Source organism: Epinephelus fuscoguttatus, linkage group LG10, assembly GCF_011397635.1.
Source record: "Epinephelus fuscoguttatus linkage group LG10, E.fuscoguttatus.final_Chr_v1".
Taxonomy (NCBI): domain Eukaryota; kingdom Metazoa; phylum Chordata; class Actinopteri; order Perciformes; family Serranidae; genus Epinephelus; species Epinephelus fuscoguttatus.
Window position 1 is genome coordinate 19297537 of NC_064761.1, and position 121896 is coordinate 19419432.

Here is a 121896-nt window from a genome sequence, read left to right on the forward strand (position 1 = left end):
AGAATAAATATTCGAATTCAAATTTTATGCTTGAGCAATTTTAGATTTATGTTTAGAAAAGAAATGTTTTTTACTTTAAGATAAATAGTTTTTTTGCAGGCCAATTACATTACCTATGTTTCAAGGATATAAAAGTTGAACACAGTTAGACAGTTAGAAATACGTTCAAATGGAGCAACACTTAATAACTGCTGGGACAAGAAGCATTCAAGACGATTTTCAGACACTTTATAGTAACCAAGAACAATTAAATTGTATGTTCCTCATAATCACACTGACGTATTGACTTCTTACGCTGCAGCTGAGCTAGGTCTGCTTCATGGTTTTAACAACTTTAATCTACATTTCTGCAGGTTCAGAGCTAGCACTTATGTACAACGATGCCTCGGTGCTGGAGAATCACCACCTCGCTGTGGGCTTCAAACTGCTGCAAGAAGACAACTGTGACATCTTCCAAAACCTCAGCAAGAAACAAAGAGACTCCCTCCGCAAGATGGTGATCGACATGGTGAGTCTGATGCACTTTTCACACGACATATTGAAAGAATTTTCAGCCGTGTTGTACATGAACTCCTGAACTGTTGCTTTACAGTGTGGTTTTTCTTTTGTTCTCAGTTCTATAAAGTTTGTGTACAGTAAAACCCTGCTGATGCAGTATATATAAAGGTTTATCACATTATGAGTCGGCCAGAACATGCAGAACAATCTGAATCATGAGAAAAAGATTTTGTTTTGTTGTTGACCCACCCTAGGTATAACTTGAAGCTGAGAGGCAAGAAAAACAGTGTCTTGGTTTTCTTTTCTTTTCTTTTTTTGTGTGTTTTTGTTTCCTGAATCAGATTTCGTAACTCTTTGCAATGGTGGAAAATTTTAAAGAAGTGCAAGGACAAATATGTGCAAAACTGTACCTCACCTCAATTTAAAAAAGAGTCGTTGCAAGACTAAAAGTATCATCAGAATCATTTCACATACACACTTCCTGCATCATTCACAACACTCCAATCACTGTTAAACCCAGCACAACCTGGTGTCTTTGGAAATGTAAGAAACAAGAACACCACATAATACAGCCTACAGGTCACACAGGAAGCATGAACATGCGTCATTTAATTAAAACAGAGTGACTGATGATGTGTTGAATGTCTTCTTTAGGTGCTTGCCACAGATATGTCCAAACACATGAACTTCTTGGCGGACATGAAAACAATGGTGGAGACCAAGAAGGTGACTAGTTTGGGAGTCCTGCTGCTAGACAACTACTCTGACCGCATCCAGGTGAGAACACACCCTGCTGACACTGAACATCAGAATATATGTACTGAATAAAGTGTAGTATTCGTCAGTCCTACACTGGAGGATTGGCTAAAAAAACAAACAAACAAAAAACTAATATATGAAATAATTAAATGCATGTTAAATATATTTAATACACTTCAAAATACATTTAAAATAAAAATAAAATAAAAATGTATATGTATATATATATATGTATATATAAATGAACAAAGAAACAAATAAATAAGGGGGGAATTATATTGGGAAGTAAATAAATAGGGAAATTAATACAAAGGTAAATAAATAAAGAAGCAAATTTAAACAAAAATATCCTTTCATGTTCACATTTTTTCAATTTATTACTGCTTACATTTCTTTTTAATATTTTTGGTTACATTTATTGACATATCTAGTTATTACTAAGTCATTTATTCATTAATTTTTAATTTGCCAGCTTCTGTCATCTGTAAATTACATGATGCTGTAGACATACCATACAGACAATGGAATATATAGCTATTTATACTGTACAGTAATTATACAGTGTATGACCTGCTTACTAGTATACAACCATAATACAAGTAACTGATCATCAGCATTATGACTCTACATATTACACATATAATCCAGTATAAACAGTATGATCAGCAGCACAGACTTTGTGGTTTCATGTTGCAGTCTCAGTGAATTGTGTCAGATTTTAGAAATGGATCAATAATCTGTCGCCATAATGATAGTGAGCAGTAAACACTGAGCAGTAGAGTCTCAGACTCTGGCAGCAGCATGTTTCCACTCAAACCTTCAGTCGCAGCAAACTGAACAGTTCCTATGTTCGCTGGGGAGTTGGTGTGAAACTGCTGCCACCTGCTGGACTAACAGTGGTTATTGCATCTGTATCTGTGTATCGTTGTAGAGTTAAAATATATCTACATATTAAATGTAAGGAAAGCTAGTTACCTTTCTTAAGTTATGACAGCTGCTTTTTCTGAGTAATTGTCGGTGAGGTTTTGAAAACATGACACACCAGCAGGGTCTGACTCAGCGTGTCTCCTCCAGGTTCTGCAGAACATGGTCCACTGTGCCGACCTAAGCAACCCAACCAAACCACTGGAGCTTTACCGCCAGTGGACGGACCGCATCATGGTGGAGTTCTTCACCCAGGGAGACCGAGAACGGGACAAGGGCATGGAGATCAGTCCCATGTGTGACAAACACAACGCCTCCATAGAGAAGACCCAGGTAACACCCACTGACACACATGGATGTTGAGAATAAAATAGAAAGTTCAAGGAGTTTAAAGTTAGTTTCAGCCTTCAGGTTAACATCAGAGGCAAAACTTTAAGTAATCTAATGATTACAGGTAAACATTACTGTGTCCATCATATTTGTCATGAATTACATAATCATTATCCTGTGATTATTCAATTAAAGTAATTGTTTTAAAATGTGCCCAAATTCTGTGTTTTCTGGCCAGCATGCTGTTTGCCATCTTGCTGCTGCAGACTATCAGTATTGGTTGCTTGTTTATCAAACATTACATCAGCATTTTATTACACACACAGTGCATATTTTTTGTTTTTGGCAGATTATTATTTTGTAATAGATACAGTAAAAAATATTCCATACATTTAAATTAAATTACTTTTATCAAGTCCAGACTGCGGACACACATTAATGTCCTTCAAAATCTGACTCTAAACACAGATGTGTCTCCAAAAATTCAGCATCATTTTAAAATGATCCTTTGCAGCGCTCTCACTAGACATGTAGCACCGAAGTCAAGTCAAGTCAATTTTATTTATATAGCACATTTCATACAACAAGCGTAAACTCAGTGTGCTTAAGATTCATCATACACGACAAACATAAAATATCAGAACAAGCACGACATGACAAAAAAAAACAAAATAAGAAGGTATTATTATTATTATTATTATTATTATTAACCCCATTATTCTTAAAAAAAAGGTGATGTAATAACAATTCTAATTCCTAAATCAAATCAAAATACACTTAAAAACCTAACTAAAAACTTCTGTACTATAGTTCATGTGGAGGAGAATTCCAGAGAGTAGGACCATAATGACTGAAAGCACCATGAGCTGATTGAGAGGTCATTCTAGGTACAGTGACTCGACCTTTATTTGATGATCTAAGGGATCTCTCTGGTGTGTAATCTGTGAGCATGTCCACAACATAGGATGGAGCTAAACCATTAAGAATTAAAAACAATAAGAAGTATTTTAAAATCATTTTTTTGTTTTTACTGGGAGCCAGTGTAGAGAAGATAAAATAGGAGTTATGTGGTCAGACCTTTTAGTTGCGTTTCTGGAAGTTAAGATCAGCATCTAATATCACCCACACCACAGTCATGCTCACTTTGACATGCTCAGAAGACAGAGTAGTTGTACGCACATCCAATCCTGCTTTAGGTCAGGTGCTGGATAATAGGGGTCCATGCAGAAAGAAGAACAAAATCTGCATACTGAATTAGAGCTCCCAGTAAGTTTGTAATGACTAAAAAACCAACGTTTCGACCCAAATGGTCTTCCTCAGGCAACTTCAAAGGAATGAATGAAAAGGCAGGTGGCAGGTATTCATATAGGCTAAGAGCCAGGTGTCATCCCACCCATGTCATCTGTCAATCAAACAATCAGACAGTCATTCAAGTGAGCCATATATAGGCATATGATGGCTACTTAGTATGCACAAAGGATTTGCATATCAATAAGTGCAGAGAATACAGACATGCAAAATAAACAAATTGTTATTGGGGAAACACATAATACAAAAGAGACAACTTTACTATTAGACAAGAAGCTTTTTAGAATATGTGCCAGTGTTTTTCTTCTTCCAACCTGCCTCCAACCTAGAAAAAAGGCGCACCCCTTATAACTCTGCTTTGTGCTGTGTCAGATACTCCCCCCTTGGTGCTAAGTTTAGGGAGACAATCCAAAAACACTGGCACATTGTAAACTCAGACCCTAAACTCAAGCATGTGTTCACTGAACCACCCAAACTAGTGTTTAAACGTCCAAACAACCTCAGGGACAGCCTGGTTAGATCTGACATCAGCCCCCAAAACACACCAAAACCTCTCAGTCTACCAGATGGTAACTACAAATGTGGGGGCTGCTCCCAATGCGTCTACACGCAGAGGTGCAAGACTTTTACCCATCCACACACAGGTCGCAACATTTCTATTCGTGGGACCATCACATGCAGTACCACACATGTGATTTACATGATCCGTTGCCCATGCAGCCTTACGTATATTGGGAAAACATCCAGGGAATTACGTACCAGAATCAGTGAACACAGGAGCAAGATCAGATTAGGCGACGAGCACAGCCCTGTTGCGGCCCATTTTAAAAAAGCAGGCCACAGTGTCAGTGCTCTGCGCTATCTAGGAGTGGAGAGGGTTAAAAAACAACGTAGGGGTGGTGATATTGAAAGAAGACTCCTTCAAAGGGAGACCTACTGGATCTTCTTTCTCAATACCATGTCACCCAATGGTCTTAATGAGGATTTTGACATTAGGCCCTTTTTGTGAACTGGTATTTGGTGTTGTTATTCTCCGTGCAGTGTTCCTGTTTAAAACTGTACTCCTTTTTTTTAAAAAAAAACTATAATCCCATGTTTGTTTGTTTTGTTTCTTTCTACAAAATTATAAAAAATCTTAAAATATTTACTAAAATATTCTAAAAAGTTTCTTGTCTAATAGTAAAGTTGTCTCTTTTGTATTATGTGTTTCCCCAATAACAATTTGTTTATTTTGCATATCTGTATTCTCTGGGAAGAAAGACCCAGGAAGACCATTTGGGTCGAAATGTTGGTTTTTTAGTCATTACAAACTTACTGGGAGCTCTAATTCAGTGTGCGGATTTTCTTCTTCTTTCCGCTTTGACATGCTCACGTGGTTTTACAGACAGGGGAGTTAACAAAGATTGAATTTCATTCCTCAGCCTTTGGTCCTACTAACAGAATCTCTGTTTTGTTGTGATTAAGCTGAAAAAATTCTTCACCATCGTAAGTCTGATATCTGCGATGCATTGGAAAAGGTCACTGAAATCACATCCTGGGTGTTAAAAAGAGCAACATGTTCATTTTTCCTCTTTGTAACCTGAAGCCTATTGTTTTAGTTTCATGGAAGTGTACATATGCATGCCTGTGTCATCAGCGACCTCAGATAATTTAACACACAAATCTGAGCAACTATATTACCTGTGTTATAGAGACCACACACTTAAGGTCACCAGTTTATTTGATTTGCATGTTAGGGTCGTCCATGGACACTTAAAAGCAGTTAAAACTGAATTTAAAAAAACAAATTTGATATGTCTACAGTCTAAACACCATCTCTGTCACACTGACATGTTTCAGTCCCAACACACACAGTGCTGGTATTCATCCAAAATGTCCCTAAACAGCATCTTAGCAACCTTCGTCTTCACTAAACAAGCTTTACTGTATGCACTAATTTGTCTTTTTGTTTTGTTTGACATATTTTATCCCTGTCTTATTTGTGTGTTATTAAAATTATTTCTGTGACTAGGTGGGCTTTATCGACTACGTAGTCCACCCTCTGTGGGAGACATGGGCCGACTTGGTGCACCCGGACGCCCAGGACATCCTGGACACGCTGGAGGACAACAGGGAGTGGTACCAGAGCATGATCCCCCGCAGCCCGTCGCCCTCCAGCCCCGAGGAGCACCATGCGGAGGTGATGCCAGGAGGAGCAGCTGTGGGAGCAGGAGGGGCCGTCCCTTCAGGAGGAGGAGGAGGAGGAGGAGGAGGAGGAGGAGGAGGAGGGGACAAGTTCCAGTTTGAACTCACTCTGGAGGAAGAGGAGGAGGATGAGGAGGAGTTGGATTCTGACCTGGAGAGTCCCCTTGAGGAGGATTCCCACTCAGGTGGGGAGCGGCAGCGGGACTCCTCCTCCCCCTCTTTGTCCCCAGACCCCCGCAGCAGCAGCAGCAGGTACCGTCCCCCCTCGCCTCACCCGTCTCGGACCCTGAATCTGGCTGCCATGTCGGTGCGGAGCCCCCACAGGACGCTGGCCTCCCCGGGACGGGAGGGCGCCAACAGGGACAGAGAACTGAGCCAGGAGGGCGACGGGGTGGCGTGTCTGCGTATGGGCACGTAACAACCAGCACAACCTGCCCCGCCTGAGAGACATGAGCGCTGGATGTGGAGAGACGGAGGCAGGGCAGGCCTTTACCAATAAAGTCTGTAAAATCACTACAGTCCCTTTACACTGGAGACACCCGCTCTGGAGAACAGAGGGACGTTTGCCTCTGTTTTATTTTCTATTTTAAAGAGAAGAATCATTTCAGCCACCTTTGGGTGCCTGATCGGCCTTTATGTCCCGTCCTGCTTTGTTGTAGCTTCAGTTCGGAGTGTCCCAGACAAAGACCGCTGCATTTTAACTGGGAAGAAAAGTGATACTCTAACAAGAACAAAAGGTAAAGGAAATGTCTTCCTCCAAACAAAAACTTTTTGTGACATTCAGACATGAGAATGAAGATCATGGTGGTCCGACAGGGTTTTGGAAATTATTTTGCACCATAGTTTTAATTTTAGGATATGAAATTACTGAGTCCGGTGGGAATAAGTGAGTATGATTTCTTTTTTTGAGAATGATGTGAGAGATGAATCATTTTACCAAATACAAGATGTAGATGAGAGAGAAGCGATGGACCTAAACCTCAGGGTATGAAGAGAAACATAAATCTAATGTAGCACAGATGTAGTGGGTACCCCTGACCTGACCCTCCACCCCAAACTGTCTTTCCTGTTTGATTTACCTCCAAACCAGAGACAACTGAGACTTTGTTCGACCTGCGTGTCTCTACATTTGATTAAAACCCTTTAATAGAAAATTTGGCAACTGAAGCAATCAAATAATATATATTTAAACCAGCTTGTAGCACCACAGAGATTGAACACTGAAGAAGACTGCGCCACAGTCTCACCTGTTGAAAGTGAAAAAAGACACCACCTGTATAATTAGTCTGGGCTTTATTTTTTTACCTGAGATGATTTTAAATGGTGTCATTGTTTTAGGGTTTTGAACAGTTGTTTGTTGTACAGTTGCTGGTCTTGTCTGTGTTTATGTGCTTGAAAAGCATTTTTTATCAGGGTGCCTCCGGTCCGCAGTAGCACTTTACCGTCTCTGCCCTTCAGCTCTTCTATTCAGTCACACAAAGGGCTTCATCCACTGTAGGCCTACTGATCACACAGACACAGCACAGGACGTCTGACTCCAGGTACCAGTAGGCGGGGCAGGAACACGCACTGGTTGGTTGATTCAGAATTTCACGAACTAATTTAGCCAACAACAACTTTGACAACCTTCTGGTGGTCTGATAATTTTGGAATTGTAAGACTCCTTCTGTTTTATGAGAAGCTTTATTTGAGTTGAGCTGCAGCGATTAGTTGTTTATCAGTTAGTTGATTAACAGAAAATTAATTGGCAACTATTCTGACATTCAAATAATCATTTTGGCCAAGCATTTGCTGGTTTTATGCTTCATAAATGTGAGAATTTGATGCTTTTCTTTGTCATAGATGACAATACACCAAATAGCTTTGGATTTATGGGCTAATGGTCGGATAAAACAAACCAACTGAAGACATCACCTTTGGCTCTTGGACATTAGCCAATGGCAGGCAGTGATTTTGCCAGTCAGGACATGCTCCTGGATCAGCATCCCTCATGACATTTCTAGACCAACATTGCGATCAACCAATCACAGCCCTCTGACATCATCAGTGTGCTGCTCCTGTGCTTCTTTCAAAATTCCTTTGTGCTTCTTCAGAGCAAACCTTGTTTTCCAAATCGAAGTTAGTACAATTGAACAAAATCCTCAGTAACATTGAAGAAAAACCTTGTAAGCTACTGCAGGGTTAGCGAGTTAGCTTGTTAATTAGGTAGGCTATGCTAATGAGTAAACTTGACAACAGGCTAAAATATTGTTCATTGACATTAAAAGGAAAGATAAAAGCATTTTGCAGTTGCAAAGACCTGTAAAGGACACATTTTCCCTCCTTTTAAAAAGCCTATTCAAAACTTTTTGCAAGATTGCCATTATGATGATGACGATGGTCCTGGATAAACTTAACCAAATCTATCCAGGATCAACATGGAAAAAAGGAGGGAAAATATGTGAACCACAAAATACCATTATCGTTATTCTTTGTTAGTCAACAGCTTACTTGGTAGCATAGCCTACCTACTGAGCAAGCTAACTCACTAACATTCAAGCCTATTGGCAAGCTTACTTGTTAGTTTAGCCTACCTAGTTAGCAAGCTAACTCACTAGCCCTAGAATAGCTTAAGGTTTTTGTTCAGTGTTGCTGAGGATTTTATTTAATTGTATTAACTTCACTTTGGGAAACTAGCTTAGCTCTGAAAAAGCATAAAGGGATAATCTTGGCCCTGGAGTTCTATGAGGGAAGTTGATCTAGGAGCGTGTCCTCCTTGGCAAAATCATGGTGTGCTTTAAAGGTAGGTGTTTAGTTACTTTCTGACATTTTATTTACAAGATGATAAATCAACAAAATAACGGGCAGATTAATTGATAATGAAACAAAGCATTAGTTACAGCCTTAGAAAAGAGCTCTGTGCAAACTGACTGCCCCTTTATTACCAAATACAGGTGCAACCAACAAATTCACCTGGACTGCATCTCTCTCTTTAAGGCAAACTTAAAACTGCATTGTTCTCTGAAAACATCTGAAGCTCGATACTGGGAATCTTCCTGACAAAAAACAGCAGCCTTTCTGAATCTGAAAAGTCTTTTTCGGAGTCTTGATGCCTCTGCTTTTGTATCCACTACTCAGTGTTTTGGAACTTGAATTGATAAGTGGTCCCAGTTATGCTCATACATAGCCTCACCTACAAATTGATAAAAGCCTGCTCTTCTTCCTAAAAGCTTTAAGGATATTGCAGGTGTACTTATATATTTTTCCTGTTGTCAACAGATCCCATGAAAAGACCAAAACCGTCTCTCAATATATTTACGACTTCTCATTTCCATCTGTGGTCTCAACCCAAATATTATTGTTCCTCCAGGGATGTAAATCATTTAAAATGGGTCACAAATATATTTATTTTCATTTTTTTAAAAGGGAATTTTACTTTTTAGCAAACATGACCCAATCAGCAGTAATTCACACATTAACACACCTTAGTTGTATGTTGGGTAAATCCAAACCAGACTACAGTGCACGCGTTCATAATGAAGGAGTCTCTTAGTGCAATATTGTGGCTCACTGGTGTGTTTTTTTGCACAACAGTGGAGTTCTATGGCACAGATAAGCTGCTACACAGTCAGTATTTAGTAGTTTGATCAGTTCATCGTGGGTTTTTGTCTTTTCATGGGCTCAATAAGGAAAATATGTAATGGCACCACATTTATCCTTTAATCGGGACCTGTCATTATTTCCTCACCTACAAGTTAAAATTATGTGAGCTAGAAAAGCACTTCAGTACTCAAACCTCAAGTGAATGATTGTTCCTTTTCTTGAACATTTCACACAGAAGTTAAACATTAGCCCGAGTTAAAGGCCTGTCTGCTATTTTAAATGTTTTCTGTAGGGATCTTATAATTCCAATCAGTCACCGTGGTGTTACTGTCCCGCCCTGCCGACAGGATCTGATGTAGAGATCGGAAGGTGCTGACAGGAATGAATCGGATCAAACAAACTAGATTGTGTTCCATCAGGTTATCAGTCTTATTTGATAGATCGACTGGGATAACTGTGTGCCATAAGTGTTTAAAACACACCAACACCTGCCAGCCTACGATGCTGTACATTTTTACACTAGAGATTTTAACCTGATGATTGTATCAAAGTCATTGACTTTATAGTGTTAGTTTTTACGAATGATACATGTTAACAGTATTTAAAGCAGACCGTTTATTAGATTTTTGTGCAGCTCACGATCAGTTCGTTCAGCCCTTTCCTTAATCAGATAGCTGAGACTCGAGAATGTGTGTGTAGTTTTCAGGAGTCCATGTTCAGTCTAGAGCAGTGTTTGTCGCCATCACTGAGGTAGAGAGACCAGGAAGCAAACGAGCACTACACGAAGAGATGATGCACTTCCTGGTCCGGCAGTCGTAGAAAACACTAGTCTAACAGTATTTCATTAACTCAGCTAGTAAGCTTTATCGATCAGCCTTACATGTGATGGGAGCGGCTGGAGCCTAGTGTTAAAGGACCATTGTGCTGTTTTTAACATGCCGAGCCTCAACGTGGTGTTTCAGCTACATTTCTGGAAAACTAGAAGAAGCAAGGAGACTGCTCTCAAAGAATCAGAGTACATATGAATCTTAAATTTCTTATTACAGCAGCAATATTCTGCTTCTGTCCTTACACATATTCTAAAAGAAAATATCAAAAGAGAAATCAAGCTACACATAAAAAGAATAATGTCGTTTTCATGTTTTGCTGGTTACACACTTTACTTAGCTTCCAGTGTCAAAACCCCTTAAAACTCCATGATGAAAATGCCAGAGCGTTTGGATGTTCTGATTACTCACGGACCTCGCCTCATCGACAGGCCAAAGTTTACACTTGCACACAAGAAATGAAAGAAAAGGCTTTTTGTTTTCTGATCCTTGTGGCTTTTTATTTAATAAATCTTTTTTTGTTTGTTTGTTTTTATACATGAAAGACTTGCGCAGTAATGAAGGTTGCATCCTTTCTGAAAAGTTGCTCTGCAATCATCCACGTAGCTTCCTCTTCCTTTCCTAGTTTTGGGTCTTGGTACCAAATGTATCTAATATTTAATAGTGTGCTCAGTATAAACCTCAAGTCTGAGGTATGCAGGTACAGTACCTGTTAAACGCTGGTTAAAAAGCACATTTACTTTAACTGCAGTAGATAAAGGAAACAGTTAGAAGTCAGCACTTTGTATAATATTTTGAAATATGAAGCTGCTGTTATTCAAAAATGATGAAGGACAAAGAAAACTATTCTTCCTCTTTTAAAACCTCTGATTCTGAAGATTTATGTGAAACTTCTGTCTTTAGGAAGTATGTTCTTAATACAGTTTATATCATGGAAGTCATCTAAATTACATTACATGCCTCCCTCTGTGTGATGGCTTTAACACAGCAGCTGTATGTTAGCTCTCCTGCAACACAGGAACTGATGAGTTTTAATTTTTCCTGTTAGTATTGAACACACTGAAGCAGTGACAGTCACCATGGCTGAACAGGAAAACAATGCACAACATAAAGTCAAGTACAAATCAATCATTTGAAGTCCTCATTATAAAAATTCCTTCATGTTGAATGAAGAAAACATGTCACATTCATGTGAAAAAAATGCTTAACATACAAATCAGCACTGCATTTTCATCATGTGGGATTACTGTGGATTTGAAACATGTAATGACACCTGATTTCAGTTTCCAGTCAGCTGAATGTAGCTCAGTTTGGAGGCATTCACATCGGCATGTTAAAACACAGCAGCATGGCCCCTTACAAGAAGACATCGGTGCCATACAGTGTTAAATGTGTTGATGAGCAGGAGAGTTGCTGCTCCTTCTCCGTTATTGTGTCGCGCTGATACTGCCACCATTAATGTTCATGCCGTTTCCTCAGCCTCTGTGTCGTGCAAACTTCTATAAGATATTTATTCTCCAAACATGTCTGTCCGGACAAAGTACTGTAACACAGGACTTTTGAGTTTATGTTCTGGAGCCTAAAAATCAAGTATGCTTTACAAGTGTACGCCTGCCACTCCAATGTTTTTGTCAAAGAAAATAAAAACTATATTTTTGTTTCTCATTCTAAGCCAAAAGACTCTCGGGAGTTCAGGGTGTTTCAAGTGGAAAATGCCAATAAATAATATGGAAATTTAACAGACTGGTTGTTTTGTTTCTTAATTGATGACATTGACACAGAATCTTCACAGAAATAATTAATTAAGCACTACAATAGGTATAAGACAGATTTATTACAATTTACAATCAAATCCCAAGAGGCCCCTTTAAAAAAAAAAAAAAAAATAATAATAATAATATTCCACATCCACACTGTTGTTATAAACTACAAACTAAATATATGTTAACATGTTTTTTATGCTGTTATTTGGTACATTATGTAGGTTATGATTTACTGTTTTCACACATGTTGAAGTTGGTTTTGTCGAGTTCAGCAGAAGCCTCTGTTCAGTCTGACCGGAGCTCCTGTGCAGGCTGGAGGCTTCACACCCTGAAGACACCACACAGTTACACACACATTTCACACATCTGACACTCCTAGATTATAACTGTCAAATATAGTAACAAACACTATCTGTATGTTAATACTGGGACATACTGTCAGGGTGAACAGTAATGGTCAAATATATAGAATAAATGTTTAATATTTTTAAAGTACTCATTTTCCCTCCTTCACTCTGGCTTCTTTTTTTCACCCACAGTTTTGTTTGACATTTTCAGGGCCGACATGAATCAGAGTCTATGTTTCAATGCCAATTTACAGACAGGTAAATATACAAAAAGTAAGGCATGGCAATTTTATTAATATAGCACCATTCATACACAAGGCAATTCAATGTGCTTTACAAGAGAAATACATTAAAAACAATAGCTAAAAGCAAGAAAATAAATAGTTAAACACAGTGCAGAAAAAAAGTACCACTATAGATTTAGACATAATAATAATAATAATAATAATAATAATAATAATAATAATAAAAATAAACTGATAATACAGATAAAAAAAATAAAATAAAATGGAAAGACGTAGTAGCAAGAAAAAGAAAAAAATCTGAAAAAAATTGAATAAATAAAATGAAAATATCTTTGGCTTCTTTTTCATTTTCACTCTGTGAGAAGATTCCCCAATCTTCTTTACATGTATTTCTAAACATGTATTTTACTTAAATATCCCATGTGTAGAGTCACAGTAGCTGGAAACAAAACTAAAACCAAACAAGTCCTCACCTTGTAGAGTTGGCAAACAGAACTGAAAAGGGACGACATCGCCTTGTCCTCATTCTCCTCTGTGTATTCCTGAAACACACATACAGCTGATGATCTTTAATTCGGTTACAACTTTTCGTCCTCATTACACATCAATTTTTAAGAGCATCAGCAGCAGCTCTCCAACTACAGGCAAAAATCCAGAGGTGGTGCACAGTATTATCCCAAACTACATCCATCCATCATGAATCTTAGACTTCCATTAGATAATTATTTGACCTCATAATATCATGAAGGACATTTAGTATTTTATGATTTGAGTTCCTTATTAATTATTCAACTTTACACATTTTAACTCATCAACAGCTCAATAAATGACATAACTGGGTCCAGAGGAATATTTTTAGAATTAAAACTGTGCATAGTGTTTTACCCCATTGAAGGTGACCCAGGGGACATGTGTGTGGGGGGGGTTCAGCGCTCTGGTCATGACAGCGTTGGCGTGCATCAGCTGGTGACCCAGACTTCCCCTCACACAGGAGTCGACACTCAACCAGGTGACGGAGGGCGCGTACAGCTGGAGACACTGAGACAACAGCATCAGCAACACATTAGATTAAGCAAAAGTCTTTAGGGATTTTACATGTTTTAAAATCCCTTCCCGTCACTCCCTACTGCGTTTTGTGCAAAGCCTCAGTTTATTTTGTGGATACTCACAGGCTGGGCTGCGTTGAGAACATCTACAGCCGACTCCATGCAGTAGATGATCTGAAATGCTGTATGTCCAGTTAAATGGATGATACAGGCCTAAGGAGCAGATCAATCTAAAGTCATTGTGTTGTATTGAATGAAATGTGGCAGAGCAGCAATGCACGTTAGGATACATTCAAACCTCGATCATGTTTCCTCTGCATTCAGGCTCTCCATGCTGACAGGTGAAGGGAGAGTTGGCTGAAGGAAGCTCCTACAAGAGGAGAGTCAACTTTCAGAGGCATGTGATGATAGTTAGTTAATATATTAACAGAGGATAAGGATCAGTGTACCTTAGCGTTCCCGTAGGGGACCAGAGTGACGGTCATAATGTCCTGCAGCATCATCCAGGTGGGGAAGAGCTGCTGGGTGATGAAGACTCTGCAGGCCGGACACAGACTCTCATAGTACAGAGTGACAGATACTGGAGGAACAGCTTGGTAGGATCTGGTAGCATTCACTTCCATACATTGCTTCTGAACCTGCAGGATGAATATATGACACAGCAACTTTGGTTTCTGGAAAGTGTCACATTATGTTTATGTATAAGTTTATAAAAGAGGTGGTAGTGAGCTAAGCAAAAGGCATCATCTTGAGCATTTGAATCTCTTTTCCAGTTTGGTGACAATAACATGCAGCACATTCTGCCAGGTCAATAAAAATATTCCTGAAAGCAAACGGTATGCAGAAGAAGAAACAGCGGATAAGGTGGTGAGAGCAGACAAGATCCTGTTTTAAAACCAGAGGGGAGAATTAATTCAACTGTTTAGTTAAAAACAAAAAGATGATTTCATAACTAAAATATTTAAAGACTAATACAGCACCTGCTTGCTTTTCTTCTTCTCATTTCATTGTTTACTGTGCATAGAGGCATCAAATGTCACTGTTGCCTCTGATGTCTTGCCAATGGGCATTTTATTAATGGTATTTATATTTTTATTAGTATAAACAGACAACAAAGTCTGTATGTCAAGAATCAAAGAAAACCAAATTCCTGTTTTTTCTTTTTTTCTTCTGCTCAACTTTAAACTGATTAAGTGTTTGTGTGCTTTGACCCAGTCGGTCACATGAAGAACCACTGGTGTTCAATTTCTGAAGCATGACTCTCATTTAAACACAGACTCTGACTTTTTTTTTTCTCATGTTTGGGACAACAATACTCACTGATAACACTAAAATTAAAGTTATTAAAATATAATAACAATCAGCATTTTTAGAGAATTTACTCTTTCCTCATACAAACGGGAAAAAAACTGCTTGGTATTTCAGCTGTTAACATGTAAGCACATGAGAGGACTGTCATAAATTTTCTAAAAGCCTGTAATTCCATCAGTAAAATCAATAAAAAGAATAAAATATAATTAACAAATAATAAAATTAAACAAAAATATCTTTCAGTATTTGGGTGATTTTTTCCCCTCTTTTGTGAGAGAATTTCATAGATTATTTATTCATATAGCCTCTTAACCACTGAGAGAAAAACGTTTGTAGCTATTGTTGCATTTCTTATGCGTCCACATTATTATCTAATAATAATAATAATAATATTAATAATGATTACTGTTTGTGAATATTGGAGCATTTTCTGCTGTGACCCCATATTGGCAAACAATAAAAACAGACCTCTGTAAACAGACTCCACTCACATTGCATGCTATCGCTATCTCCAGGGACCGACACCACTGAGACGGCGGGTACCGGCAGGACGGTTTGGGGTGGGACTGGATCCCGGAGCTGCTCCGGTCGGCCCACAGGAGGAGAAACACAGGCAGCAGTCCTGACAGCTTCATGTTTGGTATGAGGAGTTCACCACACACTGCAGTCACCGAGGAGGGAGGACTGAAGCTGCTCCTCCTTAGAGCCGCCCAATCATCAGCTGATTAACGCCAGGTGTGATTGACTGCTGCTGCCTTCAGGGATCCTCGGAAAACTCTTACTTCCGGCTCCGTGAAGAGGAAAACTGGGATTTATTGCAGCAGTTTAATGGTTCAAACTTTTGTCTTGATATCAGTGACAAATATACAAGAAAAAAAGATTTAGTGATGTGACAACCTCCACTTGAAATACTTGGCTTTTACTGTGGTGGTTTGCCTCCCCCTAGTGGTGACACATGCGTATAACACGGTTTACACACCTAGACTTATTTCTAATTAAACTGAAAAGTGACGGTCATGGAGGAGCCACGTGTTTTCCTGGTGTGCTTATTTTGCTGTAATACATATTTTGTACACTGGGCGGCAGTCACCTGTAATGAGTGTGCATTTCACACACAGGAAAGTAATTCAGCCAGGTGTGTTGGATGCCCGTGAAGCATACAGTGCTCCTACAGGTAGCATGGCTACAACTGATATGTGGTTGGACACTCTACAGCTGAGAGTTGATGATGTTTAAGCTGGATGCAGGAGACGTTTTAAATATTTGTAAGCAAGAAATGAAGTCAGAAGAGCAAAGGTAAACGTTTGTAAACATTTGCTTTGTGAAACAGGTGATGACTGCTGCACCCGTCAGTTCATTTCACAGACACTGCAGCACCAGTGACTTCATGGACAGCCACTATAGTTTGGAAAAAATTGCTTTCATTAAGGTTTAAACCTATCCTCGCACATTGCCTGATAGGTGAGGGGTGCTCCTGTACAGGGAGGGAGGACATGAAGGACGCTGACTATGGCTTATCCAGTGTGAAGACAACGACCCATGGACAAGGACCACACCTTGGCCAGCAGCACCGCCACGGGCTTTGGATTCAGCAGGACGCCGATCAACATTGATTCCTCCTGGAGGTATGATTAGCACAACTAAACAATATCCATTAGACTTTGTGCAACTTACACACAGTTTGGGGGCGTAAATCCATGCTTGGTGGTGGCTGAAAAGGAAATAAAACTTTGAGTTTTAGTGCACGTAATGTGTAAAAATTATGCTTACTTTTTCATAAAACCATGAAGCTTGTACAGTTTAGGGCCCTGAACATTTATAGAAATGGAGCCATCACAAAAATGCCTCATGGTGGCCATGGCGGCCAATTTAGTTTAACCAAATCATGTATTGTTCATCATATTCATCATATCTCCTGAACCAAACATGTTAACACAGAATAGGTGATGTCTGCCCCCAAGTTTTAATGGTCAGTGACTACAGTGATGCTATTTACAACATCATAAACCTTTCAGCAGAATAGTTAATGGTGAATTCAGTGACATGAGAAGGAAATCAGTGTCTGAGAAACAAGGCTAGACTGTATAATATCATGTCTATAGCATACATGTTGTGTAGAGTCTAAATAGCTTAATTCTTTTGTTTATTAACCCTGACAAGATTATGACTGTAAAGGACAAGATTCAGTATGACCTCAACAACCTAGAGCTGTGCACTTTGAGGATCCTTTTTTGCATTAACAGTGCTCCAGCAGCCTTTCTTGCAGCTACAGCTTAAGGGTTCAGGATGGACTGGCTTAGCTGTGGAAGAGTTAGCCACAATGGTCTCCATTCACTTGGGTCCATCCAACCTCAGTCTACTGAAGATTTGGTCCGACCTCAAGTGTTTGTCCCCAACAGTATTCTTCTTGGTAGACTGCGGCACCAGTGCGGTGCCAGTGTGGTTGGGAGGATTTGCTCTATTCCTCTTCCCTTCTTTGAGAACAACTCAAGATGAGCTTGACTGATGTCGAGTTTGCCTCTGGTGAGATCATATAGGAGGATTTTGATGTGCTCCACACTGGAAATGACCTCCATTGGAATGCTGTGTGCCTTTGACAGTCAGGAAGGTCTCTGTTTAAGTATCATCAGCATTCCAGATATACCATGCTGTCTACTCTCTCCTGGCTGCAAATGCAGACACTGTACCACTGCCGGTGATGGCATGAAACACAGAAAGAGCCTTGGATTGGCAGAGACTTTGCAGTCTCATGGGCAGGTATGTATCTGAAGTTCTCATCAGTCCCTTATTCCACTAACGGCTCCCCAGTGTCCAGGTCTGACACACGTGCTGTGGCTAGGACTACAACATCTGTGTCCAGAGTGTGTAGGGTTAGCTTTTGTGGCATCATCCGCCACGTGGAGTATTAATGCCTCTTCATGCATATGAGGTGTAACCTGATCTGTTTCTTGTGCACCACTGGGTGCGCAAGTGGAAATGACCTACACAAGTGGTGGCATATAGGACTGGCAAGAACTTCAGACACATACCTGCCCATGAGACTGCCAATCCAAGGTCCTTCCTATGTTCCAAGCCTTCACTGGCTGTGATACAGTATCTTTATTTACAGCCAGGGGAATAAAAGCAGCATGGGATACCTTGAAAGCTGATACATGGTTACAGAGTCCTTTATGACTTTGTCAAAGGCTCCAAACTGCATTCCAAAGGAGGTCATTTCCATAGTGGAGCGCTTCACATTCCTCCTCCATGATCTTAAGTGCTATATTGTAGACAGCTGGACTTGCTTGAGTTTCTTGAATACATTTCACCTCTCATCCAAGAACCTTCTAAAGTTTTAATTGTTGGGTGAGGCTTCTGAATTCCTGTACCAGTCAAAGGGCATTCTTCCTAAATTGTTTAGTAATATGTTGGTGAAGATTGCTGGAGGATGAGAGGTGAAACGTCTTCAAGAAACTCAAGCGAGTCCAGCTGCCTATGATATAGCACTTACGATTACCATGACCTTGATGACTGAGAATCTTCACCAACATCTTCTCTGCGATCTCACCAGAAGCTCATCTTGAGTTGTTCACAAAGAATGGAAGAGGAATGGGGCAAATCCCCCTAACTAAGAATGCACTGGTGCCGCAGTGTACCAAGGAGGACACTGTTAGAGACAAGCACTTGAGCTGGCACCTAATATGCCATGTCCAACAGATGGGTGTTGGATGGACCTAAGTGAATAGAGACCATGGTGGTTAGCACTTCTAAAGGCAACCCAGTCCATCCTAGCTATGTTTTCAATTTAATGCTTCTGTAAAAGGTTTCATTGGTCCCCATGGTAATTAGAGACGCCCTTACTGGCATCTGGTTCAAGAGATATGATGAAAAATGCATTATTCGGTTATGATGGACAGTAAAATGGCCGCCATGGCCACAATGAGGCATTTTTGTGACGGCTTCATTTTTTAAAATGTTCAGGGCCCAAAGCTGTACAAATGTACCAAGTTTCATGCTTTTGTGAAAAGGTGAGCATATCACCTCAAATTTGACACATTTTGTATAGTTCCCTTCTTGGTTGCAGTAGCAAAAATGAACAAGGGTGATGATTTGTTGGACTTGTCTGCTGAGGCTCCAGAGGCTACCACAAATTACTTGGAACGACAGCCAACTGTCTGATGACTCTGATGATGATGGAAAAACCAAACCAGATAGGCCAAAGCTGGTAACTAAGAAGCAAGGCAATTCATGAAAAATTGAAAAAGCTACAAATCTCAAAAAGGCTCAGTTAAACAGAGCAAGCAATCTAAGGGAATTACTGAAAGAGTTAATGCCAGAAAAAGATTGTGAATCTGAGGTAAAATGCACTTCTTCCAAGTTTGTTGCTTTGTGTGAAAAAGATAGACCATTGCATAGTTCATAAATGGGTTTGAACTTGAAAGGCATGAAACATGGTTTAAAGCAAAATATTTTCATTATGTTAATGGTGTGCAAAAGTGATGTAAAGGTAGGTTGTTTCAGAAATGAAATTGAGGTCACTGATGATGTTCTCTCTGAGGACTGTATTAAATCTTGCCATAAAGCATTGATGACGTAGGTAGGGGTGCTTTGGTCGTCTCGGTCAGCTTTGCTAAATTTGTGCTAAATTTAGGCTGTCGTGTTGGTGGTGTTGGTGGTGCTTATTGTGGTTGGCTTTGTATGGTGGTGGCACCAGCTGAACTAGTGTCCTGTTAGCCATTTTACGGGCATTGAAAAATAAACTGGATGACCTCTGTGCTGCATCAGGAAATGTAATATCTTTTGATTTACGAAAACATGGCTAAATTTTGGACAGCGCCATTCAACCAGGTGACTCTTTTTTTATATCTGATCTGACCTGACAGAGTAATTGCTGTTTGACTTTGGTTAGAGATTGTAAGATGTTGTGCGTGTAGCGGCAGCTGTTCAAGATGCTGAAGTAGATATTTCAAACCATTACTATGAACAGTAAATGTCTAATTCTAGGGTGTAAACTATGTTGTTTGATACTGCATTGCATTATACGTAGGGCTGACAAGAATGCTTTGAATCCGCAACTATTGCCATGTGAATTTACATCCAAATCAGTATTCAAAATGCTCCGTTGCACCCCATTTTTGCATCACCTCAAAAATCCCAAATAGCCCATTAATTAAGAAACAGTAATCCAACAGTTTGTCATTATGCATCAACAATAATTATTAGTTATTTTCAGACAAGGACATTAAAACTTAGTGAGTTTTGAGACTCTGACACCAGCAGTCCAGCACTACTGAAACTGCTACAGTTTGACTAAAGGTGACAGGTTTACAGATATGCTACCAAAATGTCAAAAAAATCAAGTGTCTGGAATAGTTCTGAAATTTGGCCACCAAAAATTCGAGGGCCAGAGGAAACTGGCATATCTCAAATCTACAGTGAGCTTGGAAAATGCCTTAATTATTTTCTTTAACGAGTTAAGTCCTAATGAGGTTGGTTGCTTCTTTTGTCAGAATTTCAACTACATGTAGTTAATTTATTTTATTTTACCTTTATTTAACTAGGAAGTCCCACTGAGATTAGAAATCTCTTTTACAAGACAGACCTGACCAAGGTAGTAGTAAAGGTAGCAAATCTATGTGTAGTGAATATGCGAGATACTTGTGAAGCCAAAGTTGTGGTACCATAGTACAGTCTTCCATATTTGCAGTGTTTTTTTCTAGGCTTATTATCTAAATGGTATTTGTGCTATATAGTGGTTTATACTTTGTTAATCCAGGCCTGAGTTTTTTGATCAGACCACCTCAAACCAAAAGTGTTGAAGTCCTCAGGTTATCAAATAATACTCACAACAATGAATTAAACCACCATCTCAAATTTATTTGGGGATCTAAAAGTGTATACATGAACAATGATGTTCTGAAGTGGGTAAAGTCAGGTTTTACATCAACAAAAAAATGTTTGAAACCATCAATTTTCCTCAGATATGACTTCTAAATGAAACACAAGCTATTAAAAAATGGATGTTATTGCATAATCAATACAGTAAAATTTAAGCATTTATAATAACAGTATTTTCTCACAGCAATAGGCTATCAACAAAGGGCAGCTAAATGCTTTAGATCAAAGCAGAAAGACGAGTCCATACAGCCACAACGGAAAAAATAAGAGTTACAGAAACATCAAGTACTACGTTGACTGTGATGCAGAGACAAGTAGAGGTATTTGATCATATGCACAGCTCAAAGTGAAACAAAACCTGTCTAAATATGTCAAGTCCCTGGATTTTAAATATCTTAAAAAGGTGATAAAGATCCTCCCATTTAACTCAGGCTGAGATGGAAAACGAACCTAAAATGTTGTGGTTAGTGTTTGACTAATCTTACTGCTACACCCCACCATGTTTATGGCATGGAAGACAGTTGGTGGAGCCGAGCACTTTGTGAACGCAAATATCCCTAACTAACCAACCTCCTCCCTCTGAACCCTTCCTATAACCACTCCAAACCCTTAATACACATAACCATTCCTACACTTTATGAACTCAATCTGTCTCCAACATAACGCCTAACACATACCAAACCCACCTGTATCTCTTACACTGTACCTACATATCCACTACCTTCAGTCAACTCTATACCTTAAACCTAAACACAACCTGTTCACCACACAGACCATTGATCTCCATTAATTCTGCAAAAGACTCAAAGTTTCATTCACTGCAGACATTTCTGAACATTTAGTGCAAGCTGTTTTTGATTAAACATTTTCACAATATCCAGGCCAAGCCATACATTATAATTAAAGTTAGTCAAATAAAACTAATTTATAAAGGTTGGAGGAGAGATTGTCTCAGTTAAATGTACAAAAAAAATCAAATACCAACTAAACTATGAACTCAATTCTCAACTCTAGTATTAAAACCAACATGTGACATGCCCATCCACTCTCCTAGCTTTAAAACCCACACCCTGTGCTTCCCTCAAGCCCCCAGGCACAGTGTTGGGCTTTGAGGCCAATTTGACACAGTGGTCAAACTGTGGAATTACAACTTCCACATCCGTCATGTGATGCTTTTGGGCCCAAAAAGGCATTTCCCCATAGACCAGCATTGTTAGATACACATCTATAATTCAATGGATAATTTTTAAGAGCATCACAAACCCCCTCCCGAAATATTGGGATTTGATCCATTCAGTCTGATAAAATTTTCATAAGTCTGGAGCTGCACAATTTAATGATTTTATCCCCATTCAAATTAGTGAAGTACTAAACCGTAAGTTAGCTGCTTAGGTGGGAAAAGTTTATAGTGCACTTGCTTTTTTGGCTCAATGATTCAGAAGACAAAGTCATTTTTTTGGCTTCATGCCCCACAAAGCAGCTTTCATAGAAATGAACAAGAACCCACCTCCAACACTCTATCCAGTTCTCCTTATACATCCACGACGTCTCGCCCTATGTGGCTAACCACTTCCTGCCTTGTTGGTGAACATCGTAACTGATGTAAATTGCATCCAGTATGAACATATCCCAGGGAGAAAGAACTGTGTAAAATTTACATCCCCCCTCTAGGAATTACACCTTGCAATATTACCACTAAAACCTTCATCATTCCATTACACCCCACAACTTTGATAAACAAGGTTAACGTTTTTAAGCAAACACTAGTAAGGCTCATTCAATCTTCCATGCCACAAATCCATGGCATCTAGCACAACTTTAAAGAGTTGCTCGCTCAGGGGGAAAAAAAAAAAATCCAATTTATTTTAACCCGTTCAGAATCCTGTTAGTTACAAAAAAATATAAATAAAATTGTGTTGTGTTTTTTTTTTAATACTCTAAATGCACTCTTAAATTATCAGCTTTTTTTTGGTTTTCAAATGAGGAGACTTTATTATTTGTTATTGTTTCTGTCTGTTCCAATGGATGGAGAACCTGAATGCAGAGACCACCCTTTATTAACAGTATTAATAGTGACAATAGGTCTTAACAGGCCTTTTTTTCAACAACAAACACAAGTCAATTTATTTTTCATGAAGAATTAACTCATATTAATGGATTAAGTGCTACTTTAAAACACAGTGTATATATATTGTATTCCTCATCACGACTCTAAAATATTCTCAATTTCGTAAGTATCTCCAGAAAACAGTACAGCAAAAAATCCTCCTGAGATTATTATTCTGTGAACATAATCCAGAAGATGCATTAGAGGCTGATACAGTATTTTCCCTATGTAATTTGTATTTTATTTTTTAACAGTATTTCCCTATTTATTTGACGGTGACGCTCCAAAAAATCCTGATTAAAAACTATAAATATTTCATATGATTTTTTTGACATGTGTAAGTAATACAACATCTCATGGTTACTTTTAACAGTTTAAACACAAATTATGTACTTTAACAACATGATTTATACACCGAAACATGACTTGCACTTCCTTCCTTGAGTCTACTTGACTTGACTCTACTGCAGTTCATTAGTCTGTGCATTTGGGTGGAGTCAGATGACACTAATCATAGATCTAGATCTAGACATCCTACAACAGTTATGTCCATTGGAAGGGACAGGGGGGATCTGAACAGGTTAAAATTCCCTATAGGAGGTTTTATGGAGCACGTGTTAGTTAACTGTCAAATAAAGAAGACAGAAGTCTAAAAATAAAAATAAAAATGGCAATCACTTATTTATCTTTTCAATGACTCAAACATTTATGATGTTGAAAGTGTGACAGGCTAAATGATAGCTTACCAAGCTAGCTAATATCTCAGTAATTGAAAAAGTAAAACTTTAATCTGCTCCTAAGGTTTTTTTTCTTTTGACATAACAGTATTTTTTATAGCTGTGTATAATTCTGTTATACAACAGCAAATGTATCATGGTAACGGTTGTTAAAGCATTAGGTAATAGTAGGTTATGAAGAATTAGTTGGACAGAACAATGATTGTGGCTGAAAGTACATTATGAGACACTTCATAATATGAGACACCAGTTATTCTCCTAAGAAACATCAATCATTTTAAAATGTGTTTCTCGTTATTTCTCACGTCATTTTTGTTTGCACAATGATAAAACAGGTAAGTTACAAAAAGAGAAGGTGACAACAGAAAAAGACCAAATTGCACAGATACAATAACAAAATAAAGATGTCTGAAATTACAGAGCTAGTTACTACTAAGTGGTCAGCTCATTAAAGAGATGGAAAAAAAAAAACTTTTGAAAACTCATATCAGTGCTTTATCAGTGCTACGACAGATCAATCTCATAAGCAACTCATCCATGTTTAGCACCACCACCTGCTCCAGTAGCAGGGTGGATGTACATGGCTGAAGTATATCCACCTCACATGAGATACGTATGTGCAAATACGATGCTTTAAATCTAAACCCCACAGAGCAGTGGTGTAGTCTATGTTGTGTGTTTGTGCACATATAAGCTCTATAACCTTTTCTGAATTCCTGCTACAAAATTAGCTGGGATATGTAAAGTTTTCTTTTCTGAGAATTCACAAAATTAACATACATTTATATTTCAAGTTATGGACTAACATTAACACTTAATTTATCTATTTAATGTGCAAAAAGTACAAAGAAAGAGAGAGAAAAACAAACCCCAAATGACAAGGGACAGATGGCTATGTTTTAGTTCCACATGCCAGACGTGCGCTCCATCATGCCTTACGTAATAGCATTAATTTAGGTGTATCCACCCATGTTTACTGTAGAACAATTCACTTTAAGAGGAAAAAACTGTTTTACAATTAGGCCTGGGTGGTATCACAGTATTACACCAGGGTGTTTAGAAATCCCGAAGGTATGATTTTCAGTATCGTAAAAAGCATGGTCACTCATATTTCTATTAACTTAATACTTGAGGGGCTGTAATACAGACGTAGTGCACATCATGCACCACATGAGGTCAGACTGATGCAACAGGCAGCTGAGCCGACTGCGAGTGGTGGGGACAACGTTACAGGACTGTAAACAGATGGCCTGCAACAGCAGAGAGAGACCACAGGGGAAAACAGCACATTTTCACATGTTACCTGGTAAATTAAGACCCGTCTCCACCAAACACTTTTGGTATGGTACCTTTGAAACCAAAAGTAACCCTACAGACATGGTACCTAGACCGTAGCGTTTCCAGGGCAAACATTACTCTTAAATGGAACAGTGGACTAACTCACTAAATAACTAACAAGATTAACCAAGGCACGGAGTTTTATTTTTTCTGTGGAGTCAGAATGAAGTGTTTTACTACAAGTTAACAAGACAATTAAGCTAGTCTTAGTTCAGTAAAAGTGAGAAAACTAAATTCGGAAGGTGCACAATTGTATTTTTCTGTTTAATAAGAAAAATAGGTGTAAGAATATTACCAGTCTTAACACTGTGTGAGGTTAAGCAATGTTGCTGGTCAGGATGGGGTAGCGTCGCACATATATACCATCATGCCAGTAAAATTTAAGGAACATATGTAGGTATGAAAAAATAGATACCACCCAAGCCTAGTTTTAATGAACACCCTGTAAGGCCGGAGATTCAGGCGAACAGAGCTCAACAGTCTGTCAGCAGGTGTGAGTCATGTGTCCCGTAACTTCACAGTATTCTCTCTATTTGCTTTTAGACTACACCACTGTTACAGAGACCTTGTTTCTACACAGAGGAGTGTATCACTGCTTGTCCATAAGCACTGTGTATTACAAAACAGCATCAACAGCTGATCAAAGTTTCAAAATTTGCTTCTTCACTTTAAAGATTAATGTCACACAGGTTGAACATCCTGTATGCAGCGCCATCTTGTGGCTGTGGTACGCTCTGTCCACAACCTGTGCAACGCAACACTCTACATTTTACTACTGTGCAACACTATATCGCAGATTCATGTGGTCACAAGCACAACAAAGCACACCCAACCTGAAAGCTTTTCCGTTTGCTTTGACGGGGCGGATATCACAGTATCACTCATACAGTATGACTGACAGGTGATCTCGGAGAGGTGTGTTTAAGGAAAACTACAGCAATGACTGCTTAGCACCAGTGATGGAGACAAAGCAAAAAAAAAAAAAAAAGCTTGAGGATTTCACAGAATACGGCTAACCCATCAAAGAAAGGTAACAAAACATATCTTTTATAGCTGGTGGTGAACTTATAGTACCAGAGCCGGTGTCAAAACAGTATCCAGCCGTATATTATAATCAGTAATACATATAATACTTAGATAATTTGTTAAAGATGGCATGCAAAATCAAACATTTACACCTTTTCACTGCCACAAAGTGGGACTTGGACACAGTGTTTCCAGCTCCCTTCATGACAATAACCAGTCTGACAGAACTGATAACTTCAAGTGTGCAACGAGCATCAAGCACATGTTTGACTAATGACCGCTAGTGCATTTAAAGTGACCCATTAAACAGGAAATACATACAATGACTTCAGTGGGCAGCCCAACCTAACACTGCATATTTAATAACTACTGTATTTTTTTACCTATAAAAATAGTTTAAATGATTCACTGTATCTCACTATAAGCACCACTTCATTTCCGCTCAGAAAGTGCACGATCAGAGGAGTCCCTGTTACCTACCCGGGGCCCGAGGCTCCTGGTTAGGCCTTAAATGTAAACAACTTCAACTTCAAAATATAATATTTATCACCATTTTGAATATACCTCACTCTTAAAGAGAAAGTAAAAAATCATCTCAGGTATGTTCTGCTGCTGTGTACCAACATTTACCCAACTAGTGAATTCTAATATCATAATTTTGTCACATTTTATGGTAAAATACTACATTTGGTCCACAATAGCTGGAATCATACTTTGTTAGCTAGTCGTTAGTTAGCCAACAAAGCTAACTAACAAGCCTGCAGAATTTAAGCAATGATAGTTTCATATGTACTTCTTTACTGCTCCTTTAAAATACTATGTATCAGTGATACATTTTCAGCTCCTGTGTCTTTAGTTTCACCTCAGGTCATGGCTAAGATTTAACAATTGTCTAAATTCTACACCACTAAAATTATGAGCCTTTGTTTTTCTAATTATCTTTTATAATTAAAACTTAAAGTAAATTTTAATCACCAGGGGTCAGATGCATAAAGGATGTGTACACACAAAATCCATACATACGCTTTTTCTTACACATAACTCTGTATTTATAAACAAAGAATGTGTGCACCTCATGTATACGTGAGATTCAGCGTGCACACGTTTTTAGCTGAGTGGTGGATGATGTGATAAAGATGAGATCAGATTGATGGTTACCTTTTTTTTTTTTTTTTAGGTCATCCAGTTTCACTGGTTATGTTACTATTTTTGCAGGCTGTAAAATGTCAACCAAAGGTGCATTTAGAAAGTTAATTTCAATTCAATTTTTTATTTACATTCATCTTCGTGATTGTTTGTTACCCTGTGAAGCTCTTTGTAAAGTCAGTTTCAACATGAGCGCTCTGAGTGAATCACTAATCAATGAATAATTGTTTAATAATAATGATTATTAAGATTACTGTGATGGTTTGCAGAAATGTTAATAATCATTATTATTAAACAATTATTCATTGATTAATAATAATGATTATTAAGATTACTGTGATAGTTTGCAGAAATGTTATTTGAGTCTTTGAACAGAAAATCCCTCACACTGCTCCTTCAGCAGCTTTACGATTTATTGTAACACTAATGTTTCGGTCCTACTGGGTCGTCTAGAGTGTCCAGTCGGACTGAACATTAGTGTTAGAAAAAATAATTGTGAAGCTGAACAAGAGCAGTGTGAGGGATTGTCTCTTCAAAGGCTCAAGCGATTTTTTTACAACGCACCTGCATCTGTGAAAGTTGGATGTGCAAATATTTCCCTTAACAAATTGCAGAAATGTTAGTAAAAGTGGTACAGAAGCTACAAATCACCACAGCCGTGTGTGATGGCAGCCATTCTGGCACCATTTGAGAACACTGTTGATGCAACACAGTTGGTGAAATTGCACTTTCTTTACCGTATTTCTCACCAACAGTCTAATGAGCGGTGGAGGTGCACAAGTATCGATATACACACAGATGTATGTATGTGTATGTGCGCCCAGCGCCGCAATGAATGAGATTTTAAATTAAGAATTGGGCATATGCATGGCTTTATAAATGAAAAAAAGAATGCGTATTCATATTTCTGCCTTTGTGTGCACACACAGTCTTTGTCGTGAATCAACACAGTTTTATGCATCCAGCCCCTGGTACACAGGCCCATGTCATGTGCGCAGCATCTCGTGCCAAGTGTGATCTAAGCTCAATGTGGAAATTTCTGAGGAATAAGATCCATGTGACACTCACTTTTACAAAACAGTTAAATGTAATTATTATAGGAAATATGATGCTATTATAGGAACACAGCTACCTTTGATAATAATACTCTCTCAGGGTACTCTAGGGTTTTTGTGCTGTTGTAACCTTGTATCCAGCCTGACACAACGTCACTGTTCAGTCCATCCTAACATTGTTGATTACACCCAACACACCATGTAGGGGACGAGACATCGCTCCTGAGAGTAACACAAAGAAAATCACGATGGCTGGAACAGGAACACTTAAGGGCACTTTTCAACCAGAACCCAAAATCTAAACACCATTATCACTCCACATCAGACTCCAGACAGTTAGCAAAGCTCCTGGATCACCAACACCAACCAAAAAATATAGAAACTAAAAAACAGCTGACTGATTCTCTAAAGATTAATCTGAACCAGACTGGTATCTCCCAGATACTTAGAAGTAATTGTGCTTATTTGGGGTCAATAATCCAAAATGTGCATGTACACGACACACAGAAATGCTTTCATTGTCAGCCTGTGCCTCACGTCTGCTGCTTCACAGTTTTAATACCCGCTCATATATTATTACTAACACATTAAAGTGTTCATGAGTGAGTTTAAAGCAACACGTAGATTACACTAATTTAAACATGATTGTCCCTTTTTTCAGTGAATGAAAATAATCTTCTGATAATCTGGAAGATGCTATAATGACGAAAATAGGGGCTGTGAAGCATAAATATACCCCAGAGGTAAAATCCATGAGCTCCTCTTTCCTCTCATTTGTAATGTCCTGAAGATAATGTGCAGAATAAAGATGACAGTAAGAAAATAACTTCTTATATATCACTGAAATAAAAACCTCTTTCCAACCAGCAACATCAATATATGTGAAATCAGTGCCTCACGAGTCTCCAGCTCGCATCTGTGTGCTCGTGTGTACTCTGGTTGTCTTGTTTTGGATAAAGTGCTTGTGTGTCTCCTCAGTTTCTACACTACACTACCCATAGCGCATATGTGCTTGGTAGTGCAGAGTCCCATCCTGAGCTCATTTCCCCATCTTAAACACTGCAACTGCACTGACTGTATTGATTTAAGATACGCACTGTGGAGGGAAGGTGATTGAGGCCGAGCATTAATTTGGATAGTTGGACAAAATGTTAGTCCGTGTTTGAGGCAAGAGTGGCCAAATCTAGAGACTGTAACGTCAACACTGTATGAAACCTGCTTCTTAAAAAAATCAATTTCTCTCCACAGAAAATATACCCTCCTTTTCATACTTAAAAACAGCAAGCCAAATTATCTCTCTCTATTTTGATTGTTCCTAATCAGTTTAGTATTCTGAAGCTAGATACTTGTATTTTGTGTTACCCTGATATCATTGTTATAAACCACTACACTGCTAAGATGTTTGCAGCTTTAATACCGGCAGCAGTTTGGGAAACTCGCTGACACCACCACCAGTGTTGTTATGACGAGGCAGTATTCCAGGACTACCTCAATACTGCTGCACAAGATTTAATTCAATGCCGAATTCTGTGAACAGCTAAGTACTTAATCCCAATTGTGTTTTGCAAGCTGTATGTGCAGATGGCGAGTAAATGGGATTTTTAATATTAGGAATAATAGCTTTACAAAATAAACTAGATTAGAGCAGAGTTACCGTTAATATGCAGCCACTCTATTCAACTAAAAAAGCTGACAGGAAGTGAAGTCATCAACCTTGCTTTGGCATCTTACCAGTGTAGGGTTTTTAGATATCCAAATCTGAGCACTGAAGCTGTTTCTGGAAATTCTCCTATAGTGACGACACTAACCGGTACCCTGTCAGAGCCTGGCAACAGTGCCCATGTTGGTTCGTCTGTGGTGCAAATACAGTGAAGCGTTTGGGAAAGTGCCATCAGGGTGGCGTGCTGGTGTGTCTCAGCTGGGCTGCTGGCTGAGAGCGGGCCAGGCCAGGGTTACATTCAGCTGCTGGTTGTGTTGGATCAGGGATGTGTGTCGGTAGTGGAGGACCAGCTCTTTCAGAGATGGGTACAGGTTGTAGGGCTCAGCGAAGCCGTACCCTGTGGACGTCCTGTAGATCACACAGTGCTTCACATCCCCATCCACGCTGCATGAGACACAACATCACAATAATAATAATAATAATAATAATAATAATATGCATGTTTTTAGGGACAGGTTAGGAGTGAAATCTGCGCTGCACCCACTTTTGGTAAAAACATATGATCCATTAGGATTAGAGAGGAGGCAAAATGTTGGGATTTCTTAAATGAGTAAGGGATGCAAATGTGATGGTACTCACACAACAGAGCAGGCAAAGGAGCCTCTCTGAGTCTGGCTGTCTCTGATCAGGAACGTCCCGTCCCTCCTCCCTCTCAGTAACTCCTCTGCCTCCTTACGTCTCATACCACCAGCGTACCAGCTCCTCTCCTCCTGGTCGATATCATCTGCCAGAGTGTACGGGCTAAAGCATGATGAGAAGGTGGAAGGGTTACATTAATCCAATAAGTATGTCACGCTAAGTATGTATGGCTGGAAAGATGGTCTATTCATAAATTGGGATGTCTATGCAGTAGAAAGATGCAAATAAAATGAATACAGTATCACAAAACATAAAATTAATACACTCAAGTGTAATGATATTTTTTCAGACCCCTGCTTTAAATTGCAGAGATATTTGCATGTATCTGTGCATGTTGTGAGACCTCGGCACATAGAAGCATGTTTCAGATTGTTGTGAGTGGTAGTTTGTATCAAGTATAATAGAAATTGCAATATATAAGTTATATAAGCTGACCAGGATGAATGAGGATACTCACTCTTCTTCTTCATTCCTGATACCCAGCCAGTCATTGATTTGGCTCTGCCTGGTGCCTTGCTGGGTGAGCCAGCTGAAACATGGAGAAAACAGTAAAGAAGGCTGCAATATGTTGATTTTTAGCAAAACATGTGATATGATATACCCTGTCAGTTCTTCTATTTTTACTCTATCTTACTATATAATGACGAAAACTCTGTCGGTGTGTCTGTTCCACATTTTTCTCCTCACTGACTTGATCAATCCATGTGAAATTTGGCACAGTGGTAGAGGGTCATGGGAGGATGCAAATGAAGCAATATTACATCAGTTGGCCAAAGGGGGGCGCTATAGCAGTGGATTGAAATTGCAAACTTTGAATGGGCATATCTCATGCCCCATATATCGTAGAGACATGAAACTTTGCACAGAGATGCCTCTCCTCATGAGGAACAAATTTGCCCCAAGAACCCATAACTTCCGGTGATATAGATTTTCCGCCATTTTGATTTTTTTGAAAAACACTTAAAATGGATCTCTTCCTAGGAAGTTTGACCGATCTGCATGAAACTCGGTGAACATAATCTAGGGACCAATATCTAAAGTTCCCTCTTGGCAAAAGTTGGAAAACTTATTAAAACTGAGCTTCTATAAGGCAATGAATATTGCGGAGGGCGTGGTTCATCACATAAAGGTGTATAACATCTCAAGGGTTTCACCGATCACCACGCAACTTTGTCGGCATATGACCACACATAATCTGAGGGGACCCCTGCATTATTGACCCCATCAGACAAAATGGGGGGCGCTAGAGAGCTAATTTCTTATCTAGGCCTAACCGCCATATTGATTTTTACTAAACTTGGTAGATATGTAGAACAGGACGCCTCAAGGTGACTGGAGAAATTTAACTCTAATTGGCAACTGGGTGGTGCTATAACAACAGAAAAATGCTTAAAAATGGCTAAAATGCGACCGATCACTGTGGCTCCCCCTGTGGCCCAGTGTTTGTTTTTTTTCTAATTTTTGGTATGACTAAGTCATGGTATGGTATGCTTTACATAATCACAGAAACTGTCAGTGTGTCATTCTGTCAGTCAGTCATTCTGTCTGTCCCACGTTTTTCTACTCACTGACGTGGTCAATCTATGTGAAACTGCACATAGGCATTGAGGGTTGGCATAGGTAGAAGGTGACAAAGCTACCAATGGGTATGGACTAGTTTCATTATATTAGATTTTGCTTTTCAAAACTAGAAAAGCAAATTAATATTAGTGTTGAGTATCATATTTTCAGTATGCAGCAGTCTCATTATACATTGCCAAAACACACTTGTGTGAAATGGAAGAAATTTCCAAAGAAAGTGAAAATTGAGGGTAGTCAATGCATAATAATGTCAGCAGACCATGAGTCTTGCTTTATTTGTTGTAAAGTAACCAGTCTGTGAGACTTATCGTTTAAACTTCTCATTCACAAAACCTGAATAGGACAAATCTGCTTATCTGAATGTATTGAAGACAGGAAGATGCAGCCTTCACATCAAAGTGAACAACTCATGATAGCCTGCAACCAGTCATGTTGACACATCTAATTTACACTGAGGGTTTTGGACCCCATGAGGGGGTCAACTGATATTCAGACAGAGGTATAAGATATACGTGCTTGATACATTGCATCCAGAAGAGTGTGGTCACTGTCACACTGTTTTTTATGCCTCTGCGCTGGTGATAGCCATGGCTGGACACATTAGATTTTCTAGTTGTCCATCCCATTCTTGTGAACATAACATCTCAAAAAGTCCTTTAGGGAATTTCTTTAAATTTGGCACCAATGTCCTCTTGGACTCAACGAAGTACTGATTGCAATTTGGTGGTCAAAGGTCACTGTGTTCTCCAAACATGTTTTTTTGTCATAGGTCAAGAATTCATGCGCTAATTATGGCAACAGTTCACACAAATCTCTATTAGGATAATAATGAATGAATAAATGATGTAGTGATGTCATTTTATATCCCAAAGGTCAGCTTCACTGTGGTATCATAATGTTCTGCATAAAACACTTTTCTGCCCATTATTCAGTGTCATATCTCAGGAACAGAAGGGGAGACATTTGTTCAGATATTGAATTGGTGACACTAATCTTGGGTGAAACGTATAAATCTTCTGTCCTGTTGGGTTAAAGATGTGCACTGGGCACTGAGGGGCTGAACTTACAGCAGGTATTGATCTCTGATCTTCCTGAGCTGCACAAGGTCGGGCTTCAGGCTGTTCATTTTCTTGTCGACCTCCATGTGAGTTACCGCCTTCCTCCTCAGCTCCTCCTCCAACTTCTTCTTGCTGTTGTGTATCTCCTCCACCCTTGACTGCAGCTCATCTGAATTGCTTTGAATCCTGGGAGGAGGAGGAAGGAACAACATCAGTATGAGCATGGCCTGCAGTGAATATCTTTAATTTAGATTTTTGCCCTTTTCTTTTCTTAAAAACTGAAAATAAGTAAAACAGATGACACAAAAAGTGACCGAATTAGAAAAAAAGGTCAGTACTTTAAAGCATACTTGTCTGACTCTGTACTGTTGTCTAATGTGAGGAACATGTCGATGTATTCTTTGCTGTAGCGTTCTTGAGTTTCGCACTCCTCCTCAAAGATCCGGATTATTTCACTGAAAGCCTCTATGGCCGTCCGCTTGCTCTGCAGCTCCTGAGGAGGAAAGCAACAAATCTTCACCTGAATATTCAAGGCCTTACAATGAAGGCTCCGTTGTGGCAAAGCAATCAGAAGTGAAACATTTACTTTCAAAGATATTGCTTTGAACCAATAAAACCACAGTTATATTTATTAAAATGAAGATTAGGATGCTGCTGTACCTGAGAGGTTTGGTTAAACTTCTCAAACAGACGGTCGTACTCTTTGCTCTTCTCTCTGTATTGCTCCTGAAATATCCTCAGCTGTTCTCCAACTGCATCAATGTCAACTTCCATCCCAACCTGCTGCTGCAGACGAGAATGTAAAAGATACTCAAGACCAAGTCCATGTTTTAAAGCTCCTGTGATGCCTTTTGTCTGATCTAAACTAAACAGAAAGTTATCACTATTACTAAAAATGAAGACATTAAACGCATCCTTAAAAGAAACTCATTATCCATATCCTGTTAAGTTACTAACTCAGATGCAGCCAAAACCACATACAGGCCCACAGAGATTCAAAGAAAATCCCCACAGTGGGTACGTATACATGCACACTAATATTCCACTATTATTCCAAATAAGACAATATTCAAAATTTGATGTGGATCATGCAAACTGTATTCTGTGTGGATTTTCCCAATTAAGCGGGATTTATACTTCTGCATGGAATCAACGTCGTACCCTATGTCGTAGCCTGACATGCACCTCCCCAGAAATGTAACTAGGCGTCACAGCAACGCAGGCCTCCTGTCTCTAACTATTTCCCTCAGTTGAAATTAAGTTTTTATTTACTTTAATTTCACAGATAGGAAACAATACATTGTGAAGACAACAAAACCTCCACAAAATAGCTTTTAAAGTCTTGTGTGTTTATGCTTCGGGGATTTATACTTCGTGATTTATCCTGCCTTCATATGAGCAGAGGAAATCTCCGCTCTGCGTGAAGCTAATTTATACAGCGTAAAATGCCATAGGCTTATGCTAATTATGTTAGCATGTTATATTTGTTTGGAAAATTTTTAGTATAAGATAGTTTTTTTGTCAGTGAACCTTGTGAGTTGTAACGGAGCTGAATTTTGTAGTATTACCTTTGTCAAATGTTGCTTTTGTCCCTGGCTTCATATGAGTAGAGGAAAAGTCCGCTAGCTGCTAGGCTAATTTATACAATGTAAAATGCAATAGGCTCGTGCTAAAAACATTAGCATGTTGTATTTGTTGGGAAAATGTGTCCAGCAAAAGTGCTTTGTGAATGCTGCGAGATACAGTGAAGCTAATTTGTGCACTTGTGTTTGGAAACGGTCTCTATTAAGCCATGTTTAATATGTGTTTTGGGTGTATTTTAAATCAACGAGACTTTACAGCACTTTGCAGAAATCACGCTGCCAACTAGTGTTTTGGAGGTGTAACTGCAGAGTGACACAGACACACCACTGCACAAGCATAAATGCTCACAACGGCGTAGGCTCTGCATAGAGCTGACGCACAAGTATAAAGCCGCAGTTTGTGATACATGGCCTCTTATCTGTCTGTGTTCGCCTCTGTGCGTCATCATGGAGACATTGTACACAACTCACCAACAGTTTGCAAAGCTGGTGTAGAAATGCATCATCAAAAGGGGTCAGAAGGAGAAACACACCTACTTTTAAACCTTATGAAATACTTGAATATCAATGGGTTTTTTGATATGCACAAATATCACATAGCCAACCTTTTCAAGGAGGTGGTTTAAAGAATGAAAGAGGGAGGCTGTGTTCATATGGTCGAACAAGTCCGCCACCGGTAAGAAAACATTGAGAAAGTTGTATTTTGATGCAAAGAAACAAAACGTCAAGCTGCTTGAGCTGTTCCATATTAGGAATGTTGTGCTTTTCAGAATAAGGGCAAAACACCGGAATATTCTGTGCATGTAAGCATACGTAATATTTAGCAAATAGGTGTAACATAAGACAGCACACATTCAGAGCTTAAGGCCTCATAAACTCACCTGCTGGTATCTGGTAATGGGGTAGAGTAGCTGTGTGTCCAGTTTAGAGTTGTACTGGGCCAGGGACTTGTTCTGGTAATACTTGATCAGGTCCACCACTGAGGGAAAGGCCAGTGGCTCAGAAAAACCATACTTCCCCCCATGATGGAAGATCTTTATCAGTCTGTTGGAGCCATCTTTCCTACAAAAGTCAAAGCATATAACTGTCGCACAAGGCTGCCAGTAACCCCCCGCCCCCCACAAACACACATACACACTCACCTACCTTATACTGCTGTGCATTTTAGGCTGATTCAAGTCAAAGAAGTCTTTATTTAAAATAGAGCATTTTGTCAATTTTCAGGCTTCTATATTATTGTATTCGTCCTTTAACACTTTACCTTACCCTCTGTTGTCAAAGGAAAACCCTATTCAGCCACACACCCCATCAAAGCAAACATCTGATGTTGCAGCAAGTAGCTGTAAGAAATCAATATTTGATATTTGCTGAGTAAATATTCTGGTTTCTTTAAGTTGAACAGTTTGCAAGTGGAAATTTTACGTGCCTGATGTCATTAAGGTGTGTGATCCAAAAATTTCACAAGCTCTGCAGAACTCAGCGCAAATGTTGCTGGTGCAAGATATATTTACTCTAATGCAGACAGGAGCAGCCGGTCAGCATCGTACTTGTGGGCACAGCGCAGGATGAATTTCAGATATGGAAACATGAGAGGAGTTTCTTATCGGGCTTAACCACTGATGTAAATGCTTTGTCTTCAACACTCGACCGCAGTCCTGCATGTCCAACCAACACAGTGAACCAGCATTAATTTAAGGTCTCTTCCTTCAAACAGATGTGAGACGGACGACTGGTAAAACAGATGACTGAAATGTATTCAGCGTACTAAGGGTGTTATGTTGCTGAGCGCTGGAGTGGGTGCCAAACTCTAATCAACAAAGCTTTATATCTGAAACCTAGTCCGTCCTGATTCAACTAAAATTAGACAGAAACCAGGAAATGTATAAAGTTACATTATAAAACCAGTAAAACTAAATATAAGCATCCATACCAGACAACTAAAGTTAGATGCAGAAACCAGGAAATAATAACTGACCTCTGACAACATGTCTTGGATTTGCAGTGAACATAACCTTCCCACAAGATACAGAGCACTGATATTTATTATATTATTACCAGCTCAACACTGTATTAAACACACACACACACACACACACACACACACACACACACACACACAGTATCAGCTGTTCTCAAAACACAGAAGAGTTAAAAAGTAGTTACCTCAGTGTGAGAGTGTATTCCCCCTTCACCTTACTGGAAGCATCTCGGACCAGGAACGTGCCATCAGGAGTGTTTCTCATCATCTCGTTTACTTCCTCTCTGGAGAACCACAGAAGAAGTTTCAGGTTACTAAAGCTGGTGTCTTAAGCCTTAAAGTTTTATATACTGTAATATACTGACTGGTAAATGAATTTACATGAATATAAACAGATTAATTTGTATTGTTGTCAGCAGATCATCAACATGCCATATGGAAACATTCAGTACCTTGAGGTATTTCCCCAGTACCACTCCGCATCAGATAGATGGTTGTCATCACAGCTGGAGTCACATGCTGCCATCGCTTTGGTTATGTTGTTCTTGGGTTGAAGTTCTGACCACAAAGGTGATTAAACTTTTGGTTACAAATACAGAATTACAAAGGCAAAACTTGCATGTGTACGTCAGTGTCAGATTGTTGGACTCATATTAGTTTTAAAGATTAAAGGTGCTGTGTCTAACTCTGGAAAAAGATAGTTGATTGTCATTCCCACTCTTTGGGTTCCGATTCAAAGTGTCAATATTTGACCTGGAAATGAGACTCGACAACCAGTTACATACAGCATCTTTATACTTAAAGAAGCTACTTGCCTCCACCCATTTGTCTCCTTGCATTGTTATACAAGAGCATATGTTGCATATTTTCCCTTATTTTGGACCATAACCAATATGCTGCAAAACACCTGTTACACCTCTAACAAGCAGAACAAAGAGATGCTGCAGAGTACCTCCGTCCTTGACGATGTTGGTTCTTAGTGCATCGTCATGACCAACAGAGGAGGAAAGGTCCTTCAGGAACTCCGTCAGGGTGTGAGACCGAGCCTCGCTGTCGTTTTGGCCCATCTTGGACTCCAAGAACTCTGCAACATCACCCGCACATCGACCCAGTGTTACTCCTGACTTCAGCTGAGACCAGACTGTATGTGGCTATCTGCACTTTGTGGCTGTTCAGCACACACTGCTGGCCCGCTGACAAGGAGTCCAGAGGGAGATATCGTTGTGTTGCTTAGTCTTGCACCATGTGGGAGAGTCTGTCCAGACTAGTCTGCTGACAGGTGACACTGTCTGACTGCCTAAAATACCAGAACGGGCACTCCTCAACACTCAGGCACACTCAGCCGCGCTCGATGCTGCTCAGTGCTCGACCTCGCCTTGCCTCGCCTCGCCTAACAAACAACAGCTGTCTGAGGCAAGATGCCATGTGGGCCTGAAGGACTGGAGCTGATGTGCCACTGTTTTTTGTTTATTGTTCCTGTGTGTGTTAATGTGGCATTAGGGAAGCAGGGGAAGGTGAGAACCTGTCTGTCAGGCATTTCCTGAAAGCTTTACATTTATGTGTGAATTGTTTGTGTTTACTAGTATGTGGCTACGCAACACATGCGCTGATACGTGTGTGTGGTGCGAGGTGTGTTATTAGCAGTTGATGTAAATCATCCCTTCAGCACTTGTGATGGCATGTCTGGAGATGCATTGAATCACTGCTGCCAACAGAGCTGTATGTTGGAGGAATCATACGTATGTGGTTGTAAAATTAGAAAGGGCGTAAACTCATTAACCCTGGGCCCACAAACTGCAAAGCTCTGTCAAAACTTGCCTGCGAAAGGCTCTTCATCTAATAAATCTTGGATTTTGCTGAATCGTTCAACTCACTAAGCCCTTGACACTATGCGATCCCAGCTGCTGACATTTCTCCTGGAGTTATGAAATTCTTGTTCTCGAGAGCTAAAAGGATTCGATGATTAATCGAGCGACAAAACATTATTTGGCAACTGTTTTGAAAAGTGATCGTGTGTAAGTAATAGCTCAAACAAAATGCCCAGCATTCCCTAGTTCTTTACTTAATCACGGGGATTTACTGCTTTTGTTTGTTCTGGTAGTAAAATGAATATCTTTGGGTTTTGGACCAAAAAACAGTCAATATGAAGATGTCGCCTTGGGTTATGAGAAATTTAATATAGTAACCGACAGATTTATCAGCTGTGAATACTGTTGTTAGTTGCAGCATTGGAGTCCTCCATATACTTTTAAAAAGTCCACTGTAGGGTCATGTTATACTCATTAGTTTTCAATGTTTTCACCATGTTTCTGAGAAATCTGGAGCCTCAATGACTGCAGCAGTGCCAGCAAGAGGTGCCACTCAGACGTGGCAAATCGAGAAATCTTTATCTTTAGAGTAAAAATATTTTAAAGAAACACTGGCTCACATTTGATTAATTCTTTAAAAACTAAAGTGAAAAGGAAGTGCTGTATTTATTGCGTGTCTGTCAATCCTGGGAAGGGGATCCCTCCTCAGCTGCTCTCATTGAGGTGTCGTCAGTTTTTTCCTGTTTTTGGGGTGATGAGTTTTCCTTATCCAAAGTGAGTATCTAAGGACAGAAAGTGCCATATGCTGTACAGATTATAAAGCCCCTTGAGGCAATTTGGGATTTGTTATTGGGCTGGAGAGGGATGTCTGGAGTGCTTTGCTTGGCCCGCTGTGGATGGATGGATGGATGGATGGATGGATGGATGGATGCATGGATTGATGGATGGATGGATGGATGGATGGATGGATGGATGGATGGATAAATAAAATGGAGTTGACTGGATTCTGTAAAGGTTTTATTTGGCATTGATTGGACCTTTGTTACTGCAGTGCTTCTTAGGTAGTTGACTTTGTCCTGTCTTATATTTTGATGATTTTTTTTAAGAAGCATATGAATTTAATGCCCAGTCATTTAATATGCTTCATGGCCAACCACAGACTTTATATAAAGATGGAAGACATGACAGCTCCAAGCCCGCAGGAAGAGTGCCTGGCTTTGAAGATAATTTTACATAGAGGCCAAACCGTAGAATTACAACTACCCAGTTTGTCACATGATGCCGCAGGGCCCCAAATAACTTTTTCCCATAGACTTGTGAAAGAGACGCCTCTAAATCAGTGGCTACATTGTTCTCAGCCTCACAACCTCTGAGAAACAACATTTTTAATGTCAAGAAGAACTGTAAAGTTGAATCATTTTATCCCCATTTAAGACAGCAGAGGGCTAAACTAGAAGTTCCCCGCTTGGCCAGCAGAAGCCTCTAGTGCACTTGCTCAATGGGCCCAACGATGCAGAAGCAGAGCTGAAGGAGTAATTTAGCAACTTTAAGCGCTGTAACCAGATCTCCTCATACATCCATGGACAACTCCCCCAAAAGTGAAGCTGGCTGCATTATAGGTCATAAACCCCGCCCCCTCAGTGTTAGTGGACGGGACATAGGCAAAACTAAAAACTCAAAGAGCTTGTTATAAAAAAAAAATCCAAAGATGGTTTCTTTGATTTTAGGCAGTTCATATTACGTTAATTGTTCAAGTGTTGATTTTTTAATGTGTTTTAATTATTTATTTGATGCTGTCAAAAGTGGGTGTGAGCTTATAACTGACACCTGTGTGTGTCAGTTGCTATGCTCACAATTGTTTCGGGCCAATGGCACTGAGGCTCAGGCAGGTGTATGGGAAGGACATTGATACTTACGCTAAACTACCTGGTCATTATTGCACATAATGGCAGCTCCCATATGCGGGGTATTTAGGCTTCCTTTTCGTACAGTGGGAGAAACATGTCACCCATTGTTAAATGTGCCCAAAAGGGCCTTTGAATAGTTCCAACCACCTAAACAATGAATATGGCTTTTACTCCCTGATGCCTGGATGACTGAGATCACTTAACTTTGCTACTCTGATACATGATATATGATATATGTTTACCATCTGTCATTGAGATAGCACTATACTTAGTGTAAATGTTACCGTTACACAGTGGCGTAACAGTTACACGTAAAACACAGATGACACAAACTGGCAGCAGATACATGTACTGACAGACAGGAATGGCTCAACTTCCTAACAGCTCATTAAATGCAGCAGGGTTTTGGAAATCATCTGCTTGGTTGCAGCTTGGTTGAGGTGACACTTTAGCAAAGCCAGTGGGATTGTTTCTGCATCGTTTTCTCATCTGACTGCTGTAATTGTTAACATGCATCACAGTTACTATTATCAAAATGATATCAGCATTGATGCTTTAAAATACTTAGTATAGCACCTTTAATCTTACCTTGAACTGCTGGTGAAGGCTCAGGCCTAGTAGCCACAGATATGTCTGACTGCTGTCGTGATTGGTTAAGTGGTGATGACATCATCACAGAAAATACAGAATGAGGCTCAGGATTATCCCCCATATGGTTGGTGCTCTCGTTGATGACCACAGCCTCGTCCCTGAGATGGAGGGATGCTAGCGATGACGTTGGGAAGTCAGCTGGCTGCAGCTCTTTGTCCTCGGCACAGTCGAGAGCTCTGAGCTGGAAACCCTCTTCTGCCATTTTCACAACACAGACTGAAACGGTTTTATTGAGGTGGTGAAGCAGCAGGATGTTGGGTGCCACGGTGCTGTTGATCACATACTATCAGCTTACAGTTACACTCATGGCTGAGGATGGAGAGGGTGACGAAGCAGAGTTCAAGGCTGCCCTGTGTTGTGGAGGTAGAGCATGTTTCTCAGCCTGAACACCCGGTCTGACCTCATCACAGCGCAGAGCGACATTGCCAGTAGATCCTGTGTTTTCACTTCAGTGTACTCAGTGGTCGTTTTCTGTGTTCTGCTTCGCAGTCATTTGCTTGAAGGGATTCATACCTGGGAGCTACCCACAACAACCACAGTTTGTTACTGAGCAGCACAGTGCCTGCTTCATAGACACCTTGACACTAGTTATTGAGCTGTATATTCACTGGAGAGTGACAGACCAAAGCGTGGCTGTCTGATTCCTTCCGCAAGGACACACACATCACCTCATGTCAGAAAACCTAAAACAAGAAGGCACAAATAAAGTTCTGCTGTAAAATGGGAAAATAAACCTTTTGGCATGCAAACATCTGGCCAAATAATGGTGGAATAATCTGCACTGTGTCACAGCTCCATCCCATATTTGATATTTGGGGCAGTTAAACTGTTATTTATTACCGCTTCATGTTCCAGACTCGCTGTCCACTGTGTAGCTGCTCAGTAATTTTGAAATTTAACCTCTGGCATTATCAGCCTTATTAAAGGGGCTTCCTGGAAAACAGTTTTAGATAAACTCAGTTGTTGCAGTTGTTGACAAATGTTCAACACCGTAATTAGCTGGTAGGTGATACATATACAGCCTTAAATGTATCAACCATGAGACATATTTCCAACCTTTATTCTGTATCTCATATCCTCAGACCAGTGTCAGAAATGCGGCAAATAAATGAGCAGGACTGCTTTATGACTATATTGTTTTGTTTGTTTGTTTTTTACAAGATTTTTGCATGACGAATTACATTAAATTGTCAAGTATTTAATAAGACATTTCTGTCTGGTCATGTCTGGATTTCTCAACTGCTTTGCCAGGAAATTAACCATACATGGAACCTTTTTATGTTACTGTTTGTAAGGAAGCAAATATTTTTATTGCATCACAGAAATGACACAGATCTTTTTTTATTCAGCATTCTTGCCAGTGAAAAACACACCATATCAAAATCCAGGCTTTTCAACTATTTGAATGGTGTCATATCTTCTGATATGAAATATGCCAATGCTTGATAAAGATTCTTAGCATTTGTTTGAGGTTAATGTGTATGCATCCTGTTTTTGCAGAGTCTATTTCATTACTGGTTGTCCAGCAGTCTCTTTCGATACTGCAGGACACGATATTCACAATTATCTCAATAATGGAAATTCACAGCAATCAACTTATTGTGTTTTTATCACGATATGTGATAAAATTGTATATCTCTCTATCCCAAATCACAATATATATCTAAAATGCAACATACCGCATCATGTTTTGAAGACTATATCAACATCACCCACTCTTAATGTCCACTGATATCAAGAGGAGCAGGTTCATCTCAGAGCTCTACGCAGAGGCTGGTTGTATTTAACACAATTCACACTCTGTGAGTGCAGTAGAAGCAAATGCCTTTTTTTTCCTTTACTGTACAACTTGTGAGGAATTCTCAATGCTACATACAAACAATGAACTAGCAGGCATCTATCATAAAAATGCCAGGTCCCAGAAGGTCTTAAGAAAAATGTAAGAGGTGTATTTGACAATTAAATATCTGCGCAACGGACAAGATCTACTGTAACAGAATAACTGGAAACATTAAAGTAGATATTACAATAAAAATTTCATGGCTTCAGCACTGGACCTTGTTTGTCCCGGGATCAACTTTTAACATCCTGAGAAAAACACCTGACCAAATAATTCTCTCACAAGGATTTTTTTTCTTAACAGAAATGACAATGCAAGTATGTCTTTTCCAAAAATTGTACATTCTTACTCCTTGAGTGAAAGTAATGGGGAAAATAATCTGCGTGTAACGTCCAGGAGTAAAGGATATTGCCTTTTGGATTCCCGTGGATTTCATGGGATTTTGGTTTTCGGGATGTCAGCGTCAACATTTTTTTTAATATAATGACTTTAAAGTGTTACATCATGAAGCCCATTACATGGTAAAGAATTTAGGGGGACTGTGGTTAAATCCGCTTCCTCTCCCAAGCATCTGGGATTAGTCAGCGCTTTATTATCCTCCTATACCCTTTACAATATGACATCCTACTAAAGAGACGTGAGGGTATCATCTGTGCTACAAGAGGAAAATGACCGGAACTTTCATTAAAATTGATTTTGGTTAAAGAGCTGACCTTTTTTTGGAAACATGGTTGATCTGATCACATCGCAATACATAAGGTTTTAACAGAAAAACAAAGAGTGATATTTGCCATAACTCTAAACTGAAGCTAAAAAAGCATGGTAACCTCATTTAACTTCTTTAATAAATCTTTTTTGTTTACTAAATCTGGACAGCTGATGCTTCTCAGCAACGATTTTAGTATCAAAGGCACTGAAAATACTGATTATGTGACAACGTAAATTTACTTGATCGGCACTGGTGTTGTTGATAAACGGATAACTTAAACTGCGTCTTTTCTATGAAGAAGCATGCAGCATAGTATCTAAGTTAACAGAATGGTGCAGCATAGCAGATCAAAAGTCGAAGCACTGGAAATGGCGTCGGCATCGAAGTAGTTCCAGTGGTACGCAGCCATGAAATCTTCACGGCTCAATGTTTACGGGACATTTTGTCCAGTTCCTGTTGAGCTGATGTGAGACACTAAACATGATTTGGACCAAGTCTTGCATTCTCTGTCACGTAAGCCAATTTTCTCATGTTTTAATACGTTCCTAAAAAATAAAACCTTCCATTATGCACCCATCTGGGACGACATACAGCCGGGTTATTTCAATATCAAATCTATCAAAGCTGATAAGTCAGTTATAAGTCTGTAAAGCGTGCTGTCCCAAAGCAGGTTGTGTTTAATGATGATGACCTAATCAAAACAAAGTATTTTGTGTTTGATCAACACATGCATTATTATAGGAATGGTTGGTCCATGAGGAAAAGCATTGGTGAGAAGTCGGAGTCATAAAAATTTCTTTACGTATGTTGCATTTTACAGCAGCGCTCTGCTAAGACTGTCCCGTATTTTGTCAGCGTCAGTCAGTTGAAATCGGTAGTCCACCATCCAACAGAAAACGATGGACGATATTTATTTTGCTGATGACGGTCTACTGAATGTGTCTTGTTATTGTTAAATATTCAGTCGTATCTGCTATCGATCAATGTTGAATCCCAAAGGCGGGACGGCAGCTGTACGCCATATTTCCCCCCAACGCCTTCGAGCTTTCCATCGTCCCATACCTAAGCTTGGAATGACGAAGAGATACGAAGGCTGAACATGCACGGAACTTTCAAAATGGCAACTTCTGGTGTAGATAGCATCAGGACAGCCTGTAACAATGAAACATCATCAGGAAACTCGGCAGGACGGGACAGTGCGCACCTACCTGGGCCAAGACAGGAGGGACCGAGCAGCAGGGGAAGACAACATTTCATCGACATCCATGAAGCGGCGAAGAGACGTGGCTGGACGCACACGTGGCTCAGATCAAACCAACCACCGGCCTCGGTCCTCACGCCATCCAATGTCCCTCCACCCCCCCACTCCTCCCATCCCGTCCTGCCTCTCCTCCCGTGTCCTCCATCTTTTAAAGATCCTCTCCACTTGGTTGTTGTCCGTCCCCTCTGAGTGCCACATTTTCCCACGATGCCATTCCTCAGGGTATTTCCTTTCCTCTTCACCGAAACACGTCATGTCTTCATTAAAATCAAAGCTTTTCCAAAACATTTCCCACTTTGTTTTTACTTCTACATGCAATGACAGAAGAAAAACTCCACTGATCTGTGGGGTGCAGTGTTAAAAAAAAAAGCTCTAAAAATATAAACAAGTATGAAAAAAATCTATAAAAATGCTGCAGGTTTTGGAGCTTGTGCAGGTAAAGGAGAGGCAAAAGTCAGAGCAGCTCTACTCTTCGCACTGTAACTCTTTTTCACAGTTTGAGAGCACAGCGTGGATGCACAGTGGGGGGACAGGAGCATGAGAATGAGTCGGTGGGAAAAAAAAAAAACTCCTATATAAATAAATAAGGGAAGGATGCCACTGTTGCTATACAGAGCGAGGGGCTTAGTGGTCTCCTGAAATCCTATTGGCCGGCCTGTTGCCATGTGCTCGGGAGTCAGCAGAGATGCTGCTAACAAATCAAGGAAATGTTCTAATATTAGACTGTATGTATCTAGGCAGCGGGAGCCCCTGACCTCTCAACTCAGCCAGCGTTACGTTCCACTTCACAGATCAGCATAATGAAAGAAGTGGTGTGGAAGTAACTGGTTAAAAAAAATGTTACGGCACTGTAGACAAAACAGCAGACACAGCCCCCCACCACCCCAACTGCCTCCATGATATCCCAGTCAGTGCAGCTACAGACGGACAGAGAGGGAGAAAACAGATTCATCTTCTGTTGATCGCTGATATTTATCAAACACAAATTCTCTGACTGCTCTGCATGTTGGTTCTCTGGGCAATTTCTAGAACATGCAGTTGGTGAAAATTTGCTCTATTTCTAGCAATCTCATACTTACAGGTTCTGCTGTAATAAACTGGTCCATGCATTAAAAATTAAATTGTAACTGGTGAGCAAAGAAAAAAAGGCATTTATTTTTAAAGCATGCTGCTGATTCCTCTGCTGGTGTGTGTTGTTTTACCCAATACCCTGCATTTGTTATATGTTTTTTGAATCATACTTTATCATTTTCATTAATACGGAGCTGTTTTATGTTGTCTGCATTGCTCATTCTTTAGAAAATCTGATGCAGATGAATTTCTGCCTCTTTATTTTGATGCCATGGCTCCTAGCAGTGGGTTTCCAACACATCCATTATGAGGTTTTTATCTGCTAATTATCTGTTGGCAAACTGAATTTCTCGTGCAAATGGATTTCACATGATCCCAAAAACTGATATTATGGAGCCCAGTAGATATGTGCAGCTTTCCTGTAAGAGGAGCCATTTACATTATTGTAATATGCTATTCTAAGGCTTTTAGTGGAGTAAGACATTCATTCATAAAGTGCATGGTGTTACTAAATATCTACTCATACTTCTTGTAGGTCTGTTAGGCCACTGATTCCCGACCCTTTTTCTTAAGGGACCTGTTTTATGTCATTCAGTAAACTGACATTGCATGACTAAGTGATATGGATATTTCATACTATATTCAATGCATAACAGCAGGGTGACCGCAGGTCCTTAAAAAGTCTCAAATGAACAAAATACTGTGGGATCACATGGTACAATACGCAGGATCATAGTTTTTTCTATCACTGCTTCATTGTATGACTGCATGAAGATCATACAGTACCATCTAAAATAATAAGGACATTGTTCTTTTAAAAATTAAAAAAAATAGAATGAGCATTGAGAAAAATAAGAATAGCTTTATGTTTATTTTCAGTGTAACTTTGTATTGGAGATAATACTTTAAGCACCATGTCGCCATTATATTAATTAAACATTACCACCATGTGTTGAACATATTTCATATTCCAACGTACGTTTGGTAAGACATTCCTCGTGTGTGACACTTAACAGGATAAATACATATAAATATCAGCTTAAGAAGGGTCACCACCAACACCATAAAAACACTAATTCCCTGAAAGTAAGACTGGCAGAAATGAATAACTCATCAGGTGTAAATGTTCCCTTCTCACATATAATCTGTTCACTTCTTTATTGCAAGTTCAAGGAACTCCCTCCTGATCTTGGGATCTTCATTAAATCCTCCCAGCATCACACTTGTAACGGTGCTGGCGTTCATCTTCTGCACACCTCTCATCACCATGCACATGTGCCTGAAATAGTGATTTGTGCAGAATACATGAGACATCAGAAATGACATGAATAAGACATGAATCTGGGTGTCGACCCAACTATCATCTTAGAATCACCATTGCTTGAGAACGCACCTAACAATATCAAATATAGCCGTGATAAAGGTCAGTATACTTGTTTATCCAAAAGTGATTAAGAAAAAATATCTACTTGTAATTATGTGCAAAATATTTGACGTGAATCTAACAGGATTGAAATAAATGCTGAAACATCAGAAGCCCAACAATACAATGTTATCACAATACTTAAGTCATGTTGCAATATTATTGCAGTTTTAGATGTTTTTATTACCTTTTTTTAACTGCAAGTTATGTCCCCTAAGGAAAATTTTGTAAGCAACTGTTTTACCTGATAAAGTTTTCACTCTTGCTTCCGTCGTTTTTATTGCAGTAAAATATATCTATTGGACTGCAAAATCAATTGAAACCAAGCCTAAACCCTAACCCTAACCTTAACCTTTGGGTACCAAAACTTGAATTTGTAATTGCAGTATTAACAACTTTTATAAAAATGAAAAAGAATCAATATCTGGAGTCCCTCTTTCAATAAAATATTGCCATGCAAAATAAAGCAATGCTATGCTGTATAGATTTTTTTTCTCCACCCGTAATACTTACACAGCGTCAATCACCAGTGCTACTCCGGCAGGCTCCAATGCTTCAGAGATGGCTGAGGCAATCTGTTTGGTGAGACGCTCCTGAACTGTGGAGAAAGTAACACATAACATTTGACACAGAAATATAAAGAAATTAGGAGAAAAAATAAAGCAAATGAAGACATAAGTGTTTAATATAGCAGTGTAGTATAATACTTTGAAGCCTTCTGCTGTAGAGCTCAACTATTCTGGAAAAAAAAAACAAAAAAAACCCCAAGATGAAACAGATGTTTGATTTGTGTATGTATGTGTGTGCATGTGTGTGTATAAACCACCTACCTAGCAAGCTTGCTTAGGCCAACCACTTTCTTGTGTGGGAGGTACGCTATGTGAGCCTGAAACATTTATATCATGAATTATAAATCAAAATATTGTCCGTAATACATGTCGTATAAAAACATAGTATCGACAAGTAGTCATTAGACATGGGCCAGTATCGTCAATTGGTTTAAGCTTATCACAGATACACTGGAATTGGTTGTATTGGAAATTGCTGTACAAAGAAGAATCACCATTACGTCATTTATTCACCAGATATCACTGGCATATTTTTAACTGTAAAATATCCTTCTCAGTAACAATTCTGGTCTCAGCTTTTTAAATTTGAGGGATCCTTTTCAATAATATGTCTGTGTTTATGTTATAAAACAAATATTAGCCAGCAGATTTTTATCAGATATTCTGTATTGAATTTGACCTATTGTTTTTACATAATCCGGGTATCCTGAATAGTTACCTTGCCAAAGAAGGGCACCAGGTGATGTTCACAGAGAGAAAACAGCTCAATGTCCTTCACGATCACCATCTCTTTGTGGTTTTCGTCAAAGATTGCGTCATTTAAGATATCTGTGGATTAGATGTGATCTTTACATTCTGTACTACACTGGAGCGAAAAGTTAAAAAATCAAAAGAATATACTGTATATCCATCAATGAGGAGTATTTAGCAAAAAGAAATAATACAAGTTATGAACTTTTATTGTGTCATGAATTCGATATGAGAATGAGAGCCGTCATGAAATTTGAAAGTTGCCCAGAACTGTATCTATGATTTCCTATCACAAATAAATTGATTGATTGATATTGAAATTCAGATCAAGTTAGCACCACTGAAAGTTTTTAACAAGATAAAGAAAGAAAATCCATCATCACCTTGAGGTGTTTCTTTGTAGCCTTTAGTGAGGAACTGCATGGCTTTGGCTGCACGTAGCGGTGTACGTAAAAGTCCCTCCCGGTTGATGTCCTCTCCCAGCTCACTCAGTATGATGGTATAAGCCTTCTTAATGTGAGACAGTTTGTCTACATCTTCAGAGTTCTTGGAGTTCTCTTCTCGGCCCAAACCATTATGGTCACACATGTCCAGGTACTCGTCACCTTCTTTATTCATCTCTGAACCCAGGTGAGACTCCATTTTGGTTCTTGCTCTGCTGTCAGTCAAAGAGAGGCTACTGCTGGATACAGTGAGATAGGCCCTGTGGTACGCTGTTGCCTCGGTGGTTGCAGAATGTACACTCTGGTTTTTATACCATGATGTGGTGCCCTAAGGCTACAGCATTACTGAAGCCTCAAGACACCCATACAAAGTTTAATTATGTGAATAATTTTTCTGATTTTTCAGTGACAAGGTATCAAATCACCATACAAATCAATTCCAAATCCCCTTGCATCAGATGTCATGAAACAGCATTTGACTGATCCTGTGATTTGAGTTTGAATGGACGTCCCACGCTCTGGTTTGAGGTCATAGACTTCGCTCACATGCAAGCATTAACGTGCTTGTAAAGCCTTTGTCTACGGTGAAAATAAGCTGAATGACAGAAATGACTGTGTGTCAATATAGCATCATCCCCTGTTTCTTCAGCATATAACTCCTAAATATCTGTCACAGTCAGCCTTGTGAATCTATTATCATCTGGCCATAGAAAATGTCATTTTAGATACTGTGTGGATCTTTTACGCAAACTTCTTGGGACCCAGTAAATTTCCTTTGGATACTTGGAAAAATCGTCAGTCTACCAAAGCAAGCTCACTCAGTTTTATGTTGGACATGATGCTCCACAATACCCTGGAAATCCAGAGTTCTCGCAAGAGCACAATTTGAATTTGCTCAGCGAGTCACTCTGGCAATCAGTAATATTGCTCATTACTCATGTGGTTGGAGCCGAGCTGCGCCAATCACATCGGTGTATCTGATATAGGCGGGCCAGAGGCGAGCTAAACAGATGACGACAGCGCTGCGACGACGAAGTCCAGAATCAGTCAGTAAACATTGCAAGATAGCTACGGATGAACACCAGTTGTTTGAAACAGCTTTGACCACTACAGTGAACGAGTTAGACTGTTTTGCTGACCGGATAGGGCAAGAGTCTAATCTACCAGTTAGCTCTGCTGGTAGCGCTCTGGATACGTCACCCCATGTATTGTTCTGATTGGTTGTAGTGTTATCCAATTCCGTGCAGTGATATTTTCAAATGCATGCTTGGTGCCGACCCTCGAGTTGGGCCATTTTCATTACTCATAGCCAGACCCTAAATCTTTCTAGATTTGGGTCTGGATTTCCAGGCTAGCTCCACAAAATACTAAAGTTGGACTATTGCGGCTTCCAAATAAGTTAAAAAAAAATATCTGCGCACAAGCGCCACAATGGGAGACATGACGAACTCTCTGTCTTTGGTTTAGTTTTACTCACTGTTTGATGATCCAGGATGATTCCATTGGTTCAAGAGTCGATTGGTTTGCAGGGTGTACAGAGGGTTGGGAGATGACGCTATGAACTGATTGTCTTGACTGGCACGTTTTTAAAAAAACAAAAAACAAACTTTACAAAAACAGAGTTCAAATAAATGGGGTATTAAACAACTTCATCAAACAATAAAAAACTAATACTAACCAAATAGGCAGCGGTTTAAAGACTGTAACCCTGTGACATCTTCCACGATTCACACTCACTTCAGCACACCTGCCTTTAATCAAAGGTTCCCGCAGTGCCAGGTCAGGTGGCAGATTACTGGGACTCAAAAAATAATAGGAAACTAGGACTTGCTAGAAATGGTTTTAACAAGAACTCAACATATTCAAGGGATTTACAGTCTTATTTTATGATCTATTGTTAGACTTTTGTTTTATCATTTTCTAGACTTGCTTATCACGATCACTTCAAGAAGGTTTTGGGGTTTAAATTGGACTCTGCTGGCTGAATTTGAGGCTTAAACATGAGTGTTTATATTTAAAATGCTTCAACCTTGATCTGGATAAGTGTCCATAGAACATAGAGTAGATGGATGTTTCTGTTGAACCAGTTCATAAGTTTGGATAAATTTGGATGAAATGTGTATTTATCCTGACAGTATCTTGCTTGATTGGGAGATCTGTGTGCTTGACAGATTAAAACTCAAATATAAAATGCAAGCAGTCAACAAAATGCACAGAACAAACATTTGACCTGAAACAATTACTAATCTCTTATGATGCAGAGAAACAAGTGGAACAAATGTCTTCTGCCTGTCTACATAATTAACTGTTAACATTGTCCACATGATTGCATTTGAAGCGTAAGCTCAGTCAACTTAGGCTGCTTTTGTGTGACTGCAGAGATCTGCAATTTTGCTTATTGGTTTTCTTCTTCTCCTCCTCCTCTTTTTGCCTCCAAGAATTTTAAAACCGATCAGATATACAATTTTAAAGACTTCTGCTTGGCCACATTTTGTTACTGCAGAGATTCTAAAAAAGTACAGATTTAGAATATTTAAATTTGCAAATGACGTCTTAGTGAGAAAATGTAATTATTGTTATTTTTCCAGTATAACAAGTATACAATAAATCTTGGTGTTATATTAAGAAATAAACTTGTCAACCTAAATATATGCATTTGTTGTCCACTGCAAATGTTTTCCATTCTTAAGATTATCATCGGTTGTTGTATCAGTATCCACCACAACAAACAGATGATTATTGAAATTCTGTATCGTTGTTGAAGATTATTTTTGAGAGGTTTTTGTCTGTTTTATAGCAAAGCTGGAGAGTGACAGGAAAGGAGGGAGAGAGGGGGTTTGACACATAGCAAAGGGCCACGGGTTGGACTCGAACAGACTAACAAATTATACTATGACATACAGTACTATGACTTCTTATGGCAAACTATGTTTGACTACATTTGACTTTTTTTTCTTTTACAAGATTTTTTTATGGCATATTAAACATTTTTATAATGTTTTTATAGCATACTATACGATGACTTTTATGGGATATTATGCTATAACAGTTTTATGATTTTTCTATGGCATATCCAACTATGACTTTTGTTTGGCATACTATACTATGACATTTTTATGACTTCTCATGGCAAACTGTACTATGACATTTTATGGCATACTATGCTAATATTTTTATGATATTTTTATGGCATCCTTTACTATTAGATATTTATCACTTTTTTAGCATATACTATGACATTTTTATGACGTTTTATGATATACTATCCAATGACTTTTTTTTTTGTAACTATACTTGGACTTTTTTTTTTACAACTTTTTATGGCAAAGGGGCCAACAAGTGCTAAACACCTCTGGGAACTCCTTCAAGACTGTTGGAAAACCATTTCAGGTGACTACCTCTTGAAGCTCATGGAGAGAATGCCAAGAGTGTGCAAAGCAGTAATCAGAGCAAAGGGTGGCTATTTTGAAGAAACTAGAATATAAAACATGTTTTCAGTTATTTCACCTTTTTTTGTTAAGTGCATAACTCCACATGTGTTCATTCATAGTTTTGATGCCTTCAGTGAGAATCTACAATGTAAATAGTCATGAAAATAAAGAAAACGCATTGAATGAGAAGGTGTGTCCAAACTTTTGGCCTGTACTGTATTTATGACTTCTCATGGCAAATTATACAGTGACGTTTTATGACATACTATACTATGACTTTTTTTATTTTTTTTTACTTTTTATGGCATTGTATACTATGACTTTTTTGTGACTTTTTATGACATACTATAACATTTTTTTTTTTACTTTTCGTCACTTACTATACTATGACATATTTATGACTTCTCATGGCAAATTATACTATGACTTTTTTTTTTTTACTTTTCGTCACTTACTATACTATGACATATTTATGACTTCTCATGGCAAATTATACTATGACTTTTTTTTTTTTACTTTTTATGGCATTGTATACTATGACTCTTTTGTGACTTTTTATGGCATACTATACTATGACTTTTTTTTTTTTTACTTTTTATGGCATTTTATACTATAACTTTTTTTGTGACATTTTATGACATACTATACTATGACATTTATTTTTACTTTTTATGGCATTGTATACTATGACTTTTTTTTTTACTTTTTATGACATACTATACTATGACATTTTTTTTACTTTTTATAGCATACTATACTATGACTTTTCGTTTTACTTTTTATGGCATACCATACTATGACATTTTTGTGACTTTTTATGACATACTATACTATGACTTTTTTTTTTACTTTTTATGGCATACTATACTATGACTTTTTTTTTTTTACTTTTTATGGAATACTATATTATGACTTGTGACTTTTTATGGCATACTATACTATGACTTTTTTTTTTTTACTTTTTATGGCATACTATATTATGACTTGTGACTTTTTATGGAATACTATATTATGACTTGTGGCTTTTTATGGCATGCTATACTATGACCTTTTTTTTTTTTACTTTTTATGGCATACTATACTATGACTTTTTTTTTTTTTTACTTTTTATGGCATACTATATTATGACTTGTGACTTTTTATGGCATACTATACTATGACTTTTTTTTTTTAACTTTTTATGGCATACTATATTATGACTTGTGACTTTTTATGGCATACTATAGTATGACTTTTTTTTTTTACTTTTTATGGCATACTATACTATGACATTTTTGTGACTTTTTATGACATACTATATTATGACTTGTGACTTTTTATGGCATACTATACTATGACCTTTTTTTTTTTTTTTTTTTTTAACTTTTTATGGCATGCTATACTATGACTTTTTTTTATTTTTTATGGCATTCTATACTATAACTTTTTTTGTGACATTTTATGACATACTATACTATGACATTTATTTTTACTTTTTATGGCATTGTATACTATGACATTTTTTTTTACTTTTTATGACATACTATACTATGACATTTTTTTTTTTACTTTTTATAGCATACTATACTATGACTTTTCGTTTTACTTTTTATGGCATACTATAGTATGACTTTTTTTTTTTTTTACTTTTTATGGCATTGTATACTATGACATTTTTGTGACTTTTTTTTTTTACTTTTTATGGCATACTATATTATGACTTGTGGCTTTTTATGGCATACTATACTATGACCTTTTTTTTTTTTAACTTTTTGTCATATTAATTATGGCATTTTTATGACTTCTCAATGCAGCTATACTGTGACTTTTTATGGCATACTATACTATGACTTTTTTTTTTAACTTTTTGTCACATATTAATTATGGCATTTTTATGACTTCTCAGTGCAACTATACTATGACTTTTTATGGCATACTATACTAAGATGTTTGATATTTTTATGGCATACTATAGTATGACATTTTTATGACTTCTCAGTGCAACTATACTATGACTTTTTATGGCATACTATACTAAGATGTTTGATATTTTTATGGCATACTATAGTATGACATTTTTATGACTTTTATAACAAATTATACTAAGACTTTTTTGGCATACTATACTAAGACATTCTTTTTTACTTTTTGTCACATAATATACTATGACATCAATGCAATGTCCTGTTTTGTCCAGAGTGATAACCTCAGAAACCAAAGATTTCCACATAGAAACAGAAGGAGGTTCGTCTCCGACCCATTTCACCATGATGACTTTCCTTGCAAGCATTAGAGTGATTGAACTACTTCTATATGCTGTTTAAGAGAGTAAGGGATGTGTCCAAGCAGTTTTTTTGGCATATTATTCTATGACTTTTTTATGACCTTTTATTGCATACTGTACTATGACATTTTTAGGACTTTTTATGGCATACTATACTGACTTTTTTCTCTTCTTTTTCTTTTACTTTTTATGGCATACAATGCTATGACTTTTTTCTTTTCTTTTCTTTTTTTTTTACTTTTTATGGCATACAATGCTATGACTTTTTTCTTTTCTTTTCTTTTTTTTTACTTTTTATGGCATACTATGCTATGACTTTTTTCTTTTCTTTTTATTTTTTTTTACTTTTTATGGCATTCTATACTATGACATTTTTGTGACTTTTTTGACATACTATACTATTTTTTTTTTACTCTTTATGGCATTCTATACTATGACTTTATTTTACAACTTTTTATGGCATACTATATTGTGACTTTTTTTTAAAAAAAAAACTTTTTCTTGCATACTATACCATGACAGTTTTTTTTCACTTTGTCACATATTATACTATGACTTTTTATGGCATACAATACTGAGATGTTTGTCATATTTTTATAGCAAATTATACTATGGCTTTTTTGCATACTATACTATGACAATTTTTTCTTACTTTTTGATACATACTATACCTTCTTTATGACTTCTCATGGCAACGTATTATGACTTTTTATGGCATACTTTGTGATTTTTTTTTATGGCATACTATAGTATGACATTTTTATGACTTCATATGACATACTATAACATTTTTTTTACTTTTTATGGCATTCTATACTATGACTTTTTGTGACTTTTATGACATACTATTGTATGACTTTTTTTTTTTTTTTACTTTTTGTCGCATACTATACTAATGACTTTTTTAAATTTTTCATCACATACTATACTATGACATTTTTATGACTTCTCATGGCAACAATATGACTTTTTATGGCATACTATACTATGACTTTTTTTTTTTAACTTTTTGTCACATACTATACTATGGTATTTTTATGACTTTTCATCACATACTCTACTATGACTTTTTTATGACATTTTATGTTCTTCAATACTAAGATTTTTATGATATTTTTATAGCAAGTTACACTATGACTTCCTATGTGACTTATGTCATGCTATACTATGACATTTTATTTTCATTTTGTTGCATACTATACTATTACTTTTTTTTTTTTTTTGCCTTACGTCACACACTATACTATGACATTTTTATGACTTCTCATGGCAACTATATTATGACTTTTTATTGCATACTGCACTTTGACTTTTTTGTGAGTTTTTATGGCATTACTACTACTGTACTAAGATGTTTAAGATATTTTTAAGGCCCTTGTCCTCGTCCTTGTCGTCCGCTTATCCGGGTCCATGTCGCGGGGGCAGCAGCCTCAGCCTCAGCAAAGAAGCCCAGACAGTCCTCTCCCCAGCCACTTCCGTATGGCATACTATATTATGACTTTTTATGGCATACTATACTATGACCTCTTTTGGCCAACAATATTTTAACTCTGTAAAAAATGCTTTTTAAAAAAAAATAAATAAATAAAAATAAAAAAATGTTTGCAATCCTTCATGAACAACCACATTCCATCAATTTTTATGTAAATATGTTTATTTCAGACATGAATATATATATATATATATTTACGTATATATTTATATGAACATACAATGCACAGTTAGTGCAGACTATGAAGGTGAAGAGGTTCACAGATCAGTTAACCAAGGCAGGACAGAAAGGGAAGACCAGAGAGCAACACACACTGGCTGTGTCATGTCACGTCTTATCTACAGTACACACTGCACATGCAGACAGAAGTAGTCAAGAATGTGTAGCCAGGATTTGCCAATTCAGGGAGCCAATAAAATAAATTATCTTCAGCGTCTACACTTTATTATAAAACAGTGATGTGTCTTGACACATTTTATTATAACAGTGTGTGGGCTTACATGGAAAATTATAGTTGCAAGGTTTTGTATCACATCCCAGCGGTGTGTGTTGCCCTTAACAGTAAAAATATTAGTGAAGTGCAAATAAATGTAAAGGTCTCATCTCCTCTCACGGGAAAAAAAACGAGTGCTGGAGACCTCATTTAGACAAGCCAGGAGCTCTTATTAGTCAAGTATATTATATAACCATTCATGACTTTATGGAAAAATAATATTCTCATATTAACAATACTTATAAATGCAGGACATATGGCAATATATAAATACATATATATTTAAGTAAATTCCAGTGGAGCTTTTCACAGCTCAGATCCAGTTATGTTTGCTGGTCTGTCCGTCAATGTGAGCGGCCATGGTCCTTTCAGTCTGAAGGCCAGGACTTACTGGGGCTGCTGGGGCTCTTCGGCTGAGCCTTCGGACTCCCCTGAAACACACAATGTGAAGAAAATGGTTTAAATGACGTTAAAATAATTATTTTGCTCTGCCATGGATTATATTTTAAGGTTAAGAGCCATTCAGTCTTGAAGGAAATTCTTCTGTATTGACTGTTAGTGTACCTAATTTGTATTGACATTGTAAGTTTAGATTAATTTAATGGGGATGTTTTTGTAGTGATAACATATATGGTTTTCTGTCTCACCAGAAAACACAATCCACAGAAGCTTAGTAACGCCTATAGGGGGCAGCAGTGCACCTTCAGTCAGTGCTGCCCACACCCAAACTGCAGCTTGGAGCGCAGCCGAGGAACTGATCCGACCCACTTTAAATACAACAGACGTTGCTCACTGTACAGTTATGTTGTAAGTTTGACCTGCACAGACTTCAGCCTGCTTGCATGCCATTTCCCAGCTGATCTAAAGCTGGTGGCTTTCTGACCTTCAAGCTTGTAAACCCAAAAATGAACCACGGCCATCTGAAAAGTGAACTCTTGACTCCAAATGTTGAAATATATTCTTTCTTTTTTTCCAGACAGTTCTAATGAGATAAAAACAGAACAAGACAAGTCCGCATTAAAACTAAAGGTGACTTTCCCATGAAGTAGGCCATATTTTGAACTTTGTTTTGTTATTTCACTGTTTTTTTAATACTTTAACAAGTGTGACTACCCAATCAATTCTCCCCAGAGGAGGCAGTGGGTGGGATGGTGGACTCACCACAGCAGGCTGGGTCTTTGCATAGTTCATATGGGCGTAGAGCAGTACAGCTGTGTCATTGTGAGACGCCTCCAGTGCGATTGACAGAGCATTGCTGCCATCCTACAGCCAGAGGAGAGAGGGAGAGACAGAAAGAGTGGGAGGGCAGAGAGAGTAAAAGTGAGTTTAATAAAAACATAAGAGAACAGAGAGCTTCATAGTTTGAGATGGACCATGTTACATCAGTCTTATGATGGATGTTGGGACAACTTGTTCATTCCAATCTGTTAAGTCACTGTCATGCATCCTTGATTGGCCAATAAACAAGCAGGACATTCACGCGCCCTACATCTTCAGGATTCTTTGATTTAATAGCAGAGAAAGTGCAATTACAAAAGCAAACACGTCAAGCAGGACATGAATCCACAGTGAGCGATCCTGTGATTTAGACCCTATAAAAACTATTGGTAAGAAGTAATATGGTTTCATGTTATGCTGAAAAACCAGAAACTGAATCTTATTTGACAATTTAATCTTCTGCCATCCATGCAAATTTCTCTAGTTAAAATTAGAGGTGAAAAGGTGCATACATTTACAGTTAGGTACATAACTCAGTTTAGGGTTTAGTACATTTTCAGTACATTTTTTTCAACTATTGAATCGAAATGTCTGTTTAGGTTATTTAGTTATGTAATATTGGTCGATATGTTAACCGATTTGTTTTTGTTTTCTTTAATTTCAAATACTGATATCAGTAGTGAGCACGACTGCAGCTGCAGGACACGCACAACAGACTGAATTGTACACGTAAATAAACAGACGCATTAATTCGAGCAGTTGGGAGTGGTCTAGTCTGTTTGATTGTCTCTGCTTTTAGAGAAATAAATTCATTCAAATACCTTTCAACAGGTTAGAACATAGTTTTCGTCTGTTCCACTTTTGCTAACTGTAGCCACGACTTCCTGAGAAACCGAAACAAGAGATCAAAGGGCCCTGACACACCAAGTTGACGGTCAGCTGTGCGTTAATATCAGGCCGATAGTAAGCACCCATCGCCCCAGTTTTTGCTACATGCCCTACACCATAGGCACTAGTTGGGCTTTGTCAGCTCTTTTTCAGCCAATTCAGCACGTTTAATCAGTGTCAGAACCGGCAGAGCCCATCAGTGAGTGAAATCACTCTGATTGGCAGTTCAGGTTAGTGCATGGCAAGAGAAACACAAAGTGAAGAAAGCAAACAAAAAGCTAGAGTCAAGAGGGTGTGAGATCAAAGCAAACTTGTTATATTGGGTAAAATTGTGTTTTTAGCCACTGAGCTCTTTAGCAAAAACAGTTCTTAATTTTTTTGCGTAATTGTTCACTAGCACACAGTAAATCCATGCTGTCTTCCAGTTTCCCTTCTTGAATGACGAATACACACTACTGCCCACCTGCTGGTGTAGTGAGTTACTTCCTCTCAAACAGGCGCAGAATGTACGTAATAGTTGGCCACTGGCTGTAGTCTTTGCGGTGTGTTCTTGTGCAACTTTGGCCTTTGGCGCCACTAGGTCTTTGACGTCAGTTTGGTGTGTCTGGGCCTTAATTTGCAGACTCTTCCAGTTTCTCATTTGCGTTCACTGTATGAGCTGCACATCCAGGGGGCTAACCTGCATGGCGTGGTGTAGCTAACAAGCTTTCCAAGTGGAGCTCTAATATGATGGCGTTTATTTTCCACACAGACGTAGACCATTTAAGACAATGTTAATTAGACAGAAATTATTTCATTTATAGAGGACCAAACCGACAGTTGTGTATCCTCACACTTCCAGTTAAAAGAATACATGAAATAAAAAAGGTTCAGCACTATTTTTTTTTTTTTTTTTTTTTACATGTAACTCCACTGTGTCTCACAGTCATGTTTGTCATTCTGTTCTGTGTTTTCAGAGGACAGCAGTAGTCAGACCCCCCCACCCTCCCCCTCAGTCTACCTCTCCGTCCAGCTGTGCTGCACTGAAACACAATCCAGGAGCTGCCTGCACTGAATGGCCAACTCATTCGTGGCACAGATGTGAATGCTCAAATATCTGTCTGCCTGGCCTTTCTTCAAGCATCCATACCAATCCTCTGTAAAATCGCTTTAAAACACTCGGCTGTGCAGATTAACAAAAAGCAAAGCAAAAAAATGTCACAAGCAGCAGTGAGAGGAGTTTTGTTCCAGGGTAAGCATTCTGCTGTTTGAGAAAAGGAAATGATCATACTGACAGACTGATGCACTAACCCTATAATGATTTAATGGATTTTTGGATTTGGTGCGTAATACAAGTCAACTGGATGACAAAATCATAAAAGTCTGAAGCTTTTAGAGTCTAAAAGAAATTATTAATGGACTTTTTCCACCTTTTTTGTTGCTAGGACATTAATAGTTGCTGCTGACTTAGAGCATGTGGTGAAGTACGCAGAAGACTGGTGCAAGAGTCTGCAGGGCATGTTGTCTGAAATCTGCAAGTCTACAAATGTGAACACAGGAGTTATGGCTTTTTAATTCATCCCCTGGGGACTTGTGAGTAGCCCAGTGATTGTGCTTCCTGTAAACAGCACTGATTTCAGTAGAAGGCAGATGAAACTAATCTGATCATGGCTCTTTAGCTCTCAGCCTGTCCGTGCTAACAAAGAAAAACACGAAAGAAGAGAGGCAGAAAAAGAGGTGACAAGGAGAGGAAACTGCAGAGAACTATTTCCCATGAGGCGCCGTTTCCTGAGAACAGATTAAGCTGAATCCCAGACAAGAAAGTGCTCAGATATTTTCAGCAGTCAGAGATCCAACAGTTGGCTTCATCTGTAAGCTCAGGGTAAGTTACTTAAAGTTTCCCTCAGTGAGTGCATTAGCTAAATGTTAATGCCTTACATTATCAACAATGGATATGTCACAACCAGGCTGTTCCAGGAGCAGTTTGACGATCTCAGCACGGCCATGTTCACTTGCACACATGAGAGCTGTGGATCCCTCGTCGTCCTGCACGTTAACATCAGCGCCACACTCCAGCAGCGCCCGCACCATCTCCTGCCGACCATGGCTAACAGCTAGCATCAACGCTGTCTGGCCCGCCTGCAACAGTAAGGAAATATGAATGTAATTTCCTCCTAAGAGAAGAGAATACAGCTGTTGTGAGGTTATCATATGGCTTACCATATTTATTTAGTGATGAGAAAATTTACACCTGAACAAATATTGCAAAACAAACAAAAAACACTGACCAATGTTAATGTTCATCTATCTGAAACAATGTGAAGGAGGAAAATGTTTACTTTAACTAAAGATTAACTACAAAAGGTATTATTTATACAGATAAATGTCAGTTTTCAGCCCTACACTACTTCATTTTTAAAGTCAAATAAATTTCAGCGAAGTGCTGCCAGTCTTCATAGCTCCTCAAAACTGTTGTGCCTTGCTTAAGAGCATTTCTGTTATTATGCAGCAATAATTTATTTATTCAACCCAAAATTTCCCTTGTTAGTTAAAGCTGACAGGTGAGTTTTTATAAAAACAACTTTTATAGATATAACATATTTGCTCAAGCTGTTTCTACATCCATACAGTAGTACATAAGACAAGTCTGTGAAAAAAAAACATGTTCCACCTCGTGCTTCTAAAGGCATTTGTTAGAAAGTACTGTATGCTAAAAAAAAAGTCATGAAAAAGGGATATTATAGTATGTCATGAAATATCATAGTATAGTATGTCATAAAATGTCATAGTATAGTATAACATAAAATGTCACAGTATAGTATGTCAAAAAAATGTCATAGTATATTCTGTCAAAAAAAAGTCATAGTATAGTCTGTCAAAAAATGTCACAGTATAGTCTGTCAAAAAATGTCATAGTAGTCTGTCAGAAAATGTCATATTATAGTCTGTCAAAAAAAAGTCATAGTATAGTCTGTCAAAAAATGTCATAGTAGTCTGTCAAAAAATGTCATAGTATAGTCTGTCAGAAAATGTCATATTATAGTCTGTCAAAAATGTCATAGTATATTCTGTCAAAAAAGTCATAGTATAGTCTGTCAAAAAAAAAAAAGTCATAGTATAGTCAGAAAATGTCATATTATAGTCTGTCAAAAATGTCATAGTATATTCTGTCAAAAAAAGTCATAGTATGTCAAAAAATGTCATATGATAGTCTGTCAAAAATGTCATAGTATATTCTGTCAAAAAAAGTCATAGTATAGTCTGTCAAAAAATGTCATAGTAGTCTGTCAAAAAATGTCATAGTAGTCTGTCAAAAAATGTCATAGTATAGTCTGTCAGAAAATGTCTTATTATAGTCCGTCAAAAATGTCATAGTATATTCTGTCAAAAAATGTCATAGTAGTCTGTCAAAAAATGTCATTATGGTCTGTCAAAAATGTCATAGTATAGTCTGTCAAAAAATATCATAGTATATTCTGTCAAAAAAAAGTCATAGTAGTCTGTCAAAAATGTCATAGTATGTCAAAAAATGTCATATGATAGTCTGTCAAAAATGTCATAGTATATTCTGTCAAAAAAAGTCATAGTATAGTCTGTCAAAAAATGTCATAGTAGTCTGTCAAAAAATGTCATAGTATAGTCTGTCAGAAAATGTCATATTATAGTCCGTCAAAAAATGTCATAGTAGTCTGTCAAAAAATGTCATTATGGTCTGTCAAAAATGTCATAGTATAGTCTGTCAAAAAATGTCATAGTAGTCTGTCAAAAAATGTCATTATGGTCTGTCAAAAAAGTCATAGTAGTCTGTCAAAAATGTCATAGTATAGTCTGTCAAAAAATGTCATAGTAGTCTGTCAAAAAATGTCATTATGGTCTGTCAAAAAAGTCATAGTAGTCTGTCAAAAATGTCATAGTATATTCTGTCAAAAAAAGTCATAGTATAGTCTGTCAAAAAATGTCATAGTAGTCTGTCAAAAAATGTCATAGTATAGTCTGTCAGAAAATGTCATAGTAGTCTGTCAAAAAATGTCATTATGGTCTGTCAAAAAAGTCATAGTAGTCTGTCAAAAATGTCATAGTATATTCTGTCAAAAAAAGTCATAGTATAGTCTGTCAAAAAATGTCATATTATAGTCCATCAAAAAATGTCATAGTAGTCTGTCAAAAAATGTCATTATGGTCTGTCAAAAATGTCATAGTATATTCTGTCAAAAAATGTCATAGTAGTCTGTCAAAAAATGTCATTATGGTCTGTCAAAAAAGTCATAGTAGTCTGTCAAAAATGTCATAGTATGTCAAAAAATGTCATATGATAGTCTGCCAAAAAAAGTCATAGTATAGTCTGTCAAAAAAAAGTCATAGTATAGTCTGTCAAAAATGTCATAGTATAGTTTGTCAAAAAAAAAAGTCAAAGTATAGTCTGTCAAAAAAAGGTCAAAGTATAGTCTGTCAAAAAATGTCATAGTATATTCTGTCAAAAAAAGTCATAGTATAGTCTGTCAAAAAATGTCATAGTAGTCTGTCAAAAAAAAAAAGTCATAGTATAGTCTGTCAAAAAATGTCATATTATAGACTGTCAAAAATGTCATAGTATAGTGTGCCACAAAATGTCATAGTATGGACCGTTTCATTGCTAGTCTGTTACTAGGGCAACAACTTTGGTCCCTGTTTAATTCCTGTCAGCTTCTGCTTTAACATACATTCAAACAGGAAATACAAAGGGACCCATTTAGAATGTTTATGTTGTCCAGTTGAAACAGTCCATAGTATGCCAAAAAGTAGTATAGTATGTCATAAAAAGTCATTGTAACATATGTGATATAAAAAATGTCATAGTATGCTATAATATGCCATAAAAAGTCATTGTAAATCATATTGCTGACATCAAAATACTGAGTGAAGTTTAGACTACCGGTGAGATTAACAGGGTTAAAGCATATATTTAAAGATCGATCTTCAAAGATAGGGGTTACAAATGAAGATCGGTTTGAATCAGATGAATCGATTGTTTTGACCCAGCCCTACTAAACAGTACACTGAAATATGTTTCTGAACTCATATTTGGCCAGCGCTGCCTAGTCAGTTAGACAGTTTGACTGAACTTCACAAGCAGTGATTGACATAATTGACAGCTGCTTTAGAGACTCCTCAGCTCTGATTGGTTGTTTTTGTCCATGCATGGTGGATTCTTGCAGATTACATTAGAAGAAGGAGGATGAGTGTGATTTTATTTACAGATTATATATCTCATGTAATACTGTGTGGGTGTGTGGATTATAAAAGTTACCAACCACAGCTTTAAGGGGTGAAATTAATGATCTACACACAAACAGCCTGCTTCCCTGGCTCTGTCGGCCGCAGCTTCCCCTAAACAGTGCCAGGTGTAAATGTGGTCCCTAATTTAACATGGAGAAAACAGGTCTGAGAACAGCTTTGCTTTTCAAAACCTGAGTCACTAATTCAAAGAAAAAGTGTTTTTATAAATGTCACCCAGCACATAAACACCCCAGAGTCCATAAGCTGAACTTAAAACACAGCAGAAAATAGTACGACTTGAATTCCTGATTCCAAAATTGCATTGCGTGTCTCGTGTTTTGTTCCCCACAGCAACAATAACAGTAATTGGATTTATAGCCAGTGGTGCTATAAATTTAGAGTCCTATGACTTGGCAGTGTGAGAGCCTGTCAGGCGCCGTGTCCAAACACACACACTACACAACCTGATTAGATCAAGCAGAGAGATAAAACCACTTAAAAGTCAACAGATTCTCACAAATGTGTCACGTTGCGTTACACATTCCCCTAACTCAATCTAACCTATAACCAGTGAATAAACCAATTATTCATCTGGCTGAGAATGCAGTACTTCATTACAACACAGGAAATACTCTTTTAACACGTCCCCTGCTTAAATAGCAGGCAACAAAGACGGCTTTATCCCATGTTTTCTTTACCTTCATCTGGCAAGTAGGAATCAAGTACACATTCATTCATTTGTTTTGACTAATTTAAAAAGTAATTAAGTTGTATTTAACTTCTTTGAGTGTTTGTGTGTGTGTTGCTGCAAATGTTTTTGTGAGTGTCACACACTATAAACCAGCAGGGAGAAGCCAAGTTCAGATTCGGCAAAGGAATGCTGTAAAAACTCTCTTCCGTGTGCAATCTTAGTAACAGATCAAATTAGTGACTTGTTCACCTCACACTCTCTTATTTGGCTGTAATAAGTAGAGTTGATCCTATGTTTGGTTTTATAGTGAATGATTTCACATCAGCAGTTTGAGTGGGATTAAATTCATTTAATAAAGCCAGCTGAGCCAGGATCGGCACTTTTTGTAAGTGATAAAATGCTTCAGGCTGTTGGAGCTGACTACAGACTCACAGTGAGTCTTTGTGTTCTTTTTATGGAAACATATTGGTCATTCACACTTCTCAGGTGATACTTTTTAAATAAGAACTGTATATTGGAAAATATGTGTGTCACAAGTGATGACTTAATCCAATATGCACATTTTAGAGCATGAGAACAAATTTTAATAAGCTACATAATTATCAAAACCAGCATACACTGATAAATCTATTTAATCCCATGACTTTTATTTTATGGTTTACTGGCAGGACCTTTACATCAGAAGTGACACACACACACGAGACTGTGGGAACACTGAGGGAGTCACATAAAGTGGCTACAAGCAGCATATTAGGAGTAAACAACACAGTCGAGTGTTGTGTCTAGTTTTGCGATGACCTGACGATGACTTGCCTGGCTGGCCTTGGCGTTGACGTTGCCCTGACTGAAGAGCCTCTTGACCACAGCCATGTCCTCCTCCTCCTTCACAGTAGAGAGAGCAGCCAGCATGATGGCTGTGTAGCCCGCCTTGTTCTGCTTATCCACGTTGCACACACCTGCAGGAAACATGCTTAACTACTGTGTACTTTAGCATATATGCAAGGTCACAGATACGCAGAACACATTGCTACTTGCGTATAGATACATATACATTTACACTGAGTTGCCAGTTTATTAGGTACAGCTAAAACTAATGCCGTCTAAAACAACAGTCAGTTTTATTCAAGAGAATATATATTATATTAGAATTGGTTTCACAGGGTTTTACAGGTCTAACATAAAGCTTAGTTCTCCAGCAAGCTAACGTCACACTACTATGACAGAGTGTCCATATAGGGTTTCAGAAAGGCACTGGTGTCAGGCAAGCAATCATATATTAGATGGGGTGGGACTCATCACCCTGGTAACCAAGAAAATGGAGACGAAGCTTGTTCTGCAGCAACTGATCACTGACAATCACTGGTTACTGCTGTTTGATGCAGCGCTGAAGGAGCATCTCCTTAAGCCACTCTCCTCCTGTTCTCTTTGCCTGGTTAGCACGAGCTAGCACAGCAGCAGCTAACAGCCGACACCGAGCCGTTAAACATTCCCAACAAACTCACATGGACACTGAAACAGCTTAACACTCTCTATGTAGTAAACGTTGGGTGTTAGCCGTGCAATGCTAACAGTAAGCCCTGTCACTGCATATACAACTTTCCTGGGCATAGAGCTCACACTCCCGCAGCAGTGATCTCATGATAAACAGAGACAGACTGTAAAACAGAGAGACAGGGAGACACAGCACCTCTCTTTATCCTCTTACAACAACCCAGCTGGCCATTAACATTATAAGACATTGATGTTTTGTTGAGTTAGTTTGAGTTGTGATTTTTTGGGACTGTTTAATGGCATGGTGTTGGATGTTAGCTACTGCTGCAGTTGAGTAGCTCATGCTTACCCGGCAGATGTTTACCAGGTGGATGGCAGCTCTGGAGATGGCTTTAACAGAAAGTCTGATAATCCGGCTAGAGGACAGGATGGTCTGGGATCAGACCAGCACAAAAAGGATTGAATGCAGGTATCGCTTGACTGGAGACATTTGGATACTACTTGGTACCAAGTTGTTTCGGTCGGTATCTTAAAGGTATCGAGTGCTGATTCCTAGGCTTGGGTATAAATAACAAGAAATTGGCTCGCAGACATTGGGTTCCCAGACGTGAGGTCCACAGTTGGACCCTTCTCAAATAATTGCTTGCGTTATTACCAAGATTATCTTCATAGCCTGTTTGCTAGCATTTTATAGTGTAGTGTGTATTATTCTCAGAGGGTCACTGACCTGTGTCCAGCAGCAGCCCCACCACTCCAAAGTTGGAGTGGGAGACACTGTAGTGGAGAGCTGTGTTGCCGTTGCCATCCGTCATGTTGACTACATGCTCCAGCAGCACTGAAGACACCTCCGAGAACGCCATCAGGTAGTCTGAGACCCGTGAAGGCTGAGCCATCTTGGCGCTGGAGATGCGGAACCACTCGAGCTGGACTGTGTGGGTGCTGGAGAGCTGAACATGAGGGTGGGAAGTCATATCATCTCTAAGTATCCATTACACACAGACACAGCATCTGGAGCATATTCATCTCAGCAGGTAGACAATAATAAAGCTGTATTTTACTAGAGTTGGTTACTCACCCACATTTTCTCATAATATGGTGAAATTAAAAACAGCTGTGTAAACAGTGTGTTTTGGCAGAGTCAAACTGTATCTGATGTGTATATTGTCCTAACATTTCACTGAATGTCAAGGGAAGCTTCTTTTAACCATCCGTTGTTAAACTCAACAATGATCCCGCTCCCAGGTCTTTTCTCAGTCTACACACCTGTTATTGTCCCATGAGGCTCCTGTTGTTTATAATTAACGTATGCTGGTGCCTAAAATATCCCTAAAACATCAAATACAGTCGCACAGCTTTCATCAACTTTGAGTAATTACGATTTTGCACTATTTTGAAAAATGAGTAGCTTGATGAAAGAGTAAAGAAGCATGCAGGGACGCACCACTTCCTTACTCTTCAGTGTTTTAACATCATCGTTCAGGTGGTTCTTCAGAATCAGGCACGCTTCACGCATTTTCGAGCTCAGCTCAAACCTGTAAAAAACACAAAAATGTGTCAGTCAGTGTGTTCAATGATCAGATTTGATCTTTGAGGAAAAGGAAACTTTTTTCTTAAAGTGCATTCAGCAGTGTAGCAGCTTGCAAAATGTACTCTTTGGTACTAAGTAACAGCGTACTTCTCTTTCACAGCATCAGATGAATAATTTGTGGCTCTCAGGGTTTCCTCATCAGTGTCACTCTCATCCAGGTTGACGTTTCTTTCCTCCTCTGACGTTTCGTCGTCCAGAGCCACCTCGTCCTCCTCAGTGCTGTCCAAGCACTCGCCTTCTCCACTTTCTCCAGAAGAACTCCCATCCTCCTCCTCCTCTTCTTCCTCCTCCTCCTCTTCTTCTTCTTCACTGGATGTAGATTCATACCTGGGGGAAACACAGATATGTGGTGGAATAAAGTGCAGCTTGGGCTGTTGAAATTTTAGGCACTCTGATGGCTCCTTTTTTCAGTAGGCAACACGATGATTAGTGAGGAAAATGTTTGTTTGCTACTTGTCAAACCTTTAACCTGGTCACAATTGATTCAGTTTGACTACTCGCCAACTGTGTCAAACTGCATCGCCCTACAAGTGTCTGTCAGGTGAGGAATGACAACTTACAGAAAGCTTGACACCTTGTGGGAATTGCACTCTGTCACTGATGCTAGTCCTGTTAGCATAAGTTAGCAATTTTGGTGGACAACTGTACAGTTTAATGTGGAAGTCAGATGGAAAGATATTTTGTTTTATGCGTGCACCTTTTCTGTGCTGCTCTCAGTGAGAAGCTCTGCTCTAGACCGTCTGCCGCTCTTATTTTATTTTTACTGTGGTAAAAAATAATATAAGGTTTCATGTTACCCACCCTCCATTTAGAATACCAACAAACTGCAGGCTCTTCTTGCCAGTGGTGCGATTCTCGCCTGCATTACTCCCATCCTTCCTCTTCATGATTGATTTCAGCATACCTGTTACCGCGAAGGAAGCAGATGGATCAAACATTAGTTCAAACAAAGAGAAACACTCACACATGACGTAAACAAAATCAGTCTGTCACTGGGGGATTGAGCCATCTCTTTAGACTATGACATTTTTGCTTTCTAGTAGAACTGCTTATGAAACCAATTTGTTTTTTCAACAGCTGTGTTCATTTTTCAGTAAATATACTTCATATCTGAGAGGTTATTTCTGTAATTTCTGAATACTGTCAAATAATTTTCAAGGAAAAAATGATGTTATTTCTAACTTATTATGTTAGAAAAAGACATTACAGAGACATACAATCATAATTAATCATGAGTGTGACCTATTGAGTCTTTTATCCAGTGCACACAGGTCAGCTTGTCATGCAATAATGTGAAACTGCCTGCAGGCAAACATAATATTCAGCATAGATGTAAGTGTCCATTAAAAAAATGAAGACTTAATATTTACTTGGTTATAAATGAGATAGTTCTTTGAAGCTAATTCCTATTTTCCCTTTACATTAGTATCAGATTACAGGTGCTGTAGTTGACAAAAACAGACTTGATGGAAGAAACTTTGACCTATGCATACAAACATTTTGGAGACGGAAAATTGGCGACACAGATGGTGAGGTGGAAGCCTGATTGTAAAAATTGTTGAATATGTTTTGGCGCATGCCGTTTTTGGTTTTTGTCTGTACATACATTCTTAGTATGGATCCTAGGCATTGTTTTCTAAATGAGACCCCTGATGTGTCACCCTTCACTGAAGGCAAATACCTTGAAGTTCTCACCTGTCTTGGTGCTGCTGGCTGCAGTCTTCTCTTCTCGATCTTCCTCTTTCTCCTCAGCCATACAGACCACCTCCTCTCCTGGTGAGACCTTGTAATCAGCGATGGTCAACTGTCTCTTCTTTGGGACTGTAACTTTCTGCTCCTCCATCTTTTCCTCAAACAAGATCTCCCACTGGCTCGCAGTGCTGACCACTGCAATGAGAGCTGGTTCTTCTGTCTCTGCTACAGCATCAGTCTGAGTGCCTTGTTCCATCTTAGCTACCTTTAGGCTCTCACCTACACATGCATCGCTTACCTCAGGACGACACAAAACTGCAGCATGCTTTACCGCAGCAGTCAATGTCTCTACATGGGCATTCGTCATGTCTGGTTTTGCAAGAACCCCCTTCTCAAACGTGACTTTGGAGGTTTTCTCCTCCACCTGGGCTTTAAGGAGACCCATGTCTTTGTTTGCCGCACTCAACCTGTCCTCCAGAGCCACAATGGACTCCTGCTGGAATTTAATGGTGTCCTGTAAGGTGTCGATCTCCCGCTGTGCTTCACTGGTCAGCCCAAGTAGTGACTCCATAACCCAAACCTCAGCCTCCTCTGTCTCCACACTGGCCTGTATTCCCTCCTCATGAACCAGAGGGACCTCAGTTTCTGTGCCCCTCTCACAAACATTTACCTCAGTGCCCTCAGAGGCATCTTTCACGCCCTGGCTGTAATAGAAAACAACAGAGTCCATCGGCACATCGTCCCCAACAGCCACTGATTTCTTCTCAACGACAGGAACTTTTTCTGGAGTTTTTATCAAGACTTTCGGTGAAGCTTTTGTAGCTTTCTCGTCCTTACACTCAAATTTCTCAGCCAGCCTTTTCAGCTCCCCAGATTTTGTGAGGGGTTTATGTCCAGGTGAGGTTGGTGCAGCCAGTCGACTGTGGATACTGTGGTCAGACTGAAGGGTCTCTGTGGTTTGGGTAAAAGATTCTGTGGTCTGTTGCTTCTGCTGGGCCTCCTCCATGGCTGCTTTCTTCTCCTGCAGGGCTAACAGGAGCATGTCTTTCTCTGCACGAAGCTTGGCCACCTCTTTCTCAAGTGCAGGAACACCTTTTACCCTCTCTTCCATCTCCTTCAGCTGTTTCAAGGCTGTAGCCATCTGCTCTCTAACCGTCTGCAGCTGGCTGGGTGGGATTGGTGTCATTGTGGTGCCAGCAGCTGGAGTGCTGCGCCCAGAGGTCTGAGGGCTGGGTTTAGTCAGGCTACTCAGCAGAGGCTGGGTGGATGGAGAGGGTAAGCGCTGTTTGGGAGGATCTGTGAGCTGGATGCGCCCCCCGTTCTGGTGCTGGTGGGTTTGTTCCTGCTGAAGCCGCCGGCTGGTTTCCAGAAGAGTCCGTTCCACTCTGGGGTTGCGCTGCGGTGGAGGAGGTGGCACTTTGGCTCCAGCTGACAGGGGAGGAACATTGAGGAGAGTCACGGGGGAAATACAGAGTCCTTCACAGGGTGCTGACCCAAGGCGGTTTCGTGGTGGCGGTGGCGGAGGAGCTCTGCCATCCTCACTGGCCGGGGACGCCAGAGACTCTGTGGATGTCCAGCCACTGGTACGACCACCTACACTCCTCTGAGAGAGTTTGACCCCTCGACCAGAGCGGCGGGAACTGACGGGTGCCCGACGGAGATTGTGCCCACTTTCTATCTCTTCTACATATTTGAGGAAGTCCAGATCCAGCTGGAAACCATATGGAGTCTGGACGGAGTAGGAGCCTGACTGGTCAGCCTCCTCCTGGCTGGGGTAGATGAAAGGAGAGCCCAGATCTGAAGGGAAAAGGACATGTGACCGGACAATATAGCTATGAACTTGAAGGTGGCCTTTGAAGTTTCAACATGAATGAATAAAAGTTCTGCTTATATTCAGTGTTTTTCAACCAAAATGCATAGTGTGGAATCAAGTCTAACAAACACATTAAATGTATTTCTTGTCTCATAAAACACTTGCAAAGTCCATTTTTAAAAATGTTTTACACCTGCATTATTTGGGATAATAAACTACTACTTCTTCTGTGTGCCTTAGGGTGCTTTCAGACCCAGAGTTGTCTTGCTTTGGTCCGAATCAGGGACTAATTTATTTACACAGTTGCGTAATTGCCTAAAGTTGGTTCGTGTTCTCACGGCAGCATTTACAACTGGATCAGATCAAATGCCTGCGCGAGAAAGCTGCTCTTGATTGGTCAGAATTTCCATGCGGGAAAAATCCAGGACATAGACAAAACGCTGAAGAAGAGTACACTTGATAAATCTTGAAAAAAAGATAAATCTGACACTTTCTAATGTCACAATGGAGGGACATTATGGGGGTTGATTTTAGTGTTGGTCATCGTGTACTATATTGCTGTCATTGTTCATTTTAGTCAAACCATACAGTTTGAAAACGAGGCGCGGCTCCAACTAGAAAACAATGTTTTGATGCACTGGATGTGCTGAATGTGCATATTAAGGCAGTACAGGAGGAGGTGCACATTAATAATCCTCCAGGACTGTAACATGCTCATGTTTAACCCAAACAATGTGTAATGTGACTGCAGTTGCTTCGGATCGAGGTCGGAACATGTTCTCACCATAAACGAACCGCACCAAAGTTCATTTGTAACTGGACTGAGACCACCTCTTCAAAAAGGTCTTAGTCCAGTTGTTGTGGTGCGCACCTAAGTGCAATTGTTGTTTTAACACCTGCCAAACGAATCGCACTTAGATTCGAACGAACTTAGATTCGACTTGAGTTCAACCGAACCAAACAGGGCAGGTTTGAAAGCACCCTTAGTGTTAATACAGTATGTCTCATATTCAATTTCAAATATATTTTGTTTCTTGTGGTTTGACAGCACTGTGATTCCATCTGAACCATTTCAATGTGGCGAACTAAACAAAAATTATTTGGCTTATTACAACAATAAATTGAAACACTACCGCATCCTGCAACACCCAAACCACATCTCAAAGTCTAAATATTTACATGTTCAATGTTATAAAAGAACTGGGATATGAGAGACAAAAAACAATAGCATCTTCATGCAGTTCCTTACCAGGCAGCTTTGGGTTAACTTGCACCGACTGAGTCATTTTTCAGGAGTGGGACCTTTCAGCACGCAGCTTCAAATCAACACCTGACTAAAGAAAACACACGGTGACATGAATGCATTTGTCATGACTGCACTTAACAAAGAGGAAGGAAAAGGATCATAGTTCTAAAAACACTGCATAGTAGTTTGGTGAAAACATCGGCACAAGTTCATCACTTGTTACCTTCGGACTGTCAGCATGTGTCAGCCTGTGTTATGAGTTTATATTATTTTGTAAGCATCAAAATCGCATTCTCTAAATGCTCCCATGTTTTTGGTAATAGGAGACACAACAAACAAGTGGCTCCTTGCTCTCACTTTGATGGCAGACACAGATGCTTCTTTATAGGAGTTGTAAACGTACTACAAAGTGCAAAAGTGCCTCAACAAGTTTATGAGTTTTCTTTTGGCTCCTTAGCACGTGTGACTGAATTCAAAAGAAGGTGAATTCCTTTCCTTTCCTTTCCTTTCCTTTCCTTTAAGAGATAAAGTGGGTTGGTTAAATGGACTGTTTGCTTTTCCTCTTTACAGTTGTTGAAAGATGTTGAGCCTGACATCATCTGTACCTCTGTATGTGAGTGTGTGCGTCTTCAGCTTTCAAGCTTTTGACCTCTTTACTAGAAGCTGCTTGAGCTTTCAGAAGATCTCTGCAGTAGACTTTCTTAACTATAAGAGACGTTTTGAGTCACTAAGAGTGCAAGATGCGTGCCTGGAATTCATATCGACATTTGTGTGCGAGTGTGTTATGTAGAGAAACTTCTGGCACTCACACTGAAGTTGGCGGTCAGGGAAAACACCTCAGAACAAAGTCAAGAACAAAGAGTTGAACAGTGTCCAAAAACCACAAGACAGCTGCTACATTAATGACAGTGTCACACCATCCATCTGTACTGAGAAACCACAGGATTCTTCTCACATACATACTGCCGCAGTGGGAAATCCAACATTCTGTTTGTCTCATGTGTCTGAATAAATACATTGTATGCCCAAAGAAACTAAAGGGCCCTGAAACACCAAGCCAACAGTCGGCTGTCAGGCCGTCAGTAACGGTCTGTCACCCTTGTTTTTGTGGTGTGCCCACACCATTGGCAGTAGTTGGCCCTTGTTGGCTTTTTTAGCTGATTTAGCATTTGTGTAGACATCAGATATGACAGAGCCCGTTGACAAATTAAGTCACTCTGATTGGCAGTTCAGCTCAGCGCACGTGAGGAGAAACGGAAGTGAGCAAACAACTAAAGTCAAGTTTTATTAGCGAACAGTAAATATCCTCTATTCTGTCAACATCAGGTTGTGATGTTAATGTGCTAACTGGCTATCGTCTTGATTCCATCCTGTCAATCTTCTGGTTGCACTTTTTGAATGATGAATACAGACTAACGCCACCTGCTGGTATCAAGAGTTATTTCCTCTCACACAGTCGTAGAACGTGTATACTTGTTGTCATCATTGGCTGTAGTATTTGCGGTGTCTTGTTCAAGTGCAACTTTTTGGCCGAGACACCGGATATTATGCAACACAACAGTCAGCCTTTGTTGTCACTAGTTGATGCCAGTTTGGTGTGTCTGGGCCTTAAACTACGTTGTAAAACAATGCAAAACAACAACTCATATGTTGAAGAGTTTTAAACAGTTAGGTTGTAATGCATGTGTTTTTTATTACAATTCATCAAGAATTTTCTCAGTTTTTGGATTCTTCGTTCACCATGGAGGCATGTGAGAAAAACAAAGTTTTCTTCACATATTCAAGTTAACACGGTGAGTAATTGATATGCAAATAGTCAATATCTGGGTTAAGTATTCCTTTTAGAGACAAATGTGATCTGTTCAAAATGTCTCAATAGAATCAACAATGCTCTTCAGTTTGATCCAAACAAACAAACTGTGCTTCAGGAAAAGAGCAGAGAGAGCTCAGAACGCCAAGTTGAAAACTGCATTTAACTGAACACTGTCTGGATAATTGTATACCCATTACAGAGAAAAGATGGAAACGTTGACTGTAATATGACACACACAATATAACTTAACACAGTAAAATGAATGCTGTTATGTTGCAGATAAGGTTACCTCTCTCAGCCGCTCAGTAAGTGATTCATGCAGCTGGAGTTCAGGCTGGTTCCCTTCTTCCTGCCACACTCAGCCCTGGGAAAGAGAAAACACCCACCATCAGATCTCACACATCAACAGCAGTGTACAGCACATTATTATTCATATTATACAGACATGTGACAAAATAAATAACAACCCTGAATATAAATAGGAGACCAGCATAATGGATGCAGATACTTATACAAGAATATATGCCAACAAGCACTGAAGCTGCTCAGGAGGATTGTGGCGGCCCAACACCTTCCAACAATGTACATGTCACAGTTTGTCACCTATGTGTCAATAGTGCACAGATTGGGCTGCACCGAATCGTTGGCTCCAAAGCTTCATTTGTAATGTTGGCATCGTATTCTAAAGCAACATTCAGATGGTGCATGTCTGTTCATTCTGTTTAAGCTCGACATTTACGCACAGCTCCAGATAAACATAAAATAAAATGGTAAATGCACTTGTATAGCACTTTTCTAGTCTTCTGACCACTTACTGGCTCCAACACATTCACACACTAGTGGCCGAGGCTACCATACATAGTGCCACCTGACTCAATACATCAGTTTATTACCCCAAAAGTCTTTCAAGCTGTTGCTCACCAGGAAGTGTGTTATTTTTCTATCTTTTGCAGAAATACATACATTTTTTTTTAAAATTTTATTTAAGAAATGATGAGAAACATCTCTAGGATGTGCAGCGTGAAGAGAGAAGAAGTCAGAGAAGCTAGAATAAACGGCAAGAATGAAAAAGCATTAACACTGGACAACAGGATGGTAGTGTAAACTCTGACATGATGTGCGTCCACCTGCACTGCCACACACCTCACCATCACAGGTGTGCAGGTTTACTAAGTAAATTATAGAGTTGCTGTCCATGTGGGTCGTGTAAAGCCGATGTTTTTTGGGTGTAAAACTTTTAAAACAGAGAGACAAAGATTCATGCAGCAGAAAAACAGATACACTGTGTCTTTAAAACACGTACAGTCTCAGATACTGTTACATGTACCCCCGACCCCCCTCCATACACTCAAACATACGTGCAGTCATTCATTTTGTTTCAAACACACACACAGATGTGTTTTCCAGCAGCCTCAGGCACATTCCTAACACATGCTGTTGCAACACGCCGGTCGTCCTTCTAGCTGACTGACTACTGATAACCTATAAACACACACACACACACACACACACACACACACATCACCTGTCAGCTCAGACTGCGGCAGACAGACAGTTTATTGTTAAAGTAAAGACCAGAACATTTAGACAGACAGAGGACTAATTACCACAGGTTATATGATGGAGTTATTCTGGACAATAGCTGAGTTTTAACACTCGGTGAAAAGGAACAAGACTTTTCTCTCACTGATAACGATGTTTCTGCTCAGCATCAGCCGCCGCTCTGTTTCTCCTCAGTGTTTGTCCGTTTCTGACTCTCAGGTCAAAACACGGTGAACGTGATGCTGCAGCAGTCGAGCCAATCACACACAAGTTATACAAAAGAGGTTTTCAAAGATGTGGTCTGACCTTGTTGGCTTACTTTGGTCTGAACCAGAGGGAGGAGGTAGTTTACTGTAGTTTGAGTTTGTTTAGGATCAAACACGAGCTAACCAGAGCTTATAAACAAGTCACATGACTCAAAGGTGGTTAGTTTATTGGGCAATTTTAGCGGCATGTAATCCTGTCTGGATGGATTTAGAAGAGGTTTAGATGTTGAAACAAATCTGGCTTCAGTTGATGAAACTTAAGCTCCTTCTCTGCACTCTTGTTCCACATATATCATCAGATGTGTTTTAGTGACATCTGCAATACAGTTGGATTACACTGCTATTTATATTAAAAAAAGGTACAGTATGTCTTTTTTGATGTCTTACTAAAGCAGGATCCTATCAGACTGAACTTGTTCCAGTTCAGCTGCAACACGGTTTGTATCAATGACAACAAACTATGTATCTTTAAAGATAAAACAAAGAGCACATAAACTCCTGGCGAGGTTTTGCTCTAACATCATCATTATTGGCTCACAGAAATGCACACAGCGCCATGTTTTCTATGCAATAATAATGATGACTGTATGCAGGCACTACGTCATTCATAGTTTGATAACGACCCCAAATTTAACATTGCAAACTAATGCCAAATACATATGATGATGAGTTTTACTCAGACATACTGCAGACTGTCAGAGCTCTAACAAGTATTAAATGCATCTCTATACCACTAATTTATTTATCTTTATTAACCAAAGTTCAGGTGACATTTTTAAACCAGGATAAATGTCTCATAAGATCAAAAAGCTGGACAAAGATGTAAATTTTGAGCTTTTTCCACTACAGGAACTTAACAAGCGGTAACTTGGCGTACAGCCATCGCCACGGGTTCTGCTTCTCTTTCCACTAATGTTATTTTTCTATTATTTCTGGAGATAAATTTCATCACTGCTCAAGATGTGGTACTAAATCCAAACACTGCCATCAATAAAGCAGGATGTGTGTGTGTGTCAATGTACAGATGACACAACAACACAGTGGAAACACATAGTGGAATGAAAGCTTTACAGGTTACAAGTCATTCAAAAGACCCTTTAATATGCCAACTGAGTCCATGAGTATACAAGTATTGTATTTTAAGGCTGAGTTTAACCGCACCAAACTGATGACATCTACACCATTATTATCATGAAATATTATCTTGGCATGTCACAATACCAGAGATTTAGAAGTCAATAACGATAGCAGTGAAATTCCACAATTCTCAACAGCAAATTTACAACAGTAAAAACAAAACTATAAATCCTGCTTAAACATGCACTCCTTTATTAAAAACATTTAAATTTCATGCATTCCTGATGAGCCGTCTGGAAAACAAAGTACTAGTCTCTGTGGGTTCATGAGATTTTGTGGGCAAACAAGCCTCAATTTTTATATAGCTGACAGTACGTTAACACATCTCTCCATTGTTGTTATTCAGCACATGTACATGTGAGATATGACAGTTGGTCTTTGTGTTAGGCTATTTGTCCCGCCCCTCCTTCACTGCGATTGGACGGATGGTGTCAAAGTGACAAGCGCACTGTTAACCTAAAGAACACTTCCATCTCTGCAGTGTTTCACTTTATTGTTAAGCTATTTGACTGAAAGCAAATATACCATAAACTAAACAATCAAGTGAAACACTGCACAGATGTAAGTGTGCGGAAATCTTTTTCTACCAGTTTGAACTTACTGATGTTTCCAGCACCTTGCCAAGACCAAGGCGGGTGGAGCAGTGGTTGTTCTGCATCAACTCTCTGTGACCAGGGGGGAAAAAAAACACCAAACATGCAGTGCTCAGTGAAGAACAGACGCTCAGCACCTCGTCACACTGCTGGCGTTTGTATCATAATGTAAAGGCTAAGCTGTCGCTGCAGCTGCACTTCTGACTATGTTCAACGTGTTGTTGTTCTTCCTGGTAAGTGTTCTTTTTTTGGCACTAAACAGCTGACTAGAACATTTGTAGGTGTTTATGTTGCCTCTTCAGGTCTGTAAGAATCTCATTTCCAGTGCCGTCAGTGCTGCAGAAAAAATGAGTGCTGTCACGTTTTCAGAATCATCAGTTCTCATGTCATCCCTAAAAGTGTTTTAAACTTTTCTTAAGTGTCCAAAAACACAATTATGCACTTTAAAGTCTCAATCAGTCGTCCACAGCAGCAAACAAAAAACACGAAGGGCGACCAAAAAGATGGCTGCCTCTCTTAGGGGCTGAGAAGTACTCATTTCTGTGGAGCATTATTCATAAAACTGGATTGCACAATGTGTTGTTAAGTTAATTAGATTGTTGAGTAAACAAAATCAACCCCCAACAGTCAAGTCTTTCCTCCTCCCCACATCTATTTTCTTTATTCTCCCATTCATCATTATCCTTTTCCTCTTCCAGTCATCAGTTTCCCTCATTTAAACATTCTTTTTTCTTTCTCAGCTTCTCCTCATCTCTACCCTCCTCTAATCACATGACTCACTTCTCCTCCGACCCTCTTCTTTTCTCACCCACCACACACACACACACACACACACACACACACACACACACACACACACTCTCCTCTCAAGTGTTGCTGTTTTTCTCCCTGATTTGATGACAGGCAGCAAATTACAGACTTCAGGGAGAAGCTGCATTCCTTCTCTCTGCACCCCCCGAATCCTGACCAGCTGAGAGCCACGCTGTCGAGTCTCTCTCACACACACACACACACACACACACACACACACACACACACACCACTGAGTGCCAATGCACATAATGACACTTGCAAGCCAAAAACAAAATAACAAAAATGCACCAGAAACACATGTACGTGAGGGCACATACCAACAGAAACACAGTGCATATATTCACACAGACAGCCAAAACACACACACACACACACACACACACACACAGTCACATGATGCAGTCAGACAAAAACGATGTTCACGGCTACAAATTTCAGCGAACACACTGCGGTCATACTACCTTAATTTAGTAAAGTCTTCCCTGTGTTCCTATTGTGAACAGATAAAGCTCATTGTTCTTCAGACTCACTAAAAACAGCCTGAGACGTCTGTATTTCCATGGCGATAAATTATGTTACATTCTTCAGTTTTCACACAGCAATCAGCTTTAAACTGTGGCAGCTCATAATCAACACTACAGCCACATTTCTCCACACTGCAGCCACACAATAATCTTCGCTATCTGCCAGCACTATCAGCAGCTAAAAGTGTTAACTAAAGCGAGGGTGTGTTCACTGTGATCCAAGAAGGCTCTACATCTATTTTCATCTGTTGAAGGATGAGTGCGGTGTTATTTTATGCTTCCAAAATGTCCAGGAAGTTTCCTGAAAAGATTGCTGCAGAGAAAACAGAGACAGTGTTCAAGTGGCACAATCCTAATTATTTTCCTTTTAATTAGTGCACAGCAAGTCAGCTGCACACGTAAATGAATTAAAAGATCAATGACTGCATATTTCCTTGGCTTGCCTTTTGAGAACATTTCTATTTTCTTTATAACTTGTGGCCAATTAAATTATTAGGAAATTACAAACGCCTAAAGTGAAGCACTATCTTGCTGTTATTGTACTCACCAACATCCTTGCTGAGGTCTTGCAAACACAACCATGTCCAATGGGCAGTCAGATGATTTTACGGGTTGTAAACAAGCCAACAGTTAACCAAATTATCTGAAACACTTGATCTGGAGGTTTAATACAAAGCGACACAGGAAATGTCAGTAACGTGCAGGAAAACGAAGCATGCACGACTACACAAGTGTGGTAAATTTCAATCTAAGAACTGTGAAAGATGTTTAGATCATGTTAGATTGTATGAGTGTTCATGTTCTTTATTGTGTGTGCAGATCTCAACAGTCAACTTTAGTGAGCATAGTTCCATTATCCCTGATAGAAATTAATACTAAAATGAGACCAAAGTGGATCAGACTTCAAGCAGTTGGGATACAACAAGCAGAAGTAGAAGTAACACACACCTTATGTCTATAAACATAACTTAAATTTGTACTTAAGTGAGCAAAAACATTTCCTAAAAATGTCAAACACAGAACACTCTGTTGTTGGTACAGTTTTTCCCCCTCGGCTTCAGTAGGAACATGTGACGAGTGGAGAAGTACCACAAGCGGACTCACGGAGCAGAGAATATCGAGCTGTCCTGCGTTAAAGAAGAGGAAATGTCGTGCTGGTTCGAGGCTTTGGAGCCATGTTCTGAAACGGTGACCTCATTCCCACCGCCACCACCACCACCCTTTTTCCCCAAGAAGAGAAGTCAATCTGACAGACGAGGAGGGAGTGAAAGCCGACATCCTCTCTCAGTGACAGCAACTTGTACCGTCCTGCTGCTTTACATGACAAAAAAGCCATTCAGAATTCCGCACATACAAACACACACATGCACACACATAGCAACAGAGACAGAGCACAAATACAGGCCTCCACCCTGTATGACACACCAGGATTAATTTACATGATTCACTGATTTCATTTTCAGTTTGACACAAAATGTCAAATCTTATCCTGAAACTAACCACTGTTCATTTTTTGGATGAATAATGGATATAATCATTCCAGCTGCTGATTTGAACTGTATTTAACCAAAGTAAATTGAATATTGGGTATTTAACTGTTTTTTGGTCAAAACAAGCATTTTTCTGACAATTCATAAACTAAACCAATCAAATATAAGAAATATTCAATTCAAATCAACAACAAAACTTATCATCAGTTGCAGCCATAAACAATTTACTGATAATAATAGCATCTAATTTCTTTAATTTAACTGTAATGCTTTTTGTTCCTTTAATCCAGTCTCACCTGAAGATCCATTTAGATTTTGAACCTGACCCATAACCTTGACCTTCATCAGCAGAAGAGCAGCTACTAGATGGACTGTTGAGTTGGAATATTCCATTTGATCAAGAACAAACTCTGAACCTCGACTTTGAAGCTGACATGGACAAGAAGTGGTCAGAAAAATGGAAATGGGAACATCTGTGATTCCTCAGCTGCTGACAAAAATCATGTGATGTGATCAAACGCTGCAGAACAGCTCCTAAATAGACGCTGAGGTCAGAATGTTCTGCAGCTGCTGTGTCCAAAATCAAGCATGAAGTCTGAAGCTCGACTTATTTGTTGCTTTCTGAAACAGGAAACATCTTGATGCAAATGTGTGTTTTAAAAAATCTTAAACTCTCATTCCAGATCATCCTAAACTTAAATCTATCCTTGTGAGGACATTTAGGCCTAACATACATTGAACACAAGCAAACACACACACACACACACACACACACGAGGGCCTCTCTGCTGCTGGGATAAATCTGCAGTTTCCTGAAGGGAAGCCCACTACTCCCCTAATAAATCCCCCCTCATCACCACACACACACATAACCCCTCCGTGCCCCTGTGGGAGACCTCCCATTGTCTCTCAGTAGGAACTGGTGGGGGGAGGGAGGAGGGGTTCTGCCAGGAAACCCATCAGGCCGTCCTGAAAGCTGCTTCCTGAAGGCAGCAGGAAAACACCGGCGAGAAGACAAGCAAAAGCTGAGAGCTGAACAAATAGAGCCAGTGTGACACGAACACACACACACACACACACACACACACACACACAAACACACACACTGCGGCATCCTGCAGCCAACAACAGCACGCAGGCCGACATCACATGATGCATCACATGGAGGTTAGATAACATGTTATCACTTTTGGCTGAGGACTCAAGTGTTTGTGTCACACAATAACACACGCTCACCTCTTGCTATACATACAGTATACACAAACACACACACACACACACACACACACACACACACACACACACACACAGCGTTCTGCCACTTCCTGTCTGCCATCTCTCAACATATAGATGTACACTGAGTCTACATCTGTCATATGAAATGTGCTATATAAATCAACTTGGCATAAATCACACACTGACGTCACGTCCTTAACATCTTGTGTGTCCTGCTGTATCCAGATAAAAAAGAAAATCAATTTTTTTTCCACAATCAGGTTGACTTCAAACATCACATGCGTCCTGCCTCCCCTCCCTCTTCCTTCCAGATTCTCCAGCAAACACAATCAGGCACATTCAGCCTCCACAATGAGGCTTTATGCCCATTTGGTGGCAATGCTGTTTTCAAGAAGTTTTGTGAGGCCTCCTTGTTTTCTCCACAACCACCAGACCCCCCTCTACACTCCCCGCCTTTTCCCCGACTGTGTCCAGGTTCAAAATGTCACATAATGAATTCAATAAAGTCGCTGGGGAAGTCAAAGACATGATGAGAGAGTGAACTTGAGCAGAGAGCTGAAGGCTTGCACAGTGGATCTGAAGATGCTGAGAAGCAGCTGCTCTGACTTTAAGTGTTCACATGAAGCGTCTCATGGAGGATAAAGGGAGGTGACTGTGAATGAATGCTGACATCCACTGATTTAATACTGCGCCTCCTTCTATGTCAGATCTAATTTGATGTATAACATGATGAAAGAGTTGCAATCTTTTTCTACTTTAATTGGTGATTTTCATAATTGCATTTCATTTCACTTTAATTCATTCAGTCTAACATGTCAGCCTGTTTCTTTTTGTTTTGCCCTCACCAGCACTGTCACTGTCAAATATGCAGATTTAAGAGTTGTTATTTTCTGTGATTGTTGCTCCAACTGGCTGAAACAGCTGGTTTTCTCACTATAATTCAGATCTATTTGGATCACAGAGCAGATCAGAGATGTGGGCAGGGATTCAGAGGTCTGGGACCAGGCTTTGATCACTTATGTTTCCCCAAAAAACTCTTTCACCGTCAACATGTGTTTAGACCAGGTCTAATTTTGACACCCAATTTGGGATGTTTCTGGTCTGTAGCAACAGCCTCACTGCACTTTAATTTGGTCGACTAAATCTCAGGACATATTTGACTAAGATTCATTTTAATTTTGTAACTTTTAGGCATTTTGGTCAAATAATCGACATGCAGAAAACTATCGAATAACCTGCAAGCAAATGTGGCCAATGACAGCAGTGTCAGCTCAGGCTACCTCAGCTCCTGCAGCACACCTGAAGCTTTGTCCATTTCATGTTCTATGTTTATTGATTGAACTTGAAGGATAGGTTTTGAGTCTGTGTTAATACAATACTCACCATACTGTATCTACATTGAAATGGGTATTGATTGCTTAGATAGTCTTTATTCTGAGTAAAACATGTTCCAATTTGAGGCTTCAGCAGTCTGAATTTGTCAAATCATGTCGGTATCCTCCAAAGCTGCAGTCTTTTTGACTTTGAAATTTGACTGTGTGTTCCTGTCTCTCACTGCAGCTCAGCAAAGAAGCACAAAGTTTCAAATTAACACTATAAAAGGAAAGAAACTTTGGAAATGTCCTATAAAAATGACTTACAATTAGAGTCTCTTAGTCAGTTTCTGCATCTGCCGGTAAAATTGTGGGTTTTGATCCAGTTAGGTTTCAAACATGGATGACCACAGAACCAAAAGATCTGAGTGGACATGAATGAATTGTGGGGATGGCAACATTGAGTGTCTCTCTCTCTCTGGAAATATAATGCTGTTAGCATTGGTTTGCAGCCTAGAGAGCTGCCACTTAGTCAGCTGAGACTGAGGCAGTCCCATGGCTGAAGGCTGGCTGCCCCTCCCTGAAACAAAGCAGTGCTCACAAATCGAGTTTTCCCCAATTAGCCAGTTTCCAGCTCTGATGTCACGTTGCATTTTGGACCAAACACACCTTGTTTTCCCTCCATGGTGAGATAAACACTCCAGGCCTGTTTCCCCAAACATTAGACTGAAGCTTTGTGGAGGCTGCTTTTTAAATGCATACTTAGTTTTCCATCTGAACTGCACAAATTTGTCTTTTTCTCTCATTTCCTTTCTTTCTCTAATAATTTCAGGTCTTTGTGTTTTCTAGCCAAGCCAATAACTCAAATAAACCAGCTTTAAGCATCTCTAAAAGCCTCTCTGAGTTGACCTACATATCAGGTCCACAGATTTGTGTTTAAGACTCTGACCCATTTGTCTCTTTCACAACAGTAGCAACTGGAGCCTCCAGATGTTTGATTCTCATAACTGCAGAACAGCACCAGATGTCAGCAGCTTTCTGCCCAGAAACAACTGAAATATGTGTCCGTTATCGTGCTGTTTCCTCCACCGGTGAAAATTATACCAGTTCAGCATCTCTTTGATGGAGAGTGTCAGGGTAATGACAAGGCACTGGCATCGTCTTTGAAATGTTTCACAAAAGCTCCTGTGAACACACCATCATCACCATGGAGCTGCTCCTGTGGAAAGTACATGTTTGTGGGCTCTAATTCAGTTTTCCATCAAGCACTGATTCAGTTAGCTTGTCAGTTTCAGGCCGCTCATTACTTCTGAGAGGCGATCTGATGTCCACTGGGCATTATGTAACTTAATTAAACATATCGATGCCATGCAGTCAATGCAGAGACCATCTGCAGAGTGATGTCATCTGAACTGCAAAGGGGACTCATTCATTCATTCATCTTCTAACTGCTTCATCCTCTTGAGGGTCGCGGGGGGGCTGGAGCCTATCCCAGCTGACATCGGGCGAGAGGCAGGGTACACCCTGGACAGGTCGCCAGACTATCGCAGGGCTGACACATGGAGACAAACAACCATTCACGCTCACATTCACACCTACGGACAATTTAGAGTTATCAATTAACCTAGTCCCCAATCTGCATGTCTTTGGACTGTGGGAGGAAGCCGGAGTGCCTGGAGAGAACCCACGCTGACACGGGGAGAACATGCAAACTCCGCACAGAAGGGCTCCCACGCCCGGGATCGAACTGGCAACCCTCTTGCTCTGAGGCGAGAGTGCTAACCACCACACCACTGCGACCCGTCGGAGGCCGAGCGGTTCAGCCAGTTTACGATCTGTATTTTCTAAACATCAGACTAGAAAGAGGAGTTGGCTCAGACTCAAAGAGGCAGATTTAGCTGAATCAGAAAGGTTTTGTTGCGCTGCCACTGGGGGCGGGATGAGACAACTGACTGATGATTTATGATGGGTTTGGAATTTACTGCGTAATATATCTCAGAGATAACCACGGCCAAATCAAACCCAATTTCAAGAATGTACAAAAAGTTAAAAGACAGATATTTCGAATTTGGATGGAAACAGATTTCTAATTGTTTTACATGTTTAATATTATGTACATAAGACCCTAAATTACATAGTTAGAAGGATATTGTGGATTTGGGTTTCCAGAGGCTTTAACTCACTCTTCTTCTTTTGCTCTTTTTTGGTCATTTATTACACTTATTCTGTGCTTACAAAAACCTCCTTGTTTTGCCGTTTTATTGATCTGTTTCTTTCCCAGTACGTTTTTGCCACTTTGTAATTAGACTTTTTTTTTCTAAGTTAAATCATTTACTAATGCTTCACATATGAGTTATAAGCAGTGACAACCAACTTTTAGACATGGTTTCCTAAAACTTATTCTAATAAATGGCATATAACTGCTCTGTAAAAGGAGAATTAAATTACTTATTGACCATTAAAACGTTTATAAAGAATGCCCTATTAGAAAGTGAAACCTGTATTTTTAGTCTTTATGATTTTACAAAATGACTGATATTCATAAAAAATACAAAACAAAGAGAAAGACATACAGTTAAAGCTCAGAGAGGCAGTTTCATTTTGGCATCATTTGGCAAAAATCTTATAATAAACTTTGAGCACGTTGTTATTCAAGTGGACTGAGATAAAACTAGACCTCTGCACCTCCTCTTCACTGTTTTCAGAAAGCCTCTAGGCCCAGACACACCAAAGCAACTTCAGAGAACTAGCGGTGACGAAAGCCCCCTGCTGCATCGCTTCACGTTACCTGTATCTCGATCTAAAAGTTGCACATGAACATACCGCAAAGACTACAGCTGACGGCCTACTACGTATGTTCTGCACCTGCACCAACAGGATCCGGGGTTGTCGATTAAACGTGCTAAATCAGTGGAAAAAAGGCCGTCTAGCACCAACAAAGGCCACGGACGCTCACTGACAGTCCAACATTGACTGACGTCAGACAGTCACCTTGGTATGTCATGGCCTTAAAAGAGAATCCAACAAACGAAATAAAAAATGTTGATATCAGCAAAAAGTTTCGGAGATGGACAGAGAATGCTGTTAATAGTTCACAGCAAACAGCTGCAGCTTCATGTTCAAGTGTAGCTAACATTAGCTGGAACAATGAATCACTGTGTCATCCACTTCACTCCCCGCCACTACATACCATCTCGCCAGGAGACGGACACCGAATCAGTAACTGCAGCAACATGATTCCAGCCAGCGCAAACCCAAGCTCTGGGTGACTGTACAGCCCTGACTCCCTACTGAATCAGCAAACTTTCTGTTGCTGCCATTACACAGGTTAAACTCAGCACTGCCACTGGACATTAGCCAGCTGTGACACCCAGCGCTGGGGAGTTTGTGCTGGCCGAATTCAAGCTAATACAGCTGCCTACTGATGGTCTGTCTCCTAAGCTGCTGCAAGCTTTACTACCGGGGAAGTAGTCCAAAGCGGTGGGGGGCAGTAGGATGGCTAACGTTAGCTTGTTTATTCTTGCCTAATCTGTGGTCTGATAAACAATAAACTGTTGGGAGGGGTTTTGGACAGAGGAAGGAGAAAGTTGGGCTACAGGAGCAGGGCTGCATTTTCAAATAATGCTAATTTTGTTTTAGCTTTGTTTTGTTTTGTTGGCCTTTTACAGATTTCTGCCAACCCCAGCTTTACATAACAGTTTACAAGAAAAAGAGAGACAAACAGGGATATCAAAAGGAATAAAATTAGAATATAAAAGATTGTTTTCATCTTGCAGTGGAGACTCAATGTGTCAAGCCTTTTTACTGTATATATGACTTCATAGGGCAGAGGTGCTTTTTCAGAGTGCTACAACATCTGTTCCACTATGAGCCAGTGAACAGAGGTGATCTCTGAACTGCCACACCAGTCTAAAACTGGAGTTCGAGGCCTCACTCTCACTTTACCCTCACAGACATCACTCTCACTTCGCCCTCAGAGACATCACATTCAAAATCTCGAGACGGCGTCAGAGAAAGTCTGACTTCAACCACAGACTCAAACATCCCTCTCTTCAGTAGCACACAAAAAACTTTTATTGTTTGATCCAAAAATGAAAATTGGATTCAAAATGTTTGTGGCGTTGCAGCGACAAGCGGGAAGTGTTTCCAAAAGCAGTCGCGGTTTGGTTCTTCCACAGAGAGAAGTGGTCAGTTCTGGCAGAGCGAGAATCTGACCTCTTCGGTGCTCGAGCCACAAGAGTCAAACCAGTCTGCCACTATCACCATTTCACCAGCCAAAAAGTCTCTTAGGGTCAAATATCACAACCTGTAATTTACGATCAGTGTCTGGTAGACTCAACAAATTCACCAGATGAACCAAAATGCAGCAGCGACTGGTTAGTTTGGCATTTTCCCACCCTGATGTTTGTGCACACAGTTTGATTATTGCCTCTTTCCCAAGTACTTGAGTTAAGGTGGGTATTTTTAGCCCTGTGTTTTCTCATTCAGGGTTTCTCAGGCAGCAGAGATAGCAGAGGGAGGAGCATCTGAGTGGACCACAGTGGTAGAGGCTTACCGTCTATCCTATAATCCTGTATTTTTGTCTCTGTATGCTCTTTATAGTTTTCTATTTTTATATGTATGCTTATTTCTGTTTTATAAGACACCACTTATTGTTTATGTCTTTTACTTTATCTATTTACCTGTAAATTAATGTCTTTCTGCTGCTGCAATTACAGAGTTACCTTGCTGGGGATCAGTAAAGGTTTACCTTATCTTTCTTATCAGTGGTCCTGTTTTGTTTTCCTGTTTATTTCATAAGAAGGGCATGCCTGGTTGTTACTTTATGTTCAGTAATTTGCAACAATTTAAAAGATTAATCTGGTGATACATTTAACAAATCCTATGAAAAGACTAGGGATGATAACGATTTATTGACAACCGAATAAATGGTCATTAAGACACAGGACAATGAAGCAGGCAAAGTGAGGCATTTTTCCATTATATTGCATGTCTTTCATATGTCTAAGACTCTATATCTTTATATGATTCATAAGTAATGCAGTGTTTTCAGAGAATAAGCGTTATGTATCTGTGAGCTTTGAATGAGTAGAAAAGCACCTTGGTATTGTTTGGTATAAGCCGTTTTTTTTGTTTTTACTTAATCACGATTAATCAGTTGATTGTTTATGTTACCAATGATTGATCAGGGACAGTGCATACAATTTGAAGCACTAGAAAAGACTAAATCCAACAATGAATTGCTCCCAATGAAGAAGTCTTTGTAGCCGAAACCTGTGCCATACAGCTCCACTGTTGCTCTGGGTGACATGTTCCTTTATTATGATGAACTCTGGCACTGAGGTTTATTTTGGGTGCCACACAAACACCGTCCTGCTGCTGTAAACACTCTTGAGCAAGAAATGTGTGTTTATCTGTGGCTGAAAATAGTCCCAGACAAATGCACTCTTTACTCCTGTTTGAATAGAGTTAGCTAAAAACGACAGTGCCCAGCTGTTTTAGGAAATGATTTACCCCAGGATTCCTGTGGATCCTCAAAAAGTGTTTTAATAATCTAAAAATAAGGCCTTGATTGGTATAAAAGTGATTAAAATTCATCTTTAAAGTCTTAAAATTGCTGAAACATGGGAAGTCAGATTTTATACATCTTTTTTTCTAATGCTGCACTTCAAAATCTCAAAATAATTAGTAACATCTGTCTTTTTTAATCTTTTGAAATAATTTACCAAATGCCTCTCACATTAACGTCACACAGAACACGATAGCGGAACCAAAGACAAAAACACTCAGAGCAGAGGATCCACTATCAACTAGCTAGCTGTCTCTGAACCCTGGACGAAACAGATTAGTGCAAATCAACAAAAACTGGCTACATAAGCAAGATTTTGTCCCATGGCTGGAACTAGTACAAGGTGATGCATGCGAGGCTTGGTGTATTTTATGCAAAATGGTTTTCAAATTCAGCACTACCAGAATCAAGGTAGTGGAACCCAAACACAGACACAAATCACCAAGTCATGTTTTACATTACTATGAAATTTGGGCAAAATGATCCCTAACCCTAAGTAACTGATGTCAGTTCATGTTTTCTTTCTTTTTTTGTTTTTTATTCAATTTTGGTTGTACTAAAATTGGTCTTTAATAATTTCGAGTGGCATCAAGATAGTCTTTATAAGTCTAAAATCTAACCTAAAACATATGACATATTTGGGACCTGTTTTTTGAAGATTTTTTCAGCAGGAAGAACCAGTGGGGTTTGGGACAGACAGGGAATGGAAGTCAGGAAGCCACTGGTTTGACAATAACTAAAGAATTCCTGCGGCCTTTTCATTAAGTAACTTTTAATTCTTTCCTAAACTGTTCATGATGTTCCATTGCTTCAGAGTCTGAGATAAGAAGTCTGGAGCCTCAGGCAAGAGCTGACTGTGGATCCATTCAGAGAGATGACCTTTGGCTAATTTCCAATCAGTAAATGAATCTACAGAACACAGGGGTGGTCTGTTATATTCAGGTCACAACGTAGATATTTAATCACCTTAATCATCATCTTTTTCTCACCCTTATAAACTCATAACTCTCAGATATACTGAATATGATCCTGAGATGCTTATATGACTTTTTAAACATCACGATCACAAGTTTTCTCAAACGATCAAACACTATTTTCTCATGATCACAACTGAAATGTCTTTATTTTCAAAGATAATTGAGTTTTTCTGAGATACAGTGTGACTTTCTCATTTCACTAAAAAGTTTGTCTCAGTCTAAAAGCTGGACAGAGTTCTATAAATGCCAAAAGAAGAGATCACAGCTGACTGAATTTATACACAAGGCCACAAGGAAAGACTTTATGATAAAGTTAATCAGACAACTAAAGTCAACATTATCAAATTAAGTTAAATTTCTGCAAAACCATGAGTCTGCCATCTCAAGATGACTTTAAACATGTTGGACATCTCGAGATCACAATTACATTCAAACTCAATCTGCAAGGGAAAAAAAAACACTTAAATTGTTTTTGTGGGCTTCATAAACCATGATCTCGAGACTAACAGGGCAAATAAAATTATGAGAAACTCCTACTCCAAGCGTCTACCAGACACAAAACAAGTGCCTTTGTTTCACAATTAAATGTTTGTCTACTTCCTGTTTATTACATTCTGCTTCATACAGTTGTCTTGTTTTGCAATTGCTCTTTAATTCTTGTCCAGCTTGAAACCAACTCTGGAGCCACTGCAATTGTACTGCTACAAAAAAAATACATTTTAAATAAAACACTTCCTTTTTCTACCTGGTAAAACTAAAACTAAATGTGGGAAACAGGCAGCTGCTTTTCTCAAACGCACTGAACTTCTGAAGAGCTTTTCCTTCTTTCAAGGACAATTTGGAAAGCCACTCCAATCAGTGGATCTGGCATGAAGCTGAAAGTGGTAATTTCCATTTTCAAAGCCTGAATGCCTGCTAATTATGATGAAAACCTGCAGCTATCAGGTTCCAGGCAGCCCTGGCACTTAAAACTAACTGCTGCCTTGGAAGATGAAAAAAAGCTTGAACTTTAAAAACCTAAACAAACTACGGTGACTTTCACAGAGAAGAGAAATCATGTTTCAACTCTCTGGAATTATTATTGTGATTTTAAATCAGTGGATATCAGCATTAACAACAAATAAAAAACAGGCTCAAGATTACTCCTTTAACTGATGAATAACTGATCAGTGTCATAAGATGTATTCACGACAGCAATAGACAAAATATTCCATTTAAAAGTAAACATAATGTAAAACTAGAATCACCGCCTCGTGGTTGCGTACCTCCACTAGCCAGTCAAATTACAGTTACAGTTTACATCCATGTCTATCCAAACCTCTTATGTAGCCAATACAGTCAACAATGCTTTACATATGTTGCTGAAAAGTAGCTACAAATTCTAAAATATGGATGCTTCACACACACCTTCCTGACAGCACAGAAGATCTATACAATCAGCACAGTTTCAAGATGGACACCCAAGATTAGTGTCACCAATTCAGGACTTGACCAAATATCTCTTCTTCTGTTCCTGAGATATGACGTTTAATAGTGGCCACAAAAGTGTTTTTGCAGGACATTATGATGTCACAGTGAAGCTGACCTTTGACCTTTTGAGTATAACACATCATCACTTCATTATTTTTTGCAGCTAGACATTTGTGTGAAATTTTGTCATAATTATCATAAGAATACTTGAGTTATGGTAAAAAATTAAAAAAAAAAAAACATGTTTTATGTGGTCACAGTGACCTTTGACCTTTGACAACCAAACTTTAATCAAGTCATCGTTGAGTCCAAGTGGATGTTTTTGCCAAATCTGAAGAAATTTCCTCAGTGTGTTCTCGAGATATCATGTTCACGAGAATGGGACAGATGGACGAACGGACAAGCCAGAAAACTTGTTTAAATGAAGTTGAATCTTTAGCAATGCATCATAAACTTATCATGTGTTTTCTGTATAAAATATTAATGTGAAATGTAACTAATGAGGTGGAGTAAAATAACAATATTTGCCTGAGATGTAGTGAAGAATAAAGTAGAAAAAAATGGAATTACTCAGGGAAAGTAAAAGCACCTCAAACTGCACATAATTACAGTGCTTCAGTAAGTGTATCGAGTTACTTGGAAACAGTGGAGGTGTCAGCAGAGAAGACTTGAGCAGTGTCATCCAGCAAAATGTTGCGTTGGCAAATCAAGACATCAAAGTGTGCATTCCGGGTGTATTACTTTGTTACAGGAACACTGTATATCTACAGTTTACTTTGAGACTATTGAAACAAAAAGATAAATCTGGTGCCTCTCCAGATTTGTAAAATCCAGTGTCACAGTGCTACAATCCTCTGCGCTTTGTCTGGGCATCTGACGAGACTTTTAAGGCTTTAATCTGTTACTCAAACTGTTTCATTGTCTCGCTTGTATCTGAAACAACCACCTACGTCTGAATGTCCATATAAAGCTGCACTCAGACATTCAACTCATTTGTACTTCAGATGGATGCAACAAGAAGCTGCTTGAAAACTTTGACATTCAACACAAAAGGAATCCAGTGAGGTGACGTCAGGGAACTCATGTTTAACAATCTAGTTTGTTTGCAAAGAACAAAGAAACAGGAAGAGGTTGTGAGCACCATGATATAAAAATCAAAATCTGAAGAATGGCTGCAGAAGCAACAAGAGGTCTGTCCGCCCTCAGCAAGAGTTACTGTTCACAGTAAAGAAGACAATAATCCAGACACAATCCAAATCAAATAACACAGGCTGTTACTCAACTATAAAGGTAAACAAGGACGCTGAATAAGACTGCAAAAATTGCGTGTTCACACAGCGGCGATTAACTCCCAACACAAGGGTTCTTTTCAGTTTCAAACCTACCAGATCACCTGTGGAGAAAATGACAATTTTGTTTACGTCGTAGTCATCTTAACGCCAGTAAGTCCAGCCTTCTCTTTGCTCATCATATCACTGCAGTGCACAGTCTGGAGGGAGGCACTAAAATTAAAACCACTCGTAATGGAGCTAAAAATACGACAGCATGCATGTTATCAGGCTCATGAGTGCGAGCACACACCCAAATTTAAGTCAGTTTGATTTAATAAACTGTCCTGTCTGTTGTGAGGTGTAAACAAGGTGAGAACACATGAACTATGAACACGTGTGTGTGTATAAAATAATTAATAACAGGACCAAGGAAGGAAATATCAAGAGTATCAGAGTGTAACACTGACCTCCTGACACCTCCAACTAAACTTACAGTGAATCTATTTTTGAGGCGACAGCAGTAAGTCAAACCCCAGAGTCCCATTGCAGGAAGACAGATTCCCCCCCGAGACAGCGTCAGAAAGTTGTCAAGAGATTATCACTAATTTAAAGGACAAGTTTCTGTTTACTCATCCCTGTACAGCAGATTGTCCCATGGTTATCAATCTGGGAAAGTGCTTTGCCTTAGTTATATTTCAAAAACAACAACCTTAATCTAAAAGTGACAAAAGAAGAAGACAGCAGCCATTTAACACGGCGTATCAAGCGCGAAGTTCTGTTTCACTTTACCAGTTGAAGTTCAACAAAAAGGCCACCACATCCTGACATTCCTCACTTAGATAAACAAACATTCATTGTTTCTCTTCAGCCTTTTGTCCAGTCGGTGTGTAACAAGTTGTTAACGTTTATTCCTAAACCAATAGACAAACAAACAAACCCAAACAATAGACCCCCCCCCCCCCCCCCCTTTTATCTGTGGTTACTATCAAATCATTTACTAATAAACAATAAAAGATAAACATAAACAGGAGCAGCCATCATCATCATCATCATCGTCATCATCATCAAATTGGACACTCTTAATTTGTAATTAAAATCATATGTGCAGCTTCCTTTAAACAAACACAATCTATTTTCTTAGTTAAGATTTTAAATGATGCCGCTTGATGCTTAGGGCGTGTGTTGTGTGTTACAGTATGTGCAATACTGTGATGTGTTGTATGTCTTTCATATATTTTCATGACGTACGCTTTTCATTTCTTCTGGATTATTGTAAGGCAGCAATACTTGTGCAACTTCTGAGTCCAAGACAAATTTCCCTACGGGGACAGTGAAGGTTATCGCATCACATCATATTGAATCGTATCGCATCGTATCAAATCGCATCACATCGTATCGCATCATATCAAATCATATCCTATCTTATTTATGTAAGCACAGCCACCAGAAAGAGCAATGATACCGGAAAATTCAGCAAAATTCCAGCTTTCAATTACATTTTTTGTTTTTGAAAAATCCAACACCAGTATTTTTTAAATTATTTTTGTTCTCCAGTATCTGTGCAGGGCAACAACGGTATGGTTAAAGTTCAGAGAAAGATGATGGATATGGAGAACGGTTAACCCTGCAATAACTGATTTGTTTGGGCCAATTGGAGCAGCAGGAAAAAGCTGCCGACATATTATTAACACAACATCATTTCAGTTGATATGCTGAACATCCAGCAGTGATGGAGCAACATTATCATTCATTTAAAGGTCGTGTTTGTGTCACCTGATAAACGTAAGTCCAGTATGCACTCTGTTTTAGCTCCATTTTTGGTCTCCACCCACTCCTGAATGAATTATCTGTCTTTTTAGCTGCTAAATGCTCCGTTACGTTCACCAGCTAGTCTAGAACTGCGTCTGTCTGCTGTTTGCTGCTGAGCAGGTTGTGTACAAAGGGTTTTCAGAGCTTTTTCAGCTGCCTGCTTCGGCTGAAAACAAAGCCGAGAGAGCGGAGAGCGAACCAAAACAGCAAAGTTGCAGCCAGACAGCAAAACGAGTGAAACTCAGTATAAATGTCCGTAAATATGAGCAGAGCTGCAGATTCAGGTGATAATTCTCTGTGTGCTCATCACTACAAGCGACAACTTGCACATCAGTCATTACTTATGTTTTTATTATAAAAAAAAATAAGATTATAGCAGCTTGTGTATGGAGAGCGAAACAGAATGTTGTGCTCACGTCATCAGGATGGTCTCACCAGACTTGAAAGATACTAGATACAGATTTAAAAAACAGCGGACAGTGAAGCGCACACCACTTCCTGCGTCTCCTCTTACAGCAGATGACATTATTACTGTTTATTAGCCTGATGTTTTTAAATCAGCCGCCCTCAGTTCCAGCAACACAAGCAACAAGCCGCCCTCAGAGCATCTCACACTGTCAAAGCTCGTCAATCTGTCACGTTAAATGTATTCTCGGAGTCTTTAATTAAACTTTTGATTTTCTGCGTCTTCCCAGAATCCCGTTCCACAACCCGAGGGGACGGGAGTGACCATCTTGTGCTCAGATGTTTCTGCCTCTTCTTTCGTGCATTTCTTCCTGTATTAAAGCTTTTTGATACTTATGAACTGTTTAAAAATCATGTTTTGAATTCTTGATATGACTGACTCAACATCCAACACCACAAAGTAAAAACTCTGCTCTGGAAAACTGAGGAGACGGAGATGATGCACTGAGTAATAACAGACCAGCTGAGAGTGGGGAGGAGGGGGGTCAACACTTCTGACAATAGCAGAGGTGGAGGGGGGGATTTCCATCCCATGATACAGCCTCACCCACAACACTAGCTCAGACAGGCTATTTCTTCTATCAGCTCCATATCTACCAGCAAACAAACAAACTTGATTTACCAAACACTTTCCAAAACAGAAGTGCCTTACAGGAGAAAGAAAAGGGGAGAGAGGAGGATAAAAGAGCCAGAGAACAAGCTGAATGATGTGTTCAAAGCACAAAAATAAAACAGGGTATGAAATCAAGAGGGAGCCAAAGAAAACAGAGAGGGGGTTTAAGATGCTTTTTAAAGACTTGCACTGATTTGTGGAGCAACAGCAGCAAAAGCATGATCACGAAAAGCACAATACTGTGTTCAAATCTGCTTTACAGATCAATTTCTGTGGTTATAGATTACAAAGGTTTATCACTATGTCTGTCTGTTGAGAATATCTGCATCTAAAATGATCAGGCTGATCACAATAACTGTTTACTCCTAGACTATAACACCACAAAACACCAGCTTTAAGAAAGTAAAGTTACATTTTGAGTACAAAAAAGTAACTTTGGCTGGGGGATTACTTAAAATGTTATATGTTAGAGAGACTTGCAAGTAAAATAAACACTTGATATTAAAGATATGTCTCAGAAAACCCATAACAAATTGGTCTAAACTAGAAGTGCCAAAGAGTTACAGTCACTTTTAGGGCTACAAAACCCATAAATAGACATGCATCACTGTAAAGATAGAAACTAAAAGTCTGTATTAAGATATTAAAGGATTTTGGTGACATTCATGTAAGTTCAAAACAATATAACGCACAGTAAGATAATAAACATACAAGTGTAAGACACTAAAAGTCCAATATATAAAACATGAGCATCAACAACACACATTTCCTGCAGCTTTTCTTTTCTGCAAAGACATTAAACATTAGTTTTTGATCTATACTTCACCATAAAACTTTGATGCAGCTAATAACTAAAATACACGCAAAGTGAATCGTTTAGTTGTTTGTTCACAGAGTCGATCAGTCGGGTCGGGCTATTCGATATGTATCAGTTTCATGTGTGTTAATCGATCCCTCTGGCTGTGTCTTACCTTCTGGCTTCTCTCCGTCCAGCCTCAATGAGACTTGTCATGACTTTCGGAGAAGGTAAGAAAAGTTTGGGAGGAGAACGTGAAAAAAACTCTGCCACTCTCACTGATGTCAAGTTATATAACATTAAAAGGGGATTTCCAGTTAAGGTTTTCAAAATAAAAGCACAAAGTCTGAAGTTCTCGTTGATTCCTGCTGGATCCCTGCTGTGGTTAAGTGATTTATATGGATTTTGGCTATCTACTGTTTTATCTAACATAATGGTGATTACACTATCTAAAAACTGGGTAAAAGTCGTAAAAGTCAAACATATATCAACCAAATTATTATTTTATTATAGGCTATATGTATTATTATAGAAAACAGTTAAAACACAGCTTAAAATAAAAGGACAGAGGCCTGTTTGTCACATGTGGTTTTGAGGATGTTTTTTGAGATTTTTTTTCAGCTCATTCAACAGTTTACATTTATCTTTTTCACCACAGACTGCTATTTTGTTATGTTGTGTTTTTTTATGTTTCTGTGGTCTTAAAAAGATCAGCTGCAGTTAAAAGGTTAATGTGGCCCCTGTAACTAAATAAACCCACATCGTTATTTTTTTCTTTTGTTTTTATTTTATTTTTTCTTTTATTTCATTTTTTGCTATGTGCTTAACAATTCTTTAACAATTGTTGGTACCTGTCACAAAGTTGGCCTATAAAGGAAATTTATTTTACTTTCATTTGGCCTATTCAAGCAGCCTACATGTGACCATACAAGTGTTCTTTTTTCCTCTATAACTAACTGACTGTAAACTAATCATTATGTAGACCCTATATCTTTCTTCATATACAAGTGGCCATTCTCCAAACATCACACAGTGATTTGTTGTTGTTTATTTCACTGCCTAGCAGCAACTTTAGTTTTAATTTATTTTACTATAACACAAAAAATAATCTTTTTGTAACCAGATTTTGTTCAACAATTTGCATATGGTGATACAGTAACACAGTTTCATGTTTTTATTTTTCAGAAATATTAACCCCTTACCCCCCAACCCCACCCCACAACAATCTCCCCCCAGCTCATCAGAAACGCAAAGTAATGAGAAATGAAAAAAATGATTGAATAACATGCATAGACATAAAGTAGGTGTGTACCTTATTTAAAAACATAGATGGAGAAATAAATGAAATAATAAAGAAATATTAATAAAATAAAAGATAAAAGTCAGCTGGTGATACTGAAGATCAACATGTCAGCCCAACCTTGTCTGCCCCTACAAAATCACAATCCAAAATGGATGTACCCACGCTGTTCCATCTCCAAGTACAGTAGTCGCTGTGTGCATATACTCTATACCCCCAAACAATCAACACTTGTCTTTCTCTGGCCATACTCTAATCTAATGTGATAGATTGCATTGTTTTGAAGTTGGATATAAAAATAATCTTTTCCATAAATGCTAATTTTGCCTGCCCTGTCACCCACTTATGATGCATTTCCATTATTATAAGAAGATGCGACAACAACAAGCAGACATGACATTATCGTCATACTGGAGTTATAAATAGCTGTCTGGCTTATAGGAGCAATTAAAAAATACATGTACACCACATATCATAGCATGCACTGAAGAATAGCATGATTAAGGGGAAAAAATAGGCTAAAACATGCTTTGTTCTTTAAATGTTATAATGTAATAGAACTTATAGGCTGTTAAAGGCCAAGACAACAATGGTAACTGCACAACAAGACAGTTTGGAAGGCTGAATATAAAGTATTTTGTTCCTTGTTTAAACCAAAGACTACATTTTAGCCTGTTTTTCAAGTTACCCAGTCTGTGCTTTTACGTTGAAAGCATAATCACGTATTTCCTGTTTAGCTGTTGATGTTGACGCAGCTTTCTTTTATTTACCGCTGAATGCAGCTTGAAGGAATCAATGACAGGCAGCTCGATCCTCCAATGAGGAGGGAGATTCAGAGTACGTGCGCAGTGACGCAAAAAGGGCGGGGCTTGTTTGTCATTTTGGTCAAATGGCGCCAAATGATACATTACGTCGTGTTTTCCAGGATTTACATCAGAATAATAACAAACTGTTTGACCCATTTACCTTCTTATAAGTCCTGTTTTCTTATATATTTTTATTCAGCACGGAGTTTATCTTATTATAATGTGATTCTACTGGTTTATTTTTGTCAAAGACAACCTGCGCTCTTATGTACATATATGGTTTGTAGATTTCTTTTTTACAGCCGGTTAGTCACAGTTAGAGGAAAAAAAACTATAGTTAATATGTAAATAAACAGCTTGGCCTTCCATAATAAAGCCTGATAAACTGCATTATCTCCTATTCAGCAGCTGAGGACGCTGTTGGTTTTCAGAAGGCAGAGGATGTCTGTACCTGAAACCAACTTCACACTTGACAACAAATTACTGTCCAACAGTGCTGGAAAATAGACTTACTAAACAGACCACAGTTTGGAGGTAGTTTTACTTTAGTTGAATATTTAAATCTTATGCTACTTTATACTTTGACTTTGCAACATTTCAGTGGGAACCATTGTACTACATTCATCTGACAGCTGCAGCCTATAGACAGATAGATACTAGATAGATAGATAGATAGATAGATACTTTAAGTACATTTTGCTGTTCATACTTTTGTACTAGTGAAATCTTGAATTTAAAACATTAACAGACTCTTTAAAGAGCGGTATTGCAACTTTTACTTCATTTAAAGGTTTGAGTATTGCTTCCACCAATGAGTTCTGTTACATACAGTACGTAAATGTCATCAAAATGCTTTTGAATTAGAAATCTAAATCTGATCTATCACAATAACTGAACAATATAATTGTATGACTGCTGCTGTAAAGTCCAACTGAGCATCTGGTTTGCATCTGTCGCTCTGGGAAACAACATAAACTATCAGAGAAACAGGGATGTTTTTATTTAGTTATAGTTTCCACTGCCTTCAGTTGAGGCTGTTTCACTTTTCTTTTAAAGGCATTTAATGAGGCTCAAGTTCAGCTCACATCTTTCAGCTTACTGAATAATAATATTTCTTTAGATTTAAAGGATTTAGTAAGCCTATGTGCGTCTTATATTTGTTTGGTGTGGGAGTAAATACGGGGTTCATGTTGAGTATCAAAGTTCATTCTTGGTTTTGGAAACAGTTTGACTGAAATAGAAATTGTCTGAACACTTGCTGGCTTTTTCCTGAGCTTTTAACTGGATCACATGTTTTTCCTCACTGTCTTCCTCAGGTAATGGATGTTTGAATAAGAGGCCATTCACATCTAATGTCAAAGACTACCTTTGAACAGAAACATGGGTTATAATAACTGTTATCAGATGACAAAAGCTAAATTCATACAAAAAATGTGGTTGAAAGTTCATGGAAAAAACAAATATTAAGTGGACCCTGAGGTTTCTGTTTTTTCAATCAGAGTAAGGTAAAATGAGGTTACATTAGAACATGTTATCACATGACTGACACAAGTGACACAAGACTGAAAGCTTCACAAAAGGCTTGTAAATGAACCTTGAGTTAAAAAAAAATTTCTAATTGTCACAAAATGTCTTCAACTCATGCTGGATTTTACAGATTAACCGTTTAAAATACATATAATCTCTCCAACACTCTTGCAGCTGTTTATATCTTTCATTGAGCAGCAGGGAAAACTGATTTGTGTGAATCTGAGTAATGAGGAACAGCAGCAGTGATGATGTTTTTATCCTGCTGTCACAAAAGGAGAAATGTTAATAGATTGATTGGCAGGTCGCAACGACCAGGCAGGACAAAAAAAACAACAACGATCAACTTGACACAGCAGGTGGCCTTTTACCTCTTACCATTGTGTGAAATTCACCTCAAACACCTCTCTGAGGCTCACTTAAAGTAAATTAAAAGCTGTTCTTTTTCCATTTTTTTTGTAGGCTACATCTGAATGCATAGTCTCATTTGAAAGGTAACTCTGAAGTTTTTTCCCAACAGTTAGAATCACTGTAAGTGCCTTTGTCATTGAGTTCTACAAGTTTCAACACACTAAGAAAAAAAAAATAAAAATCATTTATTTTCTTGAAAAAAAGACGGTGATGGCAGATGACTAGAACTGGGAGGTATTAGCTGGACACAACACAATGGAGCCATATTATAAAGCCATATTGTCCAAGTTCACAGTAGATAATATCACAGAAAATAAACATAGATAAGTTTTGTCAAGGCGCTTTTCAAAAAAAGAGGGTAAAACGATGAACCAAATGTGTGGATATGAGGAAAAAAACAAGTCAACAAAAACAGAAATGTCTATCTAACTCACTGTGTGTAAAACAAACAAACTGTCTATGGTGCCAGTAACCTGTTCAAAACTGCACTCAAGGTCAGGAGAGTCAATGACTACAAGACCCATAAGTCACCAGGCCAATTGCTGGCTATTGATTGGCTCCATGACCTGAAAGTGAGGCCCCTTCTTTTCAACACAGGCTCTCGTTGGCTATTGTGGCTTATAAGGGAGGGGATATAAGCTCTCTATTGGGTCAACTCAGGTGTCAACCAAAAGGTCAGAGTACAGAAATATTAACATGCAAACATGAGTTGTTGGGTACAGTAAGAAGAGGAATATGAATATATGAAATGATGCAGCAGTCTGTAGATATCTATGGATGCAATAAAATTAACTAAATATTTTGCTGGTTTTAGATTGTCTTGACCTTTGTGAGTGTATGAGGGCCGTTTCTGTTGGGTTATTGCTCTGTGGATTATGGTAAGGCATAATATAACTGTTAGTTTGTTTGTCTGACAGAAGTGTTTATTGTACCTGCCGTGGTAGTTATATCTTGCTTCAATTGAACCATAAGGAGTGTAGCTTTCTATTGATAGGTCATATGAGTAAACCACTTAAACACAGCTGTTGCTTACATATCATACCATAATCATCTAATAAACCGTATGAGGGCTTGTGGGCGACCTGTTGGATTGTTTCTAGCACAACAAAAAGTGGTTGTTTATCATCGAGACGTCGCTGTGTTTCCAGCCGGGATTGTGCCACCAAAACCAGGTATTTTCTAACTATAACCAAGTGGATTTTGTGCCGAAACCTTATCACATATTAACCACAGCACTGTTGAAACATAAGTTTTGAACGTACCCGCTACATAATAACGTACAAATGTAACCTATCCATGAACTGCAAAAGTAGCCAAAAGCAATGTTCAAAAAGTCAGCTACAGTTTTCAGGTCACTTTAAAATATTTAATCTCCCTTCCTGGTGTAATTGCTGGTGTCAAGATGTCCGCCCACTGACTGTACTCCTACAGTGACCGTGACGAACGTGACGCAGTCTGCACGAGTTGTTGTGTTCTGATGGACGGTACAGATGGAGGAAGCTGCAGTTAGTTGAGAAATTTTACGGCTTGTCTTTCCTGCAGGTCAGCCTGACCTCCGGTCCAGAGGGTCACGCTCACTCACAGTAAATTAAGCAGACCCAAGAGACACGAAGACACCCTCATCCTCCCACAGCTTATTTTACTGCTGTCAGCTAAAATCCTGACGGCTGCAAACTTTTCTGAAACCTGACAGTAAATTGCAAAAATAAGTGAACATGAGAAATACATACATACAACATATGCATTATTATCAAAGAACAATTTGTGTTGAGAGTAATTCCTTATAGCCTGTAATTTAGTTTTCCCTTTTCTTCCTTCTGTCAGTGCTACTTCTGTATACTTTGTTCTGCTTTATTGCCTAATTCTCTGTCTTTTATTCTAATGTATGACATTTGAATATTTGTTTATATTTTTTTCTGTTTGTTTAGAACAAAAGAGGCCACAGCTGCATTTCATTGTGCTAATCCTGTATTGCACAATCACAATAAAGCTGAACCATGGACCTCAAAGAGTTAATTCATCATTGTACCAAATAATTAACTAACATAACAAGAACTATTAGTCAGACTTTTTAACCTTTCCACTTATCGCCCCTTCTAGTGACACTACTTTATCTCACTCAGGCTGTTTTGGTAAGAAACCACTAACATATGTTGTAAAGTTATTGTTCTGCAACATTACCGAGACACAAGACAACACTTCTCTAAGGCCTCCACCCTGAAGTGTTCTCTCCTTATCATAACGTTATAAACTTTATAGGCGATAAACATCATTTTTCTTCCAAATTCAACCAAAGGGAGGTGAACACCCAGTTTATCTCACCAGAAGAAAATATGGGCGGCTGCCATGATGGAGAACTGGCACCGTCACTCTCAGTGTGAGTCATTACTTCCATGAGCGAGATGGTTTTTATTCAACAGTGAAACATGGACAAAGCCAGGAAATAATCACAGTGGCTGCTCCGTGCAAACTCCTCACGGCATGTATGGCCAGTGTAGAAAAATGGAAGGTGCTCACAGATCTTCCTGAACGAGCAACATTTGGATTATTAAATTGGAAATTACAGTCACAGTATGTTTCTGTACTTGAACTACAATGGAGCCGAAGGAGAACGATCAATTCATGGAAGATAGACGTTATTTGGATGCTCAAGATGGGAGATTAGAGCATTAATAGATGCTTTTTGGCCACTAGGGGCGCAGCACCATCACCTCATGAAGTCAGTATGGTCACAGAAGTCTAAATACTAATTAAAGTCCAGGTAAAGCAGGAATAAATACGTGTAATGAGTTTGTCAAACCGTAGAAAATGTAGGAAAAAAAAACGCCTAGTATATAATATTAGGTTTCAAAATCATGAAAAAATGAGCAGAATTCTCAGCTCTGAGTTGCTGCTGAAGCTGAAACAAAGATTGAGCCGCTGTCTGTGAGGCGTTAGAAGCTAAGCTAGTAGCACAGTAACTTATATGACCCGCAAGCCAAAAAACGAGCTGCAGCGCAACTTCAGACTCTCGTTAGCAGCTAACCCAGTGGCACACTCAAGTCTATGGAAGAACAGCACACGCCCTCTGAACCACTGAACAAGAACCACTCCCCAGCTATAGCCTTTTGTTCATTAGCTAACAGCTAATGTAAGCACAAAGCACACACCCACAGCAGTGAGCAGCAGCTGTGTGCAGGCCAAGGTGCCAATTCAGGCTGATAGACTGAAAGGTATTGTGAAATTTCAATTAGTAGCCTGGGCTATTATTTGCTTAAATCGCTGCACTCAACAGGCCATTAATTTGATGTAGCTCTGATAGGCAGTGCATCAGAGAGAAAGAGAGTTACGGCACCCAGCATACCAACACTTTATCCTGTTAAAACAATATTCACAACTTGGATTAATTTTTATGAAAAACTCTTTTAAATTCTTTTGATCTGAGGACCCTTATGGACTAAAGGAATATGAATAACTTACAGGGTAATTGAAGAATGGACACATAATTTGAGGTAGCCAACAACCTGCTTTTCTACATCTGAAAAACTTGAATTAAAAACATTGAACTGCTTGGCAACCAGACCAGGCATCTAACTGAGACAGGCCTTTATTTGTAAAAAAGTGTGTAGCCACACCAGGCTAGTTAAGGGACTGGGCTATTAATTGCAGTTATGTTAGTGATGGCTGCTTTGCTTGTGCTCATATGATTGTTGCATATCATAGAGATGTTTATTTATGTATTTATCAGACTGACAGAACTCAGAGAGCTTGTGGAGCATAACGAACTCGCCTCTCACACGTAGGGGCTGCATAAAATGATAGTGATGCTATGTGCTGCACTCTAACACTGGTAGTTATGTACTATCTATATAGCATAGGAGAAGTTGTGATAAGGATGGCTTCAGTGCGTTACCGAGCATGCTTTTAGCCCCACCTAAAAAATCCTGGACACAGAAATGGTGAAAACAGTTTAAGTCTAACTCCACAGTGCAGTACTACAGTTCCGAGTCTTTGCATGTGTTTTCAACAAGTATTTTTTAACATGGATAATGTGTTTAGAAAGAGATCACTGATTTTGCTTGACCCACAGTTTAAAAAGACGGAGAGCAACATTAGTTTTAGTTTTAAGTTGTGTTTCTGGCCACATAACCACCTCTACTTTGATCTCCTACAACTCTTGAGGGAAATTTTCATACAGCAGCAGCAGCAGCAGCAGCATACAGTTGGTTCATCAGAGCAATTCACTAAAGCTTCATTCCACCAAGCACTGGAAGGATTATTTTCGCATTTCCATTGTCTAAAGTTGTGGATGGTACAGAACTGTTCCATACCATCCCATTTTTTCATCACTCCTCTGCTGAGGTACCTAGCACACTGATTGATACTTAAAGCTGGAGCTAGAAACACTGCAGTCTGTTGATCGGTCATGAGAGTATCATCACTCTTGCCCGTCAACGCTGCAATGCACAAACCCACTAATATTAAATATCCCACTGATTGCAACAGAGAGTGTAAACACTCCAGTCTGTTCTTTTTTGTTCTGAAAACAAAATGTAACCCCGTTAATAATGCAAATGTTCCTCTGCATTGCCCGAGAAGAGGAAATACAGTAAATTCCACCAGTACGTCCTCTGCATCATGCAACACAGTACCTGATCTTTAAACTAAACCCAGACAAACAATTATTTATTGTGCTGGTTTTTCCTTGTAAAGTCAGTGTGGAGAACAGGGTGCCTCGCCCTCTGACTATTTACAGTACTCTCTGCTCCCAGGTGACAGCTTCACCTTTTATTTGTGTGTCTTTGACCCTTCACCTCCTTCACTCTGTCAGGGACACTCTGTAGAGACCTCTATACACAGTGAGTGACCGCAGAGGAAAACAGAGTTGGAGGCCAAACACCAGCAGCTCTTTATCAGAACAAAAACTCATTTCCCCACCTAGCTGCCCGTGGTACTGACAGGATGGAGATAGGAGGAGGATACCTGTCCGTCCCGTCACCATGAATCAAAGTCCAGAGACTCTGGCAGCAAAACATGTTTTCTTTAGTGTGGGCCTCAAGGAGAGTCCAGGCAAGACCAAACAGGAAGAAGTCATAAACATATTAACATTAGTTTAAAGGCCTCAGAGGCGGGGAACGGGCCCCTTGTTTGGCTTCAGCAAAACAAGTTTAAGTGGTCGTTAAATTAGATCTACAACTAACAGGTATTTTCTTTATTGATTAATCTGATGTGTTTTTTCCCATTAATCGATTAATCATTGACCATAGAGCATATAAAGAACTGGCATGTAAACATGGCAATGTCCAACACGTGCTTTTTGTTTTGTTCAACCAACAGTCCCGTTTTCAGATTTAGGATATTTATTATTTTGTTTGACAGTGTTTTTTTTAAATACCCTTTCAATTATGCATCACAGTTATTGATCCATGTTCAGAGGATTTAAAGGTATACTGTGCAAGATTTACTTAAAAAAAATATAGACGAAATAATCTCTCTCAGTCATCACTTATGACCCACTAGAAGTGTGTGGTGGTGTTTTTATCTGCAGAGACTGCCATCTGCCTGGACTTTGTTATTTTCTTCCTATTCTGCTGTGTTTGGATGCTCCTGGGCACAGCGCACAGGTGAGGTCAGGACTGTATAAAAAAGTAGTGACCAGGTGTCAGACCGTAAGCCAGTGGTTCTCAAATGGTGTGCTGCGGCACACTGGTGTGCCGTGATGCCGATCCAGATGTGCTGTGGGATTTTGTGATAACCACACATTATTACTGCAATATTCAACTGGGCCTGTACAAAAAGTTACAGTAAATTTTTAATTGACTCTATCAGTATGCTCTGAACACCAAATCCCTAATAAATAGGCAAACTCTTGCAAAAAAATTTTAATTTAATTTAAAACACCTTTACAGGGAATCTATTTTTCACCGTTCATGTAACATACAGACTACAGACAATTCTTGCATTGAATACCCTTAAAGATCACAGCTAACCTAATCAGGCTACAGCTGTGTCCTTCTCTACATGACTAACTCTGTTCAAATGAAAAAGGACTGTACGTCACGTCATAAACGCTGATGGGAGGATGTAATTGCACATGTCAAGCTCAGACAGCTAAAACTTGTCTTGGCTCAACCAGAAAGTTTTAGATCCAGCAATCTTTCTGCTTCATTTTCAAAATAGGACAAATACCCGTTAATATGCAGGATTTTATAATTTACATTTCTTTCCCCTTTAACATTATGCATGTAATTGTTGCAGGCTGTAGTTAACAAATAAAATATTCAGTAAAAATATATTTAAATAAATGTTTGTTTTGTTGAGTTTGGTTTCAGCAAATCATTTTAGTGTATCTTCACCATCTAGGTGTTCTTTCAGAGTTTTTTTTTTACAGTGACAGATAAAAGAGAACTCATTTTAGCATAACAATTAAACAAACAAACAAAAATTATATTAATAAATACTGACATAATGTAGCAGTGATCGGCAACTTCTGTGTGCAAATACCAGTTAAGGTTTCCCTGGATGTATTTATGTTTACAAAACACAAAAAATAAAGCAAAACTGTCAAATTTTTAATGTTTAAAAGTGAAAAAAAATTGTCTCTTGATGTTTTCAATGCTCTGATGAGGACATGGACTGCTATATGGAAAAAGATCTGGGCCATATTACAAGAACAAGAGAAGACACAACAAGAATTCAGATTATTTACACATAATTTTAAGATTAATTTCAACACCATTAATATTATAAAACAATGAAGATAAGATTACTAAGTGCTGAGTGAATATCCACAAACATTAATCTGATATCTGTTTTAATACACGTAGTTACAGATAACATCGTTTGGGCTGAACACATAAATTTTTCTCCTCATTTTCACACGCCTTAGGCTTTCCTCCAAGTTTCTGGGTAAAAGGTGAACTATGTAAGAGAAGTGATTTGACCCGTCTCGCAGTGGAGGTCATGGACAAACAGAGCATTAAGTAATGTGACAGTGGGTGCAATGAACCTTTAAGCCCCTCGTGAGTAAATATCTGGACTGAAGTAGAGGTTAATACCTGGTTAATACCATGACAAAAAAAAAGGTCAACTGGGGTTTTACTTTCAGAAATGGAGCAGAGGTCGGCCAGTTATTTATATTTAATACAACAGGATGAGTTCAGACGAATTGTTAGGCGCACATTTGTTGCGTCATGTATTTAAACCGAAAGGTAGAAATGTCATTTTAGTAATGCAAACACAACAGTTATTGGGTTTACTGATGTGGTGAGCAAAGGTAAGACAAAGAGTTGAGAGTCCCGTTAAGTTCAGGCTGCGTTTAGGTGAACCTGAATCTCTTCAACATGGATATCACACAGCAGGTTGTCATGTAAAACACAACGTCTGGTCTCGAACAGCCTTCAGTTTGTTTGATTGTGGAACAGAAGCACACAATGCCGCTGCCTGTTTAGCATCAACAGATCCTGCCACAGTTGTAAACAAATAACGCTCCTGGTAGAAACAAGACTAAACATGTCAGGATGCTTCAGCCAAGGTGCCTGTTAGATGGTCGAACAATGTAAGAAACATCCTCCGCCCCGCACACACGCTTCCACTGTCAGAGCTGGCAACACTGCATCTGACAACTTCTGTAACGTTCCAAACATAAACAATGCAACATTTACACCCACTTCAAGTTGTGATTGGCCCACTGTGCAGAGACGAGAAAGTTGGCAGGTTGCCTCTTTTCTCAGAGACAATATCCATCACTTTTCATGTTTACGACAGAGTGCAATACTAATGAATGTATTCCAGGAAAATGTGCGCTGGTATCCCCAGTTGAACTACAACAGCGTCCTCTCTACGATGACCGAATGTTAACCCCACTGCTTCAAGTGTGGCTGCCCACAACAGCTATAAACACTCTTCCTGCAGAAGCAGTCCCACAACATCTCATCAAAACTAGTTTGTTTCGAGGACGCCACTGCCTTAATAGTCTAAAGCTACTTCAGCAGCATTGTGGGGCCATGTGCTAATAAGAAGACTGGCTCTTTTAAGTAACCCGGTTCATGTTGTTTACCTGCCACAAATGAACTGACTGTGAGTTTGCTACGTTCCACAAGCTGTCTTAGATTTTATGGGAAAACCAAAATGCCACTGCACCACCATGGCGTGGTAGTGGTTAGCATTGTTGTCTCACAGTAAGAGGGTTCCTGGTTCAAACCCTGGGGTGGGGGAGCCCTTCTGTGCAGAGTTTGCATGTTCTCCCTAGGTCGGTGTGCGTTTTCTCTGGGTACTCCGGCTTCCTCCCACAGTCCAAAGACATGCAGGTTAACTGGTGACTCTAAATTGTCCGTAGGTGTGAATGTGAGCGTGAATGATTGTCTGTCTCTATGTGTCAGCCCTGTGATAGTCTGGTGACCTGTCCAGGGTGTACCCCCACTCTCGCTCAGTGCCAGCTGAGATAGGCTCCAGCCCCCCCGCGACCCACAACGGAAAATAAATGAATGAAAAAATGCTACGCCAGAGAGAGAAAAAATTATTTTAAAATGAGTAATATATTTTATACATGTTGGTCTGTTTCATGTTATTATGTGAAATACTTTGTAAAGTCCGTTTAAACGTAAGCATGTATGAATCAGTGATCACTGCTCCAATGGTTCCTAACGATAACTGAGATTTTACTGTGATAATGGTTTACAGAAATGTGTTGAATGATGCTAAAGAAAGCCACAGCTGTAAAAACAACGGTGTTGACAGGTCAAATGAATGGTAGAGGAGCACAAATATCGATATATTCAAATGCATGACTGAGAGTGTTTATAAATCCATTTATGATAAACTTTGGGTGTAGAAATGAGGCTCGTGCATGTGCACCCAGCACCACAATGATCGAGATTTTATAAACAGAATCAGACGCACAGCTTTATAAATCTGACGAAAAGAATGTGTACGCACATTTCTACTTTCATGTATACACAAAGTTTTAGTCATAAATCTATAAAGAGTTTTATGCAGCTGACCCCTGGTCTCAACTGATGTCAATCAAAATGTTTCAGATTCGTTATCTGGGGACCATGAATGTTATGTACAAATTTTGTTTCATGTCATCTAATAGATATCAAAATATTTCACAGGATAAGTGAAAACTGTGACTGTATCGTGGCGCTAAAGGGAAAGTCAGAGGATCATCAGTGAAAATCAGTAGGATTCATCCTCTAGGATCATAAATGTCTCAATGAGATTTCAATCCATCCAGGAGTTGTTGAGATATTTCAGTCTGAATCAAAGTGATGTATTGACCATCACTATTGTATTGTTTTTTTGGTTCAGGTGCTGATTTAATAACTTGAGATGTATATTTTCAGCGTTTCACAGAAGTCATTAAAGCCTCATTAACACATGAAAACAGGAAAAGTATTTACACAGCCCACCTCTGGCTTACATACCTTCGCCTCTGTTGCACTCTTTGATCAGGGAGTGGATGCCTCGGAGAAACGACGCTGCTTTCTAGGTTAAAGTGCAAACTGGAGAATTGGATTGTAAAAAAAAAAAAAAAAAAAAAAAAAGGCAACAGGTCCTAAAGCGAGCAGGCAGGAGCACAGGATACAGATGCTGTGTGGGGGGAATCTGGGTAAAAGGTCAGTGAGATGCACGTGAATGAATGGCGAACTGTAAATAACAGACACTTTTTATGAATCCCCCATGACATCAACATAAGCTACACGCTAGCGTTACCTTTCACACACTTTTCTTTTCTGCCAGATGAACTGAACTGCCCTCTAGATGCTGAAAAAAATTGAAGAGACAAGCCAGAATGGAAGTCTGTTTTCCAAGAGGTACACTTACTGTTTGAAATAGAGACATGAATAAATAAATAAAAGCACGAAACATTAAAGTTCTGGTATTTTTTAATAGGATTTCTGGTGCTTTGTGCCCTTCAATTTAAAGTATCTATAAATGTCCAAAGACAACAAAATCCACCTAACAGAACCTCTCTAGCTCACTAACTAATGTGTCAATTGTACACGGCGGGGGAGTTGGTTTTGTTTTGGTTTTTGTGGTTTTACGGGTTTATGAGCCGGACTTTTCTTGGCAAGGAAGCCAGGCCAGGCCTTGGCCAGGAAGTTACTGGTCCCAGCCAAGAAATAGTCCAAGCCAAGTAACTGCCAGTAAAACCACAACTTGTCATTTTTACCCTTCAGTGTTTGTACAGATTAAACAAACCAGATATAATGTGTTAATACTGAGCTTTAGAGGTGCTGGTAAATGGATTTTGTCATCTTTGGACAGAGCCAGGCAAACAGTTTCCCTCTGTTTCCAGTCTTTAGGATCAGCTAAGCAAACCAGCTGCTGGCGGTAGCTTCATATTTATCGTACATGATCAGTACAGCTCATCTAACCAAGCAGAAACTTCCGCTGCTGAGAAATGCCTCCAAGGGAAGTGCCAAAAACTGCAGTTCTTTGAACGGCCACTTGAGGCTGCCTCCAGAAGCCATTTGATCCTTATGGACCCTCATGATAAAATGCCCAACTTAACAGAAATAAGCATTATTACAGTCTGGTACAAAAAACAGTCTCTCTAGCTAAGAGACTCTGCCAATCATTCACATATATTTTGGTCACGTATAAAACTACAGACATTCTGAGATAGGATTATTCTGATTCTTGAGAGACTTTCAGGATCCAAGGGACCCATAGATTTTGTACTTGGGATTAATACCTGACAACATTATTCAAAGGACAGACACTTATCTGGCATGCAAAAAGGACATTTCTGGGAAGTGGCTGAAATGTGACCCTCCAACTCCAGGACAGTGGAGGGATATTGTAGAGGAACTATATTCCATGGAAAAACTGACCTTGTACCTGAGGACTAAAGCAAGGACACATGTGCAACGCTGGGATACATGGACAGACTATAAGAGAAATGAGGTGCTATTTAGTCAGCTGGTCTGAAGACATGTACCCAGATGTTTGGTAAATAAATACTTGAAAATCAATAGATATAGAGTTTGCCGTTAGCGGTGTCTATATTAACTCATTAACTCAATATACAGTCCGTGAAAAAAAAAAAAAATTTCCAGCGGATATCTTAGTTACAACATGATTGAGCTAGCAAAGCAGTTTTGTGTTGCTATGTGTGGTATTTTTTCATTTTTGGGAAATCACGATGTCTAGAAAGCATCAGTGGCTGCAGCTGACAGGGACAACTAACAACAGCAGCAGCAAAGCTAACATCAGGACGTCATCTGTTAAAAGCCTCCCGTTGTCGGATACGACATGAAACTACTCCCGTTAGCTCAATCATGTTGTAACTAAGACATCCGTTGGAAAAAAATTTTTTTTCACGGACCGTTTATTGAGTTAATACAGACAATCGCGCAACGATTAAGTCACATTCAGAGCCCGTAACTTTACAGGAACCTTCCTCCTACTCCGCTCTCTCAGTGGAGACACGACGGTTGAGAGGGCCGAGCGAGAGGACGTTCCTGTAGTAGTTCCTGCCCCCCAAATAGTACCAGGAACTTCTTCAGTGGAAACGAGCCTAGTCAGATATACCCTTCGCTCCTACACAGCTCCAGCCTCTCACCCGAACACGGTCACTTCTGGCTCCAAAAAATCAAGATGGCGACGGCTGAAACACTGAACTCGGGGCTTCAAAATGGAAGTCCACAAGCCAATGGATGACGTCACGGTAGCTACATCCATTATTTCATCAAACCCTAAGCAAGAAAGCAAATGAGCGTATTCCCTAAAATATCAAACTGCTCCTTTAAATTATATTAACTGTGCACGCCAACAATGAAGTTAACTGATCCATCCAAAGGGTAAAAAGAATTCTGATGTATTTATTGCCTCAATCAATAATGGTGTTTGAGTATATACTTACAAAGAAATCAACACACTGATCTGAAATGAAACTAGTGCAGTAATAAGAACATATTAAAATGGGATCGATGGACATACAGTCATCTATAGCAGAGACTACTTCATTAAATCACATTACAGTCTCTGTAATCTTGAGGTGAAAAAGAATCACATCCTGAGGATCAGGCAGGATAGTTTCATCACCAAGATTGGTGTGTTAAATCTGTGCCTCTGCTACGACATCTAAAAATCAAATCAATCTCTAGTCGCTAATTTCAGGTTTTCTGTGTCCTCATCTTGTGTTTCTGTGAACCAGCTGTGTTTGTTTTAACTGATAAAGACTACTCAAACACTCGAGGTTGAAGATCCCGATTAAAGTTAGGGGGGGGGGATGTTTTCGTCTCTGTGGGCTTCGAGTGTGTCCGTCTCGACCCTGCAGCTGAACATGTCTGATCTTAAACACAGTCGGATATTTTCTGCCTCTGAGAGGCTGATGCAACATACCAGACACGTGACATCGTCCTCACCTTTTACACACTAACCCACTGGTGCCTAAAAACACAGTCTACCCCCACTACCAACAACACTACCCCGCCCAGCGGTGTGGAAGCTCATGTACTATACATGTGCAGATCTGATGGGACATGTTGTCTTGCTGTAATCTGCCCACCAGGTTCAGGAATGTTTCTGCATGTGTTAGAGTAAGAGAAGTGTGATGAGTTAAGATTTATAATGTGCAGATAACCCCAGTTCGTCTGATGTTTAGAGACAGTATTATCATTTTATCAGATATCTGCCGGTCAGTGTGTCATGCACCAGATACAGTCATGCATGTGTAACTCTTACCATGTCATAACTATCACTGAAAAGCAGAAATAAATATGCAGGGAGCTAACTGCAATCAACATCTACATTTGAACTCTGACACAGTCACACACATACACAGTTCATAGAGCTGATTTGCATTAACTCATTAGTTCTAAATGTAAGTAGGCTATGTCAGGGGAAGTTTCGAAAAAAGTGACAGACGTTTTAGAAAATTTAAATCCTTCATTTAATCACCAGATTTCCTGTCACTGAAAAGGTGCAGAGTTTAAATTTGTTTTAAAAGTGTTTCATCTTATGGCACAAGCTTCAAATCTTTTAAAGAAACTATTTAAGTCTGAAGAGTATTCTTTACTCAAAAGGCAGGGTTTTCTGTGGGGCATCACTTTAAAGCTGAATTAACTGATTTGTTTGAACACTTGGGAAAAAAAAAACACTGACATATTATCAGCTTATCAAGTTGACATTTCAAACTTGCTTGTAAAGAGTCAACTGTTTAAATGTCCTGCAGACGCTGAGCAACATTATTATTATCATGTTTCTGACCACCTGATAAATGTAAACCCCGTATTCAGTCTCTTTTAGCTCTGTTTTTGGTATCCACCAACTCCTGAGGGAAATATCTGGTTCTTAAACTGCTAAATGCTCCACTGTGTTCATCTCTAACTGTGTCTGTCTGCTGTTTGGTGGTGAGTAGATAGGGCATGGTGGGATTTAAGAGGTTTTTCTCTGAGACCAGCTGCTATGGTGGCTTTATACTGAGTTTGAGCTCATTGTTTCGCTGTCTTACCTGCAACTTTACTGCTTTGGTTCACTCTCACTGCTGTCAAAGTGTAGTTTTCAGCCGCAGCAAGCTGCTGTTGTTCGTGAACAAGCTCTAAAAACCCAATGTATGGGGTGTCGGTGGCTTAGTGGATAGAGCAGGCGCCCCATGTACAAGGCTGTTGCCGCAGCGGCCCGGGTTCGACTCCAGCCCTTTGCTGCATGTCATTCCCTCTCTCTCCCCTTCACACTCAGCTGTCCTATCATTTACAGGCAAAAACGCCCCCCAAAAAATATCTTTAACAACCCACTGTACACAACCTGCTCAGCACTGGAGCTGGGGCAGTTTGTGTACTCGTGCAGAACTGTCACAGGGGTCAAAATTTGGCGTGTACAGCCAAACGCAGAATACACGTAGACTGAGCCACGTAACGCAGATCCAAAGTTCAAAAGCGTGAGTTCTTCTTGAAACTTTAAATGAACACCGTTTGCAACATGTGCACATCAAGTGGATTGGCGTGGAGGTCAGTCACACTATGGCAAGTGCAAATTAAACTGACTGACCTGCGGGTTCCCGTTCAGCTACAACAGCAGAGGGTTTTTTTATGAGATCCAAACGATGTGTCAGCGTTGCTTCACTGTTGTTGGTCATGTGAATGGAAATACATTAAACATGCTGATGCACGTTTCACAGCATCACCAAGATGTGCTAATCACCAAGATGATAAATGTTTGGGTGCCTAAATATTTAAATATAGCCAAGGTGAAACTAATTGAAACACACTTCTGATGCACAAGTTTCACTGTGTATTTTGATATTTTCAATTTCATATCAAAAGAGATGCTTTCAGTTTATAGCCTATTGTGACAGGTTTCTTTTTGGGACAGTGTTTGTTTAGCATTCATACAATGTGACACAGAAGTGTTTGAAGTGTTCCTAATGTTTATAGTAAAAACATAGATGCCAGAGGGCAAAATGCTCCCTGAGTCCTCAGCAGGAGGGTTGAGTCTGTCTTTGACTCTTGCTCTAACGTTACTGCTTGTTCAAAATAAATGGAAAGATAGGTATTCTAGTAGATTTGGGGATGTTTTTTTCTGCTGCAACAACTCACACCAAACCATGACTTTTGTGTACCATTACACCCCAACTCACCACCAAACAGCAGAAACAGTTAGCAACTACCTGGTGCACATAGCGGAGTTGTTAGTAGCCTAAGAGCCAGATATTTCCCAGTTGGTGTAGACCAAAACAAAAGTACATGTAAATACTGGACAAATAATGGCCAACACTCAGGAGATCATTACTGCCTGTAATGGGCAACAAACAATAATTTGTTGACAGTGTCATTAAAAAACTAAAACTAAAACTAAACAAAGACTTAAAAAAAAGTCAAACGCCCTCAGTTTGCTGTTCAACATCCTGACTCTGAGGATTTAGTTTCAACATTTTCTGACTACCACCACAAATTTAAGCGAGGGTAATTTCAATACAAACACTCAGATCCTCCAGTGTCTGAAACCTCCCAAACATTTTTATTTCAACCTACAGGAAACAGCTGTTATTGTAATGGAGGCCGTGGACATGCAGGCTGCCTCATCCAAACACAACTTCATCTACAATTCGAACATTGTGTCTCAGTACAGCTGAGTAGGGACGTAAAACTTCCTGCTTCCAGCTGATTCAGGACAGAGCACATGAGCTGGGAGGTTGGAGGATACGTGCAGAAAGTCTGCAGCACAGACTATACGTGCACAGGATCACACCATGACTGTGCAAACAATAATGACGTAAAGGCAGCTAGATGTCCCGAAGCTATATTAGGAATACAAACAACTGAAATCAGGTCTCTTGGTTCATGTGTGAGATGAGCATCAATGTTTGTTTAAGTTTTATCTTACTGTACTTTGTAACTGTGCAACATGTCATGCAAATATAGTTCCTCTTTGACTGTCTGGTTTCACTTTGAGTCATGACCTTAAAATTAAACAAATGTCTCAGCAGTTTTAAAGCCAGTCAAACTTTTAAGGTATACTTTAAGATATTCCTAAAAACACAACATATAAATCACTGACTGTGTGTAAAGATGTACAACACGTCTACATCCCAAATTTGACCACTGCCATCTCACACTGTGATGTCATTTGGAGCCCGAGTCTGCGCAGTAGCGACCTCTGAGGTATCAAATCGCACAGACACTTGTCCAACCACTCGCAAGTAGCGTCACTGATGATGAGCTCACAGACTGGCACACAGGGGTCATTCATGACGTCAAACCCCCTTTTTATAGCATCAAATACCTAATTAAAACCAAACTTGTCTTACTGACTGGGGTGATCCCGACTTTTCATCTAGTGCCGCCATGAGGTTCACATTCATGGTTTTGACTGAAATGTCTGAAATGACTGACTCTCCTCTTGCGCCACTATCAGGTCAAAATCTGAATGTTTCTATTACTTTGGTTTATAAGAAAACACATATAAAACCGATTTCTCCATTTACTTTATATTAAGTGCTAATTAGCCAGTGTTAACACGCTATATTCAGAGGTTAATGGCTTGTTTTTGTATGTAGTACGTTGATTATAAGACTAGGGCTGTTACTAAGGACTATTTATTATTCTATTTTTACTGACAAATGCTTTCTTGATTAGTATGTTTTAAAAACATGGGGAAAATTGTACAAAAATGAGCATAATAAATTCACTAAAGGCCAAGGTGACATCTTCAAATTATGTGTTTTGTCAGACCACCAGTTCAAGACTTAAAAACATTCAATTAATCAACACGTGAGACAAAGAAAAGCAGAAAATTCTCACAATTTAGGAGCTAGAAATGTCAAATGTTTGTAATTTTAGGTTAAAAAATATCGATTGTTTATATAGATGCAGAACATTTTAAATGTATTCATAAACTGATCCTTTCATTACAACATAACTTCGAGCTTACAGGAAAGTTCCCTTTTTAATCTGACCAACATAATGTGTGTTTCCTAAAAATGCTTTCCTGGACTAATATCACAGAGCTGTTGCCGAATTGTACCGCATGTGCACGTCATGTCATCTGTACCTCATCAGTACACCACGTGCCTTGTGTCTGGGTGTATACGTGGTGCGCGTGTGATTGTTGGATTGTGTTGTCAGGCCCGAGTCCGTAAAGAGGCCTGAGGGGTGAACTTTCCCCTACTTCTCACACTGACTCCTCCATCTTTGAATATTTTCCAGCATTCCTGTTTCATCCTGAGGACACACAGCAACTCCCCGCTTCACTTACTGAGATAAATTTTATTCAGTTATCAGTGTTTTATTTATGGAGGATATAAAATGTGGTCATCTTGTTAACCACTGTATTGAATCACCTATCTTTTTATGTGTTATGGATGTCACACTGGAATTTTGTTTTTCTTTTTTAGGGATGAAAAACACTGAAGTTAGATGATCATGTCAATCAGTAATTTAAGTTTTCAAAGTATTAATGCAAACAGAATATGAACAAATGAAACCTGTGAGATGTGGGATTATCATGTTACATTAAATTCCAACAATCAAACAAACATTAATTGATTAGTCGATCAAAATAAAGTTCAATCGGCCACAATTTTGAAAATCCATTAAATGTTTTAAGTCATTTTTCAGCCAAAATTCCAAAACATTTGATTGTTTCTCAAATGTGAAAATTAAATGATTGCTCTTGGAATAGTATTTAAACATTTTGGGGTTTCCAACTTGTTGGTCGGTCAAAGCATGACCTGTAATGATGTCATCTTGTGCTCTAGGATACTGTCATTTTTCATTTTTCAGTGTTTTCTGATATTTTATAGACAGTTAATCACTTAATTTAGAAATAATCAGAAAACTAGTCAATAGCAAAAATAATCCTTAGCTGCTAGTATTTGAACACAGCTGGAAAAAGCTCAGATTACATGTAAGAAATTTTAATTTACTTACTTACTAAACTTTAATTATTTCACCCACAAAGAGCTGAGCTTATAACAGAATCCATGTCTCTTTCCTGTATCAGCAAGAGTTTAATCAGTAATTTAGACCTTTCATTGCATCATGATCCAAGTCCTCATAAAGGGCACCCACTATGAAACTCTCCACGCCTCCAACCTCCCTCCACCCCCCTCCTCCAAGATCCAGCAGCCAATTAGAGAAGCCCTCTGCTGCAGCACTGAGCTATAAAAACCTCACAGTGCTGCCCGTCAGCACACAACAGAGACAGAGAGAGAAATCAGAAGCAGCTTTCACACTGAAACAGCAGGACACAAAGATGAAGATGCCACAGCTTGTCATTCTCCTGCTGACCATTCTGGTGCACGCAGTGGCCGCTTTCCCCACAGACAGAGGTGCCCAGGACAAACGTGCCTCCTGGGATGACGTGAACGTGGTGGCTCACGGCCTCCTGCAGCTGGGCCAGGGTCTGAAGGAGCATGTGGACAAGACCAAAGTCCAGATGAGAGACATCAACGCCAAACTGAAGGCCTTCAACGGCACGGTGGCCGAACTGGAGAGGAAGCAGCAGGAGCAAGATGAAGCTCTGAAGGCAAGAAGCAAAGAGGGAGAGGAGGAGAAGGAGAAGGTGGTGGCAGAGCTGGTCGAGGAGGTGAGGGCGAAGGTGCAGGAGGGGCAGACACAAAGCGAAGACATCCACACCAGGATGGACAGACTGGAGGAGAGGCTGGATGAGATGCTTAAAGAGCCAACACTGGACAGCAACAACAGTGAGCACACGGGAGTCCCATTTGTCCAGGTGAGAGAAAAATACTGCTTTCATGTTAATTCAGCTTAGTGGATGAAAACATACTGTAAAGGCCTGTGTCATATTTGGAGTCCAGATCCTTCAGAGATCATTTTAACTTTTAAATAGACTTCAACAGCTGATCTGAAGCCAAAAGAGATCTACATATGAATCAATACCACCTAAATACCTCCATCCTACAGGGAGGAATGTTATATTGAAAACACAATGATGCCCCCATGCTGACGAAACGTTTTATTTTTCCAGAGGCTGGTGGCGGCTCAGAACAGACGCATTGATGCACTGGTGGAGAAAATCAAGCAGCAACAAGACAAACTGGAGAAGCAGAGTCTACACCTGCAAACACTGCAGAGCAAGGTGAGCTACACCACAATCAAATACACAGCACGCCTCGTATGATTTAGCCGAGGATACCTAACTAAAATATTACATTTATCTTAACAATAATGTAAGTGATACGTTACAGTTTTTTGACATTGCTCTGTGATCCACCAGGTTGTAAACAAGAGAGTAAAGTCACACCGACGGAGAGATGGAGAGACGGCACTGAGGGGAGAGCCAGTAGAGCAGAGCATAGACGCATCAGGTAAGAAAACACAGTTTAAAAACAAAACAAAACAAAAAAAAAAACTAAATGATGTCGAAAAACCTTTAGACCAGTAGCTGATGTGAGAGGTTATACACTTTGAGGGGAAACTTGAGCCACCTTAGAAAAACTAACTTTCCCCGGGCATTCCTCCTTAAGTACTAAAGGTATACAAACATGTATTTTGAGGTGAAACACAAATGCCTTCTAAGTACACGTCTACAGATCACATAAAATAGTTCTAAGATCTGAGCAAACGTCATCCAGTTTAAAACAATTTGCAGCAAGAGAGGGAATTTACAGGATTAACAGCACCAAGTGGACCAATATAGGAGCTATTAAAATATCCCCAAGTGATGTAAGGAGAAAAAAAGTTCACCTTTGCACCTGAATTTATAGTACAGGACTCGCTGGCAGAGCAGCTCACATGCTGTCCAAAGATCAGGAGAAAATGAGGACGACAACTTTTCAAAAACACACCTATTGTACTGAGTGTTGTCAGGACAAGGAGCAAGCATGTAATCAGTATCTACATATGCACTGGAGTGAATTTCTGAAATCAAACCTGAACGCGACTGATCAGTTTTCTGTGTTCTGATTTTTCCCAGGTTGGGCCAGAGACTGTCAAGATCTGTTTGCACGAGGGCAGCGAGCCAGCGGCGTCTACACAATCCAGCCAGAGAACTCTGAGCCCTTCAACGTCCTCTGTGAAATGACTTCAGGTGAGTCTGGTTTGAATTTGCGCAACAACACTGTTCCACAACTGAAAGCTGAAAGAGGCAACTTTTTGTCCAAAACTACAACAGTTTAAATCAGCAGTTAAAAACACTAACAAGAAGGACCTACGCAGAGAAGTTCAAAGGGTCGCACATTTCAGCATTGACAGACCCTTAGAGATTTAAACCACTCTCACATTTTGGCCAACGAAGAGCAGAGTATTCCAGTACAGTGTCAATACAATAAAACATTCATTCTGTGCTATAAGCCTCGTTAGCTCAATCTTTCTCTTCCTCTCTCTGCAGAAGGTGGATGGACAGTCATCCAGAAACGTTATGATGGATCCCAGAACTTCAACCAGCTTTGGGAAAGCTACAAGAAAGGCTTCGGCAACCTGAATGGTGAGCACAAGCTCAGCAAAAAAAAAAAAAAAAGTTCTTTAAATATCTGCGTCACTAAACCTCAGTGGCAAAAATTAATCTTAACATTCATCCCTTCAGGTGAGTTTTGGCTGGGCTTGGAGAGCATCCACACCATCTCCAAACAAGGCCAGTACGTCCTACAGGTGGAGGTCTCTGACTGGGCGGAAGAGCAGCAGCAGGAGGCTCGTTACCGACTCCAACTTGACGGAGAAGAGAAGGAGTTCGCTCTCCACCTGGAGCAGGAGTCTTCATCTGGTAACCAGGAGGCAATAATGACAACTGGAGAATCTGGTCTTCCTTTTTCAACAGCCGACAGAGACAACGACCTCGCTGCAGACGTCAACTGTGCTGACCTGCTCTCAGGTACGACGGCTTCACTGACCCTACATCCTGAATACACATTAACTGTCTGAGTGGCTTAATCACTGGATAAATGAAGTTATTCATAAAACTGCTCTGTCTCTTGCAGGTGGTTGGTGGTTCAGTAGCTGTGGTGAGTCAAACCTCAACGGCAAATATCCCAGAAAGCCGAACACGCTCAGACAACAGCGTCACAGAAGACAAAGGATGTTCTGGACGTCCACAGAGGGGCAAAACAGCTCAGTGAAGACCACTCTTCTGAAGATCACCCCTGCCACAATAAAGCAATAAGCACATCAGTCTGTCTCAGACAGCACAGGACTGAAGAAAACATGACTGTATTTAACTCTAATGAATGATCTCTGCTGTCACGCACTGGATCATCACATATTTCTATGCTGTGCTATACGATCAACTCATTGTCTCAGTGGATATATTCAGTCATATTGACAGTAACTTTATTCCCTTTGTAAGGGCTCCTTAAGCTTATTTTGTTCTACTTACTGTATATGTTTTAAACACCTCTTTGATAATGCACAGTGTATTGTTTTTAACATTTATACACTTTAAATATTTTATATTTCATTTATATGAAGTGAATGAAAATAAAGTTTTTTAAATGTTTAATAAATCCTGAGTCTTTGGTCATGGTTGAAGGCGACTGCACGCAAACACAGCAACCACCCAGCAGCATGTGCTTCCTCTGATGAATGACAAACCGAGAAACACTTTAAGTTCTTAAAATGATCATTGCAAGTACAGCAGCTTGCATAAGTAATGCATTTTATAATGAGTCTCTATACAGTTCCAAATAAAATGTAAACTTTGATTCAATATATGATTATATATAACATATATGTGAGATATAAGGCAATCCTATGAACCACTGACACTCAACTTAGGGCCCGCGGGTCAGACAGGGTGCTGGGTGGCCCCATGACCTTTTAATTCACA

General features: G+C 39.2%; 6 protein-coding genes across 15 annotated transcripts in view; 2 read left to right on the forward strand and 4 right to left on the reverse strand.

Annotated features, from left to right (window-relative positions):
• Positions 1 to 12151, forward strand: part of LOC125895463 (cAMP-specific 3',5'-cyclic phosphodiesterase 4D-like) — a 130957-nt gene extending 118806 nt beyond the window's left edge. For all 6 annotated transcript variants that reach the window (XM_049587318.1, XM_049587320.1, XM_049587317.1 and 3 more), the window contains 4 exons: positions 354 to 508; positions 1153 to 1275; positions 2332 to 2514; positions 5831 to 12151. In XM_049587318.1, the coding sequence (XP_049443275.1) occupies positions 354 to 508; positions 1153 to 1275; positions 2332 to 2514; positions 5831 to 6421 (1052 nt within the window). In that variant the 3' untranslated portion in view covers positions 6422 to 12151. The remainder of the gene's footprint in view (positions 1 to 353; positions 509 to 1152; positions 1276 to 2331; positions 2515 to 5830) is intronic.
• A 99-nt stretch (positions 12152 to 12250) lies between these two features.
• On the reverse strand, positions 12251 to 15823 carry si:dkey-197i20.6 (gamma-interferon-inducible lysosomal thiol reductase). The gene is made up of 7 exons (XM_049587323.1): positions 15616 to 15823; positions 14263 to 14451; positions 14112 to 14183; positions 13937 to 14026; positions 13653 to 13805; positions 13241 to 13309; positions 12251 to 12503 (listed from the first exon to the last, which is right to left on the reverse strand). Exons 1-7 carry the CDS (start codon positions 15757 to 15759, stop codon positions 12444 to 12446), a joined length of 777 nt encoding a protein of 258 aa, XP_049443280.1. The 5' UTR covers positions 15760 to 15823; the 3' UTR covers positions 12251 to 12443.
• An 11889-nt stretch (positions 15824 to 27712) lies between these two features.
• Positions 27713 to 45219, reverse strand: LOC125896428 (phosphatidylinositol 3-kinase regulatory subunit gamma-like). The gene is made up of 12 exons (XM_049588994.1): positions 45093 to 45219; positions 41273 to 42018; positions 37922 to 38053; positions 37422 to 37527; positions 37155 to 37253; positions 35873 to 36053; positions 34069 to 34194; positions 33759 to 33901; positions 33418 to 33594; positions 31227 to 31298; positions 30710 to 30871; positions 27713 to 30514 (listed from the first exon to the last, which is right to left on the reverse strand). The coding sequence occupies exons 2-12, from the start codon at positions 41535 to 41537 to the stop codon at positions 30325 to 30327; spliced, it is 1653 nt and encodes a 550-aa protein (XP_049444951.1). The 5' UTR covers positions 41538 to 42018; positions 45093 to 45219; the 3' UTR covers positions 27713 to 30324.
• A 2146-nt stretch (positions 45220 to 47365) lies between these two features.
• LOC125895779 (GTP cyclohydrolase 1-like) lies at positions 47366 to 49600 on the reverse strand. Its single transcript, XM_049587877.1, has 6 exons — positions 49342 to 49600; positions 48927 to 49036; positions 48470 to 48525; positions 48347 to 48378; positions 48153 to 48237; positions 47366 to 47495 (listed from the first exon to the last, which is right to left on the reverse strand). Exons 1-6 carry the CDS (start codon positions 49598 to 49600, stop codon positions 47366 to 47368), a joined length of 672 nt encoding a protein of 223 aa, XP_049443834.1.
• A 7127-nt stretch (positions 49601 to 56727) lies between these two features.
• kank3 (KN motif and ankyrin repeat domains 3) lies at positions 56728 to 96923 on the reverse strand. 5 transcript variants are annotated; one of them, XM_049587475.1, is made up of 12 exons: positions 96815 to 96923; positions 75045 to 75119; positions 72946 to 73026; positions 69887 to 71680; positions 68993 to 69095; positions 68279 to 68518; positions 68045 to 68135; positions 67331 to 67550; positions 65926 to 66068; positions 61104 to 61304; positions 58242 to 58343; positions 56728 to 57511 (listed from the first exon to the last, which is right to left on the reverse strand). In XM_049587475.1, exons 3-12 carry the CDS (start codon positions 72980 to 72982, stop codon positions 57449 to 57451), a joined length of 2994 nt encoding a protein of 997 aa, XP_049443432.1. In that variant the 5' UTR covers positions 72983 to 73026; positions 75045 to 75119; positions 96815 to 96923; the 3' UTR covers positions 56728 to 57448. The 5 variants fall into 5 exon arrangements, with proteins under 5 accessions (XP_049443432.1, XP_049443428.1, XP_049443431.1 ...); XM_049587471.1 differs by having other exon boundaries at positions 72946 to 73030; XM_049587474.1 differs by lacking the exon at positions 96815 to 96923 and adding an exon at positions 93071 to 93168.
• A 21366-nt stretch (positions 96924 to 118289) lies between these two features.
• LOC125896266 (angiopoietin-related protein 4-like) lies at positions 118290 to 121573 on the forward strand. Its single transcript, XM_049588689.1, has 7 exons — positions 118290 to 118848; positions 119104 to 119214; positions 119353 to 119443; positions 120052 to 120165; positions 120466 to 120561; positions 120661 to 120945; positions 121052 to 121573. Exons 1-7 carry the CDS (start codon positions 118369 to 118371, stop codon positions 121231 to 121233), a joined length of 1359 nt encoding a protein of 452 aa, XP_049444646.1. The 5' UTR covers positions 118290 to 118368; the 3' UTR covers positions 121234 to 121573.
• Positions 121574 to 121896: the final 323 nt, after the last annotated feature.

Bases quoted from the DNA above. Each gene is read 5' to 3' on its own strand.
- si:dkey-197i20.6 (XM_049587323.1), bottom strand. From the start codon at position 15,759: ATGAAGCTGTCAGGACTGCTGCCTGTGTTTCTCCTCCTGTGGGCCGAC. The intron at 14,184-14,262 runs GTACACTGATCC...CTCCTCTTGTAG, and splicing joins TCCCCTACGGGAACGCTAAG to GAGCTTCCTTCAGCCAACTC. The intron at 12,504-13,240 runs GTGAGGACTTGT...TGGTGTCTTCAG, and splicing joins CTGTTTGCCAACTCTACAAG to GGTGTGAAGCCTCCAGCCTG.
- LOC125896428 (XM_049588994.1), bottom strand. From the start codon at position 41,537: ATGGCAGAAGAGGGTTTCCAGCTCAGAGCTCTCGACTGTGCCGAGGAC. The intron at 31,299-33,417 runs GTAAGTTCAGCC...TCCATGTTTCAG, and splicing joins ATCAGAGATCAATACCTGCT to CTGGCTCACCCAGCAAGGCA. The intron at 30,872-31,226 runs GTGAGTATCCTC...ATCATGCTTTAG, and splicing joins ATCAGGAATGAAGAAGAAGA to CCCGTACACTCTGGCAGATG.
- LOC125895779 (XM_049587877.1), bottom strand. From the start codon at position 49,600: ATGGAGTCTCACCTGGGTTCAGAGATGAATAAAGAAGGTGACGAGTAC. The intron at 48,526-48,926 runs GTAACTATTCAG...TAAATGTTTCAG, and splicing joins TGGTGCCCTTCTTTGGCAAG to GCTCACATAGCGTACCTCCC. The intron at 48,379-48,469 runs GTAGGTGGTTTA...TTTTTTTTCCAG, and splicing joins GGCCTAAGCAAGCTTGCTAG to AATAGTTGAGCTCTACAGCA.
- kank3 (XM_049587475.1), bottom strand. From the start codon at position 72,982: ATGACTCAGTCGGTGCAAGTTAACCCAAAGCTGCCTG. The intron at 71,681-72,945 runs GTAAGGAACTGC...TTTTCCCTTCAG, and splicing joins AGTTAACCCAAAGCTGCCTG to ATCTGGGCTCTCCTTTCATC. The intron at 61,305-65,925 runs GCAAGTCATCGT...TTACTGTTGCAG, and splicing joins TCAACGCCAAGGCCAGCCAG to GCGGGCCAGACAGCGTTGAT.
- LOC125896266 (XM_049588689.1), top strand. From the start codon at position 118,369: ATGAAGATGCCACAGCTTGTCATTCTCCTGCTGACCATTCTGGTGCAC. The intron at 119,444-120,051 runs GTAAGAAAACAC...GATTTTTCCCAG, and splicing joins GCAGAGCATAGACGCATCAG to GTTGGGCCAGAGACTGTCAA. The intron at 120,946-121,051 runs GTACGACGGCTT...TGTCTCTTGCAG, and splicing joins CTGTGCTGACCTGCTCTCAG to GTGGTTGGTGGTTCAGTAGC.